This window comes from Castor canadensis, chromosome 3 (genome assembly GCF_047511655.1).
Source record: "Castor canadensis chromosome 3, mCasCan1.hap1v2, whole genome shotgun sequence".
In the NCBI taxonomy this organism is placed as follows: Eukaryota; Metazoa; Chordata; class Mammalia; order Rodentia; family Castoridae; genus Castor; species Castor canadensis.
Window position 1 is genome coordinate 131,641,219 of NC_133388.1, and position 144,179 is coordinate 131,785,397.

A 144,179-nucleotide genomic window follows, 5' to 3' on the forward strand; every position below is an offset into this window, starting at 1 on the left:
TGTGTGAGCTGCTGCTACAAGCTTTCCCCTTTCCAAGCACACTGGGGGAGGTGACATTGCACCCGCTTTCTCAGGCCTGCGTGTTTATTTACAGTTCACGTGGGAAGTGGGTCTTCCCCCCTCTCCTGTGGAGTTTTCTTCCCTCCGCTGCTTTTACAAGCTTTCCCGCTCCTGGTTGCTGGGCGAGCGCCGCCGCTCCCACCCTCTCCTCTCCGGCCAGGCCCGGCTTGTTTATTTACAGTTCCGGGAGGGATTCCCCTCCCCCCCTCTTCGGCGCTCAGGGCACCCCACCCTCTTTGCTACATGTCTTTATTGTTCTTATTACTTATTATTCAGTTTCTCTTTTTTCCCTCGGTGGGGGTCGGTCTGTCCAGGGGGCTATGCTGATCTGGCCCAGGGTTGTCTGTGGGAGAACCACGTACCACTTAGCTTACCTTGTCCACGTCTTCCCAAGCTGTCTGGGCGTGGGCATCTGGCAGTGGCCTGGGGGCCCTCCTGATTTCTCTGTTTAATGTGAAGTGGAGATGCTCTGCACAGGCTGGAGGTGTGGAGGGGTCAAAGTTTTGCCTCTTCTCCGTGGCCTTGCCTGCAAGGTGTGTCTCCAGCATCTCTCCAAGATTTCACTTAAGGAGGCACACTTTCTGCTTCCTCCCTCTAGCCACCATCTTGGAATTCTGTTGTTCTGTCTTTTCTAGGAGTTTCAGCTGTAGTGTTAGGTCATTGATTTGAGATCTTTCTGTCGTGTTGATATATGCACTCATGGCTATAAACTTACCTTTCAGGACTGTCTTTGCTGTGTCTGGTAGGTTGTGTTTTCACTTTCATTAACTTCCAAAAACCTTTTAATTTCCTCTTTTATTTCATTAGTGACCCATTCATTGTTGAGTAATGTGTTGTTCAGCTTCCAATTGTTTGTGTGTTTTTTACTGCTATTTTTGTTGTTGATTTCTATTTTTAATGCATTGTGGTCCGACAGAATGCATGGGATTATTTCCATTTTCTTATATTTGCTGAGGCTTGCTTTGTGCCCTAAGATATGATCAATTTTGGAAAAGGTTCCATGGGCTGCTGAGAAGAATGTATATTGTGCAGAAGTTGGATGAAATATTCTGTAGACATCAACTAGGTCCATTTGATCTATGGTGTGATTTAGTTCTAGGATTTCTTTACTGATTTTTTTGTTTGGATGACCTATCTATTGGTGATAGGGGGTATTAAAGTCTCCATTACCACTATGTTGGAGTTTATACTTTTAGGCCTTTCAGAGTATGTTTAGTGAAATTGGGTGCATTAACGTTTCGTGCATATAGGTTGATAATTGTTATTTCCTTTTGGTGTACTTCCCCTTTTATTAGTATGGAGTGTCCTTCTTTATCTCGTTTGATCAAAGTAGGTTTGAAGTCTACTTTGTCTGAGATAAGTATTGCTACCCCTGCCTGTTTTCAGGGATCACTGTTTTGGTAAATATTCTTCCAGTCTTTCACTCTCAGCCAGTGCTTATTTCTGTTGATGAGGTGTGTCTCCTGTAGGAAGCAGATTGTTGGATCTTCCTTTTTAATTCAGTTTGCCAATCAGTGTCTTTTGATGGGGGAATTTAGTCCATTAACATTCAGTGTTAGTATTGATAAATATGTGGTGATCCCTGTCATGTAGTTGTCTTTGTTGATTAAGGGTTTGATTGTTTGTAGCTGAATCAATGTTACTCTTTGCTTTCTTGACTTTTCTTCTCCTGTGGTTTAGTTTTGCCTGCCCTTTCATGGTTTTGTTTGCTTTCATTTTCTGTGTGCAGAATTCCTTGGAGAATCTTTTGTAGTGGTAGCTTGGTGGTCATATATTGTTTTAGTTTCTGCTTATCATGGAAGACTTTTATTGCTCCATCTATTCTGAATGATAGTTTTGCTGGGTAGAGTATCCTAGGGTTAAAGTTATTTTCATTTAGTGCTTGGAAGGCCTCACTCCATGCTCTTCTTGCTTTTAATGTTTCCATTGAGAAGTGTGCTGTGATTTTGATGGGTTTGCCTTTGTATGTTACTTGTTTGTTCTCTCTTACAGCCTTCAATATTCTTTCTGTAGTCTTTGTACTTGTTGTTTTAATGATAATATGTTGTGGGGTAATTCTATTTTGGTCAGGTCTGTTCGGTGTTCTGGAGGCTTCCTGTACCTGAATGGGCATAGTTTTCTCTAGATTTGGGAAGTTTTCTGTTATTATTTTGTTGAAGATATTACACATTCCTTTTGCTTGCACCTGTTCTCCTTCTTCAATGCCCATGATTCTCAGGTTTGGTCTTTTGATGGAGTCAGTGAGTTCTTGCATTTTCTTTTCACAGGTCTTGAGTTGTTTAACTAGTAGTTCTTCAGTTTTTCCTTTAATTACCATTTCATCTTCAAGTTCTGAGATTCTGTCTTCTGTTTGTTCTATTCTGCTGGAATGGCCTTCCATTTTGTTTTGTATTTCTGTTTCATTATTTTTTCTGTTATTTTCCATATCATGGTTTCCTCTTTAATATTGTCAATTTTTGACCTTAATTCGTTTATCTCTGTTTGTGGTGGTCTCAATTTCAGTTTGGCATTTATTTAGGGCTTCTATGATTTAATTAGTTTCTGTGTTTTCTCATATTCTTTAGTTTTGTTCTCTTGGAATTTCTTGAGTGCCTCCTATACATTTTGGTTGACCATGTCTAGTAACATCTCTATGAAATTCTCATTAATTACTTGCAGGATTTCTTCTTTCAGAGTGTTCTTGTGGGCTTCATTGGCTTCCTTGGTATAGTTTATCTTTGTTTTGTTGGAGTCTGGGTCTGGGTATATGTTTTCTTCATTTCACTCTAAATCCTGCAGTACTTTATTTTGGGGTTGGGGAATTGTTTCCTCCCTTTTTCTTCTTCCCATATTTCCACTAGGTAACGTTTCTATTCCTGAACTATGTGTAATTTAGTATTAGCTGGGTAGCAAGATTAATACTAATAAAACCAAGAGAGAAGGATAAAAAAGAGAGATGGAAAGATAATAGGAATAGAGTAGAGAGTAAAAGAGGAAAAAAATGGTAGAGATGGTGGATGATTAAACAGTAAACCAGGCAGCAAATCCCTTAAAGGGGAAAAAAAATTAAAACTTAAAAAAAAAAAAAAAAAAAGAAAATCACCAGTTCTGGAGCAGTAGAATTGCAGTCTTAGTTGTTCTGATGTTAGTTCTTCAGCATGCAGAACTGTCTGTGTGTGTCTCTTAGGTAGGTTTGGAGCCTTACTGTGGCAGGTGGACAGTGGGTGGGGTCCCACGGGCCTTCAGGTGGAGGCCTTTAGCTGAGGTGAAGTAGCGGGCCTTTGGAGCATGGCCTTGGTGTGCCTGAAGGGCACAAGCAGGGGGAGTGGAGATCCTGTGTGTCTATGGATCCCTGGCTTGACAGGCTTGGGGTGTCAGCTGGAGCAGAACGGAGATAGTGTGTGTGTGTGTGTCCCCGGCTTGGCAGGCCTTAGGGAAAACAGCCTTGCAGAGTGAATATAGTGCAGTGCTGTGCAGGCTTTGGGGGCGTGGCTGGCAGAGCAGATGTCGTGCAGGGCTGGGGACAGCAGCCCAGCATGATGGAGCTCTTGCAGGACTGTGCAGGCCTGGGGGGGGGGGGTGGCGTGTCCTGGCGGAGATCATAGGTGTCTGTGGATCCCTGGCCTTAAGGGCTCATCCCATGCAGATCCTGCAGGTCTGAGGGGTGGGAGTTTGGGGTAGCACAGCCCTGGTGGGGCAAAGGAGCAGGGCCGGAGGATCAGAGATCCCAGCGTGTATGGAGCAGCAGCTTCACAGGCCTATGGGGTGGGGCTTGGTGTGCAGCACCAGGTATTCTTTTAGTATATGGTGGGGTGGAGAGGCCTCCCAGGAGCTAGGGGCCCAGAGTGCTGATGTTTCAGCTCTCCCTAGTGCTTTACCTCAGTCAAGCATGTCTCCAGCATCTCATCAAAGTCTCTGGATCAGGGAGGTCAGAAGGTCTGTGGCTGTGTTCTGGTCGTCATCTTGGATCCCTACAAAAATTCTTTATACTATTTTTCCAGCTTTTTTTTTTTTTCTTGGTGGTACTGGAGTTTGAACTCAGGGCTTTGCACTTGTGAGGCAGGTGCTCTACCACTTGAAACATACCTCCATCCTCCCATCTTTTTTAATAAGTAGAATTATCCTCAAGTAAGAAGTTAAAAAGAGAGCAAGACAAATATCCTGAGATAAGGTACTAATTTCATATTAATATGTAAAGTTGAAATGAATGGATACTTTCTAGGGATTATAGGCATTAAAAATCTGAATAAAAGAGATTTAAAAAATGCTACAGGGCTGGCAAAAAGTTAATTGAGATCCATCCTAACAAATACATTGGGCATGGTGGTGTGAGCTAGTAATCCCAGCTACATGGGAGGCCACGGATAGGAGGATGGTAGCCTGAGGCTGGCCCTGACAAAAATGCCAGACCCTATCTGAGAAAAGACTGAAGCAAGGAAGGGCTAAGGGCATAGCTCAACAGGTATATTGCCGCCCCTCCCCCCCACAAAAAGCATGAAACACCAAGCAATAAACTTGGCAAAAGAAAGATTTAAACAATACAATGATATAGTTTTCCTGAAATACATGAAAGATCAGAATAGGACATATCCAGTCTTTGGATAGTAAGATACAATTTTGTGATGATCTTGCTTTTCCTAAACTGAAAGTTTCTTTTTTTTCCTTTTATTCATATGTGCATACAATGTTTGGGTCATTTCTTCCCCCTTCCCCCTGTACCCTCCCTTACCCTGTCCCCTACCTCTCACTCTTCACTACCAGGCAGAAACTATTTTGCCCTTATCCTAATTTTGTTGAAGAGCAAGTATAAGCAACAATAGGAAGGACCAAGGGTTTTTGCTAGTTGAGATAAGGATAGCTATACAGGGAGTTGACTTGCATTGCTTTCCTGTACATGTGTGTTACCTTCTAAATTAATTCTTCTCAAACTAACCTTTTCTCTAGTTCCTGGTCCCCTTCTTCTGTTGGCCTCTGTCACTTTAAAGTATCTGCATTAGCCTAAACTGAAAGTTAAAACACCCAAAGAGGGCTGGGATGTAGTTTAGGGGTACAGAACTTGCCTAGCATGCTGGAGATCTTGCGTTTCATTCCCAGTAGAGCAAAACAAGCACACAAACAACAAACTCAAAGGATTTTGAAAACAGAAATTGATAAATTCAAGTTCGTTGAAAAAAGTAGTAATACTCAGCAAGAGCCAGAAAATTTTGAGAGATTAGTAACGGGAATTTGCAGCTGCTAACTCATACAGACAAGGCTGACAAGGAAGATGACAAGAATGGCTAAGTGGATCAAAGTGACAAAAAAAAAAAAAAACTCTAGGAGCAGAATCTTACATATGCATGTACAAATGCATAAAGGTTAAATTTCAAATCAGTAGAGAAAGGTTAGTTCATTTAACAGGAAAAGTAGCAATTATTCATTTGACAAAAAAACTAGATGCCTAACATCCATTTTTATAATATGAGAAATTGCTCAGACTGCACTAGCCATCAGGACATGCAAATTAAAAGTAACTACTTTTAGGTGGGTACCTGTAGCTCACACCTGTAATCCTAGCTACTTGGAAGGTTGAGGTCGGAGGATTGTAGTTGGAGGCCAACCTAGGCAAACAGTTGGTGAGACTCCATCTCCCCTGAGTTCAGACCCTAGTCCCAACAAAATGAACAAAAAACCCCTACTTTTTGTTGATCAGGTAGTAGTGAGAAGTGAAAATATAAAATGCTTTTGGGAGTGTGAAGAAAATTGGTTCTTTTCATGCAGTTGGTGGCTATATATATATATATCTCTCGCATGCATTGACACAGAGTAACTTGCAAGACACTAAAAATAAAGTTTCAGGACCAGTGGGTAGAGCTCAGTGGTAGAGTGCATGGTCAGCACATACTCCGAGGTTCAGCCTTCAGCACCTTCAGGGACCACAACGACATAATCCCATCCACTCTGGTGTGTGCACAAGTTTCTATTTCACAGAGAAATATCTAAAGGATACATATAGGTGGGTAACAGTGGTCACCTTTGAGAAGGGGAATGGAAATGTGGCAGATGGGAGAAAGAGTTCAAGGGAGAGGCTCACTTTGTATTTAAATTGCTAAAGTATGCATTTAAATTGTTAACATACGTACTTATTTTATATTCTTTAAAAACTTTTATAATTTAAGCCAGGCATGGTGGTGCGTGCCTGTGATTTAAGCCCTTGACAGGCAAAAGCAGAAGGATCTTGAGTTTGAGGCTAGGATGGGCTACACACTAAATTCTAGGCCAGCCTGAGATATATATTGAGACTCTGTCTCAAAAAAAAAACCCAAAAAACAAACTAAAGAAGTTTCACAATATAACAAGAGAAAAGATCAGGTTGGCCCACAATAGGGGATGCTAGATTTGTTGTTTTTCTGGGACAGGTTCTGGGTATGTAATCCAGGCTGGCAGGGACTTCCAACCCTCCTGCCTTGGTCTTGGCCTCTTGAGGGCTGGGATTATAGGAATGTATACTACACCCAACTGCTGCTGGCATGTTTTATTCTAAGCAGCTACATAAGCTTCATTTTTATCCATTTTACTTTATATATCTGGTTTCCTGGTATGATTTTATTTACACAAGAGTTACAAAACGACTATAACATTCTAAAGTCTTTCAGGGCACTCATTAGTGAGTCTATAAATTAGTTATATCCCTGTGTGATCAGTGGATAGGAATATTTTACTCTTGGTTAGGACTTCTGTTTCACACATACATGGTCATGAATGTTCAAAAAGACAAATTAGTTTTAATATACAAGTAAGAATATGAGTTGTGTAAAATGTATGCATGAAGGTTATGACAAAAAACTAAAAAATAATTGATTCTGGAAATTGCTTTTACTCTTATCTGTCACCTTTCCAGCTTCAGGGGCCATGTACAGAACTGCTACTAGAGTTTAATCCTCAGTCCTGGGGGAGAAGAGGGGAATGTATAAAGAACATTTGGACAGATTCTATAAAAAAGTAACTTCACCCTTTATGACCACTCAACTGCTTGTATTGCAGGGCAGTTGGGCATAATATGTAAAATTTCTAGTCTATGCTGGCATTTTCAACAAAACTACTTTTTATATTATTATTTTTTTTTTTGGTTCTCGGGATTGAACCCAGGGCCTCGGCGTGCTAGCCACATGCTCTCCCACTGAGCTCTAGACTCTCAGTCAGTTATTTTTCTTGTCTAACTTTCTAATGCTTATTGAAAATTCCTGCAATTTATTTCATTTTCCCCAGCCCTGATCATGTTTTGCTTAATGTTTTATATGCTCATATTATTAAAAGATTAAAGTCTCAGATGCAACCTGTAATGGCTGCAGAGCTGTATGGCACTCTTCTTACCTACATGTAGAAAGGACTGAGCACACGTTTAAGGTGAATAAGTCACACATATTCCTCCTCCTTTCACTGTCATTTTAATAGAAAAAGAATATAAACTTGTATATTACAAAATATATTTTATGTTGATTTTGCAATGGAAATCTGAAACACATTAAACTTTCTAAGATAAATGGATGTTAAAAAGCAAACTCCAGAAAAAGCAAAGACATGATGATAAGAAAGGTCTAGAAAAAAGTTTAAAAATGGGTTCAATTTTGTTGAGGTAACTTGACAATACCTATCAAAATGAAAATGTACAAATCCCCAGTAATCCAAACACTGGAAATATACCCAATGAGTATACTTGTTCAACACTGTAAGTACAGTGCAGAATAACTGTGAAAACAGCCTGTGTCCATCAATAGGAAACTGGTTTAATTAATTATGGCATATCCAGAAGATGGACTATAAGACAGCCATTAAAAAGATGAGGTAGAAGACATATATGTACTAATATGGGAAGGTTTTCAACATACACTGATAAAAAAGAATACCTACATTAAAAAAAAGATGCATTAAGTTAAAAAAAAAAAAGGGGAGGGGGAGGATATTGAACAAGGGGGAAAAAAAAGTGTACTAAGGTATACTGCAATTATTTTCTGTTCCCCAAAAGAATTATAAACATCGTTAGCTGTGATTATCTTTCGACAGATGAACAAAAGCATAGGGAAGTTGTTGGGAGACTTTTCTTTTTGAACCATTTTGTGTTTACATTTCTAGCATTAAATAATATAACATCATTATTTCAGTAGGGGTTAAATGGATGGACAGAGCATAACCTTTTCATTGTTTTCTTTGTATTGCACTATATTAAAAAAGCAGTTTTTTATATATACATATACACATACACACAAAGATAATAATAAAGATTAATTTTGTTAATATGTAAGAAGTTAAAACAAAATTAAAGTCAAAACACAGGAAGTTAAAAAAAATAAACACACATATACAGAGACACACTGAAATTAAGCACAGGGGCATACTTCTCCTCTTCCTGTATCAGACACTTACTGTTCAGATGTATATGGGTCACAGTAATGTTCTCCCAAGATTTCAAAAAACTCATAAAGGTTTCTGTATCACATAACATGTACTACATACATAAGATAGGATACAAAATATTAGTGAGCACAGGAAGACATGTCCCCAGTGTCTCATGTGAAGACTGTCCTGCCCATTACATGATCTTCTTGTCCTTACACTGCCTCACATTTAGGTTTCAGAGGCTGGTCTTCGGATCAGATCACCAAAATAAGCAGTGATTGTCTTCAATTTATTGTTAAGAAAATTCTGTTCTATTTCCACTTGCCCTCCAGGTCCAGCTAAGGATGCCACCTAACAAATGAAGAGTAAAGTCACACATAGGCACAATTTAAAAAACAATTCTTTCATTCATATTGCTTTATCAAATACCAGGAAGTCTCTGACATTTTACTGAAGTCTTTCAAATAATGAAGCTTTCTTTGTGGCAAAAATACTTGTTTTAAATATTACAGGTAAGCTCAGATGCTAAGCAGTTATAAAAGGGCTTGACCTCTCCAATGCCATAAGCTGAAGAACTCAGAGGAAGAGAAAATGAACAAACTTTTCCCAAATATCAGGTTTATTTATTAACACAGGCATTTAAAGAATAACCCACCATCCCGGAATTCTTTTATCTTGTTCACCATCCTCTTCATCTCACTCTCTGAATCACTCAACAATATTTATTGAGGACGATACCAGGAACACAGCAGTGAACAAGACAGCTTTGATCCAGGCAATGATCCCTATTCTCACAATGAGCAAAGTCTCTACTAACCATTTTTCCCTTTTCTAATTGATCTCTTTTGCTATTTTCCTAGCTCAGACCACCTCTTCTACTTGTTGCTTTTCTATGTTACTTTAAATATTTTAAAAAATTGTTATTGTGGTGAAATATATTGCTCATTTTGAGGTCTATTAGAATACAGTGAGCAACTCCTTTATTAGGGATTTAAACACACTCCCTTCTGCCCCCACCTCCGTAGAGCTAACATCTAAAGGATGTCCAGCAAATGACTAGACAACAGGGGCTATTAGCTTCTGAAGATTCTTTTGCTCTGATAAAATGCTCACACCGGCCTTTGTAACGCTTCAAAGCACCAATGTTTTACCCTAAGTTCTTACACAGGTAAGGTTCTGCTTTGGTCCAGCATTTTTTTCCATCCAATCTCTCAGAAATCTATTAACTAGCAAATCCAGTACCTTCTAACTCATGATGGAGGGTAGCAATAAGAAAGATCAAGAAAAAGGGGAATACAGTGGAGAACCCTGGATAGGGAGAACAGAAATCACAGAGTGATAAAGGGTGCCCTAAGTATCAGGGACAGGTACAATCATAGGAGGCATGTGCTTTTTATAACTGCAACTGGTAAAACTGCATTGTATATTTAGTAAAGAAAGGTGCTCACTCTAGTTTGGTTTCAAGGGCTGAGAGAACCTCAGTGGTATCACACATACTATATTGGGGCATCTGGAGGGTCTGATTTTACTGCGTATTACCATTGAGCATATATTTAAAATTATTTCAACTTCCTGTTAGAAACAAGATGACAGAAACAGAAACAACACGTCATTCTATGGCACACCCTTGAAAGAAAAAAAAATTTGTTCCATCAATGTAGTAACATAATTATCAACCCCTAATATTACTCTAAAAAGGACATAAAAGACTGGCTGTGTTTTTATCAACAGAAATACATTAAAATAAAGTCAAACACAGAACTCCTTATAATGACTAAAAACATATATACACCTCTCTACTTGCTCACAAGAAATACTTGAAGTGAAACTAGAAATATAAAAATAGCCAAGGAGTCTCACAGTGGTGATTAATTAGGGGTACATGTCTTATATTCTATTTTGGTATTTTTATGGCAGTCTGATTTTTTATAAAAAAGGACAAAATGAATTTTGACCAGTACATCTAAAATGTAATTGTCTCACAATAATTTTCTTGACTTAAAATATTACTTAAGTATAGTATTTTTCTGGTTCCTTGTGACAAGTAACTTATTTAAAATTTAAGATTATCAAGTTGAAGTTTTTGGGGGGATTAGGAGGAGAGCTGGAGAGAGATAGAAGGAAAAAGGAGGAAAGAGCAGGTTGGGTTAAGAGAAGCCAAGCAGAGGTAAAACAAGAGCAAAAAAAACTGTTAGCACAGGTCTAGCAGGGAAAAAAAAATGCAAAGACTGCAGCAAATTTTAATTCTAGTCTGTCAATAACTTGTTGCATCAATTTAGAAAGCCATTAAAATAGAATTTGGCTCTCTAGAGCTAAAAAAACAGGAATACTACCATCTTCCTAAAAAGACATTTTGAAGAGAAAATTCCGAAATTTACTTGGAAAAAAATTAGATGCTATATAAAAGGTTATCATTTCTTGCATAAGCCATGAACACAATTTTATATAAAGAAGCAACCTCTAAGACTAAGACTGGATAGTGTCTTTTCATTTTTGCTACCTTGTACAGGGTTCCCTACATGTTGGTGCTTTGGGCAAGAGAAAGGAATAAAGCTGGAGAGTTTTCTGAGATCAATAGAAGAATTCATAAATTACTTTAATCAAGAATTAAAGGTAAATAAAGATTAAGAGTTTGGGATTACATTCTATATTTTGGCACCTAAATATATCACATTTATAAAAAAGAAAGAAATGCTAATTATTTTGAAATGGAACTAGAAGTAAGGACTGAACTCTTAAGATTTTCTGTGAGACAATACAATGCACTTTGGGGGCTGGGGAAAGAGAAATGAGAACAATATCACAATGAAGGTTTTAACTTTAGCAAAAGTTAAGGCATAGAAGTTTAAGAGTTAAACTTCCAAAACTTCTTTTCCCAAAAGAAAGCGGATTTAAAATAAAAATGTTTGATAATTGAGTGAGGGAAATTAATTGTAGTACTGGGAGGACTCAAGATGGCGACTAAGGCACAGAAGCAGACAGTGTGAGCTCCATGACTCCAAAACCTTGTTGAGACAGTGGAGCCACATTCGGCGGAAATAAAGCACCAAGAGAATCAAAACTTCCAACACCCTGAACCCCTAAACCATGGAAAGCTTCTCCATGCCACGTTACACTGAGAAAACAGGAGAGCTGCTGCCACTGCCAGACGCCAGCTCCAAAGCTGCTTGGGAGACATTCCATAAACAGCTACAGCAAGGTGGCAGGATACAAAATCAACTTACAAAATCATTAGCTTTTCTACACACCAACAACGAACAAATTGAGAAAGAAAATATGGAAACAATTCCATTTACAATAGTCTCAAAAAAAATCAAATACCTAGAAGTAAACTTAACAAAGGATGTGAATGATCTCTACAAAGAGAACTACAAACCTCTGAAGAAAGAGATTGAGGAAGACTACAGAAGGTGGAAAGATCTCCCATGATCATGGATTGGTAGACTCAACATAGTAAAAATGGCTATACTACCAAAAGCAATCTACATGCTTAATGCAATTCTCATCAAAATCCCAATGACTTTCAACACAGATTTTGAAAAACCTACCCAGAAGTTCATTTGGAAACACAAGAGACTGCGAATAGCCAAGGCAATACTCAGCAAAAAGAGCAATGCTGGCGGTATCACAATACCCGACTTCAAACGATATTACAAAGCAATAGAAATAAAACAGCATGGTACTGGCACAAAAACAGATAAGAAGACCAATGGAACAGAATAGAAGACCCGGATATGAATCCACACAGTTATGCCCACCTTATTTTTGATGAAGGCACCAAAGACATACGATGGAGAAAAGACAGCCTCTTCAACAAATGTTGCTGGGAAAAGTGGTTTCTGCCTGCAAAAAACTGAAACTAGATCCATGTTTATCACCCTGTACTAGCATCAACTCAAAATGGATCAAGGACCTTAATATCAGACCCTAAACTCTGAAGTTAGTACAGGAAAGAGCAGGGAATACTTTGGAAGTAATAAGGCACAGGCAATGACTTCCTCAATAGAACCCCAGTGGCTCAGCAACTAAAAGAAAAGATGGACAAATGGGACTACATGAAATTAAAAAGCTTCTGGACAACAAAAGAAATGGTCTGTAAACTGAAGAGACCACCCACAGAGTGGGAGAAAATATTTGCCAGCTATACATCAGGCAAAGGACTGATAAACAGAATATATAGGGAGCTCAAAAAACTAAACTCTCCCAAAATCAATGAACCAATAAAGAAATGGGCAACAGAACTAAACAAAACTTTCTCAAAAGAAATTCAAATGGCCAAAAAAACATATGAAAAAATGCTCACCATCTCTAGACATAAAGGAAATGCAAATTAAAACCACATTAAGATTCTACCTCACTCCTGTTTGAACAGCTGTCATCAAGACCACCACCAACAAATGTTGAGGAGGGTGTGGGGAAAAAGGAACCCCTGTACACTGCTGGTGGGAACGCAAGCTAGTGCACTCTTGAAAACAACATGGAGGCTTCATAAAAACTAAACACAGATCTGCCATATTATCCAGCAATCCCACTCCTAGGGATATACCCAAAGGAATGTGATTCAGGTTACTCCAAAGGCACCTGCACACCCATGTGTATTGCGGCACTATTCACAATAGCCAAGTTATGGAAACAGCCAAGATGTCCCACTACTGACAAATGGATTAAGAATATGTGGTATTTATACACAATGGAATTTTACTTAGCCATGAAGAATGAAATCTTATCATTCACAAGTAAATGGATGGAACTGGAGAACATCATCCTGAGTGAGGTGAGCCAGGCTCAGAAGACCAAAAATTGTATGTTTTTCCTCATATGCAGACTTTAGATCTAGGGCAAAGGCAGCAATGTTGTTGGACTTGGGTCACATGACAAGGGGAGAGCACATACGGGAGGAATGGGGATAGGTAGAAAACCCAAAACTTGAAAGCGTTTGATGTCCCCACTGCAGAGGAACTAATACAGAAACCTTAAAGAGACAGAGGTCACTATGGGAAGGTGACTGGGAAGTAGTGAAGAGGTCAGGTAGAGATGAATCAATTTGGATTGTAACGCATTTTGTACATGGAAGCAATGCTAGGAATCTCTCTGTACAGCTATCCTTATCTCAACTAGCAAACACGCTTCGTCTTTCTTAAAAAACAAAACAAAACTGGGAGAATATACAATAAACACTTAACAAACAGGAACATTTTAAGAAAGATGCAGACAAGTAAGAGGACTGAAAAAATGATCTGTTTATGCTCTGGAGCAGTGATTATATCTATGATATGCAAAAACTCGATTACTGGCTCAAGTGGTAGAGTGCCTGTTTAGCAAGTATGAGGCCCTGAATTCAAACTCCAGAGAGGTAAAAGAAGAAAATAAAATTTTGTCAATAGACAACCAGGCAACATTAAACTTACAGATACTCATTAAATTAGGTTCAATTCTTGGACATAGTAAATAGAAATGAATATGTGTAACAAGTCTTAATTTGCTATCAGTGTTTCAGGTAACTTTTTATTGCCTACCTCAGGCTCTCACAGGTATTACTTCCTGTTTCTTTATTCAAATATGTACTTAATTAAAACAAATGTGATTTTAAAGACTTTCCCCATCATCAACAGGTGCATACTGGTGACAGGTCAAAAAAAAATTCTCCCAGGTGTCAAAAGCTCACCTACATTGGGGAGGTGACCAATAACCAGCTCATACAGCTTTGTCCCTTACCGGGTCTCAGAACTGGATCCTGGAAACATGAGGGCTGTTCTTCAATTCAACAAGTTATATAAAGCACAAGAGACCAGAGCCCCAGGAACCCCCATCAGGAAAGGACTGAAAGGTAGTACCCTGAGGCAGATGAGCTGGGCATCCCTCTATTTTCTACTGACATCATTTACTGAGAAAATGATGAAAGAGGTTCAGAATCATTTCAGCAAAACTGTACTTGTAACTTCCCAACCCTCCTTATGAGGGTCAGTTTCACCACCTCTCTAGAGAATGATCATGTATGCAGTAGCAAGTTCGCCAAGGAAAAGGTGGATAACAAATACTAGAACTAATTACTACTCTGAATCACTATGTATGAACATATATCAATCTCACTTAAGAACAGAATTGATCTAGAAACCTGGATGTCACCAACTACAAGCAATAAGAGAATACTTGCGGCAGGTAAGCTCAAGGGCAACAAGTGTCTTCTACTTTGTCACAAGTTTTAGACGTCTGTTGCCTTTCGTACGAAACAGGAATGGACCAGAACTGATTCAACAGGAATTCTTTTATAATCCCCTTTGCGTCTCTTGTCATGTCAACTTCTAAATTACTGCTCTCAATCTCAGTTAAGCTACTACTGTGGTAATAGATAAATCTGTTTCTTTGTGGCAATAAATACCCTGCCAGAGGAAGACAGCAAAGTGTTATGACACTGGCCATTATGTGGCTGAATGTCTAGACAAATAGTAAACGTCCCTAGTTTATTTATTAATAAAATCAGGCTGATAACCTGACATCATATTACAGGGTGTTGTAACAATCTAATGAATTGTGCAGAACCCTATGAATGCTTAGAATACCATACTTAAAGGAAACATTTATTAAGTACTTATATAGTGTAAGTACATAATACAGCATATTGTTAATTTAGTAGGATGAATGCACTTCTGTGTGCTGAGTTGTAAAGGCTGTCTATTTTCAGGTTCAGCTGTTTTAGAGCCTATAATTTCTACATGTACCAGAAACCTAATCCAGTCCTTAACCCTCTTTCTGTTCTCTCATGTTTCATGTTTCTGGTTCCTGAACCTGGACTAAGTAAGGGTCCTCCACCTGCTAGAATGACTTCATAGCACTTAACACATGAACACAGCTTCAGCTATATGAGAACACTATCATTAGACCAGATTTACACCATATTAATTTTAGAACATTTTGACACAACTTTTCTTTATTAATTCTAATATTTAGAAACTATTAAAGCTTTAATTTTCTACTTATTAAATAGAGAGATACCACAGTTACCCAGAACTAATATTTTCAAAGAAAACAGTGGTAAATTTTTAGTGTATTCAGCCCAAACCACTAAAATGACAATGAACTGAATTTTGTTATATTTAAAATAATGTCCAAATAACAATATTACCTCATAGGTTCTCTTGTTTATAAATGCATTTATTCAAATGCATACTATTCTATTTTTCTATATGGCAAGTTCTTTAACCTTACCTTACATTCCTCTCTATGAAAATAAACTATTAGGAACTGTAGCTCATTGGTAGAGGACTTGCCTAGCATTCAAGAGGCCCTGGGTTCAATTCCCAGAACTGCAAAAATAAAACAAAACACCCAGAAAAACCCTATTAGAAGTATAGTGACTGATATGACTGGGAACCTTTCCCTCTCTATGTATTACGGAATGGAATTTATTTATTTTTTTTATGCTGGAGAATGAACTCAAGGCTGTGTACATGCTAAGCATGTAATCCACCACTGAGCTACACTTTTGGCCTTCTATGGAATAGAACTTAAAAAGTCAATGGAAGCCTAGAGAATTGCCTTCTAGAAAGAGGAGTTAAGATCTCTTGGTTAAATCTAACATCAGTCTCTGTACTTAAAGATACAACTGAAACAATCACAGGATGTGTTCCCCTTTATTAAGAAATAAAATAGGTGGTGTTTAGCCTAACTGTTATCAGAATGTACAGCTAAAGAAGCAATGGAAGGTAGAGGATGTCAGACAAGGACTAGGAGTCACCTGCTAGAATGCCTCTAGTTTATCTTTTCTTTTTCGCCAGTGCTGGGGTTTGAACTGAGCCTCAGGCAGGCACTCCAGCACTTTTGAGCCACTCTGCCAACCTTCGAGTGCATTTTCTTAACACAATTATTAGGGATGTGGCCCAATGGTGCCTGTTCTCTGTACTGTTATGAACATGACTAGGTGGCTTAATTTGAAAAGAAAAGAGTAAGTGCTATTGCATTCTGGGACTAAACATTTCAGGTCTAGTTACAAAATCACACAAAAGCTATGGAATCAAATGGACCAGAAGCCCTGCTCTCATCATTCCCGTGCCTGGCTAGGAGGCAAGACTTTTTGTGGTGAAGGTCCCACCCACAGGGAGTTCACACAAGGGTGGTGTTTGATAATTGCTGTGTGAAACTTCCATCTGGAGACCTGCTCCGAGGCTTCTCTCCATATTGTGTAGGCTTACTTCTTAAAAGAGGAGCTTTTCATGTTTGCAAAGCCTGAATGGAATTCTATGGGAATTCTATGGCTGTCAAAGGAAAGAAATGTGGGAAAACAGCAAGATACTTTATCTTATCTTGCTGTTTGGTAGATAAAATATACTCATTGTGGGCTCTGTGAATCTTTCAATGGCAATTTTAGAGAGTGAGTTATACCTTACCTCCATAGAGCTTCTCACACACAAAAAATGATTTTCTAAATCATTCAGTTCTGGGTTTAATAGTGACAGTTTGGGGGCTGGAGATGTGGCTCAAGCAGTGGAGTATTTGCCTCTCAAGCATGAAGCCTGGAGTTCAAACCCCAGTACTGTCGAAAGTAGTGAGAGTTTGGATGCAAGGGACACATGTCTTGGAATAAGCTCACAAAAGAAAAGAGGGAAACAGTGACCGAAGTAATAGGAGACTTAGAAAAACATTTCACTAGATGCAGAGAGCAATTAGCTTCATCTCCTACATGGAATGATCGATAAGACAAATTCTGTTTCTATGGAGTCCATATTCAGTTTAGGATAAACAAAAATAGGATGCAGTACAATCTCTGCAGATGGGAAATGACCTGTTTTTTTATAGACATTTCTGTGGGAAAAATGCAGTTGAGTTTCAAATGGCAAACTCATAAACTTTGGGAACTCAGCCATTTCTAAGTTCATGTTGTAGTGAAAGTCTAAATGTTCCTGAATAAAAAAGTCAACTGCTATGTACTTCTGATTTCTCTGTTTTGTGTTACTATCTCTTCTCATTAAAAAACCCCAAATATGGATAAATGTTCTCTGATTTAAGAAGAAAAAGTTGACTTCCCATCATAATTTAAATCTCACTAGTTTCCTGTCTTGTAGTATTCTCTAGTGCCATTACTCCCTCTAGAGGCAGAAAACAAACTACAACCTTAATCCTGGAAGATTTTCAAAGTCAAAAACAAAGGAAAAGTTAGTTAACCTTCTCTTGAAAGTATTAATATAACTGGAAAAAAAAAAAGTTACTGAATCTTTTGCACTAAATGGCAACTTTCCAAGTACCCAAATGAGCCTGTCTGTATGTAGTGTTAAGGATCACAATACACCCAGTGAAGATAATAGTCTCTTAGGAGATAGTTATGGAGTAAAATGCTTACATAAGAGAAAAATTAAGAATTACGGAATAAGAAAGCTCCACCTGGAACTTTCAGAGTCACATGAGTAGCAGATAATAAATTTAATATAAAATTTGATATAAAAACTCATGACACAAAGGGATAATGACCTTTTTCTATAATTGGTATAACATAATATTTTGGGGGCCTAACATTTAGACAAATGGATCATAGACAATAGGCAGCAAGACAGAATTTCATTTCATTCAAACTCAAGTTGAGTAAGAGCTGAACTTGCTCATTTCATTTACTATTCTTTTAACCCAGAAAAGGCCTCTCAACTCTGGAGCACATTACCATCACTTGGGGAGCTTCACAAACTTATGCTTGGGACTCACCCCATAAAATAAAGCAGAGAATTTCCCAGCAGATCAGTACATCAGTGGTTTTAAAAAGCTACTCAGCTAAAACCATAAAACTCTTAGCTATGATAACTCACACAAAATATAGATAAATTGGACTTCATAAGAGAATGGATATACTTAACTTGAAAGATGAGATTGAGGTAATCTAGAAGGAACGTTTAAAACACCAGGAAATGTAGATATGGAAGACCAACACATAACAGATACCCCAGAAACGAGGTCTTTTCTCTCCATAATTCTGGTGATGCTACTTTTTTCAGTAATACTTCTAACCTCTATTTTCAAGGCAGGCCTTGGTAAAGGCATATTGTGGCTAGTTTAGTTGTACACCACCTGAAACACAGTACATCCAATTGTCCTTTCAGTGCATCACTGTCAAAGCCTAGTGTGCTCTCTATTTGTGTCTATGTCCCCCAGGGACTGTGGTTATGAAAATGGTGCAGCAGACACAGATCTAACTGCTAACACTGTCAATTGCTAATAACTGTCAACAAGGCCAAGACTTTGGTAAAGAAATGTCCCTAGTCTTTTTTTGCCTATTCTTTCTAACAATTAAGCCAGAGGCTCATAGAAGTTCTCCAATAACGGCTTACCTGGTCAATATCAGCATTTCTTGGAAGAAAATAAACAATATTTTTAGTGATCTCCTGGGAAAGTCTGAAAATTTCAAAGGTACAGAGCAGTTAAGAAAAAAATTTAATTTTTGATCAGAAAAAGATTTTTACTTATCATAAACCATATGTATTCTGGTATGTAATAAAAAGGCACAAACTTAAACTCTCCGATAGAACCTAAAGAGAAGTAAATACAGAATTCTGTAAGCCAGTATCATACCATCACATGTAGGTTAAACATTAGAAGTGAAACTTATTTCCTCAATTATCCTAGTGGTAAGTAGCCAAAAGTCAGAAATACATACTCTTCATCTTTCTGTCTTTCCAATTGAGAAAACAGAACGAAAAATAGGAAAGCATATAATTTCTTGCCAGTAAAGAATAATGTCAAAATACACAGTACATCAGTCCAAGTCAGTGTGAGTTGAAGAAAAGTTATGGGATGGTCACTCACAGATTCTAAGAATAGGTTTTAAAGAAACTTCTAATTTCCAAACAATAAATGTATTCTAGTTCTTATTTTATAACAGTAAAATTGCAGTAATCAATGGAAATATGACTTCACATTTGGTATTACTTTTAGAGGTCAACATCTACATAATTTTTACATTATTACTTTTTAGTGTGTGTGTTTAAAATAAACAGGAATCTATCAAATGCTATTAGCTAATATCTCCCTTCTTCAGTAACTTCTCTCTCTCACACACACATATACCCTTCCTCTTAGGACTTTCAAAGGATATCCATCAGGAGACATCATTGTCCTTATGTCAAAGGTCTCTGCAGTGGCATAGTCTGGTCCCCCCCATGGAGGGCTCAGGAACACAACATCAGCCTTTAAACAGGGAGCCAGGAGCAGGAAATCTCCACAGATGAACTCTATCTTATCTGCTATTCCATAAACTTCAGCATTATTACGAGCAAGATCAATCTTAACAGGGTCAATATCAATGGCAATCACTAAAAAACCAAGAAAAGAAAAAATGAGCAGTTAACACTGATTATTAATTATATAGAAGAGTGTATCTTTCCAACAGTCTGCCAATCTGTTTTTCAAAGGTTTTTAAAGATACTTGGCTACATATACCAGAAACAGACTTTAGTTTAAAATATTTAAATTAGAAAGACTTACTTGTGGTTATGTAAGAAAACTTCAGATGTGTCTCACTCAGCCAGCCTACCTAAGCAAGTGGCAACAGCTGCCACAAAGTATCTACAAGTACCAATTATGTTGCCAGCCTAGTTGTGCTATATACACCAGGCAACACCTGCAAAGGTGCCACCAGCCTGTAAAGCCTAATGTGGCTTTCAGAAGATAATGCCCAAGTGGAGACAAATTTGATAATTTCTGTAGAAAACCAAAATAAAACATTTTTATAAACCTATACAACCAAGTTATGAATAAGAAATGGAAAAGCATCTGCTACTGATGTTTCACTGAGACATTTTAAGTAGAGGAAAACAGTACTGTTTTCACTTAACTTATTACAATTTCATAATAAATATGCAAACAGAAATTAATCTTAGCTCATTCATGTTTTGCAGTAAATTACTGTAGTGGACCTGAAAGTGCACCAGTAAATTAAGGCATATTCTACACATGAAAAGGCACTAAGTACACAGTGTGGCTACCATGGAAGTATAGCTGTTTTCCAGAAAATGTAGCTTCAAATCTGTTTATGCTTCTGAGAAATAATGAACAAAATCACTCGAATAATGAATATATATGTGTGTGTATATACACACACACACACTATAATTGTTAATACAACATGATTGCCAATTATAATATATATATTGCAAGATCTGTTCTAAATAAAAATTCACATTTATAAAAGAAAGGATTCTTTTTAGCTGTTCAAACTGCTACTTTCATAGCTCAGAGATAGATGGAAAAATATGGTGACAACATCAAAAATTCAAAAGAAGAAACAACCTTCAATGACACATCTACTCAGTTAATACTATTTTCATCTACATTTCTTTTGGAGGAAAACTTTCTTTTCAGGCCTAACAGAATGTAAGCACTCTACCACATATATGAAATGCTGACAAGTAACTTGATGATATAGAATTGTACTGCCCCAAAATGATAGCCACTAGCCCCATATAACAATTATCTTTCAATTAATGAAGATTAAATAATAGAAGAATATGCTGGACATGGTGGTACACATACATAAGTCTCCACTCAGGAGGTGGAGGATGGTGAATTGTGAGTTCAAGGCCAGACTGAACTACCTAGCAATAATCTTTCTCAAAAATAAATAAAAAGAAGAATGTCGTTCCTTATCTACACTGGCAGTTTCAACTGGTGCGTGTGATACAGACACAGAACCTTTTCCTTACCACGGAAGTTCTACTGGGCAGCACTAATGCTTACCTACTAGAATACATAAATAAATCTGGCAAAAAAGGGATACAGTCGTTTCCTCAAGCCCACATGACTGAACTATGGTAGGGAATTCAAGAGCTAAGTGTAAATAACTATGTGTATATGTAAGTATGTATATACAAATACACACAATCAATTATCCTATAATTCTTTTGAATTCTTTGCCATAGTGTAGTCAGCTCAACCATCCTACAGGAATTTTAGGGAATATTATCTGTAATTAGCATTCACAGGGCACCTCTGTGCAACCACTTCTGATCTGGGGATCGGTTATGGGACACCATTATACTGAATATGCAGGAGGGTTCATCAACTCCAGTCTCACGTGCTGCTGGGACAGAGGTTAGGTTGTGATGGTACTGGGAAGGCCTAGGATTGTCTATGTGTCTCTGTTTTCTCAGAGGCTGGAAATCAGTAAGAGATCGTGGTTAAGTAATACTAATGGGCTGTGAAGGGAGGTGGCCTGTGAAAACATGGAAGAGATAGTTTTTTGTTTAGTTTTGGACATACATTGACATCTTCTTTTGCCAAATGTGTAGTAGATCTATAGAAAGTCTTGGGAACAGATCTTCACTTGTTAAAATACAAATCTACAGTAGAAATGATTTCCAGAATATTTAAAGAAAAATTCCAGATCTATTTGCTTCATCAAGGATAGATATTTTAATCATGTGTTTCATACAAAACTAAAAGATGAATTTTATAATTGTTAAGGAAAAAGCATTTTTAGGCAATATATATTGATTTGATCTCATAGGAATGGCTTATCTGGCAAAGTGTAAGAGAAATTTGACAGTAGGTAGTGAATCCAGGGGAAATAATTACTACTTGGTAAATGTGAAAACAGGTTTTTCTCTAGGCTGTTAGGAGGTTATACAAAGTTAACAAATGTTCTGCCTGGAGCATAGGAGCAACTGAAAAAAGGCCACAGTTTACCAACACTGGTCTTAAAACCAATAGCAAGACTTCCATACTATGCCTTACAGAGTCATATTATACTTTTGTAATTAATATTAAGAACTTCACACAAATTAATGAGATTCTACTGAAATCTGTTGAAATGGAAGCTATCATTGATTGATATATATAATATGAAGCTACTGAGAAAATAAGCATCTTGAGGATACTTGGCTGCCTTTAAAACATCACATTATACAACTTTTAAAAAGGAATTTAGAAAGGGAAGGGATATCAGAGTCAGAAAAAAACTGAGGCACCCTCCCATCCTAACCCCGTGATACTGGGTTTGAACTTAGAGAAGCACTCTACTACTTTAGCTGTGCCACCAGTACTTTTGTTTTTGTTTTGAGTTAAGTGGTCTTGCTATCTTTTCTCAGTCTGGCCTTGAACTTGTAATCTTCTTGCCTACATCTTCTGAGGACCTGGGATAATAGAGGTGTATCACTATGCCCAGCTCTAGAACATTCCATTTCTTTCTTTCTTTTTCTGGTGGTACAGGGATTTGAACTCACACTCTCATGTTTGTTAGGCAGGTGCCCTACAACCTGAGTCACACTACCAGCCTGTTTTGCTTCAGTTTATTTTTCAGGTAGGGTCTCATACTTCTGCCCTGGCCAACCTTGGATGGTAATCCTTGTACCTCCACCTCCTGCGTAGCTGGATTTGGGCATGAGCTACTGTGCTCCACTAGCTTGTTTTATGAGATAGGGTCTTGCTAACATTTTTTTTTGCCTAGGCTGGCCTTAAACCATGATCCTCCCCCTCCCGTTTTCACCTTCTGCTTAGACAAGAATATATATATGAGCCACTACACCTCACCCATTTTTTAAGCCTTCTTTTCCCAGGAAAAAAGCATACTACCTACTTAACACAGTAACTAGCACATAAATGGCAAAGTTGATTTTCTTTCTCCCTATTTCAAAGTCAAACAGCCATGAGGCTGGTATAATTCTTAGAGCCTAAGGATGCTAAAGCTGAAAGGTATCACAGAGCTATCTCAGTCCAGCCTCCTTCAAATTAAAGTCATAAAGCTAGTGAGTGAGAGGCAAAGCAGGGATTCCCTATCTACTGTTCTTTCTGAAAACCAATTTTAATATTTTTGGCTTTATAGAATATTATAATCTTGACCCCAGTAGTTAGCAGATGTGTCCATAATCTAATTCAACTCACTTTATCTCTTCTCAATTTCTCTCTGAAATGCAGACAGCAAAAGACATGCTTCACAAGATTTTGGTTAATAACTTAATATATATTAAGCACTTACATCAGTATCCATACAAAATGACTACCTAATAGATGTGATAATCTATTATTTTAAATATTTAGAATGAAATTAACAATTATATATTGAATCTCAGAAAAACAGGCTAAAGAAAAATTCAGCATTTACTGAATGAGCTGGAAATGAACCAGTTCTCTTCCACTGGTGACTATTTACCGCTTTCTCCTGTTAAGGCGAACTGAATGGTATTTCCTCCCACTCCACAGAATGCATCTACTACAGTGCCACACTTGAAGGACTGACTGACACGTCCAGCAATGTGTTCAGCAATCTTCTCAGGTGTAACTGAAAACCAGCCCTCTGCAAAGCAAGGGTATTTCTGTTAAGATGGTCAACGTCAAGAAACCAAGCCACGTATATGCAAAGCAAACAGAACTATACATTACATACTTCAAAAAGCTTGGCTTTCTTTTAAAAAAACTAAATTACCTGGCATTAAAGAAAAGTTTTACAAAGACTGCTATAAAAAAAAGTAGTACCATTCTTATTTCTAAGTTCTATAATAGTAAATACTCCAATTGTTACCCTGATCTATCTAAGATAAACCCCCATCTCTCCAATAGTTGCATACAACTTTGATTTTTCTGTATGAAGCATGAACTATTGCTCATCTACAGTGGAAAATGGGAAGTCAGCAGGTCTAATTGGCTAGCACCCTACACTCCACTGAGTTTCCCAATTACTTCATCCTTAATAGAGAAGCAATGACCCAGATTTGTACTGGACACTTTGGTGAAATTTATGTTTTTAAGGGTCAGAAAAAGCAAGAACTGATAGCTGCAGAGTTGCACAAGTACAGTCTGAATAGCAGAACCCTCATTATTTTCAGAAATGAGGTACTATGCTTACTTTGGAGGACAGAGAATACTGCTCTCCTTTCCCAGCAGACGAAATTTACATTTCTCAGAAACATACTTCTCTGAACAAAGTGATGTGCCAATTTTCCTGTTTCTTCCCCTTACAAAACTGTAATGGCTCCTTATTACAGGAAGAAAGAGTATAAATTCCTTTTATAGAACTTCAAAGTTTTCCAGTCTTGTTTCTCCTAATGAACCACTATAAACTTTCCTCAACACTTACATTTTGCAAATTATTATAAGGAGTTTATAGAAACCCCAAAATTCTACCATAGAATAAAACCTCCTGATTTTGAGAATTAACAAAGACCGAATGAGTTAAGAAAATTGTTCAGGATCAGAGTAGGAAAGATTGAGGAAGAATTATAAATTTCCAGTGCCAATTAATTAAAGTATAACTTTCTGTTCTTGGTAATTCTTCATTAGACATTCTTTTTAACAGTTAATGATTACTTTTGCTATCAATCTTAAGATGTTACAAATATAGGTTATACCGGAATCATAAAAACCCAAACTGAGGATACTATATAAAATAACTGGCCTCTGTTCCTTTGAAAAATGTTTAAATAGGGACAGGGTATAGTTCAATGGTATAGCACTTGTCTAGTACATGTGAGGTCCTGGGTTCAATTTCTGACATGAAGGCAGGGGTTGTGAGAGTCTGAAGAACTATTACAGATTAAAGGAACTAAACAAACATGGAAACTAAATGCAATATATGATCCTGCACTGGAACAGAAAAAAAATTCTATAAAGGAAATGATTAAGATAACTGATGAAACCCTGTAGAAATAATTTATTATTTTTACATAAAAATATCTTTGTTCTAGGGCTGAGGTCATGGATCAAGTAGTAAAGCGCCTACCTAGCAGGTGTGAGGCCCTGAGTTCAAACCCCAGTACTGTCCAAATAAATCAATAAATCCTTGTTCTTAGGAAATGCATGCTAAAGTATTAAAGGGTAGTGGCATGATATCTGCAATTGATCAGAAAAACACACACACATGCAAACACAGAATGACAAACAGAGTGAAAAAATGCATATACGTTACCTCTGTCCAACTTAATCCCATCATCAAAACGGGAGAAGAGCCTGTATCTTTGGGCCCAGTATTTTGCCAGCTCAGGAACAGAGGCTATCTCAGGAGGCAGAACATTTACCTTTTTGTTCTTGTTTTTCTTCTTCTTTTTCTTTTTTATTTCAGCTAAAACAAAAAACAAAGAATACAGGTGCTCACTATGAAAAAAGAAAAGAAAACCACAGAGCAATGTATCTGCTAGGGGTAGCCATGGCAAATAATCACAATTTTGAATTGCTCCAGAACACTTCTGTAATGAACAACCCACCCACAGCAGCAGGAGGGAAACACCACTTGCTTCAGATCACAGTCTTTGTTTTGTTACTACCTTGAAAGGCTGGAAAAGTAACTCAGGCTTTCTAAGCTCCAGTATTTTATTCCTATAAAAGTAATGAATGAATGAATGAATGCTTAGTATTTTAATAACTTCATTTGCAGCATGGACAGGAGATACAGGTTGGGCATACCTAATCTGAAATGATGAGATCCAAAATCTGAAACTATTTGAGCGCTAAGATTACACCACAAGTGGAAAATTCCACACTGACCTCATGTGACCAGTTGTAGTCAAAACCCAGGCACACTAAAAATAGTGTATAAAATTATACATCTCCAGGCTATGAGTATAAGGTGCATAGGAAATATAAATGAATGTGTGACAGGACTTGGGTCCTACCTCCAAGATATCATCACATATACACAAATATTCTAAAATCTGGGGGGGGGGGGAAAGGAGTACAAAATCTGAAACATCTCTGATAATGGATACTAAACCTGTATGCAGAAGCACTGTAATAGGAATAAAAGCTATTATTTCTGTTAACTACAATACTACTTTAGTTGGTAACTATTTCTCTTCACTTTAAAACAAAATCTTCCAAGGACCAATAAAGCTGTTGCCCTGACATATTAATCCTAAAAAACATATGGCATCTGAGAAATTGATACATTTTTTTCCATTCCATAGAAAAAGATATCACAGGCTGAATGAGTTCCTTTTCTTTAATAAATGATTATTAATTTGATTATTGATTATTTGGCTTAAATCCCTAGCAGATTAGAAGCAGCAAGGCAGAAAGATGAGTGCAGTCACGGTTAAATATAAAAGTGAGATTATAGCTGACAAAACACTATTATAGTTAAGTGGTCTTCAATGATAGGACTATGTTTTGATCTGGTCATTGGATCACTGGAAATAGCAAAAAGTATCAATAGCAAAGTACTGTAAGTAAGTATTTTTCAACAGATAGAATGACAATTCTGGGTAGAATAATGTGTTGTTGTTTAAAGTCTATCTCGTAACTGCCATAATGTTAAGTAACCTAAGCACTAAATGCCAGAATTCCCCGATCACTCTAAAAATCAACATATGCCAAATGCCTGTGTGAAGACAGTATCACCCCACGTAAGAATTATCAGCATCATGACAACTAGTGTTTATGGAAGTAGGGTAGTACAGCAAGATGGGACTTATGAATCAGAGAACTTGGTACTGAGCTCTAGGTTATTATTCCATTTACTTGGGATAATTTCTTAATTTCTCTGAGCTTTATGTTCTGTATATATAGAATGGACAATAAAGTCACCCACTTTAGTGGGCTATCTTGTAGATTAAGTAAGAACAAGGCATGAGAAACCATCCAGAAATCTGCAAGTGTCATATGAACACTGGCTAATACAACACTGATAAAAAAATTTAAACTACCTGAAGTATGTTGTTTAGAAAGGCCTAAAGAGATATGTGATATAAAGATCATAGAAATATGCTTACCCACACACAGAAAAGCAAGTCTACTCAACTCAAACGAGTTATTTTCCTCAACACTAAATTCAGAAACAAATAATGAAGGATCACAATATAGTTGTTTTGTAAGAACAAATCTAAAATGGTTCATACTGAGTACTGTATCAAATGAAAAGTTCTACCTTATGAAAAAAGTTTCAATGTTCCACTGATTACAACTTTACTTTTGAATTATCAAAAACCTTTTGCTATAAAAAAATTCCAACAGTACAAAAGGACATAAAGCAAAAATGTAACTTTTTTCCATTCATTAGAGTCTAAGGATTATGAATACTTTTATGTCAATAAACCATCAAACTGCCCCCCACAAACTACCACAATTAACTTAAAAAAAAAACAAAAAAAACCCCAAAACGAATTACCAAAAAGAAAACCAAGCTACAACACATTTCAAGAAGGATGGGCCACGCCACCCCAAGGAACAGTAGCAGCAGAGACCAACCACAAAGGTAGCTGTGGTCCTCATATGCAGTATTCCCATGAGTTTTCCTTTTGATACTCTCTTGCTTACTTAGCTGAGAGTGAAGAGTGCTTGGGGTGCCAAATGTGCTTAGGGTTAGCACATTTACCTTAATATGCCTTCTCTCACCTTCAAATTGACAATAAATCCTGAGGCATAAATGGCGCAAAAGTGAAAACTAAGTACAAATTAAAGAAAAAATATAGTCACAGAAATTCACAAGGAAACTGAAGCATCTAAAGATGCTCTTACCTTCAGTGTCTACCTGAGGACAGTCTGGTATTTCTTCAGTTACAGAATCTTGCTTCTCTGCAACAGCTGCTACCAAGCTGTAGCCTTCATTCTTTTCTGTTTCAAATTCCCCAGCTGAAGAGATGGCCTCACGTTTTTCAGGTTCTGGATTTCTAGTCTCCATTGGGTAATCAGCTGTTTTAGCAGACATGTCTTGGTCTTCTGAATCACTGCTTGTGCAAGTGTCTTCCATGTGACAGTGTAAAAATGATTCCTGTGATGCTTCATCATCTCGTTCATTAACATATTTTAGGAATTTTTCCACCTAAAAATTTAAGATATTATCATGAGCCTGAATTAACTGTAAACAGTATAGTATCTTCTCACCCTTTACCATTTGTGAGTTGACTGACAAGCTGTGTGTCATATTATTAGCATCACACAAGCTAATAAAGTAATTCTGGGCTAATTAGAATTTATCTGGTCATCCCATGACCTTATTAAAGATTTCTTTAAAAGAAAATGTCACATTAAACACTTCCTGATATAAAATAAGAATATAAAGCAAATAGTCCAAGTAGCTTTCCATAAAGGCTTCTAACAATGTCATTACTAATATACGTACTTACTGTTCATTTCATTTTTAATCTTAGTTTTTTCAATTTACATAGAACTTTCTGTAATGACCAAGCAACAACATATGTTAAATGTTACATGGTATCAAAGATGAACTCTAAAAGATTTAGAGCCAATTTTTTAAAAAAAACTACAATCAGTGCTACCTTATAAACAATGATCACTGCTGGGTGCCGGTGGCTCATGCTATAATCCTAGCTCAGGAGGCAGAGATAAGGAAGAAAACTGTTCGAAGTCAGCCCAGGCAAATAGTTCACAAGACCCCCATCTAGAAAACACCCAACACAAAAAAGGGCTGGTGGAGTGGCTCAAGTGGTAGAATGCCTGCCTAGGAAGCATGAGGTCCTGAAGTCAAATCTTAGTACTGCCGAAAACAAAACAAAACAGAAAGAAGAGCACTGCCTTTTAATGAAACAGCACAGCCAGTATGATTAAGTCCTTAACAAAGGAGTTTATTTGTGGAAATGTTAACAAGGTCCAAGGTCAGATGATATACTTTAAGTCTCTTTGTATCAGGTCTTCGGCACATTCTTAAAAATGAGTAAATTAGAATGTTAGAATGAGAGTGGTAGACACACACACACACACACACACACACACACACACACACACACACACACGATGGTCAACAACCCAGAATCTTCCTCTGAGGGAAATGTGTCTATAACTAATCAGAAAAACTTGTACAGGACAGATTGGACTGATAGTACAAAGTCTGTTTCACCTATATCCAGGACCACTAAAATATTTACTAAATATTATCAGCAACCAACCAACCTGGAAAATAATAAAAAATAAAAGCAGCTACAAATGTGTGGCATGGTCATTGTGGAATTTGAGATTTTGTTCTCTTCTCTAAAGAGCTGCTGGCAATCAATATGAACCACATGAAGCCTCTGCTCATGAGAAGGTGCTTTTCCCCCTGGAAAGTAGAAGGACAACTCATCAAATTACTTTTGCTTTCCAGGAGCTTGAATGGCAAGCATAGCAAAGTCCAAGAGAGGGGATATGAATTTTTCAGGTTAGAATAGGAGTCAATAGAATTGGGCTTGCATTTCATGCTACTGGGGTGAGCATGTAATTTCAAAGTATAATTCAGAATTAATGCTTACAGTAAGCACTGTATCAGAATATAGACTACTAGAGCATATTCAGGTTGGCTGGCAAGAGGGCAAGGTAGAAGCTTTCTCCATCTGACTCAGTGAATGAGAGGAGTCAGGATAACAAAGGAGAGACTGTATTTGGAAGAAAGAAAGGAAGAGCACTGAGAACCATGAAAGAGGGACAGGACAGCTGAAAAGCATGGAGAAAAAGAAAGGAGCAGCGTCAATTAGGAAGCAGTTTGCAGCTCAGCCCCAGCTCCTCTGGGGAGGGTAAAGGGAAGCTGAAGCCTCCACAGGGTAAGCTAGGTGGCCTTGGTAATGAACTACCAGATATAGCTGTGGGATAAGCCCACACACCTGGACATCTGCCCCTGTGAGACAGGCTAACATTGGAGAAAGCAATCAAAGCCCTCTTTCATTCCTTTTATCTCGGAGAGCTGTGGCTAGGGACCATCTTGACAGAGAACATACAGTTTGAGACTATCTCAGGACAACTAGCCACAGTGTTAAGGAAGAAATCTCTTGGTGGCTACAAGAGATAGCACTAAAGAGGGAGAGGGGCTGACCAGGGCAAGTTGAGAAGTTTAAGCAACCAAGAACTAGGGAAGTGAAAGGGTTCGTGAAGGGCAATGATGACAGTAAGTTTCATTGCCTGAGGAACATTTTGGAAACAGAGCTCTGAGCCGGCTGGCTGTGGGGAATGCTGCCAGTAGGGTTTGGGACTGAGCTATCTTTTAGACAACAAATAACTGCAGCTCAGGGAGTCTTAGGATACTCGGCTAGTGTCTAGGAGACACCCATGAGATGTGGTTGTCGAGAGTGACAGGGTCTGACGTGGACCCAAGGCGTGCTCCTTGGCTAGAGTAGTGCTGAAGATCACTGTGAAAATAGAGCACTGAACCCACAGCTGGCATAGTGCTCTGACTTGAGGAGATGCTTGCTGGCAGTGGAGGTTTGTCACCAGGTATGGTTTGAGATTGACCTATTCTGGGGATAATGAACAACTGCAACTCAGGGAGTCATTGGACACCTGGCCACAGTATCAGGATGGTAGACAGCCATGAGATGGGGTGATGGAGGGAGAGGGGCTGATGTGGATCTACTTAAAAGTAGTGTTCTTCCTGATAAGAGCAAGTCCCATTCTCTGAGAAGCACAGAGCCCATGACTGGCAGAGTGCTCAGCATCCAGGAGCTAACTGCTGGCTGCAATTCTTGGTGCTCAGGCAGGGCTGAGAACTCTGAGCATGGACCAAGGGATCACACAAAATCTCCCAGACTCTTCCCACACACAGGGTGATAAATTTCTGAGTAGGCAGTCAAAAGAACAATGCAGGAGGTATCACAATACCTGACTTCAAACTATATTACAAAGCAATAACAATAAAAACAGCATGGTACTGGCACAAAAACAGACATGAAGACCAGTGGAACAGAATAGAGGACCCAGATATGAAGCCACACAACTATAAGCAACTTATCTTTGACAAAGGAGCTAAAAATATACGATGGAGAAATAGCAGCCTCTTCAACAAAAACTGCTGGGCAAACTGGTTAGCAGTCTGCAAAAAACTGAAACCAGATCCATGTATATCACCCTATACCAAGATTAACTCAAAATGGATCAAGGATCTTAATATCAGCCCCAAACTCTTAAGTTGATATAAGAAAGAGTAGGTAATACTCTGGAGTTAGTAGGTATAGATAAGAACTTTCTCAATGAAACCCCAGCAGCACAGCAACTAAGAGATAGCATAGATAAATGGGACCTCATAAAACTAAAAAGCTTCTGTTCATCAAAAGAAATGGTCTCTAAACTGAAGAGAACACCCACAGAGTGGGAGAAAATATTTGCCAGCTATACATCAGACAAAGGACTGATAACCAGAATATATAGGGAACTCAAAAAACTAAATTCTCCCAAAACTAATGAACCAATAAAGAAATGGGCACGTGAACTAAACAGAACTTTCTCAAAAGAAGAAATTCAAATGGCCAGAAAACACATGAAAAAATGCTCACCATCTCTAGCAATAAAGGAAATGCAAATTAAAACAACGCTAAGATTCCACCTCACCCCTGTTAGAATAGCCATCATCAGCAACACCACCAACAACAGGTGTTGGCGAGGATGCGGGGAAAAAGGAACCCTCTTACACTATTGGTGGGAATGTAGACTAGTACAACCACTCTGGAAAAAAATTTGGAGGCTACTTAAAAAGCTAAACATTGATCTACCATTTGATCCAGCAATACCACTCTTGGGGATATACCCAAAAGACTGTTACTCCAGAGGCACCTGCACATCCATGTTTATTGTGGCACTATTCACAATAGCCAAGTTATGGAAACAGCCAAGATGCCCCAGCACTGACGAATGGATTAAGAAAATGTGGTATCTATACACAATGGAATTTTATGCAGCCATGAAGAAGAATGAAATGTTATCATTTGCTGGTAAATGGATGGAATTGGAGAACATCATTCTGAGTGAGGTTAGCCTGGCCCAAAAGACCAAAAATCGTATGTTCTCCCTCATATGTGGACATTAGATCAAGGGCAAACACAACAAGGGGATTGGACTATGAGCACATGATAAAAGCGAGAGCACACAAGGGAGGGGTGAGGATGGGTAAGACACCTAAAAAACTAGCTAGCATTTGTTGTCCTTAACGCAGAGAAACTAAAGCAGATACCTTAAAAGCAACTGAGGCCAATAGGAAAAGGGGAACAAGTACTAGAGAAAAGGTGAGATCAAAAAGAATTAACCTAGAAGGTAACACCCATGCACAGGAAATCAATGTGAGTCAATGCCCTGTATAGCTATCCTTATCTCAACCAGCAAAAACCCTTGTCCCTTCCTATTATTGCTTATACTCTCTCTACAACAAAATTAGAAATAAGGGCAAAATAGTTTCTGCTGGGTATTGAAGGGGGGGAGAGGGAGGGGGCGGAGTGGGTGGTAAGGGGGGGGGTGGGGGCAGGGGGGAGAAATGAACCAAGCCTAGTATGCACATATGAATAATAAAAGAAAAATGAAAAAAAAAAAAATCAAAAAAAAATTTCTGAGTAGGGTCTGAAAGAACGGAAACCTGCAGGCAGAAGACCTGAGTGCCTCAGTTCTCCACCACCAGTATAGAACTCAGTGCTCTGTTTGTTCCCTACATTATCAGATGAATTTGGGAGACTCCCCTAGCGTTGTGTGTGAGGTGTCTCTGGGGGCACAAACTGGGGGTTTGTGTAGTAAGTGGGAACATGTCTGGCCCATAGACTACAAAGCACTGAGTGGCCAGAAGTGGTTTTTCCAGGACACAAAGAAGGGAAACTTCTAAGGTGAAAGTAGCAAAGAAGTAAACAACTGACCCTTGACCAACCCTGCTTGCAACCCACACATATCAAGCCAAACACAGGAACTATAAGAGATTCCAGCTAGTCTCTATCTGAGGGATCAGGCCTAGTGCTCTGAGCAGGTTGGCAGAAGTTTGGCTATTGAACTGTACAACAGTCCAATGGTGAGAAACTACACCTAAACCCTGCCACTCTACCGTCTTGCCTGAATGTCGAGAACACTTCAACTGAAGACTACAGGTGCTTAAACTTCCAACCAATAACTTGGCCTCAGATGTGTAAATGTTAATACAGAAACACAAGAAGTATGAAAAAACAAGGTCAACATCTCCATGGTTTTACAAACACTAAGGATAATGAAGAGGACTAAAGCCCAAAGAACTCAAAAGCATAATTGTAAGAATGATCAACAAAATTAAAGAGGACACATATAAACTAACTGAATGAATTCCAAGAGAATACAAATAAACAGATGATCAAAATAAGGAGGACAACCATGATATGAAAGAGAAATTCAATAAAGATACAGAAATTTTGGGGAAAAAAATCAAACTGAAATCCTAGCATTGAAAAGCTCAATGAATCAAATAAAAAATCCAGTTGATCCTCTTCAATAGAGTGGATCAAATCAAAGACAGAATACTAGGGCTTAAAGATAAAGTAGAAGTATTAGAACAGAAGTACAGATGGAATATGTAAGACATCTGGAATACTATTAGAAGCCCAAATCTACCAATTACGGGCATAGAAGAAGTACAAGCTACAAGGCATAGAAAATGTATTTAGTAAAATAATAGGAGAAAAAAAATTCAAAATCTTGAGAAAAAAGACAGACATACAAGTGCAAGAGGCTTTAGGTCACTCAACAAGACCAGAAAAGAACCCCTCCAATACATATCACAGTTAAAACATTAAATAAACAGAACAAAGAAAGATATTGAAAGCTGCAAGAAATAAGTGCCAAGTAAAAACCAAAAAGCAACAACAAAATACAACAAAACCCATCAGAATAACAGCAGATTTCTCAACAAAAAGGGTAAAAGCAAGGAGGGCATGGAATGATGTATTTTAAGCTCTGAAAGAAAATTACTAAGTAACTGCCAACCTAGATTACTATATCCAGCAGAACTATCCTCCATAATTGAAGGAGAAATTAGAAACATCCAAGATAAACAAAAATTCATGATCACCTAGTCAGTACTGCAGAAGTTACTTAAAGTAATCCTACAGGCAGAAAAGGAAGATAAATGCAACCAAGATGTGGGAAAGAATAGATCTCAATAGACAAATTGATAAGCAAATGAGGATTAGGAAAGAGCCAAACATTATAAAAACAAGAAAAAAACAGGATTACTGCATACCTTTCAATAATAACTTTAAGTGTTAATGGTCTTAATTCTCCAATCAAAAGACTGGCAAAATTCCCAGATTATTTCTGCAGTTTTATTGTGTTTATATTGTTTGTACAATTCTCCCCATTTTTCTCCTCCCAGTCTCCCCCATCTTAATATTTACTAGATCTCTTCTACCTATCCCAGTCTGCATTTTCATTAACACCTTCTGTTAGCTCAGTACCACCCCTTCCTGCCATATAAAATTTTACACCTTATATTATTTACTAGTTATACCATCTCCTTCCCATTACTACCCTTATTACCTTTATTACCTTATTATCGCCAAGATCACAAAGATTCATCTTTGCTCCAACAGACAACTAAAGATATGAGAACAGTAGCAGTAATTGATCCTCTTTAGGGATTGCTGTAATTTCAAGGCTACCGTTTAGCAACTGTGCTAGCTTTAGCAACTAAGCTTTTCTCCTTGTGCAGAATAGTGGGTAGCACCAAACATCTTGAGAATAACAAGCTGAGTGGTTGACTCTTGAGCCATCTATAGACAAGAAAATACACCAGAGTTCACCCACTAAAAAGTCCTAAATAATCTTTCATAAATTCCCAACTAAAGGGACATAGGAGATTGCAACCTCCAACCAAAAACTACCCCAGATGCATAAATCTCAACACAGAAACATGAAACAGCAAGGCAATAGCTCTCTCTCAAAGCCACTTTACCACTAAGGACTTAAACAATAGCAAAGAGGAGAAATATCAATCACTGAACTAAAAAAGATAATAGTAACAATGATCAGTGAGCTCAAAGAAGAGACACGTAAGCTAGTGACTGAATTCGGAGAGGACAGGAATAAACAACTAACTGAGCTCAAAGAGAATTCAAACAGACGAATGAAATAAGTTAAGACAATGGCAGATATAAAAGAAGAAATCAATAAAGATATAGAAATCCTGAAAATCAATCATTTTGAAATGAATAGCTCAGTATCCCAAATAAAAACCTAAATAGAAAGTTTGGTTAACAGAATGGAGCAAGTTGAAAAGAAGGTATCAGGAACAGAAGACAAAGCAAGGGAATTATATCACTCAGTCAAAGAACATGAAAAAATGCTAAGAAAAGATGACTGGAACATGCAAGACGTCTAGATTTGGTCAAAAGACCAAATCTGCAAATCATGAGTATAGAATAGACACAAACTAAAGACATAGATAACTTACTCAGTAACACAATAGCTGAAAACTTCCCCAATGTCAAGAAAGGGAAAACAACCAGGTACAGGAGGCTTTCAGAATACCAAGCTGGCAGGATCAGAAAACAAACACCCCATAAAAAATGAAATTATGTTGTTTGTAGGTAAATGGATGGAATTGAAGAACATCATGTTAAGTGAAGTAAGCCAGGTTCAGAAAGGTAAGGACCACATTTTCTCTCATATGTGGAAGACAGATCCAAAAGATAAACATATGCATAAAACCAAACATAATCATATACATTTATATATAGAACATGTTTGCAATAGTGGAATTATTATATGGAACTCAGGGGAAGAGGGAAAGGAAAAGAGAATGATGGAGTCAACAATATTGAAATACACAGCATCTATGCAGGTAGATACATAATGATATGTACTGAAAGCTGTTGAGTATTAAGGGTAGGAGGGGGAGAGTAACAAAGTGGGTTGAACTGACCAAAACACAGTATATTCACAGCTGAGATACATCAAGAAATCTCTTTAAACACTGACTTTGTAATTAAAAATGAAGGACAGGATTGTGAAATAGGTCCTGTTTGGGGAGGGTGGGTACTTTGGGGAGGGAGGAGGATGAATGGAGGAGATGAAGGAGGGTGAATAAGATCAATGTACTTTGTATACACATATGAAATATAACAATGAAACCTTCTGCAATTGTTTTAGGTGGTGAAGGGGAAGGATGAGAGGGAGAGATGGTGGCAGGGAATCTACAATGTAAGCATATTCAGAAATGTCACAATGAATCCCTCCTGTACAACTAATGTGTGCTAATAAAAATGCTTTGAGAAAGGAAATAAAGTGGTGATTGAATTAAAAACAAGACTCAACCATTTGTTGCTTACAGGAAACACACCTCAGTGATAGATACAGTCTTAAAATGAGATGGAAAAAGATTTTCAAACAAATGGAGCCTGAAAGCAAGCAAAAACTGTATTTATCTCTGACAAAGCAGACTTCAAGACAAAATAATCAGAAGAGAGGAAGAATGTCATTTCCTATTGATAAAGGAAACAATTCATCCAGCGGAGATAACAACTGTAAACTCATACTACAGACTGTTGGCATATCCAATTTCATTAAACACTACTGGATACAAAGCACAAATAAACCCCTAAGACTGGGGACTTCAATTCCCTACTTTCATAGATAGATAGGTCATCCAGTCCAAAAAAAAAAACAAAAACCAACAGAGAAACTTCAGTATTAAATGATACTACAAACCAAGTGGACATCAACAGATGTCTATAGAATATCCCACTCAAAAGCTGCAGAATACACATTCTTCTCGGAAGCCCATGAAACTTTCTCCAAAACAGGTATTTTAGTACAAAAAAGCAAGTCTTAAGAAATATAAGAAAAGAGAAATAATTTCCTGTATTTTATCAGACCACAATGGAATAAAACTAGAAATCAAAAAAAAATAACAGAAAATATTCAAACTCATGGAGACTGACCAACACGTTGCTCAATGACCAATGGGTCATTGAGGAAATAAGAGGGGAAATTCAAATAACCTTAATAATGCACCTCAAGCTTGTAGAAAAATAAGAACAAGCCAAATCTCGAATTAGTAGGTAGAAAGAAGTAAAAAGGTTAGGGTAGAAATTAATGAACTGGAGACTGAAAAACAATACAAAAGCATCAATGAAACAAAAAGTTAGTGCTTTGAAAAGACAATGGCCACATCCTTAGTTACACTAACAAAAAGGAGAGGAAAAACCCAAATAATTAAAATCAGGTATATCACAACAAATATCAATGAAATTCAGACGATCAGTAGGGAACACTTTGAAAATTTCTATTCTAATGGACTGGAGAAATCTAGAAAAAAATAAATTTCTACAATTGACCCAAGATGGTATCAACCATTTAACAGATCTATAATGAATAGAGATTGAAGCAGTAAAAGTTTCCCAATAAATAAAGAAAAGCCCAGGACTTCCTGGGTTCACTGCTGAATCCTGTAAGACCTTTAAAAAGAATTAACACCGAAGTTCTTCAAACTATTCCATAAAACAGAAAAGGAAGAAACTCTACCAAACACATTCCATGAAGCCAATATTACCCTGATACCCAAGCTGGATTAAAAAAACAAAAAAGAAAATTATAGGCCAATTCCCCTGATGAACATAGATGCAAAAATGCTCAATAAAATACTTGCAAACTGAATTCAACAACACATCACATCATATACCATGATCAAGTTAGTTTCATTCTAGAAATGTAAGAATGGTTCAACATACACATATTGTAAACAATACAGCACATAAATAAAGAACAAAAAACTTACGTGATTATCTCAATAGATGCAGAAAATGCCTTTGACAAAATTCAATATCCCTTCATAACCAAAGCTCAATATAACAATGATTATATATGACAAACTTACAGTCAACACTGTACTAAATGAGGAAAAACTGAAACTATTTCCCATAAAGTCAAGAATGAGACCAAAGTATCTACTTTCTCCACTTTTGTTCAATACAGTGCTTGAATTTCTAGCCAGAGCACTAAGTCAAGAGGAAGAAACAAAAGGAATACAAACAGGAAAAAAACCCAAATTATCTTTATTTATAGATGATATAACTCTTACATATGATAAACACTTGGCAGAATTAACATTGTGAAAGTGGCTATCTACTGAAAAAATCTATAGATTCTCTGCAATCCCCATCAAAAATTTCAATGCCATTCATCACAGAAATAGAAAAATCAGTCCAAAAAGTCATATGTAAGAATAAAAGACCCTAAATAGCCAAAGCAATCCTGAGGAAAAAAGAGCAATGGTAAAGGTGTCCTAATACATGACTTCAAATTATACTATAGAACCATAGTAACAAAACCAGTATGGTATTGGCACAAAAACAGATACCTAGACCAATGGAATAGAATAAAAGATCCAGAAATAAGCCCATCTGGTTGCAGCCATTTGAATTTTGACAAAACAGCCAAAAACATCCACTGGAGAAAAGACAGTCTCTTCAACAAATGGTGCTGGGAAAACTAGACATACACACGTAGAAGAATGAAACTAGATCCCTATCTCTCATCCTGTACACAAATCAATTCAAAATGGGTCAAGGATATTAATATAAGACCTGAAACTTTGAAAACTACTATGAGAAAACACTTAAGATACAGGCATAAGCAACTACTTTCTGAATAGGACTCCAACTACTCAGGATAAGGGCAACAGCTGACAAATGGGATCATATCAACTAAAAAAGCTTCTGCACATCAAAGGAAACAATTACTAGAATGAAGAGACAACCCATGGAAAGGGAGAAAACCTTTACAAGTTATGTATGTATGTACGAATTTATTTACACTTGCAAAATGCTCTACCACTTGAGCCATGCCTCCAGTCTATCTTGTTCTGGTTATGTTCTGGAGATGAAGTCTAGCTAACTATTTGCCTGGGCTAGCCTTGAACTTGAGATCCTCTTGATCTCAGTTTCCCAAGTAGCTAGGGTTGCCTGGCTCTCTGCAAGTTATTCATTGGACAAATACCCAGAATATATACAGCCCAAATATTAAACACCGAAACAACAAACAAATCAGTTAATAAATGGCCAAGTGAACTGAACAATCTTCAAAAGAGTACAAATGGCTAATAAATACATTAAGAAACGTTGACCATCCTTAGCTATAAAGGAAATGAAAATTAAAATGACACTAAAATTTCATCTCACCTCAGTTAGAATGGGTATCATCAAGAAAACAAACAACAAATTCTGATGAGCATGCAGGGGTGGGGAGAAGGAACCCTTATACACTGCTGGTATGACTGTAAAGAATTAGTGAAGCCATTATGGAAATCGATATGAAGTTTCCTCAAGAAACTAAAAATGGAACTACCTTATGCTGCTATACTACTCTCAGGGCATATACCCAAAGGAAACTAAATCAACATACAATAGAGCTACCTGTATACGCATGTTTACAGTAGCACTATATGGTATGGAATCAGCCTAAATGTTGCCAAACCAATAACTGGATAAAGGAATTATGGAACATATATACAATGGAGTAGTATTTAGCAATAGGAAGAATTAAATTATGTCATCTGCAGGAAAATGGATAGAACTGGAAATCAGTGTTAAGGAAGATATGCCACGTTCAGAAATAAAAATAAAACATGTCTTTGCTCATATTTGTAATTTAGACCTAAAAAAATGTATATAGTATAACATGACTAAAAAAGGGGACTGTCTGGAGGGTGGGTACCAGTGGCAAAGAGGAAGGAAAGGAGAAAGTGATGGGGGGGTGAATATGATGGAAAGTTACATCATATACATGTATGAAAGTAACAATGAAATTATGAAATTCAGAAAAACTTAAAATGGAGGCCAAGTTGGGAGAGGAGTTAAGAAAGAATAATATGGGATAAATGGATTTGATCAAAGCATATTATATGCATGTATATAAATAACCACTACCCCTTTGTATGATTAAATTATGCTATTATAAATAATGAAAAATGAGTGTGGACTATCAGAATCCTATTTCATCTAACACAGATGAAACATCCTTTTTTCTTATCTGTTACATCCAGGCAGCACAATTTGACTTACCTTCCAGGCTGTATTTTCACCAACACTCCCTTTCATATTACCTCAACTTTTTTTTTTCTTCCCAAATCTAGTTTACACAATATATACATTCAGTAAATAAGTGGAAAAGATACTCATAGAAACAGGTTTCCCATCTGAATACAATGATTTTAAGGAGTCAAATTCATAAAACATGACTCCATCTTTTTGAAGTATAAAACAAAATTTATACATACCTTACTCAGAGTTTTACTTTTCTTGAAAACTGTTTTTTCTGACTCTTCAGTAAAGAAGATATGTTTATTTTTCATCTTTATTTGTCTGCGCATGTCCAGGTACTTTGATTTATGTTTCACATTCTTCTCTAGGTACCTGACCTGTCGATGACTGAAATTTGGAATCCCTCCATATCTGTATTCAAATCAAAAGAATGACTCACACATTAAGTTCTAGGAGAGTGTTTCCTCATAGAGGAAAAGAGAATAAAATTAACAATTTCCATTAGTTTTTTGCTCTTAGTAGCCACCATTTTAATTTTATTAAATTATGAAAATGATGAAGTAAAAATTGCAGATGTGTTTATGGTCTAACTTTTCTGTTAATTTTAAAAACAACTGTGAAACACCAAAGATGGACAAAGCAACTTTTTCTTTTTGAGACAGTATCTCACTATGTAGTCCAGGCTCGTCTTGAACTTGGTGATCCTCCTGCCTCAGCCTCCTAAATTCTGGGATTACAAGTATGCAATGCTATGCCCAGCATACAACATTTCTGATGTAAAGTAGAAAGTAAAACCTCAAAATATATAATGGACTGCAATAAAAAAATAGTAAAAAACACATCCCACTGTCAGGGAAAATTTTCTCAAAGTTGGGTGATACCTGTTAGTTCTTAATACAAATCTGGACATGTCCAATTTGTCCTAACAGTGTACACTGAGTTCTTAGCTTAGCGAAATCTGAGCTTATAAAAGAAGCAAACCATCATTTTCAAAGTGATTACATCATACCTGATCTAACTATTGAAAATTTTCCAGTCCTAAAAGATATATATCTTCCAGGAAGCTTTGTTCGAGTCTATCAACCTCACTTAACTCTCTCTTCTTTTAGTCATGCTATAAACTTCTTTATGATAACGGTTTGTCAAATAATATCACATGTACCTAGCAATAAATTCTGCTAGGGATTTAAAAACCCTTTACATTGCTAAATTTTATGATCTTTAGCCATAAATGATTATGTGAACTGTCTTGAAGTACTTAAAAGAGGTAACTTTACAAACTATTTATAGTATTATAATTATCACCGTGTACTTTTGAACTAATATGGAGTCAATGTAAGTCAGTTATGAGACATAACCCATGTTATTTTCTTTCTGACTTCATTACATGTAGGTATCTAAGTTTAATAACTTATAAAATAGGTAAGTAGTATATGAAGTCTCAACCCTCAGAAACATCAAAGATTTGAAGACTTGTGTAAGCTGACATAAACAGTAAATTATTTAGCTCATCAACTCAGTTCACTCTTCCTGTCCTATGACATGAAATTGCTGGCTGTTCTTATGCAGTTATCTACTTATTCATACTTTCCTTATAGTTAGTGTTTGGGCATTTAATCTCAGAGAAAACTTAGGTCTCCATACCCAAATGTTAATTGTGGCTGTTTGTAATAGCAAAATGCACTTCAATAAGTGAATGAATTAAAAAACAATGAATTAAACACAATGCCTTCACTGAAAGGATTAGGCAAATGCTGTATCTATCAAAAAGGAAGGATATCCATGGTACATTACTGAGAGGGGGAAAAGCAAGCTACAGAGTATGCATAGTATAATCCCACTTGTGTGCTTTATAAAAAGGGAAGTAATGTATGTGCATCTACACAAGTCATAAAAACACACAAGTAAACTTGGAAGGATATATGCTAAACTTTTTAAAACACTGATTACTTGTGGGAATGATTTCAAAATAAGATTTTCACTTTTTACTGCTGTATCATCTGAGTTTTAATACTTTCATAATAAAAAAAGCAAAAATATTATTACAGATTGGATCTTTTCATGGCATTTCTGCCATGGTCTTCCTATACACACAGGGATACAGGAGATACAAGGTAAGAACCATGTTTTAGAACTTACAAGAGCTGGGCTTAAATTCCTTTTCCAGGAAATGACATGATCTTGACCAAGTCAAAACCTCTGTAAGCTACAGTGAGTTTATCTATGAAATGGAGTAACACTGGATTGCTATGAAATGCAACTGAGTTAATGCAGCAACTAGATCAAATATATAGCAGTATCTACTAGAATTTGTATAGTAAGTTAGTGTTTCAATTGTAACATCTCAAATATAGTATCACTTATTATCTCTATGAATACTCTAGCATTTGAAGAAAGCTGGAGTGGTTAGGATTTCTAGAAGACAATAGTTTTCACAAGTAATTACTTTTGTCCTGAGCCATGCTTGAATCCTAGAAGGGAACCATTATCATCAAGGTCTGAATCTGGGTTTTCATCGATGTCCAGTTCATGGCTAAACAAATAAAAAAAGGTAGTGATAAGCCATTATCTCCAGAGCCCATCAGTTCAGGAAAATATCAATAGTCAAGCACAGTTCATCATTCCAGGAATTCGGAAGAAATGCTACTTTAATCAGGATTTTCCAAATGACTTAAAAGTACTCACTAGTGTTTGGAAGATAGTAATATACACTAGAATCTCAAACATGTCAAGTAATTATTTCTAGTTCTGAACATAGTACAAATAAGGAGCACTCCATTTTCCTTTGGAAAAACACCATTAAAAGTTACAGCCAGGCAAGATAGAAAAAAAAGTTGCAGCCTTAAATTAATCTCCTAGAGTACTTTTTAGAGTTTCTCCCTAAAAACAAAGAAATATTTGAGAAGTATCAATCTGACCAAAAATATTTAAAACAAACACTGTTATTAAGAAATATAGGTTGTGATACAAGTGATAGTAAGTAACCCAAAAGAATCTACCTACTAGGTACCTTTTAGAAACCTTGGCTACCTGAGCAATATCACAATTGTATTTGTATTGTAAACAAATACAGCAAAAAATAATTCTTACAAAGTTTGTCCTTCTAATTAAGTTGGCTAAATATTGCTAAGTTTCTACTGGGTCCTAGGAATGTAAGTGTACATATGGTCTCTGCTTTTAGGACTTGTAGGAATAGAAGAATTAATAAGCAGTGCCTACCATGTAGAGAGAATACTCTGTAAGGCATGCTCTTCTGTTCTAAGTTACTGAGCTTCCAGAGTTTGCCTACTGCTTTTCTAGAGGTTATACGGAGCATAAGAAGTCTTATATGGAGCACTTCATATTCTATGAGAGAACTGAAATACTTCTAAATAAGGTTGAAATTCTATAATGATCAACACCTACCTTGTTATATATAGTACTAGTATTTCACCACATCCTATTTCACAGTATACCTTACATTACCCTGTTTAATGATGCTATAGGTGTTAAACAGAAAAAGCACTGTCTAGGGTGGAGTTGGTCTGGGTTGTAACTTTAGATCAGCAACTGTTACAAAGTAACTCTGAGCATGGCACTTATCTTTATCTCAGTATTCCTACCCATTCAATATAGCATTAAAGATTACTTTAGCAATAAAAATTTGAGATAACATATACTCAGACTTTTTAAGAAAAAATTAGAACTTTATATATATATAAAGTTATTAGCTGAAAGTATCCATTAATAGCTACCAAGTGTCAGATATACCACATGCTAGCTCTAATATACCCAATGATCTCACCAAAGGGAGGGGTGAAGCCATCAATCCCACTTTATAGATGAGAAATTAAAAAATGTATTTAGAGTTTGTGAGTGTCAGAGTTGGAATATGACAATAAGTTCAAAAGTTCAGAGTCTTCCCAATAGTTCCTGCCTCTTAGGATTAGCAATGTTGTAGCTATAACAAACATTTAATAACCATTCACAAATGCTTACACTAATGCAATTTAAAGACAGAGGTAATATGTAAAACCTACCTCCTCTTGAGTTTGCTGGGCTTATTCTCAGGTGGATCTTCTTCATTCTCATCTCCACCAATCCCATTGGTATGTGATCTGTCTTTGCTTGCACTTGATCCCAATGACTCCTGTGACTCTAAACAGGCAGAGATATTGCAGTGGGTTTTCCCCTTGGTTTGGCAGCTTTTCTGCCATTTGCAAAGGCAATAAAATTATTTCCATTCCTTTCCTACAGTGAACTGTACGTGTGCATCAGGAAAAGTGCCAGGCTCCATCTAGTTGTGTGTGCAGATTCAGTTTGAGTAAAAAACAAAAAAACAAAAAAAACCAGAGTTGTGTCTGTCAGGTTTAAAAGTTTCCATGATCTGGGCTGGGGATATAGTTCAGTGGTATTAGCATCTGGTTAGCATGCATGAGGCCCTGGATCAATACCCAACCCATGCATGCGCACACATAAAGAAATTTCCATGATGTAACTACATAATCATGCATTGCATTATGATGTTTAGTCAATGATGGACTATACAGTCAAATATTCAATGTATATCCTAAGATTATATATTGCCTACGGATGTCTCAACTGTTAAATTTTTTTTTGACACAGGATCTCACTATGTAGCTCAGGCTGGTCTTGAACTCATGATCTTCTCACCTTGGCCTCTTAAGTACTGAGATTACAGATGTGCACCATCACATACACCCTCAAATGTTTTAAGTATACTGTCTGCAAAACAATGAAATTGCCTAATGATGCATTTCTCAGAATGTATCCTCCCTATCGTTAAGTGATTCATGACTGTACTTTAAAAAAACAAACTAAAACTGCTTCTTAGCTGTTCACAGCTACACAAGTTAACCTATCAAATTACCTTTGGGATAGCTGTCGGTATTCACATTTTTAAGGAACTTTAAGTGACTCCACAGACCCCATGATCACATTGATTAAAATAGATCTTCTTATCATTACCAAGCAAACATATGTCATCAACATAACTCTTAAATTAATAATGGAAGTAACCAAGACAAGTACTACCTTTTATAACTGTGGTGGTTCCAAATGAGGCACACATTTACCTTTATCCTACATTTCATCACACTGAAGATAATGGGTAAGTAAGACTAGAAAAGGAAAGGTGTCTAGGGTAGATAGCAGGAAGCTCTGACTGTAGGAAGGCAGATTCAGGAAAATATCAACCACAAAGAATAGAAATCACATGTATATAGAAATGTAGCACATACCTTACAATTTGATCTTAAAGCAAAAACTAAAATCCTCAAATAGATCCCAATAGCAGACACACTACAGCAAATTACAGAAGTACACAAGCTATACATAAGTAAGGGACAGGCAATAGAAAGCAGACTTTGAGAGGTTTTACTGTGTTTGGGAAGGGAAAAAGTAGGAAAATGAAGAAAAAGGAAAAAAGCAGGTGGTAACAATGCATACATTGACCAATATGTACATTACAAATTTTATGCTCAAATTAAGTACAGAAAGTTATCTCGAGTGAATGGAAGAGTATCAGAAAACTAATATAAAATTATCAGATAAAAAAGAATGAAAATAACAGCAAAATAGAAAGAAATGAGAATCCTGTATTGAGGTAACTTCCTTTTTAACAGTACAGAAGAAAGGAAAGAAGCTGATAGAGCTCTTTGAAAACTTTCAACTAGAAGATTAGCAATCTGACATGAGCACAACAAATCCAATTGTTAAGTGACAGGTCAAAATGTTTTGCTTCATACAGAAATAAGTCTGAGAACAAAGTCACTCTAGTATCAAACATCAAGGATACCAAGACTAGAAAATTCAAAAGTCATAAAAATTCCTTTCCTATTTCTCTGGTGCCATTGGTTAGAAGAAACTTCTTTTTAGCAAGAACATTCTCATTACACCTACTCTGAGCATCTTTTAACCTACTTTTCTTCAGAAATAAATTTATTTTTAAATAGTCTTAATCAGGAGTCAACCATGTTCCTCATCATGGTATTTTATTAATGAGAATCCTGAGATAAATCCTTCCAGCTACAAATCAGTATCATGCCTTGTTGATATTCTCTATAGAGCAAAAAGTTCATTTGTCCTAAATGAATTCCACATATGACTCATAATATGCTTGCCTAAAGTCAAATGCTTGCTCTAAACTGCCTTTAGCTCATTTGTTCTGGAAAAATGAAAAGTCTAAGTTTACTCTAAATTAGATTTCCCAAGAGATTTACAAGGCTGGTGGAGGAGTGGCTCAAATGGTAGAGCACCTGCCTAGCAAGTGTGAGGCCCTGAGTTCAAAGCTCAGTATCACCAAAAAAAAAAAAAGATTTACAAGTCTTTCTTCATTGGCTACCAAGGCACAAGAGGAAAGAATACTTTTCAGGACCCAATGAAAATATTCTTATTAATACAAAAGGGCAAAGAAACGAGTTACAATAGTAAGATGGATTAAATAGTTTCATTAGTATACTATGAAATAGAGTTGATATTTAACAGTACCATAAAGGATTAGTGGTAATTATTCTAAAGATTCATTTTGCTAACTATTACTTGGCAGAATAAATCTGGCTAATCTTACCTTGAGCTGGTTGGTCTGTGCTTCTATTTCCAGATAAGTTGCTTTCCTTGCTCGCTCCATTACATGGTTTATTCTGGCCAGAAGCAGGGCACTCTCTCCCACTGGTAACTTCATTCAGCTGTCCACAACCTACAGAGGAATCTAACTGGCTCTGTTCTATCTCCTCTGACCTCAAAGTTATATTACTGATTCCATCAAGTATTTCATTATGATCCTTTTCACTTGAACCAGAGCTTTCTTTATCAACTGCATTAGGTGAAGACAGAGAAGATACTAAGTTCACTTTTATGCTATTTTCATCATTCTTATTGTCACTTTCTATTTGAGACATGCAAGCATCTGTATCACAGCTTCGTGAAGCATCGAAAGTCCAACCCTGAGCCTCCCAGTACTGAAACTGCTCCAAGTAGTACCAATAAAGTTGACTATAATGCTGCTCCCATTCTTCCTTTGTATCGGGAAAGTTCCAAGGTTCACAACATAGCACTTCATCTGGGTGTTTTTCTTGCCAGTTTTGCCACAGCAGTCTTCCTCCATATTCATTCCAATACTTTTCCCATTTCTCTGTAATTTCTAGCTTTGGAGATAATGTATTTTCAACAGAAAGGTTTTCTGTTTCATTATCTCCTTTGCTTTGAAGGTCACATGTTCTGATGTTTTCATACTGCTCAACTGAAGATGGACCATCTGAAACCAAAAGGTCATCTTCTTCATATTCTTTTCTCCAAGATTCTTGCATAATTTCATCTAAGTACTTCTTTTGATGTTTTTTCTTTTTCTTTTTCATTTTAACTTTATTTCTAGTATTCATAGACACCTACATTAGATAAATAACTTGAATACAAAATGTACTTCATATTTTATGAAGAAAATAAAGAAATATAAATATCAAAGTACACTAAAGTTACCTCAAAATTCTTATATGCAGATACACCACCAAACTGAAGTGGCAATCCCATACTTTTCATGAGCTCAGCTTCAGAGTCAAGCTCACTTTCATTTGGGTTGAAGTCTTTGTTGTCACAGGATTTTTCAGTGCCCTGAGAATGATCATACTCCTCCTCTTCTGTAGTTTGATCTCCTACAGAAGGCATTTGTTAGTTTAGCTTTAGAGAAAATTTAGAGGCAGGTTTTCTTATCTTCATGATAAAGAACCTGAGATCTAGAGTGATCATGTGACTTGCTCAAAACCACACAAATGTTATGATTTTATAGGGAAAAAAAATGATGCTAACATGGACTAGAATCAAAACACCCAATGAAGCCGGGCACTGGTGGCTCATGCCTGTAGTCCTAGCTACTCAGGAGGCAGAGATTGGGAGGATCACAGTTTGGGGTTCGAAGCCAGTCCTGGGCAAACAGTTTGCGAGACCTATCTCAAAAAAATCCATCATAAAAAAGGCTGGTGGAGTGGCTCAAGTGTAGGCCCTAGTTCGAACCCCAGTTGCAACAAACAAACAAACAAACAAACAAAAGAACCAAAATCAAAGAAGAACCAATGAAAAATCAAGAAACAACATCTTATCTGGCATGCCTGTCACTATGAGTCAAGCTGCCCTTTGAATGCCAGGCAGTGTGCAAAGTGCTGAGGGTGGAAGCAAGAGGGCACAGGGTAGTTTAACTGGGGAAATACTTACACATTCACAGTCCTATCTACAAAATTACTGAACACAATCAGTGAAATAAGGTAATGATGTGTGGGATTATGTTAGGAGACAGTAACCACAGAGGTGAGAGGTATATCCCCAAGCCCTGCCAGATACTTTAATAGGAATTTAGGTCCTTGGATTCTGTGGAAGAGTTGATTTAATCAAAGAACTAGAATTTGTTCAAGCTCCTCCATTCTAGATATTATAGAAAAAACTAGTGTAAAAAGCAAGTTTTACTTTGCCTTAATATAGCTATTGAATAGATTATACCACTGATAAGAAAAATGTCATTCAAGTGCTCTATTAATGATCTAAAATGTGGGATAACAAAAATAACTTTATACATTAGCATCCTTAGTGTTGAGCTGCACTTGATGATCTCAGGCAATAGAATACTGAATCTTATACAGCAAAAAGGGAACTGATAAATAAAAATTTCATATTGGCAAATTCTAGTAAACAGGCTCCTAAAAGAGGGAAAAACATACCCATGTAAATAGCAAAGTTAACTCCACTCACCATTACATTCAATGAACTTATGAAAGCTCAGGAGAGAGCAGCATGGGGAAATTAATTAAGTTTTATGTTTCTGTCACGGTATGCATTTTCTCGGGTTCAGTGGGACCCTAATGTTTACGGAAACCTTATTTATATAGCATAGCATTGAAACCCTAACCAAACATTTCATCCAGTGCACAACTAAAGAAATATAAGTATTCCACCTTTATGAGAGTTAAGGGAACTATGGGAGACTGTATTGGAACTCTGGCTTCTAGCTCCATGCTGAAGTTCTCTCCATGTCTAGAAAAATAAAAGCTATATACAGAAAGACAAGTGGGGTAGGGAAGTTTGAGAGATTTAAGTGAGAGTCAATGTAGAGACCAAAATCTACTTGTTATTTGGGTAAGTTAACACAAATGAGATGGCAGTCTCTTTACTTCAGATCAAAGACTCTGGACGTTCACTTAGAATCCATTCTGATTCATTTGCCTATATGGTAAAATTCAATGAAGGAACTAGAAAGTCTCTACTTTTCAAAACTTCAAAATCCAGAATAATTATACAATTTAGGAATGAATGTTACACAGGGCAAGAGTTCATACAGTAGCTATAGGAAAAAAGATGAGCTTTGAGATTCTAGAACTATGTTTATAATCCACATACAATAAAGGAAGAGTGTCTGATACAGGATTATTTTATGCTAGTGAGTTAGCATAATACTGTAACAAACTATATATAAATATGGTATTATGGTAAATTTTAGCAAAAAAGGACTATGCTGTTTTATACTATATTTACCTGTGTTGTTGCCATTGCCTTTGACATAGTAGCCTTTTAATCCCAATTTGCACAGTTTTCGATCCCTATGAAGCAAATTAAGCAGTCCACACTGAAATAACTATAAAGTTGGTGAGACAGAAAAAAGCTAAAAGCAGTATAGATTAATTAATGAAAATGCAAAGGAATAAAAAAAACCTGTTAATACATTTTCCTCACCTATAATATATAAGTAACAATATATTTCCCATGGAGTTGTAAAGATTGATAGTATATGTAAAATACCTAACATATTTCCTGATATACAGTAGCATTTATAACTCTAACTACAAATTATTAAAACAAAGTGGTATTTCTCCTGAATATTGGGGGAAGAATCTGATCATCTTTATGATATAAACAATGACATTTTCTCTAAATTTCACTGTAAGAATTGAGTATAATATAATGGAAAGACTTAACTTACATACACATAAAGACGTATGCAGACCTAAAAAGAGAAATCAAGGTGGAAGTTTTGCGGAGGGCAGGCCACAGTGGTCAGATACCAGAGGTAGGGGAGTCTCACTTCAAAGAATTCTTGCTAAAGCTGGGCCAAAAATGATGAGGACAAAGCCCAAAGGACAAGACCTAAAATCAAATTCAGAGGAGTCTATATAAAGTTTGGTGAAGGAGAATCTGTCAGCAGGAAATATAAAACACTTAATAAGGCATTGATCAATTCAGTGGATTTTGACAATTCTAGTGGACACTTTTGCTTATCATTTTAGTAGCTTGCTAATGTTGATTTCTCCTTCACCAAAACACTTGGTAGCAGTATACTGGGTTTACCTCCTTACCAGCTTCCCAGTTAGTCCATCTCTTCTCACCTTTAAAAAAATGCTCGAACTGGAAAATTGGAATTCTATTATTATTTTTTTTTTTTTTGAGAAGGGTCTTGTTTTGCGTCTACACTGGCTTCAAACTCGCAATCCTCCCACTGAATTCCTCAAAGGTGGATTATTCCCTCCCTTCCATTTAACAGCTTCAATCACTATCCACAGGTGAATGGCTAGGGTGTTGGTGGCTCCCACTTGTAATCCTAAGAATTTGGGAGGATAGTGGCTCAAGACCAGCATGGGCAAATAGTTTGAGAAACCCCATCTCCAAAAATAATCAGCCCAAAATGGACTAAAGGTGTGGCTCAAGTGGTAGAATGCCTGCTTTGCAAGCATGAAGCTGTAAGTTCAAACCCTAGTCCCCCCCTAAAAAGACTCATTTTTTAAAGACCAGATCAAACTTCTCCAAAGTTTCAAACCAATATATCCCCATCTCAAAGGTTTCCTAAAATAGAACTGTACAAAATCAAGCTCATGATATCCTGATCATGCTCCAAAACAAAACCCCACCATTCTCCAGTGATCTGTATCAGTGAAAGGCAGCAATACAAGAAACCAGTTACCCTTAACCTTACCCCCCCCATTGCTTTCTTTCATACATTCTCCCACATCCGATTCAATCCCCAAACCCTAACAATTTTTTTCCTATCTTTCCTCCTTTTCTGTTTCTACTGCGATCTATCAAAATCCAATCCCTAAAATCTCTCTCCAGGACAACAGTCTAAAGTGGCTCTTGTCTCTTAAACCTTCATCCAAATTGCCACCAGAAATCTTTTAAAAATGGTAATGTAATGGCTGGGAAGGTAGCTCAGTGGCAGAACACTTGGCCAGCATGTGGAAGGTCCCAGGTTCTACCCCGGCACTGAAATAAACTCTGTAATTGTGTTGTTCTCCAGCTTAAGGTAGTTTTCCGATCCAGATGCTCCCTGAGTTATGATGGCATAACCTCCAAATAAACTCATTACTAATTAAATACATTGTCAGTGAATATACCTAACCCATGTACAACACAGCACACTGAACAGTACTAGTTGTTTCCCCATATGATTGTATGGCTGACTAGGGGCTGGGCTCCTGCTGCTGCCCAGGATCTTAAGAGGAGATAGTGTTATATTCTGATAGATGGGAAAACAAATCCGAATTCAAAATCTGAAGTATAGCTTCTACTATAACATCATAAAATCGAACTATTATTATAACTCTGGGATGTTGGTAGTCTTTTTACAAGATCCTGCATACCTCACCAACCCTTTATCTCATATCTTTTCTTCCCAGTCATTTTATTCATTTTCAGACTTTCTTTTGCTCCCTCTAGGCCTTTTTACAGAGTTCAGCCTGTGGAATGCTTCCTTCCACTCAAACTTAACCCCAGTTTATTTCCTTTAGACCTCTTTCTAAAGGCTACCCCAGACACCTCCGAGACCCTTTGAGAAAGGTTAGGTTGTTCTCAAAGCATCATGCACTTCTCTCTCATAACTATGACTTCTAACAATAATTAACCAAGTAATTTGATCCAGATATCTTAATGGAATATTGCTCTCCTTTGCTAGAAAGTAAACTCGGTGTCTACCTGATACATAGGAGTACAGAAAGTATTCACTGACTAAATGCATGCTTGACTACAGAGGAGGTAATTTTTTGTGTTGTCTGTGTGGTAGTAGAATTGGACCCAGGACCTTACCACCACTTGAGCCACACCCGTGGCTCTTTTCTTTTGTATTTTGGTTTTGAGATAGGATCTCTTGCTAGCTTTGCCCAGGCTAGCCTGGAACTCAGGATCCTCATGTTTCTGTTCCCCAGTAGGTGGAATAATAGGCCTGTGGCACCACCCCGAGGAGAAAAAAATTTTACTTTTTTTTTTTTTTTTGCAGTACTGGGGTTTGAACTCAGGGCCTACACCTTGAGCCACTCCACATCCCATTTTTGTGATGGGGTTTCTCAAGCTAGGGTGGCAAGAACTATTTGTCTGGGGCTGGCTTTGAACCTTGATCCTCCTGATCGCTGCCTCCTGAGAAGCTAGGATTACAGGCGTGAGCCACTGATGCCTGGTCGTTTACATTAAATTTAATATGATGCTTAACAATTTCTTTTTGGATTAACTTTCGGGTCACTCCACAGAAACCTATTACAAAAAAGGAACTCCTTCAAACTTAAATTCTACTACAGTAAAACTAATGTAAAGTCACATAAGATTCCTTCCCACAAAGATGTGAATCTAACAAGAATCATATGAGATTAGGGTACATACATACAATTCAGAGATGAAAAAGTAAGCTACGTGGCTTAATTCACACGCAAAAACAATACCTAGATTCCAATTTTCCAGTCAGTTTGTTTTTCTTTTCCGTACACAAGTAGTTATTTTCCATGCAGGGCAACTTTCATCCCAAACAAACATTTCCCCAAGAGAAAGATATTTCAAAAACTGATGCAAAAATAGTTAACCCTTTTATCTCAAATAGGTAGAAGCAGTAATTTGTGCACTTGAGCTTAAATAGATTTGGTTTGAAATGAGATTTGAAAACAGATATTATTCAAAACAAGGTACTGGACTTGAAACTTTCACCTGAAAATGTCGCATCCATTAGACATTCACTTTTCACTTCTCCCAAATTTTAAATGCCCCCTCGATTTATAAACTCGAAATGACGTAGATCAGCTACCACGTGTTCTCATCACAGCCTACGAAATGAGAATTAAGTCTTTTCGTTTAATGGCAATGGCAGTAGGCCACCACTCCGTGACGCCTGAGGGGTTTTGTGTTTCTTACCCGTGGCGGACAATCTGGCCGTTTTCGGCGCACAATTACAACCCCGCTGACCACACCTACCACCGTGCTAGAAACGGGAGAAACGCGTTTCCCACTTACTCCACAAACGCCCTGGAGCAGAGGCACAGGATCTTAGAATCTTCCCCCCGGTCTTCAATGAAGAGAAGCATTTCGGCCACGGGGCTCCACTTCTCGCAGCACATTTTGCCCCTCAAAGGCCGCCCTGACGTCTGCTGCCGGGCCGAGGCCTCCGCTCAGCTACTGGAGACCGAAAGGAGAAGGCGTCGGTGCGCCGGGCCAGGAATAGGCCCCGAGCTGCTCGTGCTAAGAGCTATTTGGAAGCCGTCACAGGAAGTGGGTCCTGGCAGCCACCGGAAGGGGCGGGGCGACCGGCGGTGTCACACATAACGCGGTTCGGGCTTCTTTCTCGTAGGGTGCAGAGGAGAAACCGGCCGCGCAAATCTGTCCGCCTTTCCTGTCACTGAGTCACCGAAGAGCTCGCCACGCAGCTGAGGGAGAAGGCGAGCCGTCCGTGCCCCTTCGCGTCTGAGGTGCGTCGGTCCCCGCCTTGACCTCCCCGAGCTCCTCCATTCAGGCGCCGGGCGTCGCGTCGGTGTCGCGGGGCTGGAAACGCGAAGGTTGCGCGGCGGTCTTCCTCCGGCTTCTGGAGTCCCCCGGCGGGCGGGCTCGGCTTTAGGGCTCCGTGTTGGCTCCGGCCTCTTGGCTTGGTCACCGATGCCCCCGATCCCGCAGCCGGATCAAGCTCGAGGGCAGTACGTGGTGACCACGAGAGAGTAGAGACAAGGCGGGTGGAACTGCCCAGCAGTGTTCGCGGCCGCCCACAGCAGGCTGGGAGCCCTGCCTTGTGCTGTGTGCTACCCGTGTGACCTGGCAGGTGACTTAATCCTTCTCACCTTCAGCGTGCTCGTCTGTGAAGTGGGCATGAGCCACAGTAACCGCCTCGTGGGGCTGCTGAGAAGTAAACGAAACGATGTGTAGCAAACCTTTCATTTGTGCTATTACTAGTTTGAGGCGGTACAGACCTTATGGATGCGCCTTGTCTCGGTCGCTGGGGTTGGCAGCCTGTAAAACAGGTCTGTGCCTTCAAGTTGCTAAGTGTCTCATAAGAAATATGCATGTGCACATGAATAGCATGAAGAAAACTGTAACAGCACAGGTGTATTTGGCAAAAGGCAGAATTTGTTGTGTGGTATACCCTGAGACTGCCAGCAGCTTCCTCCAAGAAGCAAGTTCAGACTTGAAAGTTGTTGGAGCTTGGCTTGAGGACTTGATTTGTACCATTAATGCGGAAATTGATACTTATTTAGGACTATATAAGAACTCAGTTAAACAGGATCTGATGGTGCCAACTGTAATCCCAGCACTCAGGAGGCAACAACAAGAGGATCTTGAGTTAGTGAGTTAGAGGCCAGCCTGGGCTACATAGGGAAACCCTATCTCAAAAAAAGAAAGAAAGAACAAAACATATTCAGAATGGTCATTAGTATTTTGGCCACATTTATGAATGGATGAAAATAAAAGATTGATTTTCAAAAGAAGTTATTTATTCCCACATCCTTAGTGCTGCACTCTTTAAGGTCAGAGATATGCTGAATTTAGAGATTTAAGAAGTTGAGCGTTCCGCAGAGTTGCAGATACACCAGTTTAGATGTATAACATTATTGGGATGAGTGACTAGGTTAAGGAAATAAGTGTAGAACAGTAGTCATCAAATAGAGTGGAAGATTTTTGGAAAGAGTTGAAGAGCATTCTAGAATTTCTTTTTTTTTTTTTTTAATCTTGAAAAGTGATTCATACCCGAACCTTAAGTTTGAAATTTGAAATCTAAGGTTTTAATTTAATTTTATTTTAGACAAGATATCACTATGATGTAGCCCAGGCTGGCCTCAAACTAGCAAACCTCCTGCCTCAGCCTCCTGATCGCTAGGATTAAAGGTGTGTGCCAACATGCCTGGCTTTTTATTGTTATATTTTAAATTGGCTTCTAGTAATTGTACATATTTATGGAGTTCATGTGATATTTCAATATATGTACATAATGTGTAATGATCAGATCAGGGTAACTGGCATATCAGACATATGTCTTTTGTTGGGAACATTCAAAATCCTCTCTACTAGCTACTTTGAGATGTTCATTGTTGTCAGCTATAGTTACCCTACTGTGCTTTAGAGCATTGGGAGTTATTTTTCCTATCCAGCTGCAACCTGGTACCCATGACCATACTTTCTTCTTCCCTTTTTCCCACACACACATCCCAAGCTCTGGTAACCACTGTTCTATTCTTTACTTCTATGAGATAAACTTTATTTTCCATATGTAGGTGAGGACATGTGCTATTTGTCTTTCTGTGCTGAAATATCACTTAACATATTGTCCTCTAGTATCTTCCATTTTGCTCCAAAGAATAGAATCGTGATCTTTTTTTGTGACTGAATAGTGTTTCATTGTGTATGTATACACAATTTCTTTATCCATCAATCACTTAGTGGACACCTAGGCTGATTACACAGTAGTGCCACTATTGTGCCTCGTGTTGCAATAAACACAGTTGTGCAAATGCCTCTTCAATGTACTGCTTTCTTACTCCTCCTCCTCCTTTTCTTTCTCCTCTTTTTTCTTTTATTGCAGTGCTGGGGATTAAACCCAGGACCTTGTGCTTGCTAAGCATGTGCTCTACCACTTGAGCTATGCTCCCAGCCCTTCCATTTTCATTTTGTTTTTGAGACAGGGTCTCACTAATTTTGCTCAGTTTCATTAACTTTGGCTGCCTTGGCCTCCAGCTCATGATCCTTTTGCCTCTACCTCCCAAGGAGTTGATGTGTATCACTACATATAGTTTGCATACAGTAATTCTAATTCTAGTTTTTTGAGAAACCTCCATACTGTTTTCTGTAATGGCTATACTAGTTTTCGTTCCCACCAACAGTATATGAGAGTTCACCTTCTCTGCATCCTTACTAGCATTTGTTGTTTTTGGTTCGGTTGTTTTGATGGTAGGGATTCAAGCCAGAGCCTCGTTTCTAAGAATGTACTCTACACATGCTGAATACCAAATACATCCCTAACCCAATTTTTTTTTTCTTTTTTTTGTCTTTTGATAACAACCATTGGGACTGGGGTGAGATGATATCTTATTATGGTTTTATGCATTTCCTTCATGATTAGTGATACTGACATTTTTTTCATAGATTTGTTGGCTGTTTGTATATCCTCTTGCGAAATATCTATTTGGGTCATTTGCCCTTTTTTAATTGGATTTCCCTCCCCCCACTGGTGAGTCTTTTCAGTTCTCAACATATTCTGGAATTAATCCCTTGTTGGACGAATAGTTTATGAAATTTTTTTCCCATTGTTAATTTTTGCTTTTGTCATCTATGCTTTTGGGGTACTATCCCTCTCTACCAAATCTTTGCCTAGATGCATGTCCTGAAGAATTCTTTCTGTATTTTCTTACAGTAGTTTTAAAGTTTCTGACCTTACATTTAAGCCTTTGGTCCATTTTGAGTTGATTTTTGTACTAGTAAGGGTTAGTAGCCTAGTTTCTTTCTTTATGTGGACACCCAGTTTTCCCAACCCCTTTCACTGAAGAGCCTTTTCTTTCTCTAACATATATATTTGATGCCTTCATTGAAAATGAGAATGGCTGTAAGTATGTGAATTTATTTCTGTATCCTCCTTTCTGTTCTGTTTGTCTGTGTTTGTTTCTTTTTCCTTTTCTTTTTTGGTTGTTTTAATGCTAGTTCCATGCTGTTTTGATTCCTACAGCTTTGCAGTATACTTTGAAGTCAGGTTTTGTAATGCCGCTAGCTTTTTTCCTCTTGCTCAGGATTGCTTTGGCTACTTGAAGTCTTCTGTGGTGCTATGGGGTTTGGGATTATTCTTACTAGTTCTTTGAAGAGTATTTTTTTGTTGTTGTCCTGTGAAGAATGTCATTGATATTTTGATCAGAATTGCTTTGGGTTTGTGGATCATTTTGGGTAGTGTGGACTTCCTCACAATATTAATTCTTCTAATCCATGAAGATGGATTATCTTTGCATTTTTTTGTGTCCTCTTCAGTTTCTTTCATCACTGTTTTATAATTTTTATTGTAGAGACCATTCACTTTCTTGGTCTTCTTTAAAAAAAAAAGAACAAACCTGTGTTTCATATACAAAAAACACACATAGCCTGAAGGTAGTTTTATACTATATTTTTTGTGCATCTGTAGTTTCACTGTCACCCATCACATGAGGTCAGGTGTGAAAATTCTCACTTGATGGTGCTCAAGAAGTTTCTGATTTGGGAGCATTTTGGAATTTTAGATTAGAGATGCTCAATCTAGATAGAATTGGTTATTCTCCTCAGGTTCAGGAATCCGTCCATCTATCTGGGGTCTTGGAATATATACTCTGGGCAGGGGGGCTCTTATAATCCTGTTACCAGTTTGTATGGGGAGGAACTAAAGAAGTTATAAAATTGAAAGAGTTTACAATCCTATTAAAAACTGGAAACAGGCTGGATTATTGTGGGCAGTTGTATTAAGCAGAAATGATCAGATCATCAAGCCATTGATTGGGCCTAGGAAGAATTTCTCTTAACCTATATGAAAAGTTGTAAGTTTTGTTAATTTATTGATGGTATTTAAACATTTTTATATTGAGATACAATTCACCATAACTTCACCATTTTTTAGTGTACAATTCAGTGTTTTTTAGTATATTTACAAGGTTGTGTAACCATCACTATTATCTAATTCTAGAATATTACATCATCCCATAAATACTTCTGTTTCCATTAGCAGTTACTTCTCATTTTCCTCTTTCTCAGTCCCTAGAAACCACTAACTTTGATGTCTCTATGGATTAACCTGTTTGGGGTACACCATATAAATGGAGTCCTACAATATGTGGCCAGTTGTGTCTGGCTTTTTTCACTTAGCATATAGTATTTTCAAGGCTTATCCATGTTATAGCAGAGTATATGTTCCAAGACCCCAGGAGGATACCTGAAACTGAGGTTAGTTAAATTTTTTATGTCTGAATGATATTCTGTTACATGGAAATATATCTTGTTTATCTATTTATTTGGATGATGGAAATTTGAATTGTTTCCACTTTAGTTATGAATAATCCTGCTGTGAATGCTTGTATACAGATTTTTGTATGAATGTTTTCAGTCTTCTTGGGCATATACCTATGAGCAGAATTGTTGGGTAACTGTTACGTTTCGCTTTTTTTTTTTTTTTTGGTGGTATAGGGGTTGAATTCAGGGCCTTGTACTTGATAGACAGGTGCTCTACACTTTAGGTCACATTTCCAGCCCTTTTTGCTCTGGTTATTTTAGAGAGAGGGTCTTGCTTTTGGCCTAGGCCAGCCTGGACCGCAGTCCTCCTATTTCCATTTTCCACTGTAGCTAGGATGATAGGTATGTGCACCATACCTAGCTTTTTCTGTTGAGATAGAGTGTTGCGAACTTTTTTCTCTTTTTGTTTGCCTGGGTCAGGCTGGAACCATGATTCTCTACCTCAACCTCCTTTCTGCATAGCTGGGATAATAAATACATGCCACTGCACCCAGCTATTGGTCGAGATGGGGTCTCATGAATTATTTTCCCCAGGCTAGCCCTGAACCACAGTCCTCTTAGTCTCAGACTCCCAAATGGTTAGGATTATAGGCATGTTTAAAGATTCTAATTCTTCTACATTGTCACCAACACTAGCTATTTCCTGTTTTTTCGATTATAGCTATCCTAGTACAAAAAGCCTTCATTTTAAAAAGCATTAAATTTTGCTGTGTTGCATTTTAAATGATTAAATGCCAGTAAGTTGGAATTACAGTGATTCAGCTCTTTAGGTAGATTAGTTGGAATGGGATATAAAGAAAGCCCAGGTTGAGGGGCTTTACCAACTTTTTTTGGTGGTACTGGAATTTGAACTTGGTGCCTCATGCTTATTAGGCGGGCACTTTACCATTCTACCAGCCCAAGGTTGTTCACCTTCTGTTACCAGGATCGTCCCAGGTTTCTCACAAGTAGATGCTGTTTGTTACAAGGAAATGAGACTGAGCCCTCTGTCCCTATAAGAATAAATCAAAGTGTGTGCCTTTTTTATTTTTGGCGGTTCTGGGGTTTGAACTTAGAGCCTACACCTCAACCCACTTCCAGCCCCTTTCTGTAAAGGGTTTTTCGAGATAGGGACTCACAAACTGTTGGCGCTGGCTGGCTTTGAACTGCGATCCTCCCGATGTCTGCCTCCTGAGTAGGTAGGATTATAGGTGTGAGCCACCAGTGGCCAGCTTTTTTGGTTTTTAAGTTAGCAAGATAATCTTAGCATGAAGACAGCATATAATTGCTCTTGTAAATATGGATATTTTTTTCCCTCTGTCCATCTTTCATTTTTTTCCTTTTCTGCCTCAGGCACAAAGAATTTGAGATGATTTGAGGTGATTGAATTAAAAGTTTATAAAGTATCTGTAAGAATAGATTAAGAACTGGTGAAAACATGAGTAGAAGAAAGACATCTGACATAGGAAATTATGATATAAGGGTATATAATTGTATCATCAAATATCATATTTGATTGTCAGCTTAACTGGCAAAATTTGTAAAAAGAGACGGTCAATTACGCATCTTAACTCCATACTTTTTTCCCCTGAAGAATCAGAGAGTCTTGTGCTTCTTTTATGACAAATTCTTAGGTGGGTTTTAGTGTAGTGGCACTGAACAGTTGTCCTTAATAAAGCAATGGTAGCTTGAATATAATGTTTGATTGTGATTCCCCCTGGGGCTGAAATATTTGTCAAACATTTGTGAATGTCTCTTGCTATTTTGTGGAAATTTTAACTCTAGGTATTAATGATTATTTTCTTTCTTTAATCATATATTCCATTTATTTACTGTGTTTTTCAGAATACACACATTGAAGCTTAAGACAAGATGATTACCCAATTTCTGGTAGGTCAACTAATGGTTAGAGAATAAGGTTATAAAATAATTATCAGCTAATTTTTAGTCATTTAAGTTTTAAGAGAAATTTTGGTGACTATCAGATTAAAAAATTGTGCTGATAATTTTTATTAGTGATTAATGGCAAAAGAACAAAGTTTTTCTATAAACCTGTTTCTCTATAAAAGAAAATATCTGAAGATGTATGTCATCATTTCCTAAAGAATTTGGGCACATTTATTTAATCAGATTTTGATGTTTTCTTTTGTGAAGAACACAGTTAATCTCAGTGTAGCCTAAAGATCCAAATGTGCAACATCATCCTGTCAATATGAGTCTAAGACTGATCTGAAATTTCTTTCCTCATCAGCTTTTTCCTCTCAATTATAGCTTGCAATTTATTTCAGAAGCTAAACCCAACACTTCACGAGCAAACAGATGAAACCTTACAACTTTCACATTTAACATTTGCAACAAAGTTGAGCATTAAAAAAATCTACTGATTTCTGATATTTAAAAATGACCCTGAGTGTTATTTTTGTAAGCTATAACATTTAACTCTGTACATGTGAAGAAAATAACTCTGCGTTATTTTTCCCTTCTAGTATCAAAATTAAAGACCTGCTATGGCAGTGAAGAAAGAGACCGACTTTGTCATTTTCACCTAAAGAAAAATGATTGATAAAAATCAAACCTGTGTTGCCGGGCAGGATTCTATGCCCTATATGACTTGTCTGATTCACATACTTGAGGAATGGCTTGGTGTGGAGCAATTGGAGGACTATTTGAATTTTGCGAACCATCTCTTGTGGGTTTTTACACCACTCATACTTTTAATACTTCCTTATTTTACTATCTTTCTTCTCTACCTTACTATTATTTTCCTACACATTTATAAGAGGAAGAATGTATTAAAAGAAGCCTACTCTCATAATTTATGGGACGGCGCAAGGAAAACAGTGGCAACTTTGTGGGACGGACATGCAGCGGTGTGGCATGGTAAGCAAGAATGCTGTGAACTCTGTGTCTCCATCTGTGCGAGGCACTGAGACCGTTATCTCTCCATTTTGTTCATTGAGAAGTTTCTGAAAAAATATAATGGAAGTGGTATTCACAATTCATCATTATCTATTTGCATGTATTGTGCATAGCTATTTCCTAAGTGTTTTTTCCAAATGCATTAGTTTCCACTAAATAAAGATTATACAGCACTGTAGGTTATTACTATAAGCTAAAACATGAAAATTAATACTTAAAAATCTCAAAAAGAGTAACAGACTAGTTAAAACTCTACAGAAACTAATTTTTTTGTTGTTGTTTGTTTGTGTGTTTTTTGTTTTGAGACAGGGTCTTGCTGTTATAACCCAAGCTGGCCTAAAATTGTGATCCTCCTGTTTCAGTCTCGCAAGTGCTAGGAGGATAGGCAGGGCCACCATGCCCAGACACAAGCAGTTTTTAAAAAGCCTTTAATATTTAGCAGTTTCTTCTATTCTTTTCAAAATAAGTTTGATTTTTCCAGCATGTAGATTTTTAAGGAATAAAATACTAAATCGTAATAATATTAGATATAACTTTTTACTAAAATTTGCCCATTTTCTATTTGATTCATCTAACAGGTCATGTGTCTTTTCTAAATAAATTAGATGGCAATAAGTTTCCCTCTAGGAAATTCATTCTTTTCTTTATTACTTCAGAGTCTGTGATGATGTACGTTTCATCATTGGTAGTTCTTCATTTGACCATCATGAAAATTGCTCTCTGGTTGCCAGTTTTCAAGGACTTGGTGTTTTTCTCTACCATTTTTTACTTCATTATTTTACCAATACCTTATTTGTTGGCCTCATTTCTTTTCGGACTCTTCAAAATACCTAGGATTCAATAGACATATGCCTTAGTCCATTTTCTGTTTCTGTAACAGATCACATAAAACTGGTCATTTATGAAGGAGAGGTTTTGTTTTGGCTTATGATCCTGGGAGCCTAAGAGCATGGAGCCAGCATCTGCTCGGCTTCTGGTGAAGGCCTCATGCTGTTGTATGCATGTGGAAAAGTGGGAGGGGAAACAGGTACATGCAAAGTGACAAAACATGAGGGGTAACCTTACTTTATAACAACCTGCTCTTTTAAAATGTATAATTAGCATACATTAATTATACAAATTGGAATTCTCTGCTATTTCCATATGTGCATGCCTCATGCATTCATCGTGTCTACCTATCTTTTGGTTTTCTTTCTCCACTGCTCTCCAAAGAGCATCCTTCCTATTCTCTAAAAGTTTCTCTTAGTGTTCCCTCTTCCTTGTCTGTAGTGACCACATTCCGTTCTGTACTTTCAAAAAGTTGACTTACTGGTTTCCTTAATGAGTAAGAACATGTGTTCTTTGTCTTTCTGTGTCTGGCATATTTCACTCAATGTAATGTTTTACATTTGCATCCATGTTGCTGTAAATGAAAGGATTATGTTCTTTTTTTATTCCATTGTGTAAATATACCACTTTTTTTTAATCAACTCAGGGTATCTGGGTTGATTCCACATTTTATCTATTATATATAGTTTTGTAATAAACATAGTGATGCAAGCAAGTATTGGTATAAAGATTTCATTTCCTTTGGGTATGTACCCAGCAGTGGGAATGCTGGGTCATATGGTAGTTGTATGTTTAGTTTTTTTGAGGAATCTCTATACTGTTTTCCAGAATGGCTGTAGTAATTTACATTCCCACCAGCATGAAGAGTTCCCCTTTCTTTACATCCTCACCAGCATCTGTTATTTCTTGTCTTTTTGATGATGGCCATTCTAGCTAGAGTGAGATGTCATTGTGGTTTTCATTTCTCTGATGATTAGTGAAATGGAACTTTTTTTTCATGTTTTTGTTGATTTGTATTATGTCTTTTGTATTATGTTCTTTAGCCTATTTTTAAATTGGATTGCTTTTTTTCGCTATTCATCTTTCTGAATTCCTTATGTTCTGAATGTCAAACTCTTGTTGAATGTTCCATTTGCACCTATTTTCTCTTTTTCTGTTGGTTGTTTCTCAGTTCTGTTGATTGTTGTGTAGAAGTTTTGTAATTTAACGTAATTCCATTTGTATGTTTTTACTTTTGTTTCTTGTGATTTTGGGGTCCTATCTAAAGTATCAAACAACCTACTCTTGTAGTAACATATATAGTCCACCAAGAGTGAAAAGTCACTCCTGGAAGACAACATTAATCTAGTCACAAGTGCTCTGCCCCCATCACCAAAACACTTCCTTTTAGGCTTCACCTCCTACCGGCCACATTGAGAAATTAAACTTCAACATGCATTTTGGTGGCAACAAATCACATTCAAATCAAAGCAGCATATGACAGAGATGTGACTTCTATATTATGTTGTTGAGCTTTAAAATGATTTCATAGGACAGACTTTGAAATAGATAATTGATGGTACATATCATTAAAGTATTAAGCTGCTGTGAGTAAAGATGGCCAATGATGTGTTTACTAGGCTAACATGTTGTCATCTTAATACTATATGCATATTTAATGCAGATATTCATTTATTTATTCATTCATTCTTTTGCGTGCTTACCCATGTCAGACACTGTCAGATGCTTGGCATGCATTGACTCCTTTAAGCTTTGTAACATGTAATGTCTCCATTTTATCTATGAGGAAACTGAGGCTCAGAGAGGTTCTTAATTGCCCAAGTTACACTAGGAAGCAGAGCCAGAGTACAACCTCTGACATCTGGCTGTAAGGTCTGTGATCTGTGTTGTATAGTAAATCTGTTCTAGATTGGGAATACAAGGCTAAATGCCTTGGTATTCAGCAGGTCTGCAAATAACTATCATATGCCTTTTTGAATTCTTAATATTTACTCATTACTATTAAAGTCCCTGCCAGGCAGTACAACTCTTGTGCTCTTTCATTGTTTTACATGAAAGCAAGATGATACTTCAGCATTTCACATGTGCGTGTCTGTACAGACTGCCTCTGTGTAGACTGGTATTGTCCATTGTCTTTAAAACAATGGCATAAATTTTAGTGGCATTATAATACTTGCTGGGAAATTTACATCCCTTTCCCATGTATATATCCCCTATATTTCAAGGTAATATATTTTAAGGAATTTAAATTTATGTTTCAGCAGACATGATTTAATCTAGGTAAATTAAAGCACTAAATTTATTTTGTAGCAGAATATATAATTTTAACTTATTTTTAGATATGTGCTATGACTTTAAGAAAAAATGCTTAGTTTTTATTCTTAATGTTTTGTTAGGATAATAATTGATTAGGAAAAGTGATACTTTTAAAAATTGATTTTCTTTATCCTATTTAGTGACATAAATAAAAGTCATTTGGGTGCATATTTGGATTTTTGTATTGCTGTCAGATCAGTTTTAATTTATGCTTTTTAGGAATGTTCAGAAGAATTTTTAAATAATAAAAAGTTTCATTGTAAGAGTGTAGAAATACAGATAAATATCAAGAAAAAAGTAGCCATCTAAAATTTATCATACAAATGAGTTCTGTTAAAATTTTAGTATGCTTATGATTGTTATATGTGTGGCAAAATAGTATTTATTGTGCTGTTAGCCCTTCTCGTAAATATGACTTTTAATGACTACAAAGAATTCTGTAAATCCTGTAACTAGTTTAGTTACTTTGAACAGTAACTTGTTATAATTTCTCTTACTATTTTAAATAAAAATTATCTTTGTATAAGAATCAATCCAGTTTTCTATTTTAAAGTTAAGTTTTACTCAGATTGTATCTAAATTAGTACTCTGATTTTTAAAAATAGCCTGTGACCCTTTCTGCTTGCTTTTCAGCATATTGCCTATGCTTTGTCAAGCAACATTAATTTGATGTCCCATAAATATCCATTTCTAGGTAGTTTTGTTAGAAATGGGTCAATGAAGTCTACCTTCAAGTTAACTTTTGATTTAGTTTTCAAAAAAATATTATCCTGAATAATATGAATAACATTTCAAATTTTTGACTTATTTTTCAAAAAGTACTATCCAGGAAAACATGAATATTTTCAAGAGCTGAACTATTACTATTTACCAATTTCCCTTGAAAATTAATATAATAAAGAAGAGTCCTCAGTAAGACACCTAGATATTTTTGAGAAAATTTAAAGTAATGGATTTTGGCATAACTGTAAAGGTAATGGGGATCATAACTTTTATTTTAGGGAAATAAGGAATACTTTATTGTTTGTTTTATCTTGCTTTATTGTGTATGTGTATGTATTATGGTTTTATTTTGTGTTACACAGGAAATAACTTTGGCACTTACTTAACCCTATCATAACTTGTTCAATTCATTGGCAGTATAGAGTTTAGTGAAAATGAAGTGATTTGATTAATTAGGTAGTCTGATCATATATTCATTATACAGACTAAAAAGCAGACTGTGATAATACAAGTTCTAAACTTCTTTTACTTTATGTCTTATTGTTTTTAAAGAAATGGAACCATTCACTAAAAGGGTCTTACATGCAGCAAAGTTTTTTTTAATGGAAAAATTGGGATATGAAGTAAACATCTCTGATTTATGCAAACAGGCTCTACTGAGTTAGTGTCTGTGTGACCTTAGTAAGTTACTTTTCTTTCTTGATCCACTTCCTCTCCTCTTTTTCCCTCACCACTACTCCTCTTCCCTTCAGCAATAACTATAATTTTGTTTTAAACTGCATTTTTTAAAACAAATCCAGAATCACAGAAGAGTTGTAAAAATAGTAAAAATAGTACCGAGTTCCCTCTTGTAATGTATAACCTTATATAATCAGCATACAATTATCAAATTATCATCTGTACAATGCTATTAATTAAACTACAGATACTACTCAAATTTCAAATTTTCCTACCAGTATCCAGGATCTCCTTTTGTATTTAGTTGTCATGTCTCCTCCAGTCTATGACCATTTTCTTAGTTTTACTTTGTCTTTCCTGACCGTGGCGCTTTTGAAGACTATTGCCTACTTAATTTTGTAGACAGTATCTCAGTTTAGATTTGACATTTTCCATAATTAGGTACAAGTTATGAAATTTGACAATACTACAAAAAATGTTATGTACTTCTCTTCATTGTATCAGAGTGGTCATAATACTGAAGAGTCTTATTGGTGGTGTTATCTTTGATCACTTGTTTAAGAAGGTGTCTGTCAGGTTTCTCTACTGTAAAGTTGCTAATTTTTTACTTTGTAATTGATAAAGGCTGAGAAAGTGTTAAAACTATGTAAATAACCTTCTCAAATAAGATGTGTAACTTTCTTGAATTTTTTTTCTAAATGGGTGTCTGTAAAGATTCAGTGAAATTTCATGTAAAGTGTTTAACATAATTTCTGTTACATACTAAATTTCACTAAAAGTTAACTATTATAATTATATAGAGCATATTTATCTTATTTTTATTTTGTTTTAATTTTGGTGGTATTGAGGATTGAACTTATAACCTTATGCTTGCTAGGCGAGTGCTCTACAACTTGAACCAAGTCCCCAATCCTTTTTGCTTATTTTTAATCTGTTTTTTAGCTAGGGTCGCATGCTTTTGCTCCTGATTGGCCTCAAACTGTGATCCTCCTACCTCCATCTCCCGAGTAGCTGGGATTAGTACACCACCATTGCTGGCTTGTTTTTGAAATAGGATCTCACTAACTTTTATTTATTTTTTTACTTTTATTTATTTTTTTTTTTTTTAAAGGGGAGAGCGCGAACCCAGACCTCAATCCACAGTCCTATCTCCACTTCTGGAGTAGCTGGGATTACAGGTGTGCACTCCCACACCCAGCTAAGCTTCTTTCTCTGATAACTTTGAGGGCTCTAATATCTGTATAACTTCTACCACTTGATCATTAGGTTCAACTTAACACACTCACTGGGTCCTTAGTATATTTGAAAAACAGATTAAGGCTTAACAATTTTTTTACTGTTATTCCTAGTAAAAACATTTTGCCATCCTTTATATATATGTATATGTATATATATATATATATATGTATATGTGCATACTATTTCATGAAAGGTATATATGCTTTCTACATGTGATCTGCTTTGTCTTCTCTCTTATTTAAAAAAAATAGTACTCATAACTCACTGAAGTGATGTCACAATTGACTAAGTTGATTTCACTACTCATTGATAGGTTATAATCAGCATTTGAACATTACAGATCTAGGTTCCTTGACCATTCCTGTGGTATGGAACAAGAGCACAGACTTTGTATCCTGGCCCCACTGTGTGACTGAGTGAGTGATACCCTCATCTGTGGAGGATCTTTGTGTGTTTTTTGATAATCATTAGAAGTCCAACATAATTCCTTACATGTAAATGATTAAGAAATGATAAATAACTACTTCCCACCACTATACTTAAAGACTAAATGAAATTGACTAACATTACAGGAAAGTAGACACGAAAACATTGGTTCAGAAAGAAGAGAGAAACAGAATAGACCAATAATCATAAAACAGATGGGAACCTCAAAGGGGCAGACCATGAGTTCTGCCAAAATATTAAGGAGTAAATAATGTGTATTTTAAAACAAACTGTTTCAGAGTATAGAAAAAAATGTGGAGCTATACAGTTTATTTTGCAAGGCTAGCGTAACTTTGCTAACAAAGCTAAGGAGAACACACAAAACAGATTTATAGGTCAGTCTTATTGAAAATACTGTTATAAAATACAACATTTATGATAAAAAGTCTTAGCAAATGAGGACTAAAAAATACTACTTTCAGTATTAAAAGGAATGTGCCAGAAATCTTTAGCAAACGCATATAATGCAGACATGAATTATGAAAGTAATTCCAGTAATAGGGAATTTCATTTTTTGTAATTATTATAATAATTTTTTAGGACTAAATTATATTTCTATTCTATTTAGGACTAAAAAAATTCTATTTTGCACTAAAACCAACAATATGTAATTGCTATATGGAGAAATTATACAGATAGATGGAACTCAAAAAATAACAATGAATGGGATGTCTCAGTAAAGACGTTACTCTCCAGCTCATATTCCAATTTCTTCTTATAATTCAATGCAATTCCAACTGATTTTTTTGTGAAACTTCAAAAATTTGTATGGAAGAATCAGTAAACAACAACCAAAGCCAGTTTGGAAAAACAAAAGAGGATCTTTTCCATCATGTCAAAAACATTTTATTGCTGTCAGAGTGGCGCAAGTGGTGGAGCACCTGCCTAGCAAGAAGGAGGCCTTGAGTTCAAGCCCCACTGCCAAAAAAATTATTTACATTATTTATAATGATTAAAATTGTGGTCTTGTTGCAGGGAGGAATTGTCACACATAGATGAGGCAAATTAAAGAATCCAAAACATGTCAGTTCAGTAAGTACTAAAGTTTATTTCAGATCAGCAGGAAAATGGATTTGATCATCTTTAAGCAGGGAAGGAGTTAAGACAGAAAAGTGAAAGCTATTTTAAAATGTTAAATGGTGGGACAGATCAGCATAATTTATGAACAGCATATCTTAGAAAATTAGTAAATCTAATTGAAAAATTGTAAGGAAATGTAAGTTGCCAAATTTATAACATATACAACACCCCCATTAGGAAAATGCAAGTTAAAATGTCACTGAGATAGTATTTTTACCTAAAGATTGACAAAAGTTAAATTTGATAGCAGAAGAGGACAAGAGAGGGGACAATTAAGTACTAGGTTCTATTGTAATTTAAGATGGAAATATCCTATGACCAACAATTACTCTTTTTAATACCTCCTTTTGTGATAGTAAACATGAACATGTAACATATAGTCACATGTTCAGTGCATTAGGATGTGTATAAATGGATCTTCATTGCAGCAATATTTGTCAAAACTTGGAAATAATTCAGTTGTCCCCTGAATAGGGAAATGAATAGATAAGTGAACTGAATTTATTATGGGATACTTTATAGTACTAAAGAGATTAAGATCGCTTTATGTGCCTTGCATGGAGCCCCAAAACACATTGTTCAACAGGAAAGATTTGTAACTTTACTAATAGAAGGATGCTGTTTCTGTTAAGTATGCCCCAGCATATAAAATGGATGGTGTATTTAGAGCTGGAAAATGAACCCACCATTTGTGAGTGAGAAGTATGCAGAACCGTGACCATGGATCTTGAATGCTATGCTCAAGAGTTTGGACTTTATTTTGTAGGTAGTTTAGTTTAGTTTACTTTGCTTTGCTGAGGAAGACCCAAAAAAGGTCACAGCGATTGATTAATTTACTATAATATGTAAGTGTATGGACTTAAAAATGGAATTTTGATGACAAATTTAGAAAGGACCTATCTCTTAGGAGATTATTATCCAAATTCATGAAACTGGTGTCCAAAGCCAGAAGTGCATTCATATGACATGAACTTTGTGACTCAGTATAGAATCTGAGGGAAGAGGTTAAAGTACAGTCTACTTGGTAGTACTGGACAGGGAAATTCATCTACATAATCTTTGCCACAGAAGAAATATATGGAGTTCCTGATGACTGACCTCCTAGTCCTCTCCCTGGAGGCTAATCTGCATGAGAAGTCTGGAAATCGGGAGGCTGCTTGATGAGCATGCAATCAGAGCAGAGTAGATAAATTTTTATTTAATGACATCAGAAAAGACAGCCATACTTGTTACTGAATAGGCTGTTCTTATTAATAGAACCCAGGTAACTCACACTCTGCAGCCTGAGGCTTCCTTCTCCAGGACAGTGACTGGATGGACAGTGACAATAACTGCCTTTGGAACTGCTTTTTCTGAGTTTCATTGCTCATCAGGTCCACTGAGGATTGGTGGTTACAGGTGGGAGTTGATGAGGCTGCACTTTGAAACTAAAATTGGGAGTTGTGAACAGCATAGAAAAAGTTTGGAGGTGTGAATAGCATAGAAGTTGGTGGTTGAGTGTAGAGTCTGAGGAGGAGGAGTTAAAGTGCAGTACAGTTTCTGCTACAAGTCAGGAAGAGCTTCAGTTAAAGGCAACCATGTGAGCAGAAGACACTCAGTAGGTACTTGGGACTGAAAAGCCTTAAAAATATGGTACTAGAGTAATCCACTGAGGCTTTCTGAGCAGGGAGTGATATGATGACATCTGTGCTTCAAGGCTGATAGTTAAATAACATTGGGGCTTAATCCTTCATGGCACTATGGAGGACTCATTTTTTTCTTTTTTGTTGATAATGGCTTATTCTAATTTTTCTGTTTTCAGCTGAGGATTTGGTAAGTAGTTATATATAAGCATTTCAGTTATTTCATAATTTCAAAAAATGTTCTGTAAGCCAGAGAAAATCCCTGCAATATTTTGTATTTAATATCCTTCAAAGGAATATATCTCAGAAAATTTATCCAATGTGATAATTGATTGTTTTGGTAGCCTTGCACAACATCAGCAATTATTCTGTAAAGCTTAAAGTAAATAGTTACTTGAATTAGAATTAAGTAATTGAAAAGAAGTTCTTTGTATAGTATATGGAAATATATATATTATATATTCATATTATATTAAATTAATATCAATATGTATTATATAATACACATATTTGGTGGTTCTGGGGTTTGAACTTAGGGCCTCATGTTCCTATGCAAGTGTCTACCACTTGAACCACATTCATAGCCTGGTTTTGCTTTAGTTACTTTTCAGGTAGGTTCTTGATTATGGCCAGCCTGGGACTGTGATCCTCCTACGTACAGCCTCCCGAGTAGTTGGGATCACAGGTGCATGCCACCATGCCCAGCTTACTGATATTGGGTCTAGCTAACTATTTATCTGATGAGCCTCAATCCTCCTGATTTCTGCCTCCTGAGTAACTTGGATTATAGATGTAAGCCACCTGCACCTACCTGGGAACTAGTTTTGATTTTTTTTTAAAACTATAAAACAACATTCAAGTCTGGTAAGATGTTTTACACCTATAATTCCAGCACTTGGGAGGCTAAGGGAGAAGGATCTAGAGTTCAAGGCCAGTCTGGGTTAGATAGTGAGATCCTGTCTCAAAACAAATAAACAATCATAATGCTTTCTTTGGAAACATCATGTAAGATCAAAGAATCATAGAATCTGTAAGGTTAATAATAGGTTATATTAGATAATATTAGAGCATAAATCAATCTTGTTAATCAAGGAGCCACACAACTCTGTACCATCAAACACATTTTCAGGAAAAGCCCTAACTTTCTGACTGGCTGATGTGCCTGAGAAAAGTTTGGAGTTTGTAGACTACCTGACCTTTTCTCATTGTTAGGAAGGGAGCAATATTCTCTTGTGGCTATTAATTCTAGTTCTCTCCTTTTCTGTGTTTGTAACCCCTCCTACAACAGTGAGAACCTAGTTCACATTATCCTTAGTATGTAGACTCATTTGACCAATCTCCTGTATGTAATGAATCTCCCATCACTGCTACTATCCCCTAGCATTCATGGATATCCTCTTACCCTGCTTGGGCTATACATCCTAGGACAGGCCATCTCCCTGCCTTGTGTTCTCCTCATCTGCTCAAGCTATGGTCCTTATACCAGGCCATCTCTTTTACATAGACATCACCTCACAATATTCTGCTCTGCCTCTTGTGAGGCTACTGCTATATATGGATGTCTCCTTTCACTCAGGCTTTGCTTTCTATGCCTGGCCCACCCTTGTTTCCCTCCTTTTCCCACTCAACTCAGTACTCTGCTAGGCTCTTTTCTTTGTAGGTGTTGGCACAACTCTGCTCTGACTCTGACTCCACTCTGGGCCATCCCTTGTGGATGCCCACCACACTCTGCCTGAACCGTCAGCATTCTGACTCCACTCTGGGCCACCTTTCCACCCAAGTGGCTGTCCATCTTTATGGCTGTAGGAATGATTCTTGGAAGGAATGAAGGGGAAAAAGAGAGAAGAAAAAGGGAAAGGGGGAGGGAACCAGGAAGTTCATGCACTTTGAAAGAAAAAACTGAGCTTTTAAGTTACTCATTATCCTGTAGTACAGATAAATTAATAAATGCAATTTAAATACCTGCATCTTGTCTTTCAAACAGGTTATGAAGTTCATGGGATGGAAAAAATACCAGAAGAAGGACCAGCACTTATAATCTTTTACCATGGGGCTATTCCTATAGATTTTTACTACTTCATGGCTAAAATTTTTATCCACAAAGGCAGAACTTGCCGAGTAGTAGCTGATCACTTTGTCTTTAAAATTCCAGGTAAACTTCTGCTGCAAATAGCGACATAAAAGTGTCTAACATGGTCATATTGTGTGGTAGTCTGTCTTGGAGCTCTTTCATATCATCTGGAAAAGTTTTTCGCCTTTTTAAAATAAAAACAAACTTGCAGTTCTAATTTGAAAACATCTAATCCTACTTAGGCAATATATCTAAAAATAAAAACATTGTACTAAAAACTGCTATCTAATATTTTTCCTTCCTTCTCCTGTTTTCCTCCTTCCCTTCCTTTCTTTGACATGGTCTCCCTAGCTGCCCAGGCTAGCCTTCAACTCCTGGTCTCAAGGGAGATTTCTGCCTCAGCCTCCCAAGTAGCTGAGACTATACGTGTGTGCCACCAGTATAGCTTAAATCTGTCTTCTTTATTTCTTTCTCTTTTCTTTTCTTTCCTCTCTCCCTTTCTGTCTCTCTCTCTCTCTGTCTCTTTTCTTTCTCCTTTCTGTCTGTCTCTTTCTTTTTTTCTTTCATTCTCACACTCTGTTTTCTTTTCTCTTTCTTCCTTTCTTTTTCTCTTTTTCTTCCTTCCTTCCTCTCTCTCTCTGTCTCTCTTTTTCTTTCATTCTGTCTCTCTCTATCATTTTTCCTTTTTCTTTCTTTTTCTTGGGTCAAACCCAGGGACTTGCCTATGCCAGGCAAGTACTCTACCATTGAACTACATCCCTAGCCCAAATCTTTAGCTTCAAAAATTAACTATAATTTTTGTAAAACAATGTATATTTTGGCATAGGAGGTTTTTTCATATGATGAGCTCTTTTCCCAAGATAATTTTTGTAGCTTAAGTTTACTGTTGTTAGGGTTTAATAGCAAATCAAAATTAGGTTAAAATAGCCAGGATAAGTTTTATCTTCAATGTGTACACTCTACAGAGTCTCTTATCATACACAACTTATCTTATAGGCTTAAACTCTTAAGATTGAGGACTACATTTTGTAAATCTGCTCATAAAGATTTTGTACTTTTTAAAAAAGATTAACTAGCCTAATGGTTTCAGACACGATCGAGTTTTGGTTTTTAAAAAAACATTTTTAACTCTTGTTTTCTTCTGTCACTAAGTCATTAGAAACAACCAAGAAGGTTGATAGTGTATTTTCTGGAACAATAAAAGCAAAGCTGATCCACCAACCAAACAGACTCAAACCAAGCAGTGAATTAAGTAATATGTACTCAAGTGCTTTTCATAGACATGGTTAGTGCTCTGGGTATCATTGTGTCACTAAATACCCATTTGTACTTCATTTATAAATTAAATTGGCTATAAAGTTTTCCTTTAAAAAGTAATATGACCACTTTGTAATGGATCAGGAAACTAGAAGAACATCTTTGTAATCTTATCATCCTAACATAACCGATTAACATTTTGAATTATTTTATTTATTTTTAAATCTTATATCTTCACATATATTGCAAACAATTTTGTGAGTTTAAAAAAAAAAGATTTAATGTAAGCATTAACATGTTACCATGTCTTACAAGGACTTGGCTTTTTGTTTTGTATTTGTGGTGCTGGGGATGGACCCAGAGCCTTGCACATGCTGACAGCCAAGCGCTCTGCCACTGAGCTACATCTCCAGCCTGGAACAACTTTAATATATGACTAAAATATTAAAGTTGTCAATATTGAAATGGCTATTCATCAGCCATTTTTCTCTTACAGAATATTGGGTTGCTTCCATTTTTTTCCTTTTTGTAACTAACAAAATGTGAATAGTTTTTAGCTTTTTCAAAAAATTTTCCCCTTATGACTCTTGTAACATTTTGACATTGACTTGCCTTAAGTCCTTTATTGCTTTCTGAAAGTATAAAATTATTGTAAACCTGGGTGCAAAAGAGAAGATTTTATATTATTCTTGTAACTTATAAAACCTCCCTTTTCATTCATTCATTATGAGTACGTGTCTAGTTAAATTCGTGAGCTTTTAATACATTTAAATCTTAATATTTATAATCTTGCTTCAGATCTTTAAACCAATGAGAAGCTTGTTTAATCTGCAGAGTTTTTAGCACCTATCTCTGTGTTTTTCATTCTTAAGAAGTAATACACATAAACTAACATTCCTAAACTTCCAGTTTCAGATTTTATTAAAAATTTTAATTACTGACAGAATTACATCTTTCATTCATAAATAGTTGTAATTTGAAAAGCTGTATAATATTAAGATTTGGAATTAGCTGTTCTTGAATCAAATACCCTCACTTTATTAAAAATGCTGAATGATGTTTGCTATTGTTACTAATTTTTTAAAATTCTAATTATAGGGTTAATTTTGTATAAGTTGGTTTGATTTTAGTCTTGCCACTTTGGGTAGTGCAAAACATAGAATCACATTGTCTCTAGTGGTTCTTTCTTGAGGTTAATGTGAAATTAGATTTGTGATTTCTCCAGTAAGTGCTTTAGAATGTGTTTGACATGGGATGCAGTAGAAGGAGCTTTGGGCTGGACATAACTAAAGAAAATCTCTATTCTGCCACTTTAGCTGTGTGACTTCGAACATGCTGTATCACTTCTGAGCCCAAATTCCTCTGTAAAATGAAGAGAGGAATCCCTGTTTTTCGCGATGGTCATGTTCATTAAGAATTTGAGTAGTACATGATTAGGAAGATATAACTGTTACTTTGCAAGCAATATTAATCTTAAGTTAACCTTACAAGTTGTTGATTTTATAAAATAAAAAAGTTGACAGAAGTATAGATAGTAAATCATATAGTTAGGAAGATTTTTGCTCTTGAAGAACCGAAAAACAAGTACTTAAGGTATATCTTTGTGCTCATGTTTCTTATAGGATTTAGTTTATTACTTGATGTATTTTGTGCTCTACATGGACCAAGAGAAAAATGTGTTGAAATTCTGAGGAGTGGTCACTTGTTAGCTATCTCACCGGGTGGAGTTCGAGAAGCCCTAATGAGCGATGAAACCTACAACATTGTATGGGGCAATCGTAAAGGCTTCGCTCAGGTCGCAATTGATGCAAAAGTGGTGAGTTGTAGAAAGGAAATTATTCAAGTAAAGCTTAGTCAAATTTAAAATAAATACTTCAATTCTGAGCCAAAGTAGATAAGAACGTAACCCTTTTGTTGCAATACTTTAAAAATTATATAAAACAATAAGGTATCAATAGTGGAAATATTCCTTGTATATAAGTAGCTACCCTAAATAAAATTAATCTGGAAATTTGTCAGATATACAACAAAGTTTTATTTTACAGTTCAAAATCCAGCTTTTCATCAGACTTGTAATTTTACACAAATAGTGTTGTTGGTCCTTCAGTTACTCTTTTTTTTCCCATAAGCATAATTAGTCCAATTTTACGTATTTTAAACTTTTGGTGCCTTCTGTACAAATGAGTGGTATATTGCAGTTATGGATGCTGGTTTTTTTCTCTTTCTCTCTCTTTCATTTCTTTCTTCTTTTTTTCTCCCCTTCATTTTTGAGACAGGGTCTTGCCATGTAACTCAGGCTCACCATGAACTCACAGTCTTCCTGCCTCTGCCTCCCAAATGCGGCACCACCATGCCTGCCTGGATGATGATTTCTTAACAGCTCTTTTATCTTTGACTAATTTTTCAAATAAGATACAGTTAGTATGTGACTCTTTTTTATTTTTTATCAGCAGATGTTATCAGCTATAACTTGTGGTATAAAGATAAATAGACTGGTAACCAAGAACTGGTGGCTCATGCCTGTAATTAGCTGTCTGTGAGGCTGAGATTGGGATGATTGTAGTTCAAGGCCATCTGGGGCAAACAGATCTTGAGACCCCCTCTCAGATGCAGATAACTGGGCATGCTGGCACATACCAGCCATCCCTAGCCATGTGGGAGGCTAAGATTGGGAGGATTTCAATTCTAGGCCAGCCTTGGGATAAAAGTTTATAAGCCCCATCTTGATGGAAAAAAAGCTGGCTGTGGTGGCATGTGCTTGTCATCTTAGGGATGGTGAGAATCTTAAAATAAGGATCCCAGTCCAGGCCAGACTGGGCAAAAACAAGACCCTGTCTCCAAAATAACCAGAGCAAAAAGTACTGGAGGTATGGCTCAAGTGGCAGAGCACCTGCCTTGCAAGTGAAAGCCCTGAGTTCAAAGCCAGTATTGCCCCCTGCTCCCATAAAAAAAAAAAAGAGATTGGTGTACTTTAAATATTTTAAAAACACTTTCCAAATAAATATTCCAATAAAATTTAAGTGTTCCTCTGGGGATCACTGTAATTCTGCTTAATAAACTGAACAATGTGGATGCTATTTTGTTTTTCCTCTTTTGCCTTTGGAGTGTATTTCTGAACTTTTTGGTCTCCATCTTATACTTCATCCTAAGAAGTACTTATCTTTTCCTTATGAAATGTTTCTCCTTTGTTGCTGTTAATTGTTATTTTAGATTGTCAGATAAAGAAATTGTAATGCCCTCAATAGATTGTTGTTCTTTTTCTAGGCCTTTTACTTAAAGACTGCTGCTAGTGACTTTGACATTTAAGGTTTTCTGTGTCCCCACTACTGCTACATAAAGAACCAGTGTGTACCCTTCTTGATTGCCCAGCTTGCAAATATGGACTGTTGATTGAGAAAGAAAGATTCTGGATGAGTCCTGTTGACCATAGAATAATGTTTGAAGAAGAATGGATGTTTTTTTGTTTCAATTGAAAGAGCTATAATAAAATACACTGAGCTCTTTTCTTTCCTGTACCTATGTATATATGGAACTCCTGGAAGTTATTGCTGTAGTGTCTTCATAATGTGAATCTAGTCCGAGTTCATGTATTTTCCCAAGTGCCTAAATAACATAAACATTTAACAGTACTGTCCAATAGTAGATTATAAGCTCCTTGAGGGCAAGAATTTTATATTCAAATCCTTAGGTCAATGGCCAACTTTGAGTAGGCTTTAAACATTTGTTGAATTGACCTTTTTTAGAGACAGAATATTATACATGAGTGGAAAGGAGCCTTTTGAAATTGATTTTATGTTAATAGATTTTATATTAATAGTGTTAGTTATATAGAAAATTGACTGATAGCACATTTTACTTATTTTCCAAAAGTCATAAGCATTGATGTAGAAAACAAAAATTTAAGACTATGTGCAGTTTATAAAAGGCTATGTGCAGTTTATAAAAATTAAGGACAATCAAAACTAAGACCTAATTAAACTAAAGCCTGAAGATAGTTCACTTTTCAGATTTTTATTTTGAAAGAATTATTTCCCACAAGTTTAAGATAAAGATTATAAAACATAGATTTGAAATCACATAAATTCATCATGATATTCTAATTCTTCATCCTAAATTTACATTTTAAAACAGCATATTGCTTAGAAGAAGGCCTAAAATTATATAAGGAAACAACTCATTTGGTAATCCTTGACTTTTTAGATGTCAAGATAATTCAGATAATTTAGCTAAGGATTTGTATAAAACTGTAGAAAATTTAAGAAATAGCCTTTTACAGTGAAAAAACAAGCAAAACTCTTTGATGCTCTGAATTTACAAAGTGACCTTGTAAGTTTGATAAATATTGAGTCAGCCCACATTTTGTAGCATTTTTGAAGATTTTATCTTGGTACTCGTGCACAGTGAGGAGGTGACATATGTAATATTCCAATGTTACAGATGAGGAGACTCAGGCACAGAGAGATGGAGGGATGGAAGGGATCTGGTCACACAGCAAGGCAGCAGCAGAGCAGAGCACAGTTCAGGACTCGAGGCAACGGTGCTGTTGCCATCTGACTACATTTCACAGTGAGTCTGCTGACATCTGAGCTCAAAGGGGCCTTCCAAATACTTGAGGGAACTCATTTAGTAAAATATGAACATCATTGTAAATGATACAAATATCCCTGGAAACTTAAATATTACCTTCAAAATCCTTGATAAACAACTAAATTATCATCAGCTATGAGTAAAAAGTGAAGACTATTGTTGCAGGATTAACTACCTTTAAATAATGACTGCTGGTCTGAGGGTGTAGCCTGGTGTGGGTGAGGCCCTGGATTTCATCTCCAGCATTGCAAAATCATCATTGTAATAAATTATGACATACCAACAAATTAAGAAAGAGAAATAATAAATTATGACATACCAACAAATTAAGAAGGAGAAATCTGGAAAGTTGATATATTTCATAAATCGTTCCTTTTTGTGAATTCCTGAGAATTAGAACTTTGGTAAGAATTTATTGGTAACTTCATATCTAAATAGGCTAGGGAAAATTAGCACATTTAATTGAAATTTTAACATAAAATTTTGTTTCAATAAAGTCATTTGTGTATTATCTCTTAATCTATAAAAAACCTTGGAGATACAGGTGATTATTGTTCCTTATCCCCATTGTAAACATGAAGAAGGCCTAGATGTGGTAAGTATCTTGTCCAAAGGTTTTCACATTTTTAATAGCAGAAGGAAGACTCTAGATGCCTCAAGAATTGTTTTAACTAATTAGTTTATTTATTTATTCATTTATTTTTGAGGCATGGTCTCTCTGTAGCACAGGCTGGCCTAGAACTTGTAATTATCTTCCCTCAGCCTTCCAAGTACTTGGATTACGGGCATGGACCATACCTGGCTCCCAGGAATAGTTTTTAAAATGTCTCATGTACATCCAGAGACACGTGTATATATTGAAACAATTGAATTCTAGGTTCCTGTGCAACTGTCTTATATACAAAGTACAAACAAGGAAAGGCTTAAATGTACTTATTTGTTTGTAGTAAGTTGATGCTTATGGCTTTAAGGATGCAAGTTTGAATGACAGTTTTGAAACCATAGATCCAAGAGTATAGCATAGATGATTACTAATCCTGCTTGGGAAAGTGTTCTATCAAGTGGGTTCTAGAAATGTCTATTTCCATAGGGTTAAATATTTAAGGAATGATGTTGAACCTAATAGTCTTTGTGAAGTCCATATTTCAATACGGACTCCTGGGATTACACCAGTCAGTAACAGAGTTAGTCCAGCAGTACTGGGCAAGAGAAGAAAAGCTGTGTGTCTATGACCTGAAGAATTTGTGTTCCCTCTTGGGCATTCTGAGTTTTCAACTCTGAAGACATTTTGTAACTGTTTAAAACATTAGGATTTCAGCCATCATTTTATTTCACAAAACAAGTGGTCATTTCCTAGATCTGAGCTTTTGTTTTTTTGTTTTAACAAAAGAATTCCCTGCTCTTTATAATTTTATGTTTTGTGAATTAACTTCCATTGAATTTTAAATAAATATGACTTCTTTCATTACCTGACTTTTTTTTTTCTTAACCAATTTTGAGATTGCTGCTGCCTATTTCTGACCTCTGTATTCAGAGAATACAGATTAACTCATTAGAAGCATTGTTTCTCTGTGCTGCTGCTTCATTCCTTTAATTCACCAATCAGTTTCCTTTGGCTCTTCATCTAATCCAAGTCCAGTTCTAGGTGCTAGGAATACAGCAGTGCACAAAATAAAGTCCTTACAATATATTATGTATCTTTCTTCTGGTAAGAGGAGAGATCCAATAAGTGATCAGTTAGTTGTATGTGAGGCAGTAAGTATTATGATGAAAGCATACCTGTGTTTTCTTCCCTTATTATTCAAAAGTCTACCATATTTTCAAAAGATGAACAAGAAAGACTTTTAAAATATCAACTTATTTAAATATCTTAAACCCTGCTTTTTAAGGCGGGTAGTTTTATATTAGGCATGTATTGATAATTCTGAAAGTACTATAGTATTGGCTACTCACACACATACACACAGAGTTTTATCCTAGAACATTTAATTCAATATATTTGTTTATATGTTACGGTATTTTACTCAATTTTTTAATCTACTTGAGTATTCACAGTGGCATAACCTCCCAAAATGATACTTCATGATATTTTATGACATTTAATGTTTCTATTATTAAAAATCACACTTAATCATTGATATTCATGGAAAAATAAAAATAAACCTGTGAGCAGAAATCCTCTAAATCAGTAATATAAAGCATTCTTTAATACATATACTTTTCCTCTTTTCTTTTTTTAGAAGTGAGTCTTATATGTACTATTCATTGATGTTGAACATTTTAGGTGTAATAGGCTCACAAAAAATGGTATTTTACTAAATCTATGACAACATCTTACCAAAATCCTTACAGAGAATCTATATCTTAATGTTTCTTCAATGAGCATGCTATTCAGGAGCCCACTAAAACCAATTTACCACATTCATTTTTAAATGAAATTAATGATTATTATGATCTCTATTTTGAATTTTAATAATTTATGTGAATTATTAAGAGAATTGATAAATATTATTTATTGCCACTGGAGGGTAGTTTTTCCAATTTATACTTTTACAAATGATCAAGCCGAATTTAGTATAATAAATCACACTCGTCAAGTGTGCCTTTATTTTTAAAATCTTATTTTCATAATTTTAAACTGGCCCTCAAAAGTTTGCTTTAGTGACTCAGTGGAGACTTTAAATGGATCTATTTATTTACTTTTTAATTCAAATTCTTTTCTTTAGCCCATTATTCCTATGTTTACACAAAATATTCGAGAAGGATTTAGATCACTTGGAGGAACAAGTAAGTTCTTATTCATATGGTTTTTAATTACAGTGTAACACTTAAAATATTTGGGGTTTTGAACCTACAGGAAAACTTTTGAATTGTTAAATTTAGAAAAATGAATGTATTATTTAGATGTTATTCTATATAAAGTCCAAATGATAACTGGTTCTAAGTAATAGCAATTCTTAAATGTTATATTTTTGTTAGGATTATCATATACATACTGAGGCATATTTTTAATGGACCTTTTAAAATTTCAAAGTGATTTATTTATTGTGTTAAACCATGTTGCTGAGGTTTAGAACAAATTTATATACTGTCTTTTTAAGTTAACCATGAAGAAGATAACTTTTAAAATGGTAACCTACGTATCAAAAATGGATAACCTACATATCGAACTAAGATTAATAACCTAACATGTCATTTATTTGCTTTGGTTTATTTCTGTCACTTAAAAAATATTTTGGACGTAATATATTTACTTTGGAAAGTTCTTTTATCTTCCCCTAATTTATCAATTAAAAATTAACCTGTATTCCAGTTATAGGAATGACAACTGGATGAGTTTTTTCTTTGCAATGTCTCTGTTTTCTTATTTTTAAATGTTTAGTTTGTTTTTCTACTCCATTATTTGTATTTATATTCAATTGGTTATATTTTATATGCCTACCACTATAGTTGTTATTGTTCCTTTCCAAATAGTCTTCTTTTTAAAGAGTTTTAGATTGCTATTATTATAAATCTTAATTTTTCCTTAGACTTAAAGTACAAGGGGACTTTGATGTGATATTTAACTTTTATTTTGGAATTATTTATAATTCTTTCTTAGTCTGTTTCTTTTATAATGGCAAACCAGAAATTATTCCAAAAATTTGTTGAATTTTAAATTGTTTTTAAAATTCCTTTTGACTGCTTCTTAATCTTTCTTGACTTTAAAGCTCAGTATCTCAAGAATTAGTGTCTAGGGATTTTTTTGAAAATTTTTGAGTGTTATTGTGGGGTGTGATTTTATATTTCGTATTTTCATATATAAAAGATGTTTTCAGCTTTCAATTCGATACATGATTATATAGTCCATGTGGCTTACCTTTTTGTATTCCTTTGATGTTTTTTGGTTTTGTTTTTTTTTAGCTTTAGTCCATCTTTTATTTTACATTTTTATTACTTTTTAATTTAACTCTGCTAAGTTTCAAACTTGGTCACTAGCATTCATAATTCTTTGATTTGTTAGTCTGTTTTTCCTAATTTACAATAATGTTTTGTGGTCTTTACATAGCTTTTCAGTGCTTTAGTCTCATGTTTACATAAATGTATGCTTCCTTGTTTTTCTCATTTATACACGGAAGATACTTATTTTGAGTCTCTAGGCTTTTGAGTTTCCAGGTTTGGGTTGCACTCTTAACTGTTTGCTCTGCAGTAATAACTGCTTTTTCTTCAGATTCTCATATTAAAAATCTTACCTTTAACAGACTTATTTTTTTCATTTTTAGATTTACAGAAACAGTTGAGCATGGGGTATAGAGAGTTCTTATATTCATCCTCTCACCATTCTCCAGCTTCCCCTGTCATTAGTATCTTGCATTAGTGGTGGTGTATTTGTGGTATATATGGATGAAAAGGTCATCTTTAAAATAAAATTATGTTAATTATAAGAAGCGATATGTTTTGCTACCTTCCTCCTAAGACTTGTATAATTAATTTGAAAGTTTATAATTACATGCTTAGAGTATTTAACCAGTAAAAATGATTTTGTTTACTTTAAAACAGGGCTATTTAGGTGGCTTTATGAAAAATTTCGCTATCCATTTGCTCCAATGTATGGGGGTTTTCCTGTGAAGTTACGGACCTATTTAGGTGATCCCATTCCGTATGATCCAAAGATAACAGCAGAAGAATTAGCTGAAAAGGTAAAATTACATTATTAGATGTAAAATGTCACTATTCATCTGTGTATTCAACAAGTATGTTCTATGTCAGAGGTTCTCAAGCAGCAATTTTGTCCCATAGCAGATGTTTGGCAGTGTCTGGTGCCTTTTTATTGTTGTTGTTGTCATGATGGGAAAGAGTTGGGGTGGGCAGTGCTACTCACATTTAGGGGCAAGAAGAAGGATAGCATTTATAGCCAACCTACAGGACATGTAGGCATATGTTTCTATATGTAGGTTTTTGGAACTATTGCCCGGAGTTAGGAAAGGAAGTCAGATTTTGTGAAGATTTAGAAGTCATTTTCTTTGTGGTGGTGGCTTGAAGCTCGTTTTACCAGGCAGGCTAGAGAGAGAATGAGGTGGATTGAGGGCAGACTCCAGGGGGTGCAACACTTGTAGAGCAAGTCAAGGAAGGGGAACAGTGATAGGTGACTGGAGGAGAATTGAATTGGCAGAGCGGTAGGAAAGTAAGTAATCTGTGTGATAGAAGTCAGATGAGATTTTTAAAAAAGTGGTAGGGATCAGTAAGAGTTCTTATAAAGAGATCAAGGAAAATGACGATAAGAAAATATCATCCAACTTGTAATTACACTTTCAGAAAGTATAAAGATACAAAAAAAGCAACAAATGTAATGTTATTGAATCACTTAGAAAATGTTTTATGACTTTTTACCAGCATTTGACATATATACTAATCTGATTTATTTAAAAAATTTTTAAGTATGATAGTAGAAAAGCACATAAACTTAGAATCTTAACTATTTTCAAGCATACAGTTTATTTCTATTAAGTCCTTTCATGTTGCTGAGCAATACATCTCTAGAAACTTCTTTTGCAAGACTCTGCACCCAGTGGACACCAGCTTCCCATTTCTTCCTTATGGAAAACCATTGCTCTACTTTTTGCTTCTTAGAGTTTGACTGTTTTACATAGCTTACATGAGTAAAGCCATACAGGTTTTGTCTTCATCTGCTGTTGGACACTTAGATTGTTTCTACTCCTTGGCTATTGCCATTGTATATGATGCTTCAGTCAACATGGGTGCATGGGGTTGCCAAATTATTTGCCAGTTCAATTTTCAATTTTTCTAGGAACCCTCGTGCTCTTTCCACATTGGCTGTTGCCACACAATGCACAGGGTTTTAATTTCTCCACAATTTTTTATTTTAGTTTTTTTGTTTATTTTGAACAACAAAATATTTTGGGGACACACTAGTCTGAACTAACCTCAACCAATGCCTTCTTTTGGTTGTTTGGTTGTGCCTACCAGAATCAGTTTAAAAATTGAAGTTACAATTAAAAATAAAATTATTTTCACATAGATTTAGCAATTATTCCAGAGTTCACTCCACAATCTTAATCTTTCATTTTGTTTCTGAACACAATTTATTGTCAATACTTATTATCTATTTTGTTTTATATTAATTATCTTTGTTTGCTTGTTTTGGTTGGACTGGGGTTTGAATTTGGAGCTTCACACTTGCAAATCAGGCACTCTGCCTCCTGAGCCACACCTCCAGTCCACTTTTGCTCTGTTTATTTTGGAGATGGGGTTTTGAGAACTATAGCCTCATCTGGCCTCAAACCACTGTTTCCCAATCTCAGCCTCCCAAGTAGCTAGAAGCACAGGCATGATCCACCAGTGACTATGCTTGTTTTTATCTTTAGTTAGTGGCCATCCTAAAGAGTATAAGATAATATCTCATTGTGGTTTTGATTTGCATTTCTCTAATGGTTAATGGTATTGAGTAGCATTTTTTCATATTCTTTTAGCCATTTGTGTGCATTTCAAGTCATTTACCCAATTTTTAGTTAAGTTACTTGTTGTTAAGCTGTTGAACTTTTTAATGTATTTTGTATATTAACCACTTATCAGATGTGTGCTTTGCCAATATTTTTTTTCTCGTTCTGTAGGTTCCTTTTTACTTTGTTGATTGTTTTTTGTGATGTGCAGAAGCTTTGAGTTTGATGTAGTCTCATTTGTCTATTGTTACTTTCTGGCTTTTAGTGTATTATCTAAGAAATCATTGGCAAACTCAAAGTTATGGAGCTTTCACCTATGTTTTTGTCTAGGAATTATTACTGTCTTTAGTTTTAGATCTCATGTTTTATACTTTTAGATCTTACATTGGGTCTTTGATCCATCTGAATTAATTTTTGCAAACTGTGTAAGGTCCAGCTCTCTTTGTTCATTCTTTTGCATGTAGGTATTGAGTTTTCCCAATACCATTGCTGAAGAGTCTTTACTTTTCCCATTGTGTGGTCTTGGCACTCTTGTTGAAGATCATTTAGCCATATAACATGAGGGTTTATTTTGGGCTCTATTCCATTCCACTGACTTTTCTGTCTTCCTGCCAATACAACACTATTTATTGCAGCTTTGCATTATTATTTGAAATTAGGAATTATGAGTCCTGTAGCTTTGTTTATCTTTTGCAAGATTATGTTCACTATTCTGTGTCCCTTCACATTCCATGTGAATTTTTGTTATTTATTTTTCTATTTCTGCAAAAAAGTACCATTAGAATTTGATTGGGATTGTAATGAATCTTCAGATTGCTTTGAGTAGTTTGGGCATTTTAACCATATTAAGTCTTCCAATTCATGAACATGAATGTCTTTCTATTTATTTGTGTTTTCTTTAATTTCTTTTAGTAAGTTTTGTAGTTTTCAGTGTCCAAATCTTTCTTCTCCTTGGTTAAGATTATTCCCAAATATTTTATTCTTTTTGATGCTATTATTTTCTTATTGTCCATTTCTGTTTTCTATTCCTCTTGTTTAATTGTTCACAGTGTGTAGAAACACAGCTGATTTCCATGTGTTGATTTTATATCTTGTAACTTTATTGAATTTGTTTATTCTGTCTTCTTGTGAAACCTTTAGGATTTTCTAAATATAAGATCATATCATTTGCAGAGATAACTTTGCTTCTTTTCTGTATATAATCTTATTTAATCCTTACATCAATCTGTACTGTAGATATTATAATTACTGCTTTACAAATGATAAAAGTGGCTGGCTATTCAGTCAGCATTATGAGGTTATACCACTGTTTTATTTATTTATTTATTTTTTAATTTTTATTTTTTTATTATTCATATGTGCATACAATGCTTGGGCCATTTCTTCCTCCCACCCCCACCCTCTCCCTTACCACCCACTCTGCCTCCTCCCCCCCCACCCCCTTGATACCCGGCAGAAACTATTTTGCCCTTATCTCTAATTTTGTTGAAGAGAGAGTATAAGCAATAATAGGAAGGAACAAGGGTTTTTGCTAGTTGAGATGAGGATAGCTATACAGGCAGTTGACTCACATTAATTTCCTGTGCATGTGTGTTACCTTCTAGGTTAATTCTTCTTTATCTAACCTTTTCTCTAGTTCCTGGTACCCTTCTCCTATTGGCCTCAGTTGCTTTTAAGGTATCTGCTTTAGTTTCTCTGCGTTGAGGGCAACAAATGCTAGCTAATTTTTTAGGTGTCTTACCTATCCTCACCCCTCCCCTGTGTGCTCTCGCTTTTATCATGTGCCCAAAGTCCAGTCCCCTTGTTGTGTTTGCCCTTGATCTAATGTCCGTATATGAGGGAGAACATACGATTTTTGGTCTTTTGGGCCAGGCTAACCTCACTCAGGTTGATGTTCTCCAATTCCATCCATTTACCAGCGAATGCTAACATTTCGTTCTTCTTCATGGCTGCATAAAATTCCATTGTGTATAGATACCACATTTTCTTGATCCATTCGTCAGTAGTGGGCATCTTGGCTGTTTCCATAACTTGGCTATTGTGAATAGTGCTGCAATAAACATGGGTGTGCAGGTGCCTTTGGAGTAACCTGTGTCACAGTCTTTTGGGTATATCCCCAAGAGTGGTATTGCTGGATCAAATGATAGATTGATGTCTAGCTTTTTAAGTAGCCTCCAAATTTTTTCCAGAGTGGTTGTACTAGTCTACATTCCCACCAACAGTGTAAGAGGGTTCCTTTTTCCCTGCATCCTCGCCAAGACCTGTTGGTGGTGGTGTTGCTAATGATGGCTATTCTAACAGGGGTGAGGTGGAATCTTAGTGTGGTTTTAATTTGCATTTCCTTTATTGCTAGAGATGGTGAGCATTTTTGCATGTGTTTTTTGGCCATTTGAATTTCTTCTTTTGAGAAAGTTCTGTTTAGTTCACTTGCCCACTTTATTGGTTCGCCAGTTTTGGGAGAATTTAGTTTTTTAAGTTCCCTGTATATTCTGGTTATCTGTCCTTTGTCTGATGTATAGCTGGCAAATATTTTCTCCCACTCTGTGGGTGTTCTCTTCAGTTTAGAGACCATTTCTTTTGATGAACAGAAGCTTTTTAGTTTTATGAAGTCCCATTTATCTATGCTATCTCTTAGTTGTGCTGCTGGGGTTCTATTGAGAAAGTTCTTACCTATACCTACTAACTCGAGAGTATTTCCTACTCTTTTCTGTATCAACTTTAGAGTTTGTGGTCTGATATTAAGATCCTTGATCCATTTTGAGTTAATATTGTACCACAGTTTTAAATCACCACAAAATCTTAAGAGGCTTACAATTTACTTCTTCATGTTACGTTTCCCCTGAGGCTCAACTGCAGCTTTGTCAGTGTCTTCTTTGCCTTGGGATTTAGGCTGAAAGGAGAACACTATATGGGATGTTGCTGTTTGCGTGGTAGAGGAAAAGGTGAGATGTAGAAGAGGGGGTGGCCCTTGAAGCTTCTCTTTGAAAGTGACCCATTCACTTTCACTGTGTTTTTATTGGCCAAAGCAGTCACAGGCCATAGTAGACTTCTGTGAGGCAGGACCTAAACTCCTGCAAGGATAGCCTGGTAGGGAAAATGAAAGAATAATACACCCTGCTGTGTTGGGACTTACCAAGTCTGGTCACTTTGGAAAGGTTGTACAGCTGAAGCAGGTGTAATACTGTGTTAAAGGGAACTGTTTATATAGAGTAGTTGATGTGGAAGACTTTTCACAAAAGTAGTTTTAATGATATGGTATGTGCCACCTTGTTCTCTAGTTATCCTAATGGTTCATTAAGTATATTCACAGTCTAGTTTTATCCTATTTCCTGAAAGCAAAGCCTGGTGACATTGGCTTTCAGGGCCAGGACATGTTCTCCACACAGCATGACTCCTCTCTCATTCTGACAGGTTCCTTCCTAGGACCTTCCTTTATGGGCTAAGAGCTATACCATAGCTGAGACCTGATCCTATGATGTTACCTCTGCCCCTACATTTTGTTGTTAATATGATGTATTTCTTTGCTGCTCCTAACAAACGCATGCCTTCTTCTCTAGAATATAATTGAATTCTGTTTTGTTCTTCTAAATTTTTTTCCTGCCTACCTGTTAGAATTTAAGTGGGTCAGAGCTAGTTAGGAACATGTTTTTTTTATGGTCAAAATAGAAAGTAATGTGTAAGTTGGCATTACTGCACTAAAGTATGCTTAAAATCAATACTTGAAATCCCTCTTTTGTGAATGCAGTTTCATGACTTTCTAATCTTCATTATTAGTAATATAAACATAAATTATAGCATAATGACCCCTGGATTATCATAAATTCAAAATTATTAGCATCCAATTTAATATTTGAATATAGAAATGAAATCTTATTTAAGAAGTGGGTGATAGACTGTTCAGGCATCTGATTATGAATAAGAGTCATTTTCTAAACACCACCTAAATGTAAATTAAAATATGCTATAAGGTTGAAGATGTCTTAATCTCAATCTCTCTGTTGTTCTAGTTCCATGTTTTCTGTTTCTTTCTCTTTGTCTCTCTCTATCTACATTCTCATATATACACCTACACCCACATGTAAGTATAGATTACATGTATATGGGTTGCTAAGGTGAAGAGGGGATGGAAAGAAGTGGATAGATTTGAGTGTGAATAGCACTGTCAGTGGTTTGGCTACTGTGAGCAGTTGCTGAGGATGACTCCTAAGCTTTGAATTATTGGGCAAGATTTGTTATAGTGTCATGTTGCTGACCCAGGGAGGGAATTCAGGAAAGGATGAAGTAGGAAGGGAAAAGAATGTTGATTAGTTGAGTTTGAGGTGGCTTTAAAATATCCAAGGGAAGTCATATTTAACATACCATTGTAAATCTTAGGAGGACCAAAGGTGAAAACTTGGGAGTCTTCATCAAATGGATGGTAATCAAAGCTGTGGAAATAGGTGAGATTCTTGAGCCTTTGGAGAATAAGTCAGTGTGTACTTTTGAGAGAGTGTGTCTGCAGAAGAAAATTGAAAAGGAACAGTCTGAGATCCATCAGAAAACCAGGGGAGTGTGGGGTTCCAGAATCAACGGCATTACAAGAAAGGGATGACCAGTGGTGATTGAGAGGATAAGTAAAATGAAAATTGAAAGCATATCCATTGGATTTAGTGACAGAAGGGGGTCACCAGTAATCTTTGCAAGAACTGTATTTTCTTTTCTTTCTCTTTTTTTGGCTGGGGGATGATGCTGAATTTGAACTCAGGGCCTCATGCTTGATAGGCAAATGCTCTCGCATTTAAACCACACCCCCATCTCAAAACTGTATTTTCTTAATGCATAGCTCTGATACTTCGTCACCTCAAAATCCTTCTTTCACATCTCAATTTGTGATTTTAAATAAAGTCTTTCTCTTGATACTTAACTCCCCTCATTATTTAATTGAAACCTAATTTAAAGCTTTATATCACCAAGCTTTTGAATATACATCTGAACCTGCACCAAAAAAGACTAATTGGCCATTCTTCATACATTTGTTTTTCTGCCATCTTTGCTCCTCATGCTTCTTCCTTCACTGTTAAAATCTCATTGATTCTTGAAGACCCTGACCAAGGAGTTCCATTATGAGCTCTCCCCTGTTGCTGCTCACCCAGTGGACTCTTAAGTCTGGGCTTCTGAATACTTTCTTTTCATGTTTCAGATGGTATGTGTCACAAATGATCTCACACTTGAATTATCTTGTACTTGATTCTTCCTGTGAGCTCCATAGAATTAGAGCCTTATTTCACTAACATTATAGCTTTTAAAGCATCTAATGTTTCCGAATAAATGAGTAAAATTTTTAAAATATGTTCATGGAATGCAACCTGTATGTCAGTCACTGTGCTAAGTACCTGAAAATGCCATTTCAAGTTCATTTAATCATTGTAATAACTGTATGAAGTCGTTCTCACTTTAAAGATGTGGAAAATGGTTTAGAGAGGCAATTTTTAAAAATATATCTTTGGGCTAGGCTTTATTAATTTAAGGTTACAGCTTAAAAATGAAATATGTGTATGTGTGTACATGCATAAATGAAAGTTTTGAATAGCCATAAGCTGGTTTCAAAGTAAAAATTGTTGAAATTTGGCATTAATGTAGTGGGAAACAAAACAGAGCTTTAAAAAATTTCTTAGCCAAGTGTGGTGGTACATTTTGTAATCCCAGAATTTGGGAGGCTGAAACAGGAGGATTGGAAGTTAGAGGATAGCCTGCATTACATAGCAAGACTCTGTGTCAAAAAAAAAAAGAAAGAAAATTTCTTGATGTATCCTAATTGACTTTGCCATGGTAATGACTTAATTATGATTCCTGTTCAACTGTCTGGAAATTTGACGTAATGAACTAAAGAATGTCAGCTCATTCCTTCTTTTCCTCACTTTTTTCTATTGCATTGCTGATTGAATTGTTGGGAGTGTATGGTGATGAAGGAAAAATACACTGTAGTTTATTAATGTCTGGAAAGGATTAATGTCCATCTGCCTACTGAAAATTTCCTTCTATTTTTTTTCTTCTGATTTTTTTCCTATAGTTCATTTTAGTGCTTATCATGTGCTAGACATTGCTGTGCTCACTAATGGAGAATGCTAATATGTATCTTAAGGAGCTTACAGTTTGCTATAGAAAATAGCCAAGTGGACAACAACTAAAATTAAGGCTTAATAAAAATAAGAAATACACTGTGGACATACTGAGAAGGAAATAATTTATACTGAGAGGAAATGGGGGGTCAAATTAAGGAGCACTTCTTAAAAGTAGGTGAACATATATTTCTTTACAAGATAAATTATGTATATTGATAATTTTAAAAAATTGTGTTTCTTTTGTTTTCTTAATAGACCAAGAATGCTGTTCAAGCTTTGATTGATCAGCACCAAAGAATACCAGGAAACATTACGAGTGCTTTGTTAGAACGCTTTCATAAGAAGCAAGAGGTCAACTAGGAGATTATTTAATGCATCTGTATTTGATATGTTTGCAACAATGGTACTGTCTTCTAAATTTTTTAGGTCTATAATTAGTATTTTTAAAAAAATCATGTTAATGAACATCTTTCTTAAAACATGCTTATTTAAATTTATATTGTTAATTTTGTTTTTGTAATCAGTTATGTCAAATTTAATCAGTCACTTGTTTCGTGCCTAGTGATTCAGAAAATCTCATTTCATTTGTAAAGTCCTAATAATTTATGATAAACATATAAATTATCAAAGTTAAGTTTTTTAATAATAACTGTTTAGGTTAAGCAAACATTCCTGAATAATGCATCTAATTTCTGTGTCTGTTACACTGAGCTAATTTTAGAGAGGGCATATGTTAGGGTTTAGCACAATTGGTTAAGTTAGATAAGAAATGCTTTTATATGCTGTCAGTCCTTTCATGACTTTGGGCAAGTCATGTAATGTTTTTGTGCCTCCACAAAGCGTGTTTTTATAAACAAACATGTTTTTAGAAACATGATAAGCTATAGGAAAGAACGTTATTCTAAGTGATTTATCTTTCCTGAGAGTCTAAGTGAACTAATTAAACCATACCAAAGTCCTTCAGGAGTTATATGTATTTTGTCCATCTGATATTGAAATTGCTCCTTTAGGTGTGCTGTCCAGTTGCCAAGCACATGAAAGAGATGTGCTGTTTTTCAAATTGAATGAGAAAGCAGTTAGAAAAAGTATCATTTCTAATGAGTTTTAGTATTTATTATATTTTTAGCAAGAATCTTAAAAAAACAATACAGGGTACATTGTCATCCCTATAGCATGCTATTTAATAGTGCAAGATACAAGTCACAGTCGTGCTCTGCAGTTAGTGTTAGAAGCTGATTCCAGGCTGCGGAAAACAGAATTGAAAGAAATCGGCTTTGCTCAATACTGGGGCTCATTCGGTGTGACTTTGCCTCTAGTCAGGTGACTTCTTAGTTCAATAAAAACGTACTTGAATGACGAACTTATGTGAACAGAGCACTCTGAAGAGTTAATGACTTTTGTTGTCTCCTTGAAAACTGATTTTAATAAGTATTTAAGCAGAAAAGTATCAAATCAAAGGCAGTATCTCCCTTTCCCTTTTGTAGGCATTCCAAGTACTTGGGTTTTGCATAGATTTTTTTATTACAAGTGTATATTTATGATGTATGTAATGTATGCAAAATTAAACAGTGTAAGAATAAAAGTAAAGGTGAATTGCAATTTACTTTCTTATGAAATTGCATGTGACATTTTCTTATCACTTTAACTGATACTTTTGTTTTACTCTACACATTTCTCATATCAGCAATCATGTCTTTTATCTTAGCCACCATGAATAAACCTTACATTTCAAAGTAATAAATACATTTCAATTTCAATGAAAAGAGTAAATTTGCAGGGTTTCCCCCCCTCAGCACTGAACAGTGCTTGGCTCATAACTGATACATATTTCCACAGTGAATGAATAAAGGATCATAAAAGGAATGAGAAAACCATTTTTAGAAACGGTTGGATTTTAAAGACTGAAGGAAAAAAACCTCATTTATTGCTAATGTAGCAAAAGCTATTTTTAAAATAGTATTTAACTTTTATTGCTTTACTTAAAACCTGTTTTGTTAGAATACCCAGCAGACGTTTTACCTAGATCCAGAAGATCTTTATCTTGCTGCTTGAATTTAAATTCCAATTATCAGATTCAGAGCCTATGACTAGTTATGGAAATGTAGATAGTAGTAGAGAGGAGGCATATTAGGACTTGACCATTTTTGCGCAGTGTTCACAGTCAGTCCCTGATACAAACATGAATGGACTCTGAAATTATAAACATGGCTGACTTGCAGAGGAAATTGTTCATACCCTTTTTTAAAAACTTTAATTTTGAAACTGTTTCAGACTTGCAACTTTGCAGTAATAGTGTGAAGTACTCCACCCTATTGTTAACATGTCACATTTGTTTTATTCTGCTTATACACCCCTTACTCCTTGATTCACATACCTATCTCCTGAGTTGTTAAATTGCGAGTTCCTTTTTCAACGTTGCTTTGGGTATTTAGAGTTCTTTGAGATTCTATATGAATTTTAGGATGGGGTTTTCTATTTCTGCAAAAACAAAAAAGCAATGGACATTTTTTGTAGGGATTGTGTTTATAGCTCTCTGGGTAGTATTGTCATGTTAATAAAATTAAATCTTCCAATCTATGAACATAGGTTGTATTTCCATTTCTTAAAGTTGTCTACAATTTCCTTGAATAATTTTACAGTTTTCGGTGTGTGTCTTTTGTTTCTTTGACTTCATTTATTCCTAAGTATTTTATTCTTTTGATGGTATTACAGATGAAATTTTTTCTTAATTTTTCTTTTTAATTGTTTATTATTAGTGTATAGAAATGCAACTGATTTCTGTGTGTTGATTTTGTATCTTCAGTTTGTTGAATTTGCATATTGACTCTAACAGGTTTTGTGTGTGTGTATGTGTGTTTGTGTAATCTATAGTTTTCACCTTTTAAGATCATGTTATCCATAAATGGAGATCATTTTACTTCCTCCCTTCCAATCTGAATATCTTTTGTTTGCCTAGTATCTTGGGCTGACACTTCCAGTACTATGTTGAATAGATGTGGTAAAAGCACATAACATTGCTTTTTTCTTATTACTTTTTAATTTTCAAAGGTGATGCCTGCCTGTGCAAACATATTTCAAGAATTATGAAAGTTTTCACATTCAAAATGGAATGGTTTGTGTTAACCCTAACAAAAAAACTAGATAAATGAAGCTGGGAAGTTATGAAGGAATTGCTGTTGTGCAGGATTGTCTGATAGTAACCATCACAAAAGGCTCTGCCAGAAACACAACATGCAAAAAAGCCACCGCTTCCTTGTACAAAAACCCTCCTGTGAAGACATCTACCCAGAAACTGTATGTTCAGCCTTGGGCTGGCACCACCCTTGTTATTAATGACTTTGGGCAAGGATTATTATTTCAAAATACCTTCTGTAATACTCATCTGTTTGAACATAAAATTTTCCCTTGCCTTGACTTCTTGATATGCTCATAGTTTACTAAGGTGTGTGTGTTCCTACTGCAATGCTATTCTACTCCTAAATGAACGCGACACCTCGGAGAGTCTCCCTGTCCCTCTCCCTCTCTGGGGATACTTCGGTTGACCTAACAGACTCACAGATCTCTTCCATATTGTACAAATTGACTTCTACACACCATGCTGGCTTGCGGTGTGGGAGTTATTTTGACATTCTGGGTGACTCCAAGGTATTATTTTAGACTGATTCAGTATCTGTGAAACATTTGTTCAGTCTTGGCCATCCAATTTAATTCACCATATAGCAACTAGTTACTTAGCTTATCGTTATCTTTTCTCTAATATGAATTGGGTATTTGCAGGATTCTTTTAACCTGGACATTTATATATTTTCTTGCTAAGTGATTTTCTTTCTGTTTCACTTTTAGTCTTTAATAAAAAAATTTAAATTATGAAACCTAATTTATCTAAAAGTGACTTTTAGGTATATATACATTTGGCTTTAATTTTTCTTATAATCTTTTTGTCAGATTTTAATATCAAGGTTATTTTGGCATCATAAAACTCATAAAAGTAAGCTTTTCTATACTTTGAAAGGATTTCTGTATTATTTGTATTTCTTCCTTAAACAAATGGAAGAACTTACCAATGAATGAGACCATCAGGTCTTGGAGTTGTCTTTTTTTTTTTTTTTTTTTATGGTGCTGGAGTTTGAACTCAGGGTCTCGAACTGCTAGGCAGGTGCTCTACCACTTGAGCCATGCCCCCATCCCTCGAGTTTTCTTTGTGGATAGTTTTTACTTACAAGTTTGCTTTCTATAATAGATGCAGTTTCTGTTAGTAAGATTTTCTGCTTCATCTTAATAAATTTTATGTTTGTCTAAAAATTTGTCTCCCTAAAATTTCAAATTTATTGTCACGAAATTTTGTTATATCTTGTAGGGATTTGTAGTGGCATACTTAGCTGGTGTTAGTAATTTTTGTTTTCTTATTCTCATCTCACTGTTTATCTCTGTGCTTTTTCTCTCTTTTTGACGACCCTTTATAGTAAATATTTTAGATATTGTGGACTACAAGGTAATCCTAACTAATATAGTGATGTTCAAAGTATAAACTGATTGGTTGCTTGTTTACTCATTTTTCAAGTTTTTAATCAGCAGATGGTTTTAAAGTATATATTATGTGTGCAAATGTCATTATATGTCAAGTTTTTAAAAACTTCTATAAAGAGTCAGATAAAACATATTTTAGACCATACAGTGTCTGTTGTAACTACTTGGCTCTGCCATAGTTTTAAAAAGCCATAGACAGTATATAAGCAAATGATTGTGTCTGTTCCAATAAAAATATATTTATAAACTAAAATTTGAATTTCTCATGCCACAAAATATTATTCTTATGATTTTTTCTAAACATTTAAAGATTTAAACTCAACTCATGGACAATGCAAAAATGAGTGTTCAAATAGATGTTGGGCTTGATTTGGCCTATGGGGTATAGTTTGCCAATTCTTACTATAGAAAATTCAGTTTCAATGTTCTTTTCATGATTTTCTTCTCCTCTTTCTACTATTGTCCTTTTCTTCATATTTATTTTCTTCAGTAGTTCATACTATTATGTTTATTTCCTTTTTTTGTCTTTTTGTAAATTTGTTGTCTTTTTAACAACAAATTTACACTTGAATTGGTGATGTTTTAGCCTGCCTTCATTTCTCATATGTGCATTCAAAGTCATAAATTTTTTCTAAACACTTTACATGCATCTCACACATTTTGATGCCATCCTTCTGTTTTACTTTGTTTTTGGAGAGGGGGGGTGCTAGGGATTGAACCCAGGACTTTGTGTATGATAAGCACACATACTCACTGAGCTACACCCTCCAGCTATGACATCATCCTTTAAATCATTCTATTGAAAACATTTCTTATTTTTATTTATTTTCTTTTTTGTAGTAGGGTACTGAGAAGTATATTGCTTAATTTCCAACCATTTAAAAATTTCCTTTTTTTGATTTTACTTGATTTATAGCTTAATTTCACTGCAATCAGTGAACATAATTGGGATGATTTTAATCATTTGAAATTTGCTCAGAAGTCTAACATAAGAGTAGTATTTGTCAAATGTTCCATGGGTCCTTAGGAAAACTTTCAGTCTTGAATATAAGTGTTTGGCATATGTATCATTTAGATCAACTTTGATAATTGTGCGATTCGAGTCTCCTGTATCTGCTAGTGGATTACTTCTCATTTTAGCCTTATTTGTTTGGAAGTTATGTTTTCAAGTGCATATACATTAAGAATTTTTATATCTTCCTGATGAATTGATCCTTTTTTTATCATTATGGAATTTCATTCATCATCAATAATGATATTTCTTCCCTTAAAAGTAAGTTTTCTCTTAGTGTAGCTACAGAGCTGTTTGGTTAATATTTAACCATTAGTTAATATTCATCTGTTCTATACCTTTTTGTTTTTAGTGTGTTTCTTGTAAGCAGCATAGTTAAGTTTTATTTTATAATTCTGTCTGATAATCTCTCTTTTTAATTAACTGGTATATTGTATTTTATTCTTTTAAATTTATCATAACTACTGCTGTATACTTGGGCTTATGTCTGTGAACTTACTGAAAAAAAATCCCTCCTGTTTTATGTTCCTTCCTTTCTTTTCTCTAGCCTTTTTTTTTAGATCTATGAAGTATTTTTAATTAATCTGCCCCTTGCCCTTTTCTTTTGCCTTTTATCTTCTTCCAGAAATGAGTAGACATAGGGTGGACCTCACTCACCTCTCTCTGCCCTTATTTCCCTTTCATATTTTCTATCTCTTTTCCTCTCAGTTCTTTATTCTGAGCAGTGTTTTTTGATACATAATCCAGTTTACTGATTTTTACTTCAATTGTGTTTATTCCATAGTTTAATTTACCCATTGAGTTTATAATTTCAATATTATACTTTGATCTTTATGTTTATAAATTGTAATTTTAATTTTTTTGATCTTTTTCAGAAAAAAAACTACCTAAACAATTTATTGCTGCTTGTTTCTTGATCACATTTTTTTGTTTGATTGTATGTTTGTTTTGAGATAGGGTCTTGCTATGTAACACAGGCTGGCCTAGAACTCTGGATCTTCCTGTCTCAGTCTCCAAATACTAAGATTACAGGTGCGCACCACCCACCTGGCTCATGATCACATTTTAAAGCTTCTCTAACTATTAGAAATACTTATTTTGTTTTGTTTTTTGAGGCAGGGTCTTGCTACGTACTCCAGGCTTGCCTCCAATTCATGATTCTCTTTCTTCAGCCTTCCAAGTGCTAAGGTTACAGGCATGTACAACCGTGCTCTGCCTTGGAGTTTTTTTTTTTTTCATTTTTCTTTTATTATGCCTTGGAGTTTTTGAATGTCTGGTTCTCCTGTGTGTTCAATCTTACTGCTCTTACTCAGTGGTTCTTAGCCAGTTCAGTTTTTCTTTCCAGAGCACATTCAGCCAAGTCTAGAAATGTTTTTGGCCGCCACATCTGGGCAGGGGGCAGAATGCGTATCTCATTGGTACAGGCCAAGTATACTGGAAAACATCCTGTAGTGCACAGGACAGTGGCACATGATGAATTTGACCCGCCCAACAGTGCCACCGCTGAGAGACTCGTGGTTCATCATTTCCTTGGATGATTTGTGTTTTTTGAATATGAGCTTATATATTCTGGAACTTGGATGAAAAGAATTCAGAAACATCTAGGTTAAGTTTGTTTTCTAACAGGGATGATTAGCTTCTGCTATTTGTCTGAGAATTCTACCATCCTGGGTCAACTTTAATTTATTAGCCTGAAATATTTGGAAAGTGAAGTGTCAGTTTGCCCTCCTATCCCCAAAACAAACAGAAACATCAGAAGGCCAATTTGTGGTTATATATCCTGAGAGAATTTTTTTCCTCCTCCCCATATCAATATCAAGATATGAAGAGTAGCCTTTCTTTGGGATGAGTAAGTAAAGGTGGCTGCCCTGTGCAGTTACAGCTTTGTGAGGAAGGCTCTGTTAGCTTTCCTTCCTTGGGGGACATCTGAATTTTATCCTGTGCCCTGGGAAGTGAAGAAAATAGAAAATAATCTGTAAGAGTTTGATGAATTTGATGAGGAACAGTTACACCCATAGTCTCAAAGTGTCTTTCCATAAACTTACTCATTACAGAGGGAAATATAATAACTTTACAGTGAAGAAATTGGTGCATGCCCTCTTAACCAGCTGATCAAAGTTGCTCAGTGAGGAGTGGGGGTAGAGGAGCTGTCACCCTTCGGGATGTAAGCTTGCAGTGAACCCCAGTTTTCAGAACCGTGTTTCTCCTTCCCTCTTTGCTGTGTTGAATACCCCATGAAGAGGCGTCCTGATTCAATTTCCCCAGGAAGCAAACCTAATTTTTTCTTCCCAGGACTTTGATGAATTCCCCTCTTCTAACCGCACTCCTCAAGCCTACCTTTTAAAGCAAGTGAAGCCTGAGTTCCTGACTTTTGTTGACATCCTTCTCTAGGGCATTAACGCTCAGCTTCCCCTGCTGTTCTGTTGCCCTCGTTCTACCGCATCTGTGGACATAGCACTTCCAATGATACTTCCCGTTCTTTTAGCCACCTTTTCTATACTCCTAAAAGTTTTCCCTTTCTATACTTTTACACGTTTCATTACTGTCATTTTGTATGGAGTTTTAGGAGGCAGCGGGGATTATAAATTAATCTGCCAGGTTTAAGCACAACGGGAACTGAGGATTCATCCATTCAGAAAATATCTTTAACCTATACTTCTCAGGAAATACAGAATTCCCAAAAGCTCTCTCTAACTTTCCAACATTAAATCATGAAATCCTAAGACAATAATAGTCATGTGGAAGATAATAAAAGTCATTTGGGAAGAATTATACATGAATTTCCCTCTAATTTTTTTTTCTGAGTTTTTGGCAATCTAGGTGAGAGATGCTGAGAACCTGGATTTAGACATTCATAGTAAGTGCAGACTAAGGAGTAAAAATGGCAGGAGGCATAGAATGAGTGATTGAGGATGAATCTAGATAGTTCATGTGAGTGTGGTATGTGGAAAAAGGCATTGTAGAAGGAAGAAACAATGGTAGGGTTTACATGTAGTTTTACTGTTATTCTGGTGTAGTGAGGCCAACATAGGAGATGATTGGCATTGAGAAGGTAGTGTGTAATACAGATCCCAGGAAAGCAGATACCACATAGAGTAAAAATTATGAAAATTACAGAACTAAAACTCTGAATTTTGGAGGCTGAGCTGTCCTTCACATTTCCCAAATAATGTCACTACTTTTGTAAGTGGAGAAGCATGCCTTTTCAGTTTGTTTCTTGAAATGTTAATGGGAAACAGGGAGATGATTAATAAAAGAGGCAGAGTTGGGGATAAGGGAGTAAATAAGGTGAGGATGCTTTTGGTACTATAGCTTACGTTCCACAGGATGTGAGTTTTTTCCTTCTCTCTTCTTTTGCATCAATAACTCCTCTTAATATTTAACTTGGCACATGACAACCTGCTTGTTGCATGGGCTAGCATGTCTCCCTGAGCTGGACTTGCTAATTTGTCTACCCTGGTTCCCATCTGGGCTTTCTGAGCCTTTCATGCTCCGCTTCTCTCTGGTCACAGTTAGGTGTTTAGGCCAACATGGCACAATTGTAGACAGGTGTTCATCCCCCATGGTGGGGCTTCAGGTGGCTTTCCTGCACTCACCTGCCAGTAACCAAACTGTTCTAGAGTCCTATTGGCCACCATCCTTGTGGCCCTGCTTCTGCAGTGGGAGGAGTTCTTCCACTGTACCCCACATTGCTACACTGCCTAAACCCCAGCAGAATCTAGGAAGGGCAAGGCTCTTGACAGATGTGTTTGTGAAAGTGTTGGTGGTGGTGGTAGAGTCTGTGATCAGAAGACTTCCAAATTCTTTGTGTCCTACCAGGAACAATTCATGGCAGGACAGATGGTATAAATGGAGTTTATTAAAGGTTAGGGAAGGGAAATACAAAAAGGAGCCTGGTGGGCACAGTTGGAATCTGCAGGCAGAGAGAGCATGCTTCTCTTCTCCAGTTGCTTTTAAAACCTGTGCTAATCTATGGGAAAGGTACAACTAGGTGTAATCAATGAGTGGGGAAGGGCTTGAGCAGTTCCCAGGCCAAGTGAGTGTGGTCCCTGGGCCAAAGTGTGGTTTACCACCTTAGACTTGGAGGCAGAGAGAGATTACATTATGTATCATTACCTGGCTCCGTTGACTTTTGAGCTAGGGGGAGGAGCTGGGTGGATTCCATACACACTTATCTCAGGTGCCCCACCCATGATGGAGGAAGTTCCCATTCTTTCTAACTTACTGTAATTAAAATGGAGCTCTTAAGGCAAGTCAGGGAGGGATCTGAGTCCCAAACTTTCTCGAATCCTGTCTCAACTTCCCCTGAGGGACAATATTCCAAAATTCTTTTTGGGGGAGTTGCTGAAGGGAGGTAGTCCATGTTCGGTATCTGCTTCAGGTTGACAAGGGGCTGCAGACACTACCTACCAGGAATATTGTCCCCCTCCTATTGCTGTCCCTGCGACTTCATCCATTATCTTTGTCCAGTCTGACCAATATTTTTCATGGGAATCTTGTCCACCTCTGGAGATTGACAGCTCTGTTGCATCACGATTTGGATTCAGGAGGCCTTCCTTCTGGAAAAGACAAATCTAATTAGCATGTTTAAGAGGCATGACCCAAAACTGATAGGAGAATCAGAAGGGGCTTTGCCAGGTATAGCAAGAAGGATATTTTTTTTAATAAGAATCTACACCTGTAGTTACTCCTAACCCTTGAATGGCCCTCTGTTTGGACTGACAGTGTAGTAGGCAATTAAAGACTGATTGTTTGGGAGCAGTATATACATCAGGGGCCAGGTAAACCAGAAGGCTGGTTCCAGTCCAGTTAGAGTGTAAATATCAATAGGACTCAGTTCTGTACAAAAAGAAGACTCACAGCATCCCCAAGCAGGGATACTGCTTAGATACCATTTAGAGTTATATTGCCTTTGTTTAAACACAAAGCCTTGGCCAAAGACATGAGTTTGCCTTTTGCTAGAAGCCTAGAAGGCTTAAATATTAGAGCATATGCCTAAGAGCCCCTTTTTAAAATCTCTTGGCTTTGGTTATTTTTAGAGGTCTGGCATAGTTGACTTCATCTAGATCTGGAGAAGTCCCTTCAACTTGTAGTCCTTTGAACTATCTTGGGTGGTTGAACACCCAACTCTAAGAAGTTGAAGGACACTGGCCGCTCGGGGGTCACGTCCTCTTAAATTGTCCCTCTGAACAGTTGCCTCTGAAATTTCTGCCAGTTTGGCAGTTTTGTTCCTTGGAGCCAGGAATAGCTTCTCCTGGAAAGTTATCCAGAAAGATTTGTCCTACAGAGGAGAGGAAGTAATACATCAAACAGATCAGAAGTTAGTCCCGTGCTACCTTTTTGGCCAAATCAAGCAACAAAGAGATTCATTTTTTTTAAAAAAGTGGCTCTTAAACTGGGCTCAATTAAACCTAATTGTCCCATAGAGATTGTACTGACACCTTTAAATTGTGAAGTGTCAACAGACAGCAGTTATAAAATTTTACAAGGGAAATACAGAATGACCCCAATACTTAAGAATATCTGTCCTGGTTGACAAATAAGCACTTGTCAGAGTCATTTTTTTACTCATTTATTCACATGTGTGTACATTGTGTGCATCATTTCTTCCCCCTACCTCACCCCCACATCTCCCTCCCTACCCCCCCTTTGCTTCCAGGCAGAACCTGTTCTGCCCTTATCTCTAATTTTGTTGAAGAGAACACATAAGCATAATAAGAAAGATAAACCGTTTTTGCTAGTTGAGTTAAGGATAACTATACAGAAAGATTCCTAGCATTGCTTCTTGTACAAATGTGTTACAACTCAAGTTGATTCATCTCTAACTGATCTTTACACTGGTTCCTGTTCCCCTTCTCATGTTGACCTCTGTTGCTTTAAGGTTACTGTATTAGTTCCTCTGGAGTGGGGACATCAAACACTTTCATGTTTTAGGTTTTCTATCTATCCCTATACCTCCTGTATGTGCTCTCCCCTTGTCATGTGACCCAAGTCCAACAACATTGGTGTATTTGCCCTAGATCTAAAGTCCATATATGAGGGAGAACATATGATTTTTGGTCTTCTGAGCCTGGCTAAACTCGCTCAGAATGATGTTCTCCAGTTCCATCCATTTATTTGTGAATGATAAGATTTCATTCTTCTTCATGGCTGCATAAAATTCCATTGTGTATAAATACCACATTTTCTTGATCCAATTCGTCAGTAGTGGGGCATCTTGTTTGTTTCTATAACTTGGCTATTGCGAATAGTGCTGTAGTAAACATGGGTGTGCAGGTGCCTTTGGAGTAACCTGTGTCACATTCCTTTGGGTATATCCCGAGGAGTGGGATTGCTGGATCACACACGGCAGATCTATGTTTAGATTTTTTAAGAGGCCTCCAAATTTTTTTCCAGAGTGGTTGCACCAGCTTGCATTCCCACCAGCAGTGTACTGGGTTCCTTTTTCTCCACATCCTCTCCAACACCTGTCGGTGGTGGTGTTTTTGATGATGGCTATTCTAACAGGGGTGAGGTAGAATCTTAGTGTGGTTTTGATTTGCTTTTCCTTTATGGCTAGAAATGGTGAACGTTTTTTCATGTGTTTTTTGACCATTTGAATTTCTTCTTTTGAGAAAGTTCTGCTTAGTTCAGTTGCCCATTTCTTTATTGGTTCATTGATTTTGGGAGAGTTTAGTTCTTAAATTCCCTGTATATTCTGATTATCAGTCCTTTGTCTGATGTATAGCTGGCAAATATTTTCTCCCACTCTGTGGGTGGTCTTTTCAGTTTAGAGACCATTTCTTTTGTTGTGCAGAAGCTTTTTAATTTTATGAAGTCCCATTTATGCATCCTTTCTCTTAATTGCTGGGCTGCTGGGGTTCTATTAAGGAAGTCCTTGTGTATACCTATTACTTCCAGAGTGTTTCCTGCTTCTTGCTGTACTCACTTCAGAGTTTCGGGTCTGATATTTAGGTCCTTGATCCATTTTCAGTTGATACTAGTACAGGGTGATAGACATGGATCTAGTTTCAGTTTTTTGCAGACAGATAACCACTTTTCCCAGCAACATTTGTTGAAGAGGCTGTCTTTTCTCCATCGTATATTTTTGGCACCTTTGTCAAAAATAAGGTGAGTATAGTTGTGTGGATTCATATCCAGGTCCTCTATTCTATTGCACTGGTTTTTCATGTCTGATTTAGTGCCAGTACCATGCTCTTTTTATTGTTACTGCTTTGCAATATAGTTTGAAGTTGGGTATTGCAATACCTCCAGCATTTCTCTTTTTGCTGAATATTGCCTTGCTATTTGTGGTCTCTTGTGTTTCCAAATGAACTTTAGGGTAGATTTTCAATCTCTGTGATGAATGTCATTGGGATTTTGATGGGAATTGCATTAAACATGTAGATTGCTTTTGGTAGTATAGCCATTTTTACTATGTTGATTCTATCAATCCATGAGCACAGGCAATCTTTCCATCTTCTGTAGTCTTCCTCAATCTCTTTTTTCAGGGGTTTGTAGTTCTCCTTGTAGAGGTCATTCACATCCTTTGTTAAGTTTACTCCTAGGTATTTGATTTGTTTTGAGGCTATTGTAAATGGAATTGTTTCCATATATTCCTTCTCAGTTTGTTTGTTGTTGATGTATAGAAAAGCTAATGATTTTTGTAAGTTGATTTTGTATCTTGCCACCTTGCTATAGCTGTTTATGGTGTCTAGGAGTTTTTGGTGTCTAGAGTTTTTTGGGTCTTTAAGGTATAGGATCATATCGTCTGCAAATAGGGATATTTTGACAGTTTCTTACCTATTTGTATTCCTTTTATTTCTTCTTCTTGCCTAATTGCTCTGGCTAGTAATTCCAGTACATGTTGAATAGAAGTGGAGATAGTGGGCACCTTTGTCTTGTTCCTGATTATAGGGGAAATGGTTTCAGTTTTTCACCATTAACTATGAAGTTGGCTGTAGGTTTGTCATATATAGCCTTTACAATGTTGAGATACATTCCTTCTATTCCTAGTTTTCTTAGAGCTTTTATCATGAAGTGGTGTTAGATCTTGTTGAATGCTTTTTCTGCATCTATTGAGATGATTAAGTGGTTTTTGTCTTGGCTTCTATTAATGTGCTGTATTACATTTATAGATTTGCTTATGTTGAACCACCCCTGCATCCCTGGGATGAAGCTGACATGGTCATGATGGATGATCTTTCTGATGTGTTGTTGGATTCGGTTTGCCATTATTTTATTGAGGATTTTTGCAGCGATGTTCATTAAGGAAATTGGCCTGTAGTTCTCTTTTGGAGGTGTCTTTGTCTGGCTTTGGGATGAGAGTAATATTGGCTTCATAAAATGAGTTAAGCAGTATTCCTTCCCTTTTTATTTCATGGAACAGCTTAAGGAGGGTTGGTATCAGTTCTTTAAAGGTCTGATAGAATTCAGCAGAGAATCCATCAGGTCCTGGACTTTTCTTTTTTGGGAGACTCTTTATTGCTGCTTCAATTTCATTTCATATTATAGATCTATTCAGGTGATTAATATCCTTTTGGTTCAGTTTTGGATAGTTGTAAGTATCTAGAAATCTGTCCATTTCTTCAAGATTTTCAAATTTATTAGAATATAGGTTCCCAAGTAATCGCTGATGTTTGTTGTTATCTCCCCTTTTGCATTTCTGATTTTACTGATTTCAGGTTTTTTTCTCCTCATTTTAGTCAGGTTTGCCAGGGTTCTGTCAATCTTATTTATTTTTTCAAAGAATCAGCTTTCGTTTCATTGATTGTTTGTATGGTTTTTTTGTTTCTATTTCATTGATTTCAGCCCCTATTTTTATTATTTCTCTCCTTCTGCTTGTTTTGGGATTTGCTTGTTCTTGTTTTTCTAGGAGTTTGAGATGTATCATTAGATCACTGATTTGAGATCTTTCTGACCTTTTAATATATGTACTCATGGCTATAAACTTTCCTCTTAGGACTGCCTTTGCTGTGTCTCATAGGTTCCAGTAGGTCATGTTTTCATTTTCATTAACTTCCAGGAAACTTTTAATTTCCTCTTTTATTTCATCAGTGACCCATTGATCATTGAGCAATGTGTTGTTCAGCTTCCAATTGTTTGCATGTCTTTTACTGTTGTTTTTGTTGTTGCTTTCTAGTTTTAATGCATTATGATCAGATAGAATGCATGGGATTATTTCTATTTTCTTATATTTTCTGAGGCTTGCTTTGCGCCCTTAGATGTGATTGATTTTGGAGAAGGTACCAGAGCTGCTGAGAAGAATGTATATTGTGCAGAGGTTGGATGAAATATTCTGTAGACATCAGCTAGGTCAATTTGATCTATGGTATGGTTTAGATCTAGAATTTCTTTCGTAATTTTTTGTTTGGATGAACTATCTATTGGTGATGGGGGGTGTTAAAGTCTTTCACTACCACTGGGTTGGAGTCTCTATATATTTTTAGGTCCTTCAGCGTATGTTTGATGAAATTGGGTACATTGACGTTGGGTGCATATAGGTTAATTATTATTTCCTTTTGATGTAGCTCCCCTTTTATTAGTATGGAGTATCCTTCTGTATCTTATTTGATCAATGTAAGTTTGAAGTCTATTTTGTCCAAGATAAGTATTGCTACCCCTGCCTGTTTTGGAGGGCCATTGGCTTGGTAAATCTTCTTCCAGCCTTTCACCCTCAGCCAGTGCTTGTTTCTGTCAATGAGATGGGTCTCCTGTAGGCAGCAGATTGTTGGATCTTCCTTTTTAATCCAGGTTGCCAAGCAATGTCTTTTGATGGGGGTATTGAGTCCGTTAACATTCAGTGTTAGTATTGATAGGTATGTGGTGATTCCTGTCATTTAGTTGTTTTTGTTGTTTAAGGGTTTGATTGTGTGTAGCTGAATCAATGTTACTCTCTACTTTCTTGCCTTTTCTTCTCCTGTGGTTTGGTACTACCTACCCTTTCATGGATTTGTTTGCTTTCACTTTCTGTGTGCAGAATTCCTTGAAGAATCTTTTGTAGTGGTGGCTTGGTGGTCATATAGTGTTTTAGTTTCTGCTTATCATGGAAAACTTTTATTGCTCCATCTATTTTGAATGATAGTTTTGCTGGGTAGAGTATCCTAGGGTTGAAGTTATTTTCATTCAGTGCCTGGAAGACCTCACTCTATGCTTTTCCTGCTTTTAAGGTTTCCATTGAGAGATCTGCTGTGATTTTGATAGGTTTACCTTTGTATGTTATTTGTTGTTTTTTTCTCTCTTACAGCCTTCGGTATTCTTTCTCTATTCCCTGTGCTTGTTGTTTTAATGATAATATGTCATGGGGTAGTTCTATTTTGGTCAAGTCTGTTCGTTCTCCTGGAGGCTTCCTGTTCCTTAATGGCCATAGTTTTCTCTAGATTTGGGAACTTTTCTGTAATTATTTTGTTGAATATATTACTAGTTCCTTTTGCTTGCACCTCTTCTCCTTCTTCAATGCCCATGATTCTCAGGTTTGGTCTTTTGATGGAGTCGGTGAGTTCTTGCATATTCATTCCTTTCATAGGACTTGAGTTGTTTGACTAATAGTTCTTCAGTTTTTCCTTTAATTACCAATTCATCTTCAAGTTTTGATATTCTGTCTTCTGTTTGTTCTAGTCTGCTGGAGTGGCCTTCCATTTTGTTTTGTATTTCTGTTTCATTCTTTTTTTCTGAGATTTCCCATATCATGGGTAACTTCCTCTTTAATATTGTCAATTTTTGTCCTTAACTCATTCATCTCTCTATTTATGGTATTTTCTGGTTCACTTTGGTGTTTATTTAGGGCTCCTATGATTTCATTTAATTTGTTTTTGTGTTTTCTCATATTCTTTATTTTTGTTGTCTTGGGATTTCTTGAGTGCCTCCTGTACATTTTGGTTGACCATGTCTAATAACAAATCTATGAAATTCTCATTGATTACTTGCAGAATTTCTTCTTTCAGGATGTTCTTGTGGGCTTCATTGTGTTCCTTGGTATAGTTTATCTTTGTTTTGTTGGAGTCTAGATCTGTATATCCATTTTCTTCATTTCCCTCTGGATCTGTATTAAATTATTTTGGGGGAGAGAATGGTTTCCATCTCTTTTTCAATCTTCCCATCATTCCACTTGGTACTGTTTCTGTCCCTGTCTATGTGTAATTTAGTATTAGCTAACTTACAATGGTAAAACTAACAAAACCAAGAAAGAAGGAGAAAAAAGAAAAAGAAAGAAAAAAAAAAGGAGAACCAAAGAAATCAACAGGGAGAGATGGTGGACAATCAAACAGTGAACAAGACAAAAAAAAAAAAAAAACCACTTAAACAAAAGAAAAATGAAAAAAAAAAGAAAAAAAAAATCCCTGGTTTAGGAACAGTAGAATTTCAGTCTTAGTAGTTCTGTTGTTATTCCTTTAGCATCCAGTCCTGTTTGTCTGCATCTCCTAGGCAGGTTTGGAGCCGGCATCTGGTGATGCTGGAACCCTCCTGTGGCAGGTAGCAGGTATGGTGGCAGGCCGGCGGGGGGCGGCCTGGTGGGCCTGCAGGGTGGAGGCAGCATGGGGGTGGCAGCCCACCTGTTCTTTCAGTGTTTTGTGATGTGGAGAAGCCTTCCACAGCTAGCAGTTCAGGGTGCCAAAGTTTCAACTGTCCCAGGTGCTTTACCTCAGCCAAGTGTGTCTCCAGCATCTCAGCAAGGTCCCTGGTTCCCTGAGCTCATGCAGTCTCTGTCTGTGTCCCAGTCACCATTTTCCAGAGTCATTTTCCATCAGATTATCTGTAAATGTTTCAGAGGGATCAGAACTGTAATGACAAAACTTAAAATAACTATGGTTAACAATTTAGCAATTAACATAACCATCTAATTACTTTTAATTGTATGTAGTATCACTAAATCTCTCTTATTATAATTGGGAACATATGCACAAACTTGTTAAAAGAAGCTAAGACACCAGTTTGGTACAGTGTCTTTTTAAAACTCTATTTTAAAAGGTATACTCTTGAATACAAATCACATCTACATACAAAGAAGCCAGTAGCAGCATCACAGTTTAAACCTTGAATTTGGTTAGGTAAAGTATGAGGTTAGTAGTTGTCAATACTGCCAATACAATACTGTCAAAACCCCCAAATTTCCCATCAATTAGAGGAAGGTAATGTCAAAAATCCTAGCTACCCCCCATTTTAATGCTCAATCACGTCATATATATATATGTGCGTGTGTTTGTGTGTGTGAATGTATATATATATATATATATATATATATATGCATATGTATATAGCAATATTTATCTAGCCAATGTCAGATAAACCAATGTTTATCTGCCAAAAGATGTCAGGCCTAAATGGCAGGACTTTTAGCATTTGTCATAAAAAGCAGAAGTGTCAAAGACCTTATTAGACAGAATGTACCTTAGGGAAAAGAACTATAGCTGTTTATATGCATACACTTTTTAACTCCATAAATTGTAAGGAAATATAGGCCCCAAAATGACCATGTGGAGAGGAGTGATGTGGCCAAGAGATTCTTTATTGCCAGGTGGGAGAGGGAGAGAGCAGAGAGAGCCAAGAGAAAGAGGGAGAGAGGGGCAGGAGCTTAAATACCCCTCAGTGAGACTCAGCATGATCTGATTGGTTAGGATCTTATGGTTCATGCTGATTGGAGGTTGGGGCAGAAGGAGGGTTCAAGCTAGACTTGAGGCAGGACTGTGACCCTGGGAGGCAGGACTGTGACCCTGGAAAACAGAAGCTTAAGGTGCAGTAAGAACTGAAACCTATCGGCGCCATTATTGCCAACATTCCTCCCTTTTTTGTTTGTTAAGGAAGAGGGGGTGTTGTGTTTGCTCTGGCTTCTTCGAGTTGGCAAGGGGCGGCATAGGGGAAGGGAGGGTTAGTTGGCAAACAGTGTTGGGGTGGTGAGCCTCATGATGGTGTACACCCAGGCTCCAAAAATGAAGATTTCCTCTTCCCTGAAGTTGATGAAGGTCCCTTGTAGCCATAGGTCATAAACAGTCTCAAACCAATCCTCTGACCTCCGCATGGTGGGTATCAGCCAACCATCCAGGTGTTTTGGAGAGGTTGGTATCCCTGGAGGTACAACTGGTTAAATTTTTGATTAGCAATAGCAGACATGCAGTATGATACAAGGGAGGAAGCTTAACAATAGGAGAGCAAGAAACATAGGCATTAGGATGGGCATTGGCCAGGAGAACCACTGTGAAATGTTGTTCCCTAGACAATTTCAAGAGTCCTCCAACTACAGAGAGAGAAATGGGTGGCCATACATTATCTAAGACCCAAATAGGAATATTAGGAGGAGCATAAAAAGGTGTCTGTTCAGGGACTACATACCTAGGGATCTGAATTCTGCAAAATCCTGTAACTGTCAGGAAAGCTGTAAGCTGTCTTATGGTATGGGGGTTGGGAAATGGAAGATTGGGTTGATGCATTTATGACTCAGGGAGTGAGTCTGTCCCTTTAAGGCCACACCTAGGTAGGTGACCTGTGGGAGGCAGGGGCTGTCAGGATTTAAATGTAACACTCTTGGATAAAAGAGAGCTTTAGCTCATTATTTTATATAAATTGACACTTTTAACCTTTTAAATGTTTGTACCATATTTAGATAAAGTATAACATAACACTGTTACAAGGTGGTCATTTAAGACACATAAGCAAATATGTAAATGAACTCTGATTTACTAGTACTTAAAGCTTGACAAGATCAGAAAACACAAATAATTTCTTTGATAAAATCTCTCTCTGTAATGTTTTTTGTAGATGTTACTCAGAGCAGAACAATATTAAGATAACCTTGTTATTTCATAGACAGAGGATTTGATTTTAGTTTGACATGACCCTAAAAATCTTTTAGGCAACTCCTAGATTATATTCAACTTTAACTTTATCACACACCGAAGTTTTTATTATACACTTTTCATACTTATTCAGACCTTTATACAACATACTAAATCCTTTGATGGCTTGTTTTTATCCCTCCTATTTGAAAAGATCTTAGGACAAATCCTTCTTTACAAAATCCCTTCTCATCCAAAAAAACCATTCCTTTTTCCTTTAACTTCTCAAAAAATACATTTATTACCTATTAATATCCTTTCCAGTTGTTTACTTTGTAACTTGTATTTTAAAATTAACTTTTATAAGAATTTTAAATTTATTGTAGGGACTGGAGCAACTAACTAGTAGCCCTTACTGTTTTAAGGAATTTATGATAGGCATGAGGCCTCATCATTCCTCAGGCTTGAGGGGATATTGTTTTAGGTGTGGAAACTGTGAGGGATTTTTGGGTTTTATTTGAATAGGGCGGGCCATCCTGGCTCACCCTACACTCATCTCATCAGTCCACACTGTGGAACCTTCTTTGTTCCTGAAGGAGGGGGAAGCAGAGATAGCTGCCTGGAGGGAGGAGAATTTGAGCTCTTAATTGAGATAGTAAATCCTGTCCCAGCAGGGACACTGAAGTTTAGGTACTATGAGGAAAGAGTAACAAAAGAGGAGGTCTCCCCAAAAGCGGGCCAGAGGCCAGGTAAACTAGTGTTCTAGGGGCTAGCCAGATTTGCCCCAAATGATAACTTTTGTCATTGGACCAGGGACCAGGAGAAAAAGGTAAAACAGAGAAACAGGCTCCACTGTCTAGGAGGAAAATGGCCTTTTGTTTTTCTGCCATTATGGCTCCTCAACATTGATGCCAAGAAGTGGAGTGTGGCCAGGAGGCTGGGACCCATCAATCCATAGGAGAAGTCACCTCGCCTTCCATCTGGTGATGGGGGCACTTAGACCTCCAGTGGTTACCCTTGCAGAGGGCAGGGTCCCTGTTGGGGGTGGGGCTGTCTCCCGGGCTGTCCCCCTTTAAGCATTCGCTGCAGAAGTGCCCTTCCTGTCCACCATGGTAGCAGGTTCAGGATACAGGCCCTAGTCAGGTGGGACCCTCTCTGAGAGCAGCAACAAGGCCATGGTGTCTCTTATCTTTTTCTCTCCTGTTAGTAAGGTCCCGGACATACAGACGTAGCCATAAATACAGACATGGCTAGCTGTATTACTTGGTCCAATGACTTTTTCCCTTCAGCCACAGTCTGAGTTTTTTACGAATATCTGGGGCTGACTGTTAGAAATTTATCTTTGAGGAGATCCTCTCTCACCTGTGACTCTGAGTCCACCGTGGTATGCTTTCTGATAGATTGTTGCTGTAAAGTTGTTATTTTACACCTGACACTCTGGAGAGCAAGTCTCTGAATTGTTCTGGGCCTCAGTTTCCTCACTTGAAGAATGAGGGGTCTGGTCTAGGTTAAACTACGTTTTTCTACTATGAGATGGCTAAAGTGATATTAATGCCACTTATCTTCTTTACCATTATTTATTTATTTATTTATTTAGTAATGCTGGGGAATTGAACCCAGGGCTTTGCACATGCTGGGCAGACATTCTCCCATTGAGCTACTTCCACAGCCCCAAATATTATTATTATTATTTCTTACTTTGGCTGTACTGGGCTTGAACTCAGGACTTTCTGCTTGTAAGCGGCACTCTACTGCTTGAGCCATATAATCATTTCCAACCTGAGTGGCCTGGGCCAGAACCCGTTGCTTTTCTAATGAGAGAAACTTGTATAGGGGACCTCAGTTTACTTTTACTTTTATAGAAAAGGTCTAATTGGAGTATGGTATTGTAATTTAAGGAACTCTGTGAAGGCCACTTCTCTTGGTCACCCAAGCATAATGAGGCCAGGCCTCAGTACAAAGCTTACATCTATCAGCCAGAAGACTGGAAGGTGCAGGTCCCATCTAGAAAGAACAAAACGTTAGGATCCTGTCTTTTAGCTAACAGCAGGCAGCCTCTTTAATAAAGGCTACCTTTTTAACAAGGAAATCATTTGTAAAGTTAGAGAAGGGCATTCAGAGGGCATTTCAGACCAATAACAGTGCCATACGGGACAACTAGTGTTAATATTTGGAGGGAAAAATTTATGCTGAGGCCAAAGGTATAGAAAATTCTAAATGAGAAATTTAGAGACCACAGTAATGTCTATTTTGTTATTTCTGGAACTATAACCTTGAGCTAACAATTGGCTTACAAGGGTCTGATGCCCTGAGGTGTGAGGTGGGGCTAGGAGCAAGACTTGTGCAAGGTGCCACTCCCTCCACACACACCTGGGACAAATGACCCTGACTGCCTAGGCCTGGTCCTGTGGCCTGTCGCCCCTCCCCTCTTCCTGTGTACTCTGCGCACGTTTATTCTGGGGAAGTGGCGGTGGGCCACAGCCATCGCCACGTGTGGCTGGCAGCCCAGGATGTACTGGGTCCTCTCTATGGATTTTCTTAGCTATGGCAGGCATTTTTGCTGTGTCCAGAAGCCGGCATCCTGTGCACAGGTGCTCCTATTTGCTTTCCCTCCTCCCCTTGTGGGGGCGGAGTTAGAGCATAAGCATGGCAGCTGCAGGTTTTTGCAAGTGCTTTTTTAAAGCAGCTGACTTAAAGTTACTTTAGACTGAGAGGCCTGGCAAACTAGTTGGAATAACTTTAGTCATAAGGTACCATGCTACAACTTTTTCATGGGAGGCAGGGTCCCAGTAAGCCCAGGGAAGGGAAGGCAGACAGAGATAAGGGACACGTGGGAGGAGATAGGTATGGTAAGCAGTGCAAGAAGTCTGTTTACATGGGGAAGGAGTAGGTTTGGAGAGGAATTGGCTGATTTAGAAACTGGTTTACAGGCTGATAGAATCTGCGCAGGGGAACAGAAAGTACAGAAGGAGGGTTTGTAGTCAGAGAGCTGGATTTAGATGGAGGTATGAAAAGGCTTGGACATAATGGAATCTCTCCCCATTGTCCCGATCACTCACAGTAGTTATATGTCCCATAAAAGGTTGGGATTTAAAGACCCAAAAAGGGGCCAGTGACTTTGGTTGTCTAAAGGATAAGTGGGCCAGATTTGAGTGCAAAAGTGGATCAAATTTTTGGTTTTATACCTGGGGTCAAACTCAAGGTGTCTAAATTATTGAGGAGGCATCTCAGTGGGGAGTCAGATGGCAGAGAAGATGTAGAGGCACCCATTATAAGGAAGCTGGTCCCGGAATGAAGAGGAGGATATTATGTACTGTGGAGCATCCTCATGCAGCACAAATATCCGAGAAAATGCAAAGCGCACGAGAACCAGCCGCCGCTGAGTTCAGGTGGTTTGCAGGCCAAAAAGGCCCGTGGAGGCTATGGGTCACCCGGTGCCGGGCTTTTCTTGGAGGGCGGCCTTCGAGGGCCGAGGACGACAAGAATAGACCCAAGCCTGTGGCAGATAGGGAGATCTTTCCCCACTGTCTGAGTCCCAGGGATGATCAGAAAGGGGAAATGTTGAAACCCCAGAGACACCAAAGGGAGAGACTGCAATGGGAGCCCAATAGGGGTGTGTGGACTCACCAAAGAATGTCCGGTGTTGGATGTGAGCAAGGGCGATTGGCAGGATGAGTCCTGGCTAGTCATGTCCTCAGAGTGGTTGTGGGGTGAGTCGGAATCGGGGTCCCACCAGGATTAGTGGGGAAACTGGCCACGAGTCATGGCACCAAATGTAAGGAACTATAGGCCCCAAAGTGACCATGTGGAGAGAAGTGATCTGGCCAAGAGATTCTTTATTGCCAGGTGGGAGAGGGAGAGAGCAGAGAGCCAAGAGAGAAAGGGAGAGAGGGGCAGGGGCTTAAATACCCCTCAGTGAAACTCAGCATGATCTGATTGGTTAGGATCTTATGGTTCATGCTGATTGGAGGTTGGGGCAGAAGGAGGATTCAAGCTAGACTTGAGGCAGAACTGTGACCCTGGAAAACAGGAGCTTAAGGGTACAGTAAGAACTGAAACCTATCGGCACCATTATTGCCAACATAAGTGGTTTTATAACACTTAGATACATGTACAAGGCATTACCAGTATTAGAACCATTAAAAGAATTTTTACTTAGTTTAAACTTAATTTCTTCAGTGTTACCTGAAAAATACGTTAGAGTTTTTGCATCTGGCAAGAGACTAATTTAGGCAGGATGCAAAGAATAGTAAATAATTTCAAATGGGTGATAAAGAGAACTTCCTCATTGAGTTTGATGAGTTTATAAAAAAAAACTTTGAAGATATGTTTACCAATGAATAAAACATCAGAATTATGAAACTGGGCAAAGGGGCAGATACCAAAAACAACATGTAAAATGAAAAGAGAACAACATAAAGGAAGACAATCAGTTGAGTGTCAAAAAGGAAACTTCTTAATATGAACTTTTATAACAAATGCAGAATTAACTACTAAATCCAAATCACACCAAGGTAAGCTTGGCTGATGCAAACCCACAGCCCATGGTCAGTTTTCCCTGAGACCTGTGTCCTTTGCTTCCTACAGGGAGAAGATGGGGCAGAAAGCTCAGGATTCTGGGGCTGTGAGTGAAGAGCCAGCAGCACATGAGCACATCAGGCCAAGGGTTGTAGTCAGCTTGTAAACTGAGAAGAATGAGGAACAAGTACATTTTCTAAAAAGATAATAAAACCAACAAGATTAATGTCTCAAATGATTATCGTAGAAACAGAGATAAGGGTGGTAAGCATAAAGTTAGGAAACCCAATGACTGAGAGTCATGGCTTGGATATTGATAAGAAATCACATCCTATACTGCTGATGTTAGCTAACAGAATGGCTTGGGACACACAGCAGGGTTGTTGTTGACCTGCATGTAGCCCCTAAAGCCCAAGAATAACAGGCTAAGTCATTGAGAGTTAATGACATGCACAACTCAGTATTTTAGGGCTAATCATCTTTAAGTATATTCCAATAAAAACTTAAGGTTTCATCATTCAATCTGAGGGTAACCTTTTGTTTGGTTTTGCTAACACCAAAAATCCCTGACAGTTATTTTGATAAAACAGAAACCTATTTTAAATACACATTAGTACCTTAAATTTTGACCTCAGAAAACTCTCTAGGCAAACTTTATAGCCAACCCAATTGCACATATATAAAATGAGCTTTAACTTCATCTTGAAACAACCTTTGTAAAAACCCAAATTTAGATAACACTGTTTTTAATAACACTCTTAGTAACCTTATACTTTTTAAAAAGATGACTCACAAATAAAAGTAAATTAAACTTTTTTACAATAGCAATCTACAAGAACACTTGGGTTAATAAACCTAATTATAAAAATGTTAAATGTAAATTGTACTCACGATAGGTTGAAACATATTATTGTCTATAATATTCTTTTTAGTTCTAAAGCAGAAGATAGTTATGCCTAGTTGAGATTAGAACTTTAGATAACATTTCAAATAACAGTTGTACACATCAACTTTATAAAAGTAGTTTAAGAACCATCCTAAAGGCATCTACATACACAGATGTTTTGACTTAGGCATGCCACAACTGTCATGTTTTTTTTTTGAGCAGCACTGGAGTTTGAACTCAAGGCCTCACACTTGCTAGGCAGGAGCTCTACCACATAAGTCACTCCACCAGCCCCAAAACTGTCAATAGAAGTGTGCATGTGTGAGTTCAAAAAGTAAAAATTAAGTGGCCACAAGTACATTGATAGGACACAGATAAGGGTATACACAGAAAGCACAAAATGACCTCCAAAACAATCACATTAATTCAGAGTGCACTCTTAAATTATTTTTTGTAGTTGTTTTTAATAGGTTAGTCAGCTAGATTCTTAAGTAGTTTATAACAGATCTTTAACACAAATACTCTACTTTTTGTCCAATTCTTAACAGATTATTGTATTAAAACTATGTTAACTTAGGGAATTTTAACCACAAGTTAGTTATAATTTTCCTAGAGGATGGCAAGGTGGTGTCACCCATGAGTTTCCTGTCCTTAGGGAGTGGCAAGATGGCACTAGACACATGGCGGCTTTATCATGGTGGCAGCATTTCCTGTGACCACATAGTGTCTCCAAAAGGGCTTTCAAATGGAATATAGAGACATGTTACATGCAACATACAGGCTCAAAATAGCAATCTGTTATGGGCAGAAAAGACATCTCCCCCTGAAAGCCAGGTGTTATTGCCCATATTTATTAATCATCTTTTTTTAGATTAGCAGGATCAAAGCACTCCCTGTATTTAAGGGTTCCGCCAAATGAATATGTTGGCTTCCCCTATGCTGGCTGGTGGAAAGGGAAAGAGGAAAATTGCCCATTGAGAGAGAAGGAGAACTTTCCAAGGCCTCAATGCATCCCTCTTATATCAAGAAAGTCTCAGTTGCAGCTCCTTCTGACCTGGCTTTCCCTAAAGGCCCTCAGCGGACATCTCCACATAAGAATTAGCGGCAGAGTCCCCTGACTTTAAGTCTACTTTTTCCCAAGGGCCAGTCTCTTACACTCTTGCATGAGGGTTCCTAAATGGGATGCTGGTTCTGAATACTAACCTAACTAGTATCCTAAAGAAGAGACCAAATAATCTAAACAAACTAAGGTGGGATTTGAACTCATGGCCTCACACTTGCTAGGCAGGAGTTCTACCATTTGAGCCATTCTGCGGGTCCTTAGTTTCCCTAAAGAAAGACTTAAAAAAACTATCTTAAGAATCTGGTAAATAATCCCATTAATACCATCAGTGAAGAGAGTTCCAGCTGCTTACTGGCAGACCCAGGGCGTGTGTCCCTGGGTCAGGGGAATGTGAGGTCAGGGTGAGTACTTTTGCATTTCTGCAGGCCATGGGGATAAGGAGAGTGCAGGTGATAGTTGGTGCCAGGTGCCCAGGGCAAACATACATGGCAACCACAGGAACAAGGCATCTGGCCCGAGGCCAGGTGTGGCTGCTAGAGTTGGTGCCTTTAGCTCCCCTGGGTGCTTGTCGCTGCAGTGGCCTAGACTGCCCTCCCTACCTACATTGGGTTGGTGGTGACACACTGGACACTACAGGATCTCAGGCCAGCACTGAGAGGCAGGGCTGGAGACCCAGGATGCAGGTGCATGGAGGCTCATGTCTCTCCCCTGTGTCTGGCGCGTGGGCGCACATCTCCTGCCCTTCCTGAGGCAGTTTAAGGCCTAGGGTTGGCTGGGTTGGGCGAAAAGGGCTCCAGTCTGAGTGCCTGGGGTGATGGCAGCTATGGCTGGCACTGCCCAGCGTCCTGGGGCAGTACTGATGGCCCTCCCTGTGTCAGGTGGCTGCCTGTGCCTGGGGATGGGGGGTGGGGACAGAAGGGCATCCTGGTTTTAAGGTGGCCTGCCTCCTGTGTTGTGTGCCCCCAGGGCATGACCTGGCAATGCAAACCACGTGTCTCAGGGCAATCCTGGACCCAGGTGCTGCAAGAGGCACCATACATCAGGGAATGGTCACAGCTGGGTCCCACTGGAACCCAAGGTTCTGGCACCTCCCAGCTGCATTTTCCAAGGGCAGAGCTCAGCCCATTCCTTTGCTTGTGGTTTCAGAGAAACAGGGGGAAGAGTGAAAAGAGATTTTACAAAATAGATTCTGGGGGCTCACTGTTTTTCCTGGCTGACTTGAAGCAAGGTAGATGGTGGAGTCTGTGATCAGAAGACTTCCAAATTCTTTGTGTCCTACCAGGAACAATCCATGGCAGGACTCATGGGTGTTAATGGAGTTTTTTAAAAGTTAGGGAAGGAAAACACAAAAGGGAGTTTGGTGGGCACAGGTGGAATTTGCAGGCAGAGAGAGCATGCTTCTTTTCTCCAGGAGCTTTTAAAACCTATGCTAACCTAAGGAAAGGAAAGAACCAGGTGATTCACATCTAATAATCAATGAGTGAGGAGGGGCTTGAGTAGGTTCCAGACTAAGTGAAGGCAGTCCCTGAGCCAGAGCGTGGTTTACCACCTTAAACTTGGAGGTGAAGAGAGATTACCTGTCATTACCTTCCTCTGTTGACCTTTGAGACAGGGTGAGGACCTGCATAGACTCCCATATACACCTGTCAATTCTCAGGTGCCCCACCCATGTGGGAGGAAGTTCCCATTCTTTCTAACTTATTGTAATTAAAATGGAGCTCTTAAGGCAGGTCAGGGAGGGGTCTCAGTCCCAAACTTTCCCTAATTCTAACCTGCCTCAAAGGGATATTTACTGGCAGCCATTGTTAGGTCAAGATCTTAGTTTTGCAAAGGAAGGCCTGACCTGAAATCAAATTTGATAGAGTAGGATGTGAAAAGCTAAAATATTCAGCCTGGAGCAGCTGTGTGTGTGTGTGTGTGTGTGTGTGTGTGTGTGTGTGTGTGTGTGTGTGTGTGTGTTTCTCCCTCTGAAGAATACAAGGCCCAGAACCTCAAGGTGAAGTCTAAAGTTCATGTTATATTAATAATAAAGTGGGGTTTCCCCTCCCTAAACACATATTCCATACATGTTCATGTTTATTAAGTACACAATATTTCTAGAAAAATGAAAATATTGATGACCATTGATAATCAATGGGGAGTGGGACTGGTGACAGGGAAACTTTTGCTTTTTCCTGTGTGCCTTTCTACTGCCTTGAATTGATCATAATGTATTTATTTTATAATAAGCGGGGTGAAGAATGTCCAATAGCAATTTTAAGGTGTTTAGTTTTCATAGAAGTAAATCATGTCCATTTTCCCCAAACTTTGAGTAAGACCCCTAAAGGGCCTGGTGTCAGTGGGATTTGGGAAGTTAGTCTTAGGGTGAATTGTTCTATGGAAATCAGGAAAAGGGGTCAGGATTTATGTCTAGGTGGGTTGGGGCAGACCTGAGAAGAATGCTTGGGGGGCTTCTAGACAATTCTTGAACTAAGGAAATTCAGCAGAAGTTAGAGTCTGGAAATCAAGTAAACATTATGCCCCTGGGAATTTGTAGAATTTGGTTCTTCTTAGCATCCCCAGCAACTGTGCAAGGTAAATTTTACCAATATTTTCATTTCACAGATGAAGGAACAGAAGTTCAGTGCATATACACCTTGCTGAAGTCCACACAAGGAGGAAGAAGGAGACTTGGGGTTGAAACCTTCTGAGTCCCCATGCTCTGACTGTGCTTCACTTCCACATCCTCTGTGATCTGTGGTTACGTTCCTCCTGAAATGCACATCTGAAGTGGATACCCTAGTCCCAATATAACTGGATTGGTATTGAATTCAACAATACTATGCCTGCTGTTGGCCTGGCTATTCTTATCTGTGAACTCAAGGTTTCATTAATGACCTGACACCTTAGATCCAGGTAGTATCACCACAGATCTTTTCACAAGAACTGATTTAAAGCCACATCAGCAAAAAGGGGATGAGGATTTACTCCTCTGAAAATTGCGCTGTACATTGTAGTCATCTTCTTTCTGCTGAACCACACTTTCATTCAGATATCTACTTCCTCTTTAGAATGCCCAGGGATACTGATCCCACTTGCCACACCAGGGGTGGCCCAGTTGGTCTAAAGATAACCTCATACCCTTGTCTCATTAATGAATAATTTTGGTCCCACCTTTCTTTGTCTCCTCTTGTAAATAAACTTTCCAAAGCAGATCTACCCTGCTGTTCTTATCTAAGCAACCTTAGGTCTCTAACTCACCACTAGCTCCCCAATTAATCCCAGCACATTTCTTATAATTTGATGCCCTGCACTGCCTTTTAAATATCCTGTGAATCCTTTGTTCAGTACCCAGATAAGGAGTGTGAACCCATCTGGGACCACGGGCATAAAATGAAATCTAAGTTTTCCACTTTTTTGAGTGTCACTTTTTTTTTTTTCCAATACCTCAGATACAATTTATTTATTATTATTTATTTATTTATTCTTTTATTATTCATATGTGCATACAATGCTTGGTTCATTTCTCCCCCCTGCCCCCACCCCCTCCCTTACCACCCACTCCGCCCCCTTCCTCTCCCCCCAACCCCCTCAATACCCAGCAGAAACTATTTTGCCCTTATCTCTAATTTTGTTGTAGAGAGAGTATAAGCAATAACAGGAAGGAACAAGGCTTTTTGCTGGTTGAGATAAGGATAGCTATACAGGGCATTGACTCTCATTGATTTCCTGTGTGTGGGTGTTACCTTCTAGGTTAATTCTTTCTGATCTAACCTTTTCTCTAGTACCTGTTCCCCTTTTCCTATTGGCCTCAGTTGCTTTTAAGGTATCTGCTTTAGTTTCTCTGCGTTAAGGGCAACAAATGCTAGCTACTTTTTTAGGTGTCTTACCTATCCTCACCTCTCCCTTGTGTGCTCTTGCTTTTATCATGTGCTCATAGTCCAATCCCATTGTTGTGTTTGCCCTTGATCTAATGTCCACATATGAGGGAGAACATACGATTTTTGGTCTTTTGGGCCAGGCTAACCTCACTCAGAATGATGTTCTCCAATTCCATCCATTTACCAGCAAATGATAACATTTCGTTCTTCTTCATGGCTGCATAAAATTCCATTGTGTATAGATACCACATTTTCTTAATCCATTCGTCAGTGGTGGGGCATCTTGGCTGTTTCCATAACTTGACTATTGTGAATAGTGCCGCAATAAACATGGGTGTGCAGGTGCCTCTGGAGTAGTAACCTGTGTCACAGTCTTTTGGGTATATCCCCAAGAGTGGTATTGCTGGATCAAATGATAGATCGATGTCTAGCTTTTTAAGTACCCTCCAAATTTTTTTCCAGAGTGGTTGTACTAGTCTACATTCCCACCAACAGTGTAAGAGGGTTCCTTTTTCCCCGAATACTCACCAACACATGTTGTTGGTGGTGTTGCTGATGATGGCTATTCTAACAGGGGTGAGGTGGAATCTTAGCGTGGTTTTAACTTGCATTTCCTTTATTGCTAGAGATGGTGAGCATTTTTCATGTGTTTTCTGGCCATTTGAATGTCTTCTTTTGAGAAAGTTCTGTTTAGTTCACTTGCCCATTTCTTTATTGGTTCATTAATTTTAGGAGAATTTAGTTTTTTAAGTTTCCTATATATTCTGGTTATTAGTCTTTTGTCTGATGTATAGTTGCAAATATTTTCTCCCACTCTGTGGGTGTTCTCTTCAGTTTAGAGACCATTTCTTTTGATGCACAGAAGTTTTTTAGCTTTATGAGGTCCCATTTATCTATGCTATCTCTTAGTTGCTGTGCTGCTGGGGTTTCATTGAGAAAGTTCTTACCTATACCTACTAACTCCAGAGTATTTCCTACTCTTTCCTGTATCAACTTTGGAGTTTGTGGTCTGATATTAAGATCCTTGATCCATTTTGAGTTAATCTTGGCATAGGGTGATATACATGGATCTAGTTTCAGTTTTTGCAGACTGCTAACCAGTTTTCCCAGCAGTTTTTGTTGAAGAGGCTGCTATTTCTCCATCGTATATTTTTAGCTCCTTTGTCAAAGACAAGTGGTTATAGTTGTGTGGCTTCATATCTGGGTCCTCTATTCTGTTCCACTGGTCTTCATGTCTGTTTTTGTGCCAGTACCATGCTGTTTTTATAATTACTGCTTTGTAATATAGTTTGAAGTCGGGTATCGTGATACCTCCTCCATTGTTCTTTTGACTGAGTATTGCCTTGGCTATTCATGGCCTCTTGTGTTTCCATATAAATTTAACAGTAGATTTTTCAATCTCTTTAATGAATGTCATTGGAATTTTGATGGGAATTGCATTAAACATGTAGATTACTTTTGGGAGTATCGACATTTTTACTATGTTGGTTCTACCAATCCATGAGCATGGGAGATCTCTCTACTTTCTATAGTCTTCCTTAATCTCTTTCTTCAGAAGTGTATAGTTTTCCTTGTAGAGGTCTTTCACATCTTTTGTTAGGTTTACACCTAGGTATTTGATTTTTTTTTGAGGCTATTGTAAATGGAATTGTTTTCATACATTCTTTTTCCGTTTGCTCATTGTTAGTGTATAGAAATGCTAATGATTTTTCTATGTTGATTTTATATCCTGCTACCTTGCTATAGCTATTGATGATGTCTAGAAGCTTCTGAGTAGAGTTTTTTGGGTCTTTAAGGTATAGGATCATGTCGTCTGCAAATAGGGATATTTTGACAGTTTCTTTACCTATTTGTATTCCTTTTATTCCTTCTTCTTGCCTAATTGCTCTGGCTAGGAATTCCAGTACTATGTTGAATAGGAGTGGAGATAGTGGGCATCCTTTTCTGGTTCCTGATTTTAGAGGGAATGGTTTCAGTTTTTCTCCATTAAGTATAATGCTGGCTGTAGGTTTGTCATATATAGCTTTTATAATGTTGAGGAACTTTCCTTCTATTCCTAGTTTTCTTAGAGCTTTTATCATGAAATGATGGATCTTATCAAAGGCTTTTTCTGCATCTATTGAGATGATCAAGTGGTTTTTGTCTTTGCTTCTGTTAATGTGGTTTATTACATTTATTGATTTTCGTATGTTGAACCACCCCTGCATCCCTGGGATGAAGCCTACTTGGTCGTGGTGAATAATCTTTTTGATGTGTTGCTGAATTCGGTGTGCCATTATTTTGTTGAGGATTTTTGCATCAATATTCATTAAGGAGATTGGCCTATAGTTCTCCTTTTTGGAGGTGTCTTTGCCTGGTTTGGGGATAAGTGTAATACTGGCTTCATAAAATGTGTTTGGCAGTTTTCCTTCCCTTTCTATTTCATGGAACAGTTTAAGGAGGGTTGGTATCAGTTCTTCTTTAAAGGTCTGATAGAATTCAGCAGAGAATCCATCAGGTCCTGGACTTTTCTTTTTAGGGAGACTCTTGATTGCTGCTTCAATTTCATTTTGTGTTATAGGTCTTTTCAGGTGATTAATTTCCTCTTGGTTCAGTTTTGGATGATCATATGTATCTAGAAATCTGTCCATGTCTTTTAGATTTTCAAATTTATTTGAATATAGGTTCTCAAAGTAGTCTCTGATAATTTCCTGGACTTCCATGGTGTTTGTTGTTATCTCCCCTTTTGCATTCCTAATTCTACTAATTTGGGTTTTTTCTCTCCTCATTTTAGTCAGGTTTGCCAGGGATCTATCGATCTTGTTTATTTTTTCAAAGAACCAACTTTTTGTTTCATTAATTCTTTGTATGGTTTTTTTGGTTTCTATTTCATTGATTTCAGCTCTTATATTTATTATTTCTCTCCTTCTATTTGTTTTGGGATTTGCTTGTTCTTGTTTTTCTTTTTTTTTTTTTTAACATTTTGAATATATTGGTTAAATACAAATATTATTATTTTATTATTTGGTGGTAGTAGGGATTGAACTCAGGGCTTTGTGCTTGCTTTGCAGGCGCTCTACCCCTTGAGCCACTCCTCCAGCCCTGTTCTTGTTTTTCTAGGAGTTTGAGATGTATCATTAGGTCATTGATTTGGGATCTTTCAACCCTTTTAATATATGCATTCATGGCTATAAACTTTCCTCTCAGGACTGCCTTAGCTGTGTCCTATAGGTTCTGGTAGGTTGTGTTTTCATTTTCATTGAGTTCCAGGAACTTTTTAATTTCCTCTTTTATTTCATCGATGATCCATTCTTCATTAAGTAATGAGTTATTTAGTTTCCAGCTGTTTGCATGTTTTTTGTCTTTACTTTTGTTGTTGAGTTCTACTTTTACTGCATTGTGATCAGATAGTATGCACGGTATTATTTCTATTTTCTTATATTTGCTGAGGCTTGCTTTGTGCCCTAGGATATGATCTATTTTGGAGAAGGTTCCATGGGCTGCTGAGAAGAATGTATATTGTGTAGAGGTTGGATGAAATGTTCTGTAGACATCAACTAGGTCCATTTGATCTATTTCATATTTTAGATCTTGGATTTCTTTATTGATTTTTTGTTTGGATGACCTATCTATTGATGATAATGGGGTGTTAAAGTCTCCCACAACCACTGTGTTGGCGTTTATATATGCTTTTAGGTGTTTCAGGTTATGATTGATGAAATTGGGTGCATTGACATTGGGTGCATACAGATTGATGATTATTATTTCCTTTTGGTCTTTTTCCCCTTTTATTAGTATGGAATATCCTTCTTTATCTCATTTGATCAATGTAGGTTTGAAGTCTACTTTGTCAGAGATAAGTATTGCTACTCCTGCCTGTTTTCGGGGGCCATTGGCTTGGTAAATCTTCTTCCAGCCTTTCATCCTAAGCATATGCTTATTTCTGTAGGTGAGATGAGTCTCCTGTAAGCAACAAATTGTTGGATCTTCTTTTTTCATCCATTTTGTCAAACAGTGTCTTTTGATGGGTGAATTAAGTCCATTAACATTAAGCATTAGTACTGATAGGTATGTGGTGATTCCTGCCATTTAGTTGTCTTAGTTATTTGAAGGTTTGATTGTGTGTACCTAACTTGATGTTACTCTCTACTGTCTTGCTTTTTCTTTTCCTGTGGTTTGGTGCTGCCTGCCTTTTCATGGTTAAGTTGGGTTTCACTTTCTGTGTGCAGAATCCCTTGCAGAATCTTTTGTAATGGTGGCTTTGTGGTCACATATTGTTTTAGTTTCTGTTTATCATGGAAGTCTTTTATTGCTCCATCTATTTTGAATGATAGCTTTGCTGGGTAGAGTATCCTGGGGTTGAAGTTATTTTCATTCAATGCCCGGAAGATCTCACCCCACGCTCTTCTTGCTTTTAATGTTTCTGTTGAGAAGTCTGCTGTGATTTTGATAGGTTTGCCTTTGTATGTTACTTGTTTTTTCTCTCTTACAGCCTTCAATATTCTTTCCTTAGTTTCTGAATTTGTTGTTTTAATGATGATATGTCGTGGAGTAGTTCTATTTTGATCTGGTCTGTTTGGTGTCCTGGAGGCCTCTTGCATCTGTATGGGAATATCTTTCTCTAGATTTTGGAAATTTTCCATTATTATTTTGTTGAATATATTACGCATTCCCTTCGCTTGCACCTCTTCTCCTTCTTCGATGCCCATGATTCTCAAGTTTGGTCTTTTGATGGAGTCAGTGAGTTCTTGCATTTTCTTTTCACAGGTCTTGAGTTGTTTAATTAATAGTTCTTTGGTTTTTCCTTTAATTACCATTTCATCTTCAAGTTCTGAGATTCTGTCTTCTGTTTGTTCTATTCTGCTGGATTGGCCTTCTGTTTTGTTTTGCAGTTCTGTTTCATTCTTTTTTCTGAGGTTTTCCATATCCTGGCAGTTTTCCTCTTTAATATTGTCTATTTTCATCCTGAGTTCATTTATCCGTTTATTCATTGTGTTCTCTCTTTCACTTTGGTGTTTATACAGTGCTTCTATGGTTTCCTTTATTTCTTCTTTTGCTTTGTCAAATTCTCTATTTTTGTTATCTTGGAATTTCTTGAGTGTCTCCTGTACATTTTGGTTGACCCTATCCAGTATCATCTCTATAAAATTCTCATTGAGTACTTGTAGTATGTCTTCTTTTAAATTATTCTTGTGGGCTTCATTGGGTCCTTTGGCATAGTTTATCTTCATTTTGTTGGAGTCTGGATCTGAGTTTCTGTTCTCTTCATTCCCCTCTGGTTCCTGTACTAATTTTTTGCTGTGGGGAAACTCGTTTCCCTGTTTTTTCTGTCTTCCCGTCATTGTCTTTGGTGTTGTTACTGTCCCTGTACTGTGTGCAATTAAGTATTTTCTAGCTTGTAATAATAACAATGGTGATATTTAGAATGGAAGGGTGAGCTGAGATGGAAAGCAAGAAGTTAAAGAAAAGGTGAAAACACATACACAGACAAGAGGGAGAAAGCAGAACAAGGTTTCAGATAAGAAAGTTTCAAAGGTATAAACAGGGAGTGTTAGTGTACTAATTGACAGTAAGCTGAACTGACATTAGAGAGACCAAGAGGGGATTGAAAATCAAAGATAAAAAAAAGATAAAATAAGTAAATGAAAGAAATATCTATACATAAAAATGAATTAAAATAAAATGGAAAATAGAAAAAAAAACCCAAAAAACCTCCAAGTTTATATGCAATGCAGTTTCAGTCTTAATAATTTTGGTGTCCATCTCAGTCTCCAGTCCTGGAGATGGTGCCTCAGATGTTGTTTTGTAGTTGTCTCATCAAAGAGGATGCATAAAGTAGAACAAAACTACTCACACACACACACACACACACACACACACACACACACACACACACACACAAAAGCCCCACCAAGTGTCCCAAGTTCAAATGCAATACAGTTTCAGTAAGTTTTTCGGCTTGCAGGTGTAATTCAGTTGTTCTTTCATCAAAGGTAGGGAGAAAAAGAAAAAAAAAGAGTCTGGAGACTGTTCTGACAATGGTATCTGCAGCTGTGGCTTGCCTGCCTGCTGCTCTCAGCCTGCTATAGCTGGCGGCATTATTTATGCAGATCTCTGGGGTGAACTTAGCACTCACCTGGTCCCACAGGCTTTGTTTGTTCAGAGTTCTCCTATGTGGGAGCCTCTACTACAGGCTTTCCCCTTTCCAAGCACTGGGAAAGGTTACACTGCCCCCATGTTGTCAGGCCTGTGTGTTTATTTACAGTTCATGTGGGAGGTGGGTCTTCCCCCCTCTCCTGTGGAGTTTTCCTCCCACTGCCACTTTCACAAGCTTTCCTTCTCCTGCTTACTGGGCGGTGCTGTTGCTCCTGCCGGCCACCATGTTTATTTACAGTTCACGTGGGAAGTGGGTCTTCCCTCCTCTCCTATGGAGTTTTTCTCCCTCTGCCACTCTCACAAGCTTCCCTGCTCCTGGTTGCTGGGTGCACGCCCCACTCCTGCCAGAGGCTCTCCGGCCCGCCCGGCTTGTTTATTTACAGTCCCGGGAAGGGTTCCCTACCCCCATTCTTTGGCGCTCAGGGTGCCCCACCCTCTTTCCAGCGTGTCTTAATTGTTCTTATTGCTTATTACTCAGTTTCTCTTTTTTTCCCTGGGTGGAGGTCAGTCTATCCAGGGGGCTATGCTGCTCTGGCCCAGACTTGTCTGTGGGGGTACTGCGGTACCACAAAGCTCACCTGGTCCGCGTCTTCCCAAGCCGTCTGGGTGCCGGTCCCTGGCGGTCCCGGGGGCCCTCCTCGTTTCTCCATTTAACGTGAGGTGGAGATTCTCTGCACCGGCTGGAGATGTGGAGGGGTCAAAGTTATGCCTTTTCTCAGTGATTATGCCTGCAAAGTGTGTCTCCAGCGTCTCTCCAAGATTTCACTATAGGAGGCTCGCTTTCTTCTTCCTACCTCTAGCCACCATCTTGCTCAGATGTCACTTGGTTTTTCATCTGACAATATTTCCACAATATTTCTGGAGGTCCCAGTGAGATTCCAACTATCTGGCCCCTTGACCCACTGGCTGGCAGCTGGGCTGCACTGGGGTAGGGAGGGACATGGGAACAAATGAGGTGGCATGCTCCCAATGGTATGCTGGGTCCTCCTTTGCCCTGGAGTTCCAACTCTGTGAGCAGTCTTGTCCCAACTTGGACTCCAAGGAAAAGTGGACCAACTGGACTTGGTAAGCGCCATCCCTGGGAAAATCAGTCCTCAGTCAGGTCCTATCACACTGGGCAGCAGTGGAGCTTGATCCACCCCCTGGAACCTCTGAGAGGAGTTCCACAGGTCAGGGACTTCTCCAAGAGAGGGGAAGAATAACTGTAATAACTTTAGCATGAGTGTGTGTGTGAATGAGTGGCCTGATTCATCCTTGCTTCAGGCTCAAGTTTGTGGCTCCATGGCTGAAAGGCTATGGAGTCTGAGTGGGTCTGTCCTGCGGCTCCATGGTGATCCTCACATGGCTTAAGGCAGCATTGGGGGAACCTGATCAGAATCACAAGGCTGACTTCACCATCAATCCTAAGAGGCACTGAAGTTTCTTCCAGACCCAGCCAGCAGACATCTAATTAGTCTCTTCTGTTGAAGGGGCACCCAACCTTGTTTGTCTTTGCACCACCAACACAGGGTGGGAATACACAGGGTGAAAATAGGGGATACTTCTCATTGCCATGGGTGGAAGTTCCTCAAAACCCACAGTTCTAGGGTGTATGCTTAAACATTTTAAGAAGGGATTCTCAGGAGATTATGGGATCAAAATATTTCTTGGAAGGCTGTGCAAGCTATGTGAGTTAGAATGGCCCACTTTTGGAGTCAACTGGCCCCCTGAGGGCACACTAAATTTGCCTACTGTCAGGGACATTTATCAGATTGTAATAGGAAGCCCTGGGTACCCCAGCCAGTCCCTATATATTGACTCCTGGCTTCAGGTGGCTCAGACCATGCCTTCTTGGGTCTGATTCTGTGCTAATAAAAAGGGACAGAGCAGTTTTCATGGCCCAGTCAACAAAATCTAAAGACCAGAAGCTGACCCAATCTGTTCTGCAAGTGGATCCAGAAGATGAGCCACCAGTGCCCCTGCCATACATTCCCAGAGCACCTCCAACATCAGAGCAGCCAGTGCCACCTTTCCCAGATAGCCCGCCCCCTCAGCAAGCCCTTTTCAGCCCCGCCAGCAGTCTCCAAGTCCCAGTGGTGTCCCACACCCATCTCAGGCACCAGTCCCTCAAGTCAGGGCCCTGCAAATGCCTCTCCATGAGATGCAAGGGCCCCAACAGATTGATGCTGATGGCACAGTCCAGCCTGGATGTTCTATCCTCTATTACCAGCCTTTCAGTACAACTGGCATCTTAAATTGGAGGAATCATACACCGCCTTATTCAGTAAAATCTTAGACCATTGTTGACCTCCTGGAATCCATATTCCAGAGCCATCAACCCACTTGCAATGACTACCGACAGATCCTCCTGACATTTTTCAACACAAGAGCGGTGGCATTTTCTGACAGAAGCTGGACACTGGCTCCAAAGGCAATCCCCATCAGGGACCCTAGATGCAGAAGCATGGGCAATGAGGTGGTCCCTGATGCACGACCTACCTGGGACTTCAATACAGCATAAGGATGAGGAGTCCTCACTCAATATTGCACCGCTCTCCTACACGGGCTCAGGGCTGGAGCTAAGAGACCTACAAACATGTTCAAAATTGCAACAGTTATCCAGAAGCCAGAGGAAACCCCAACTGATTTTTATGAGAGACTCTGTGAGGCCTTCTGAATATACACTCCCTTTGACCTGGAAGTGGCAGAAAACCAGTGAATGGTTAATACAGCATTTGTGACTCAGTCATATGCTGAAATTTGCAGGAAACTTCAGAAACTTAAAGGTTTTGCTGGGATGAATGCCACCCAGCTTTCAGAAGTGGCAAATAAAGTCTTTGTAAACTGGGAACATTAAGAAAAACAGAAAGCTGATAAAAGAATGAAAGCCAAGGTGTCCTTATTGGCTATAGCACTGGGAAGCCGGACCCAATCTAGCAGTCAGCTCCACCACAGAAGGGGAGACCCAATGGGAGGACCCCACTCTGGTGAGACCAATGTGCCTATTGCAAGGAGATTGGCCACTGGAAAAAATGAATGCCCCCACCACAAGGGAACAGCATTGGAGCCTAATCAAATTACTCCAGGAAAGAAGACAGGATAGCAGCCTGAACTGGAGGCCCAGGACCTCATTGGCCTAGCAGGAATTAAGTCAGACTAGGGAAAACTGGGCTCATTACTACTAGGCCCCTGAGAGCCCACGGTTGAAATGAAAGTGAGTGGCCAACCAATGATCTTCATGGACGACTCAGGTGCTGAGCATTTCGTGGTTACTAAGCCTGTGGCCTCACTCACTTGGTGCAGGGCCACAATAGTCAGAGTCACTGGCACCCAGACAGCCTGGCAGTTCTGCTGACCCCAGACATGCCAACTAGGAGGGCACGAGGTGACTCACGAATTCCTGTATTTACCAGAATGCCCAATTCCTCTGCTGGGAAGGGACTTACTAACAGATCTTGGAGCCCAAATCACCATTAACCAGGGAGAGCCTACAAGCCTTACTATGAGAGAATCAAATGCCCTTATCATGGCAGTGACCATGCCAACAGAATATGAATGGCAACTTTATTGCCAGGAAAAGGGGGACCTGAGAAAGCCCATCTGCCAGCTGGAGGAGTTTACTGATGTCTGGACTGAGAATGGGCCTCCTGGACTGGCTCGCAACCATGTGCCCATAATGGTAGATCTCAAACCTAGGGCTATCCCTGTCAGACAGCGGCAGTATCCAGTACCAAGGGAACCATGCCTAGGAATTCAGACCCACCTACAATGGCTGAAGGACGCAGGGATATTGATCGACTACCAATCACAAAGGAACACCCCACTGTTGCCCATTAAGAAGGCAGGGGAGATGATTACTGGCCTGTTCAGGACCTGTGGGCGGTCAACAACACTGTTATCACACTACACCCAGTAGTCCTGAGCCTTCTACCACCACAAGCAAGCTGGTTCACTTGCCTGGACCTAAAGGACGGTTTTTTCTGCCTTTGGTTGGCCCGGGTAGCCAGGCTCTGTTTGCCTTTGAATGGGAAGACCCCCATACCGGAAGAAAAACACAAATGACCTGGACTTTTCTGCCTCAGGTATTCAAAAACTCAACCACCTTGTTTGGGGAGCTGTAGCAGTGGATTTGTCAACTTTTCTGGAAGAAAATCCAAGCTGCATGTTGCTTCAATACATGGATGGTCTGCTTCTGACAATCTGTGACTGGGAGAAGTGCTGGGAGAGGACAAAGGCATTGCTAGCCCGACTTTCCGAGGTAGGCTACAAAGTTGCCTGGAAAAAGGCCCAAATTTGCCAGCAAGAGGTCTGATACATCAGATTCATCATCTCAGAGGGACAATGTGCCCTGAGACCGCAGAGGAAGAGGGTTGTCTGCTCCATCCCTCAGCCAAAGACCAAAAAGGAGGTCCAAGAATTCCTAGGAGTGGCAGGATTCTCTCGCATCAGGATACCTGGATATTCAAGCCTGGCCAAACACTTTATGAGGCCATAGCAGGCTCCAGAAAGGACCCTCAAAACTGGGGACCTGACCAAGAAAAGGCTTTTCAGGAAATAAAGAGACTGTTAACCAGTGCCCCTGGACTAAGGTTACCAAATGTAACATGACCATTCAATCTCTTCCTTTGTGAGAAAAATCACACAGTTCTGGGGGTCTTCACCCAAATGGTGGGTCCATGGCAGTGGCCAGTGGCTTACCTGTCAAAGTGCTTGAACCCAGTGGCCTCAGGGTGGCCCCCATGTCTCCAGGCCCTGGCTGCTATGGTAACCCTAATCAGAGAGGCTCACCCTAGGACAGCACATTAATGTTAAGGTCCCTCATGCAGTCATGACCCTAATGAATGGGCAGGGTCATAAATGGCTGGCCAGTTCCAGAATGGCCCACTACCAAGGACTACTATGTGAAAATCCTCCAGTCAGGCTTGAAACTGTACGAACTTTAAACCTTGTCACCTTACTGCCAACAGAGGAAGGACTTCCAGATCACGATTGTGAAGAAGTGATGGATGAAGTGTACTATAGCAGGCCAGACCTGATGGATCTTCCCCTCTCAGATCCAGTGCTTGAACTCTTCACAGATGGATGCAGCTTCATCCAGCTTTACAATATGCAAAGGGAATGCAGGTGAACATCTATACAGATTCTGAGTATGCCTTTGCACCCTGCACGTGCATGGAGCAATATACAAGGGGAGAGGATTACTGACAGCAGAGGGAAAAGAGATTAAAAACAAAGAAGAAATCCTCCAACTGCTGGAAGCAGTCTGGGAACCATCTTGAGTGGCTGTTATGTACTGCAGAGGCCACCAAAGGGGCCCGGACTATGTTAGTAGAGGAAACGGCCTGGCTGACCAGATGGCAAGAAGGACAGCAGAAGAACTAAGCTCCCCTGAAGCACCGAAGCAAACTGCCAAACTTCTGCTGGCTCCGGAGCTGCCTCCCACCCTGAATTACACAAAGGAGGAAGAACAATGGGCAAAAGATGAAATACTAATAAAGGAGCAGGGGGGCTGGTGGAAGTTTCCTGACCAGAGAGTCTTAGTCCCAAGCACTATAGCAGCCCCTCTGGTAAAGCAACAACATAAGCTAATGTACTTGGGGAAAATGGCCCTGAAAAAACTACTAAATTTTTTCAAGTGAGTGCACATTACATGTGCACAAAACAATGCGAGTCAAGGGCCTAAGCCAAGCCCTGGGATACAAACTACAGGCACCATGTCTTTTGAGGACCTGGGAGTGGACTTCACAGAGGTCAAGCCCTGTTGAGGATACCAGTACCTCTTGGTTCTTTTCTGCATTTACTCAGGGTGGGTTGAGGCTTACCTCCCTACACACAGGGAAAGCATGAGAGGTAATAAAGTTCCTCTTAAGAGAAATTATCCCCAGATATGGACTTCCCCTTTCTATCAGATCAGATAATGGGCCAGCCTTCATGGCAGAAATAGCCCAGGGCCTGGCCAAAATTTTAAAAATAAAATGGAAACTCCAAACAGCATACAGGCCTCAGAGTTCAAGGAAAGTAGAGTGCATGAACTGAACCCTTAAAATTACCTTAGCTAAACTCTGCCAAGAAACACAATCTCCCTGGATAGATATGTTCCCATTAGCGTTGCTTAGGGCATGCTGTACCCCAAGACCCTCACCCTTTGAGGTTCTCTATGGGGCTCAGAGGGGACCTCAGGCAAACTGGAAGTCTAGACATGTCCCAATATCTCTGGGCCTTAGGAACAACCCTATGCCACATTTCCTGGGAAGTCTTAGAAAGGGCCCCAATTCCATGGGTAATTGGACCCATCCCCACCATCCTGGGGATATGGTATGGGTGAAAAAAGAACCACTCAAACCCAGTTGGATGGGTCCCCATTTAGTAATATTAATAACTCCCAGAACTGTTAAAGTTGCAGGTATCACTCCCTAGATTCATCACTCCCAGATAAAAAAGCAGCAGTCCCCAAAGACCCCAATGACTGGCAGGCTGTCCATGATTCAACTAACCCCCTCAGATTAAGGTTCCAGAGGATGTCACAAAAGCACACCATTGCCCAAGAGAGCTCCAGCCCTGCTCCAGCCACCTCCTGGAAGCTGGTTGGTCAACGCACGGTAGAAGCCTGAGGATTCATCCACCAGGACACAAATGTATCCCCTTTTTCCCACCCACACCTTATCCTGCTGATTAGCACTGTTGCAATACTGTTTATACTAGGACTGGATGTCACTGCTCCCCAGGATTGGAATGTAGGCCGGAGATTACTGCTGGCCTTCTGCTATCTCCTCATATTTGGAAGTTTTACTGCTGCTCAGTGCTATCTACAGTCTAGACCCCAGTCTCAGGCATGAGGTCTCTGATGTGTTATTGCCTTCAGACTGCTACATTTTAAGGTTCTTCAATTGAGAGGCCAGGATGACTGCTCAGCCTGTGCAAAACCATTTTCCTTCCAGGGAAAACTGCGGTATGCCTTCACCTTTTATCAATATCTGTCACCTGTATGAAGCATATCAATTTCTGAATGCATCAAGGGAGGGACAATTTACTATAAAGGAAAGTTGACAGGCCTAACCGGGTCCTACAAAAAAAAAGGCACTATAGGGCCAATGGTTTGCTGGCAGAAAGATGGGGTCCCCTTAAAGGCATGGAATGACAAAATGACAGGGGGAGGAAATTAACCTCATTATGTCTGACACCCTACCCTTCCACCCCATCTCCATATCAATTTACTAAGGGGAGAGCTGCAGATCTAGAGAGGCCACCCAAAGGAGCCCGTAAAATACATTGATCTGCCACCACCATGACCCCCGTTAAGGCTTCCTTCCAGGACAGGGAAACTTAACTTGGAACCTCAACTGTACAACCTGTTAAATGCAACTCACCAACTCCTTAATCTTATGAACCCTCCATTGGCGGGTGATTGCTGGCTCTGCATGTCCCCAGGTCCTCTCCAACAGTAGCAACCCCGGTAAGCCTCTTAAACCAGAGTGGGCATGAAACTTCTCTCAACTCTACCAGTACAAAACCCAAAGTAAAAAATATACAGCTATTTCAGAGGGTCCCTAATTGTATATACAATTCAAAAGGATACTATCCAGTAGGGGAACTGGCTGCTGGCCAGTGTGCTCAGATCCAAAACTGTACAGCTACGACCATTAAATGTACAGTTGACAGACCATGGTGCAGCAGTTCAGGATCCTTCTTTGTTTGCAGGACCCTTGCTTATCAGTACTTGCCAGCTAACTGGAAGGGCATTTGCACATTAATATTTCTCACCCCTCAGATAAACATAGTGCCTATCGATCAGACCCTCCCTGTACCTTTAATGGCCCACACGTGGTCAAAAAGAGCTATCCAATTCATACCTTTATTAATCGGACTAGGGATAATGACTGGGATAGGAACAGGCATAGGAGGGATTGCCTCATCAGCCTCCTACTATAATCAATTATCTATAGACCTAACAAATGACATAGAACAAGTGGCTAGGTCTATAATGACTATGCAGGACCAACTGGACTCCCTAGCATCAGTGGTCCTTCAAAACCAGAGAGGGTTGGACTTACTCACTGTTGAAAAGGGAAGGCTTTGCCTTTTCTTAAATGAAGAATGTTGTTTTTATGTGAATCAGTAGGGATAGTCAGAGATATGGCTCAGCAAATGCAGGACCGAGTTGCATGTAGGAGGCAGGAATTATTGAATTCCTGGAACAGATAGAGCAGCATCTGGAACTGGGCCTCATGGCTTATTCCATTGTCTGGGCCTCTTCTCACACTCCTATTGGCACTGGTATTTGGTCTGTGCATTCTTAACTCACTTTATCAGCTCACAAATGGAGGCAATAAAGCTGCAGCTCTTGGTAACACAATATAGGTCTTTGGGACAAGAGGAACCTTATGGGATTTCTGAAATCTAGTGTCAATGCTTGTCCACAAGTGGAGAAAGCATCACGAGGGGGAATGAAGAAGAAGATTAAACAGGGCCGTAAAATATGAGAAATTGCCAATTAAAACTATAAAAGAAAGTTCAGGGCCGAGACAAAGGGCATCATGTAGAGATAATTGCCCATTCCCACCCTCCTTTGTCTCTTCTTGTAAATAAACTTTCCAAAGCAGATCTCCCCTGCTGTTCTTATCTAAACAACCTTAGGTCTCTAACCCACCACTAGCTCACCTATTAACCCCAAAACATTCCTTCTAACTTGATGCCCTGCACTGCCTTTTAAATATCCTGTGAATCCTTTGTTCAGTGCCCAGATAAGGAGCATGAACCCATTTGGGACCGCTGGCGTAAAATAAAATCTGAGTTCACCACTTCTTGGAGTGTTGCTTGGTTTCTCATCTGACAATATTTTCACAACAGGAAGTTGACTAACACAGTGTTAAAATAATTCACTTAGTATTCATTATCTGTATTTTCTTTACTGGCCTGCTGTCTCAGAATCTACCTCTTCTCTTTTCAGGCATTTGTCCAAGTTCTCCTTCAAAATTTGTTCACTAGAGTGCTGTCCAAAATTTTATTATGAATTACAAGTTTTAATTCCTCTAGACCTGGAATCCTGGGACTTGAAAACATCAAAAAACAATTATAAATAATCATATTTTGACAAGGATTCTTAAGCATCAATTCCTTTGAAAAAGTCTTATTCACACTTTTAAAAAATCCCCCCACCCCCAGCAGTGCTGTGGCATGAACCCAAGGCCTTGTACGTGCTAGGCAAGTGCTCCACCCTGAACCACATTCCTAGCTTATGTTTTTTGTTGTTATTGCTTTTGTTTTGCTGTTTTTTTGGAGACAGGGTCTTACTGTACAGTTCAGTCTTGTTTGGAACTCATTGTGTAACCCAGGCTGGCCTGAAACTCACAGTACTCCTGCTTCTGCCTCCTGAGTGTTGAAATTACAGGCATATGCCACCATGCCCAGCCACACTTAAAATTTTAAGACATTTTCTAATGAAAAAAATAAAATTTCAATTAAAAGTGAGTGTTTATCTGTAATTCAATGCTTTGCTTTGCTTTTAAATTTTTAAAAAGTGTTATTTAATGGTCTGCTATTAATGCTTAGCACCTACTTTCTTTGTGGGTACATACAAATGCTAAGTTCTTTATCGACATGACTTAATTCTAATAATCTTATGAGATAGAAATTATTATCTATATTACAAACTATATGATTATATTTCCATGAAGAAACAGAAAGTTAGGCTCCCAGAGGTTACAGAACTTGCCCAGGGTTACATCCCCAGTTGGGAACAGAGGAATGAGTCCAGTCCCACCCAGCCTTCTCTTTCTGCCTAGAACTTGTGTCCTCTCTACTGCCACACACTGCTCATTGCCAGGTCACCAGTCTAAGCATGAATCTGTTCCTCTCCTTTTCTTGCAGTTTAAAAGACCCTTTCATTGTGATGGCTAATTTTATCAGCTAACTGGTTGGATGGTGGGGTCTCAAGATATCTGCTTAAACATGATTCTGGGTGTGTCTGTGAGGCTTTTTCTGGACTGAGGAAAAGAGATGTCCTCCCCAATGTGGGCGAACATCATTCAATTCTCTGGAGGCCTGTGTATACTAATGAAAATGGGGGTAAGGGAGAAATTGCACTCTGCCCAACTGCTTTCAAGCTGGAACTTCACTTTTCTTCTGTACTTGGACTAGAACTTGCCCTGTGGGCTCAACTTGGTCTCAGAATTGTGGGCTCGAAGTGGAACTACTCCTTGGGTCATCCAGCTTGCAAACAGCTGATTGTGGGATTTCTCAGCTTGCATGATGGCATTATAAATGTCTATAGGCCTAGGTGATTTATAGTCAGTGTCTCTCTACATATCTGTCTATATTCACATCTACACCTCCATCTCCATTTAAGATCAGGGTGGATATTGATATCTATATCTATCTATTCTTGGTTCTGCTTCTCAGGAGACCCCCTGACTTCCATACTATCCTTGCTTAGCACTATCATTTTCTTTGATGCTTCAGCCTGGCACTCCATCTCATGCCATTTGTGAACTTCTTCTTTAATGTTTGCCCTTTTCTTTCAGCTTTCAAAAACGTTCTGTTAACCTTGGGGTTTATCAGAGGGCAATTTAACTACACAGATTCTGACATATGTTCTTCCATTTCTTCATACTTTTTGTTGATATGGGAGGACTTATTTTTGAGTAACTCATTCCTGTCTGTAGACGCTCCAGTACAGGATCATGCTCACTTTTGTCTGAGGTGAGGAACATCTGTGCTCAGCATCCCTGTGCTTAGCTCAGGGTCTTTCTGCTCAAGGTCACTTTTCTTGTTGGAACCTGCTCTTATTGTTCACAATCGAGTTAGAACAGCAACTGTTTCTATACATTTCTCTACTGACGGTGGGATATAATTGACTTCAAAACACACAAAGAGTTATGAACTGCATATTTTGTTTGTTTCATTTTGGTCAAATAAAATCCTCAGCAGTGTTTATATTTCACACATGCCTCTCCATTTGGAAGAAGTTTGCTTTTTTTCCTTCTCTTCCTTTACTTCAATCTTCCTGCTTTATAAAATATCTTGTCTTTCATTCTCTATTTTGTGACTTCCAAGCTCCTCTTTCTGAAAAGAGGGAAAGGGAGGGAGGAAGGAAAGAAAGGGACAGAGGGAGACAGGGAAGAAGGATAGGTAGATAAAAAGAAGAAGTAAGGTCCATGTGTTAGTTGAAGGCTAAGGCCCCTGGGTATCACTAAGGGAAGTAAGTCTAATGGGAGGCCCTTAGGTCCACTGGGGATGTGCTTTTTAGGTGACTGTGAAATCCCAGTCTCATTCTTTTTCCTTTTGCCCACTGGCTTGTGATGTAAGTAGTTTCATGCCATTGTGTACTTCCATCATGATGTGCTGACTCAACACAGGTCTGGAACCATGGAGCCAACCAATAATGGACTGGAAACTCCAAAACTATGAGCCAAGGTCAACCTTTGTCTTTGTTTATGGGGGGTTGGGGGAGGTATTGGGGTTTGAACTCAGGGCCTTGTGCTTGCTAGGCAGGCTTTCTACCACTTGAGCCACACCCCTAGCTCTTTCTGTTTATTTTCAGACAGGGTCTCACGTTGTTGCCCAGGGCCAGTCTTGGACTATGATCATTATGCTTATGTCTTCTGAATAGCTTGGGTTACAGCTGTGAACCACACCTGACTTGTTAGTTGAGTTTTTCTCAGGTTTTCCTCAAACCGCAATCCTCCATATCTCTGTTTCCCAAATAACTGGAATTAGAGGTGTGAGCCACCATGCTTGTCCTCCAACCTTTTGTTTTTATAAGTTAATTATGCCAGCTATTTCAATGTAGTAATGAGAAACTGACTAACTCAGGTAGCAACCAAAGAAATATGGGAGGCTAAACAATCTGCTTACGACCTGTTACCCCTGGGCACCTGCTCTGTGTCCCAGAATTGCTGCCTTAGCTGTGAAGGAGTCTTTCCCATGCTTCCTATGTGGTTCTCTTTCTCTCTTCTTTGCTTGCCCTGCTGCTCTTCACTTTTGATTTTGTTAAAACTTTACATATTTGCCATTCTGAATGGCTGTCAAGGGTCCAGATGACATGACCTGGTCATTTGTGGGAGCTAACTGTTCTCGAGGTGCATGTTGGCAATGAGGAAATGAGAGATGAATAGAAGCTGGGCTCGTACGTTCCCTGCCCAACTCTGCCATTGGCTAGCGTGAGATGTAGTTCCTCTTTGTTAACTCTTTTAGAAATTCACGTGGTGAGTAAACATGATGCCAAGCAACAGCTGTTTTTCTTTGTCACTAAGTGATAAGCAGTAGCTTCTGCAATACCACTAATGCATCCCATTACTGATGCTTGCTACCTCTTCACTCACCTCACTTCCTTTTTTTATGGTAATCTCATTGCCTGGGGCATGCATTTCCCAAAGAAAGTATCTTTGCCTCAGGTTCTGCATTCTGGAGGATCTGGGTGAAGACAAATTCTGATGCACTGCTTTATATAGAATGGGTTTTATAAAGAACGGGAAAATGCATGTCCATTAATTTTCTGGATGATCTCTTCAAATATTTCAGAAATCTGGGCATCTTTCTTTGTTAGAAGACATCATAATCTCATTTTAAAGTTATGAAGAAAGTAACTTTCTAAAAATGTACTCATATAATCATTGTTAGCATTTGTCTGTATACCTAACTCAATATGAATTCAGCCAAAGCAAGAGATGAATTGATTTCATCTTATTTATTTATTTTTTTGTGATCCTGGGGGTTGAATTTGGGATCTCACACTTGCTAGGATGGTGCCCTTCCACTGGAGTCATGCCTCTGGCCCAAGAGATGAATTTTAAGCCAACAACTTCCAGTGAATTTATCCTGGTCCACATCTACTGTGGACTTAGTGGGCTGAATGCAGACTCAGTTCCATATCTACTCACTTCTGGAAATCCAGGGAAGAAGTAGGGCACTGTCTCTCATTCTGCAGAGATTTCAAACAAATCCAGCCTTCCAGAGTGTATGGTTTTGATGCTATACATTTATAAATCTAGACAGCAACAGTTTCTAAAGCTATGCTTCTGGTATGAAGATCAGAGGCAGGGAAAAGTTGCATTTCCATCATATTAAATGGATCAAGAATAATACAAAGTCCTAACTGTCTGGAATAAGGACAAGTGATCCAATGGGTACTCCAGAATCTAGGGAGCCTAGAAGACTTGAACTGTTTGAACACTCATCATGTTCATACTGGAAAGCTCTGGCAGTTTAGCTGGTTCACCAAGAGTTATCTTTTTTTCCCCCTGTGCAGGGGGTTAAACTAAAGGCCTTATGCTTGCTAGGTAAGCCCTCTACCACCACTTGAGTCACTCTGCCAAGTTGTGTGTGTGTGTGTGTGTGTGTGTGTGTGTGTCTGTGTGTGCGTTGGTTATTTTTTGAGAGAGAGTCTTGCTTTATGCCCAGGCTTACCTGGACCATGATCCTCCTATTTGTGCTTCCTGCACAGTTGGGATGACAGGTGTGCAATACCATGCCCAACCAGTGATTGAGATGGGGTCTTCTGAACTTTAGGGCTGGTCTCAAATTATGACCCTCTAGATTTCTGTCTCCCAAGAGAGTAGGATTACAGGCTTGAATCATGAACAGCCACCAAGTGGTATCTTAAGGGTCATCTGTGAAGTGTTTAGGCATTCTCTCAATAATTTCATCATTCTTAAAATTCTTGTCCTATTTTCATAGTCTAAACAGAAACATTGAACAATAATGGATCTTTAGGGAAATCATTTAAATCTGTCAACATTTCAAATAAAAAGTATACCCATTTTTAGAAAATGAAGACAATTCTAGCTCTTCAGAGCTTCCTGTTCTCCAAGTTCCTTTTCACTTACAACCATTGTCACATAATTTAATTAAATCTTAGGCCACCCTGTCCTGCTCTCTCTTTGTTTTCTTATTTTGATCTTGATCGTCTAAGAAGAATATAGCCTCTTCAGGGCCATGACTGTATGTTTCCTTTGTGTACTGCAAGGCATATAGCAACGCTTAGGTATGTAACACATGCTTGATGACTATCTTAAAAGGTTTTCTGGATGGTTTTACTGTCATTTCCAAAACTTCAAATTTAATCGTTACTGTGATAATATGGAGAAGTGGGACTTCTTTTTTTTTATTGTTTTATTATTCATATGTGCATACAAGGCTTGGGTCATTTCTCCCCCCTCCCCCCACCCCTCCCTTACGACCCACTCAAACCCCTCCTTCTCCCCCGCAACCCCTCAATACCAGGCAGAAACTATTTTGCCCTTATCTCTAATTTTGTTGAAGAGAGAGTATAAGCAATAATAGGAAGGAACAAGGGTTTTTGCTGGTTGAGATAAGGATAGCTATACAGGTAGTTGACTCACATTAATTTCCTGTGCATGTGTGTTACCTTCTAGGTTAATTCTTTTTGATCTAACCTTTTTTCTAGTTCCTGGTCCCCTTTTCCTATTGGCCTCAGTTGCTTTTAAGGTATCTGCTTTAGTTTCTCTGCGTTAAGGGCAACAAATGCTAGCTAGTTTTTTAGGTGTCTTACCTATCCTCACCCCTCCCTTATGTGCTCTCGCTTTTAGCATGTGCTCATAGTCTAATCCCCTTGTTGTGTTTGCCCTTTATCTAATGTCCATATATGAGGGAGAACATACGATTTTTGGCCTTTTGGGCCAGACTAACCTCACTCAGAATGATGTTCTCCAATTCCATCCATTTACCAGCAAATGATAACATTTCGTTCTTCTTCATGGCTGCATAAAATTCCATTGTGTATAGATACCACATTTTCTTAATCCATTCATCAGTAGTGGGGCATCTTGGCTGTTTCCATAACTTGGCTATTGTGAATAGTGCCGCAATAAACATGGGTGTGCAGGTGCCTCTGGAGGAACCTGTGTCACAGTCTTTTGGGTATATCCCTAAGAGTGGTATTGCTGGATCATATGGTAGATCAATGTTTAGCTTTTTAAGTAGCCTCCACATTTTTTTCCAGAGTGGTTGTACTAGTTTACATTCCCACCAGCAGTGTAAGAGGGTTCCTTTTTCCCCGCATCCTCACCAACACCTGTTGTTGGTGGTGTTGCTGATGATGGCTATTCTAACAGGGGTGAGGTGGAATCTTAGTGTGGTTTTAATTTGCATTTCCTTTATTGGTAGAGATGGTGAGCATTTTTCATGTGTTTTTTGGCCATTTGAATTTCTTCTTTTGAGAAAGTTCTGTTTAGTTCACTTGCCCATTTCTTTATTGGTTCATTAATTTTAGGAGAATTTAGTTTTTTAAGTTCCCTATATATTCTGGTTATCAGTCCTTTGTCTGATGTATAGCTGGCAAATATTTTCTCCCACTCTGTGGGTGTTCTCTTCAGTTTAGAGACCATTTCTTTTGATGAACAGAAGCTTTTTAGTTTTATGAGGTCCCATTTATCTATGCTATCTCTTAGTTGCTGTGCTGCTGGGGTTTCATTGAGAAAGTTCTTATCTATACCTACTAACTCCAGAGTATTTCCTACTCTTTCCTGTATCAACTTTGGAGTTTGTGGTCTGATATTAAGATCCTTGATCCATTTTGAGTTAATCTTAGTATAGGGTGATATACATGGATCTAGTTTCAGTTTTTTGCAGACTACTAACCAGTTTTCCCAGCAGTTTTTGTTGAAAAGGCTGCTATTTCTTCATCATATATTTTTAGCTCCTTTGTCAAAGACAAGTGGTTATAGTTGTGTGGCTTCATATCTGGGTCCTCTATTCTGTTCCACTGGTCTTCATGTCTGTTTTTTGCCAGTACCATGCTGTTTTTATTGTTATTGCTTTGTAATATAGTTTGAAGTAAGGTATTGTGATACCTCCTGCATTGTTCTTTTGACTGAGTATTGCCTTGGCTATTCGTGGCCTCTTGTGTTTCCATATAAATTTCACGGTAGATTTTTCAATCTCTTTAATGAATGTCATTGGAATTTTGATGGGAATTGCATTAAACATGTAGATTACTTTTGGGAGTGTAGACATTTTTACTATGTTGATTCTACCAATCCATGAGCATGGGAGTCTCTCCACTTTCTATAGTCTTCCTTAATCTCTTTCTTCAGAAGTTTATAGTTTTCCTTGTAGAGGTTGTTCACATCCTTTGTTAGGTTTACACCTAGGTATTTGATTTTGTTTGAGGCTATTGTAAATGGAATTGTTTTCATACATTCTTTTTCAGTTTGCTCATTATTAGTGTATAGAAATGCTAATGATTTTTCTATGTTGATTTTATATCCTGCTACCTTGTTATAGCTATTGATGGCGTCTAGGAGCTTTTGAATAGAGTTTTTTGGGTCTTTAAGGTATAGGATCATGTCATCTGCTAATAGGGATATTTTGACAGTTTCTTTACCTATTTGTATTCCTTTTATTCCTTTGAGAAGTGGGACTTTTAAGTGGCGATTAGGTCATGAGGGAGTGGATGAATGCTGTTGTCATGGGAGTGTGCTCCTTACTGTGCATACACTCCCTTGCCCTTTTACCTTTCACCGTGGAATGATGGAGCAAATGACTCTCTCCACTGCTGGTTCCAGGCTTGTGGATTCCACCCTCCAGAAATACAAGTCAAATAAATATCTGTTCTTCGAAAATTACCTGCTCTATGTGAGTGGTAGAAAACAGACTAAGATAATTGTAAGGACTTTTATGAGTTTGGAATAGCACGTGGCACATGAAGTGTGAGCAGCTGGTGCTGCCTATTATTACTGCATTGGGATTTCAGTTACTGACAGTGGTTACCACTGAGCCTGATAGCACAGTCAGGCTTTGGAAAGAGCTTGGCATTACAAGGAATGGTTTAGTGCTGGTGAATAAGGCATTCACCCAACTGAAGGGAGACATATGAATGAATCTCATTAGCAGAAACTGATTCGCCTGCTGCTCAAGCACATCTATGGGCTGTCAGTGACAAGATCCATGTGGTATGATGGCTTCTTAGGTAGTTATAAATTATATGACTAGTAGTTTTCAAATGTATCTCTTTAATCCCTATCCTGGAGCTATCGATTTTAGATGACTTTTCTCCTCCCCACTAACAACATGAGAGTTTCCATGAAGACTAAAACACAACTTTGTCATTTTAGTTAGCTTACTATTTGCTTCTGTGGCAAGGTTGAGTTTTGCCTCACCAGTGTGGTATCTGCTGTGCTGTTTGAAATTTACAATTTTAAAATAGCTCTGTGCAGTCAGATAATTAATGCTTTTGTGTCCTCTGATTGCTAGGTGGTGTTTTTCTCTTCTAAGATCTTCAGTGAAATACCAAATTTGTTGTGATTGCCAAACTCAGGAAGACATGAAGATGTTGAACTTCTCAGGTTGAGCACACTAACTTTGGTATTTAGAGTTTATCTGCAAGCTTCTTTTGTGGGATACAAATTTCCTATATGGTTGACTATTAAGTTGACTGAATGTCCTCCAGTGTGTTACTCAGACTTCTTATGACTGTGAACAATACTTGACATAAACAACTTAAAAGGAGGAAGAATTTATTTTGGCTCATGGTTTCAGAAGTTTCAGTCCATCATGGTGAGGAGAGCATGGAGGAGCAGGGCAACTCACATCAGGGTGGCAAGGAAGCAGAAAGAGAAAGGGACTGGGGACCAAATATCATGTATAACTTTCAAAGATATGTCCCTACAGACATGCTTCCTTCATCCAGGTCCCTTGTTCTAATGTTCCCACCACCTCCCAGCTAAGAAGCATTCAACACATGAACCTGTAGAACATTTCATATTCAAACCATAAAAACCAGTAAAAACTTGGTTTGTTAAATAAAAGGGTATGTATTTTATGGAATTCTTTTTCTTGGTGCTACTGGGGTTTTTGAAGTCAGGGTTTTGTGCTTCCTAGGCAG

General features: G+C 37.9%; 2 protein-coding genes across 19 annotated transcripts; one reads left to right on the forward strand and one right to left on the reverse strand.

Annotated features, from left to right (window-relative positions):
- Positions 1 to 4,551: 4,551 nt before the first annotated feature.
- Tgs1 (trimethylguanosine synthase 1) lies at positions 4,552 to 53,541 on the reverse strand. 8 transcript variants are annotated; one of them, XM_020179772.2, is made up of 14 exons: positions 53,298 to 53,439; positions 52,995 to 53,110; positions 49,572 to 49,636; positions 47,532 to 47,704; positions 46,624 to 47,440; positions 44,075 to 44,192; positions 42,502 to 42,588; positions 40,292 to 40,466; positions 27,835 to 28,138; positions 25,292 to 25,444; positions 23,540 to 23,683; positions 19,490 to 19,706; positions 18,726 to 18,804; positions 4,552 to 8,766 (listed from the first exon to the last, which is right to left on the reverse strand). In XM_020179772.2, exons 2-14 carry the CDS (start codon positions 53,018 to 53,020, stop codon positions 8,644 to 8,646), a joined length of 2,481 nt encoding a protein of 826 aa, XP_020035361.2. In that variant the 5' UTR covers positions 53,021 to 53,110; positions 53,298 to 53,439; the 3' UTR covers positions 4,552 to 8,643. The 8 variants fall into 8 exon arrangements, with proteins under 8 accessions (XP_020035361.2, XP_073924768.1, XP_073924769.1 ...); XM_074068667.1 differs by lacking the exon at positions 52,995 to 53,110 and adding an exon at positions 50,017 to 50,180 and having other exon boundaries at positions 53,298 to 53,426; XM_074068668.1 differs by lacking the exon at positions 53,298 to 53,439 and adding an exon at positions 50,017 to 50,180 and having other exon boundaries at positions 52,995 to 53,101.
- A 56-nt stretch (positions 53,542 to 53,597) lies between these two features.
- Tmem68 (transmembrane protein 68) lies at positions 53,598 to 119,706 on the forward strand. Of its 11 annotated transcripts, none has more exons than XR_012446341.1 (8): positions 53,599 to 53,749; positions 60,108 to 60,152; positions 60,749 to 61,142; positions 72,138 to 72,305; positions 75,104 to 75,297; positions 77,919 to 78,047; positions 80,795 to 80,855; positions 82,608 to 82,686. XR_012446341.1 is itself a non-coding variant. In XM_074068673.1 (8 exons), the coding sequence occupies exons 3-8, from the start codon at positions 60,818 to 60,820 to the stop codon at positions 119,004 to 119,006; spliced, it is 927 nt and encodes a 308-aa protein (XP_073924774.1). In that variant the 5' UTR covers positions 53,599 to 53,749; positions 60,108 to 60,152; positions 60,749 to 60,817; the 3' UTR covers positions 119,007 to 119,699. The 11 variants fall into 11 exon arrangements, 8 of the variants coding, with proteins under 8 accessions (XP_073924777.1, XP_073924774.1, XP_073924775.1 ...); XM_074068673.1 differs by lacking the exon at positions 77,919 to 78,047 and adding an exon at positions 118,968 to 119,699 and having other exon boundaries at positions 82,608 to 82,747; XM_074068669.1 differs by lacking the exon at positions 77,919 to 78,047 and adding an exon at positions 90,865 to 92,212 and having other exon boundaries at positions 53,601 to 53,749; positions 82,608 to 82,747.
- Positions 119,707 to 144,179: the final 24,473 nt, after the last annotated feature.

Coding starts and splice junctions, on each gene's coding strand:
- Tmem68 (XM_074068669.1), top strand. CDS start 60,818: ATGATTGATAAAAATCAAACCTGTGTTGCCGGGCAGGATTCTATGCCC. Junction 80,856..82,607: donor TAGATCACTTGGAGGAACAA/GTAAGTTCTTAT, acceptor ACTTTAAAACAG/GGCTATTTAGGTGGCTTTAT. Junction 82,748..90,864: donor CAGAAGAATTAGCTGAAAAG/GTAAAATTACAT, acceptor TTTTCTTAATAG/ACCAAGAATGCTGTTCAAGC.
- Tgs1 (XM_020179769.2), bottom strand. CDS start 53,401: ATGTGCTGCGAGAAGTGGAGCCCCGTGGCCGAAATGCTTCTCTTCATT. Junction 28,139..40,291: donor AAAGTAAAACTCTGAGTAAG/GTATGTATAAAT, acceptor TTAAATTTTTAG/GTGGAAAAATTCCTAAAATA. Junction 8,767..18,725: donor GAAATGCTGATATTGACCAG/GTAAGCCGTTAT, acceptor TTCATTTGTTAG/GTGGCATCCTTAGCTGGACC.